This window comes from Xenopus tropicalis, chromosome 3 (assembly GCF_000004195.4).
Source record: "Xenopus tropicalis strain Nigerian chromosome 3, UCB_Xtro_10.0, whole genome shotgun sequence".
In the NCBI taxonomy this organism is placed as follows: domain Eukaryota; kingdom Metazoa; phylum Chordata; class Amphibia; order Anura; family Pipidae; genus Xenopus; species Xenopus tropicalis.
Genome location: NC_030679.2, coordinates 54,710,957 through 54,855,135, shown reverse-complemented (window position 1 = coordinate 54,855,135; position 144,179 = coordinate 54,710,957). Strand labels below are relative to the sequence as shown.

Here is a 144,179-nt window from a genome sequence, read left to right as displayed (position 1 = left end):
TATTCCATTTCTCCATTTGAATGTTTCCTTGTGTTGTTGTGGACAAACTATTTGACATGGTTGACAGTACTTGAAAGGGTTCACTACTAGCAGGAATTTAAATAAGCATTTCTCCATTTTTAGGGGACAATTACAAGACCACTTTTTTGTTCACCATAATCAGAAACTGACAGGCCAAATTCCTAAAAATGCAACAGATTAAGGCTAAAATATGCTGTAGGTGGTTTCTAGCTACACTCTGGCTACATGACCCAGTCGTTACTACGACATTTAGTAAATTTGCAATCACAAATCCCCAATCATTACTCAATGCATTCTCACCTGTGATAACAAACCTGGAATTTTCTGCAGTGGATGGGGTTGTCCTTATAGTAACTGTTCTCCAGTGAAGGAAAAATTGGGTGAAGTTAAAATACCCCTGCTTTAAAACTTTTATACATACTTGGCTACTAGTATTCACTGTGCTGCTTACCAATAGGCTTCCAGGCAGTACATTAACAATGGAGTGTGGACAGATGGAAAACTTTTTTTCTGTGTTTAGAACATGGCCTTGTACAAGCCCAGCAGATACTATTATTTATACACAGTTTAGTGCACCTCAAAAAATAGTTCAATCTCAGTAATAGTAACCTGTAAAATACGCAAGTAGCAGGACACCAAATAACTTTCTTCTTCATGACTGGAGTCCCTTAAAATCATCTTTAAATAGTTATGTTTCGCCAGTACATTTCAAGTCTTCAGATTCTTGAGGACCCTCCCAAATAATTTCCTAGGTTCTAAGCTACTTCTCTACAACTTTATTTTTGCTGGAATATTCAACATATCAAGGCACAGCCCCAACACATTTCAATTATTGCTTGTCCAAGAGATGAGCCATCTTAGTCCAAATACTAATCAAGTATACAGGCAGCTGAACTTATTTGCTCCCCTTTTCCACCTAGTTTTTTTAGTTACTTGCTCCTTATTCACCCATTGAGTCACCCATACAGGGTCTACTGGCAGCAGACACTTTTAAATGCTGCTATCTCTTATAAGTCTTTTTTTTTTAGCTTTGCAATTGGATATACATTGCCCTACCTTGTTAGGGAAGCTCATTTCTATTTTGTTACAATTGCACCCATGTTGCTATACTCTTCCATACCTACAACTGGACAGTGCCTTAGAGGAAGCCCCCATCCCCGTGGTTGACATGGAAGGCAAGGGCGAATAATAATGACATATTCTAGCACAGATTTGCAAAAAATGTTGCAGCAAAACTGTACTGAGTGAGAAAGAAGCTACCATGTTGAAGAAGGTGAAGGTAAACATTTTCAGTGTGCTTGTCCATTGGGTAAGTGCAGCATAATATTTAACACCTCTACTGTTCTAGAGCACCTGAGGACATTACGTTGTGGGGAATAATACAAAGTATTAAGTGGATAAGGATCACTTATATCCTTAAAAGGGTTTCACATCAACAGAAGTATAGTGAATGAATCAATCAAAAAGTAAGACAGTGTTAAGCCTAAGGAAACTTGTGATCATGAAATAAAACATGAAATGTATTATGGTTTTTGTGTTGTAGCTGTCGTTACACTTTATTCTGTGTCTATTTAATAAGGGTGCATAAAATAAAAGTAACTTTAGACAGCAGAACACAAGTTTTATTTGTTCAATGAATACTAATTCTGTTTATCGTTTCTCACTGCAAAGTCAGCTCACACTTTTCTCATGACACAGAATAATTGAATGTACCCATATAAAAACAGCTCTTTCTAAGGTATATTTATCCCAAGGAATACCCAGATAAGCAGCCTGCAAATGCCTTAAACCGAGATAAACCATTAAAATGTGTTCACACCATTGAATAGAGATTTATAGAACTGGGTTTATTTATTTTGTTTTTAATGTTGTACTTGCTTCTGCCAAATTATTTCAGCACATTACCACAAGCTGTTAGAGTAGCAGATCCAAGAATAGCATTAATAAAGGTGCCAGATTTTTACTCACACATAGAATCTTGCGAATTGTGTCCATGGAAACAGACAGAAGTAAAATCTGAGAGAGGATGCCTTTCTTTTCACTTGCCACTATCCAGTGGAATAGACATCAGCAGGGTGATGTTTTCTAATAAATTTCATTAGATTAAATAAGATTATCTAAATTTGTCATTTTTATTGCCTTAAAGGGGCAAAATACCCCCCCCCCAGTTCAACATAAGTTCAATGAATAGCACTTGCCCTTAACATTCTTTTTGTCTGTTGGATTAATTGGGAAAATGTATTTTTTTATTAAACAGGGCAAATTGGGCAATAGGAAAATTGAAGCAGCTTTATATTTGGTTGTTCAGAGGCAGGTCATTAAACTACCGCTCAAGGAGGTTCACATTGGGGCCCCTACATGCCAAATACTTAGGTAAACCTATACATATTGGGTATCGAACTGCTTTGCAGCTTGGTACTTTGGAGTAGAAAGACATGGGTACCCATTTTAGATTCGGGGGAATGTGTACCTTCCAAAAATATATGGCTTTCTGGAAATATATGGCTTTTTGGGGTGAGCATACTTTTCTGCAGCATTATCCCACATATAATGATGTAAATGTGTTGATTTTGCAGGAGCTGAAATAACAGAAATGATAGATCATATGGGGGAATGTTCACATTGGGGTCCCTACATGCCACATACTTAGGTAAACCTATACATATTGGGCATCAAACCGTTCAGTGGAGCCCTGGTGTTCAAATTTAGGGTGTTTTATTTGGAGATGAGATACAATAGACTGGAAGCTTTGATGCAATTTTTCAAAAAATTCACAAATTTTGAAAAAAAACAATAACTTAAGGAAAGCAATGCAACTTAGTGGTTTGGAGTAGATAGATAGTTCTACCTATTCTGTATTCCCCAGAATCTGTTCTTTCCATATAATTTTCTGGCATAAACCTTCTGTTAGTGGAATTTTTGGCCTTGAAATCTAAAGTATGCAGCTTTCTGGAGCAGTGCATGGAAATTTGGTAGTGTACTGCTGGGAGTTTTTAACCTATACAAGTGAGAAATCTCCATAAAACTATATATATTTGGTATTGGCACGTTCAGAAGACATGGTACTTTCCAAATCAGTTGTATTTTTGCGCATAAAATAATTTTTGTTTCTGGCATATGTGTTTATATTATGGAAAATATTAATTATTTTATTTTTTTAGACATTTAGAAGCCTATATTTTGTTACAGAATTGGAATTACACAAAAATTCCACCATATTTTGAAAGCTTAGGTTGTCCTGAAAAAAACGATATATTGTTTTCCTGGGTAAACTAAAAGTCCCCCCCCCAAGGAAAGGCTCCTAAATTGAAACAGTGCAAAATGTTCAAAAACTGTCTGGCAATACATAGTAACATAGTAAGTTGGGTTGAAAAAATACATACGTCCATCATGTTCAACCATAATGCCTATATATAACCTGCCTAACTACTAGTTGATCAAGTTTGGTCAAGTTCCAATTTGACCAAAACAGCTGGCAGTAAAAGGGTTAAGAGATGACTAAAAATAAATTGTTTACATTCACAGTATTGAGATGCAAATAACAAATAATCCTTTTGCAAATGCATGATATTGCTGGTCACTAACACTATCTTAGCAGAATACACATATACAAACCACTTTTGATAAAAAAAACTACAACAGTTGATACAATAAAGGCACAATTGTAACATGTGGCTAACATCACTGGATGTAATATTTGGCCAGAACATTCTTATGATATTATTACCTTTGGCATCAATGCGGGTACAGGTGCTGATCAACACCCTTTTGGGGGCCTGGGCTTTCTAATGCACCATCAAAGTGGACCATCCCCATATCTTACAGTGGTCAAGTGGACAAAAAATAGTTCCACACAGGAAGAGGAGCCCCCTAAAAAAAGCAAAATGCACCTTCTTTGAGATAGGGTAAAATCACAGAAAAGAAGCACTGCCTGCATTTTTTTATATTTGTAAATTGTTTTTACATCCCAAAACCTATACAATTCTCCTCCTGTGTGCTCCTTCAATGATAAGACAATATTCAATGCTACCACTCTCCCTTTACTAATGATCTTGTTATGCAACCAAGTCCACAGAGGACTTTACTTTACAACATTGCTCACAGTGTGGTTGGCTGTATAATAATATGATCAGCGAGTTTGTGTAGTACATTTCACAATTACTTTCCCTGTTATATTGATATAGTTGAGGAAAATTACAGTATAATAATAATAAACATTTACAATATAATAAACATTTAATGAATTTGCAAATAAAATAATTGGAATTTAACATTAACTAAAATCTCTCTGTCAGTTGTGACACAAAAAGCCGCCATCTATCTAAATATCTATCTATCTAGGATCATATTTAATCTAACTGTTATATACTGTAGGTATGGAACCTGTTAGTAACAATATTTAATGAATTTCTTTGAAATATGATTTAAGGGGGCTAAAAAATGTTGCACTGGTAATTGAGACTTGAGCAAACTGTATTAAACCATCTGAGGTTTTGTATTGAAATATTCAAATGTTATTTTTTCTTCCAGAATGTGATTAAATGATAAAATCCTTTATTACTTTTTGTCTATCACAAAGTATATTTGCAGTGCAGATTCTATGCTGTGATAATTAACATTCAGATTTGTGTGAAGCAATCTCTTTAGAGTTATTTATAGGCTGGCTAGAGTGAAGTTACTAATGAGATCTATTGTAAGCAAGAGATTTTATATCTTGTTCCTGTTGTTATGCGACACATATAATCTTTGGCTGACAACTGTAATGTTATGTATTGATAATGATAATGGGTAATTAAAATTTCATGTCTAGAACTGAGAACAACCTATTTATATATTTTTCTTTAAATACTATAATTGGTAAGTGTTTTCATTTTATTATTCTATGGTGATTTGCTTGGTTTATAGTCAGGGCTGTATTTCCCCCTAGACACCTGAAATCCAGCTTTGTTGGCTGATTTACCTGGCAGGTACCTGGTGGCAGTGGGGGAGACATTTTGTTCCTTATATTTTAATTTATTGCAGACTGTAAGCTCTACAGGGCAGGGACCTCCTTCCTACTGTGTCTCATACCACATGGCACTTATATATATATATGTATTTATTGTATTTATTTATTATATCACTTGTCCTCCCTGTGTGTAATTTTGTATTCTGTAAGACTGTACAGCGCTGCGTACCCTTGTCGCGCTTTATAAATAAAGTTATACATACATACATACATACAGACTAAAGGTATGGAGATTCAAAGTACAGAAAGTTCGCTTATCCGGAAAACTCTGGAAAAATCTGGATTATAGGTCCCATACCTGTACTAAGAATGTTGTAGTTTATCCTGTGACATTGCAGTGTAATTGGCTGCTTTCAAACCCATTAGTCATTTGGTTTACTTGATAATGACTGGTTATTGCAGATGGGAAGATTTTTTTTTGTGCAGTGCCCAATAGTCTGTACTAACATACACTTCTGTATGTGCTTCTATTTAGGAGGTCTAAGCCTAATATCATGTTATTTTTTCAAATAATTTGCTGTAAGCATGATTATGGCAGCAACAGTGTCCAACAAATATTCAGCTTTTATTTTAATGTGCAGACTCTAAATCATTTAGGCAATGATGTCTCAAATCTGAATTGTCAAATTTATTTATCTATTAAAGTGGATCAATTGTATGAAGTATCTATAGCTACATACAATTTGAGTCCATTTTGATGCAAGAGATGAGTTTATTTGCTATTGTAGCTACTAAGTGACACTGCCTAGAGGTACACAGTTTGATAAACACAAAAATTCCCCAATCCATGGGGCAAGTTACATGTCCCTCCTGCAGGAGCGAGACAATATTTTAGTGTTACTAAATATACATATATACAGTATGACTGTTTACTTCTATTTTTGTCTCAAATTAATTAGTAATGAAGTCACGTTTGTTAGATGTGATAAATGTTTCAACCACAATAGACTTTTATTATACATTAAAAATTGAATAAATAAGTCTCATTATAATACATATTAAGGTTAATGGCTTTCAAGTTCTTTAAAAACAACTAGTGAAGGTCTTGGTGATGGATTCCAGAGAATTAGTTGTGGAAAGCTGTAAGTGGATCAATGAATTCTGGGAAAAGCAATGAGTTTGATGCTGATCTAATTTCCTACAGATAAAGGATCAGTGAATACAACAGAAGCTTTTTGTAAAGCTCAGCATACGTATTCTAGTAAACTGTGAGTCATTCTGGGTCAATGCAATTGACAAAGTATGGTTTGTGAGTGACTAATTTGTTTCAGTTTGCCTCTAAAATGTACAGTATCATTTGAAAAGGAAATCAAACAGTAGCAAGGTAATGTCTCCTAATACATAGCTAATAGTCTGCACATGCAATCGACAGTGTTGAGCTTGTTAACACTGCTGCTGGGCATAGGCTAAATGCAATGTTAATCAGACTTCAGAAAGTTGGATATAGTGTTTTTTTTTTTACCCAAGACAAGAGATTTAAGTATAAAGAAATTGGGGTGTTCCAAATGTGATTATGATCACTAACCTAATACCCCGGGGCAGTGCTTCTTTTAGCAGAAAACTGCACCAGCCTGAGGTACTTCCAAGCGAGCATCATGGAGAAGTCTCCTTCCTGCTTTTTCCTTCCTCACATCAGTTGCACAAGTGCAGTATAGTGAAAAGCAGAACTTGAAGCAAAAAGATGGCTTTTTCACTCTACTACAAAGGTGTCAGCCCATGGCCACTGAAGAATGAAGCCAATTGTGATAAAGAAAAATAAAGTGCAATTCACCTGCTGGATATGCAACATGGCATGCAGATTGTTACTCAGAGGCATCCTAGAGAAATGCATGGCAGACGGTACTCTGTGTGCTTTCTGCTAGTAAGACCCAGTTCTCCTGCTGTTCTTGTATATACATTTTTCTGAAATGCAACCCAACAGGGTTGGACTGGGGGGTAAAGGTCCCACCGGGACTCCTGTCCCAGGAGCCCTGCAGGTGCCCCCAGCCAGGTGCGTCCCCTAACCCTCCCGCAGGGGCCCCCTAACCCCCCTCGCAGGGCCCCCCTCCCGACGTCCTCCTCAGAGCGCGTAAATTTGACGGGTCAGGGGAGGAGCGGTCGGGAGCACCAGCAAGGGTCGGGTCTGGGCCGCCAGGGCCCACTAGAGCTGGGGCCCACCGGGATTTTTCCCGGTGTCCCGGCGGCCCAGTCCGACCCTGCAACCCAATAGAGATAAAAAGCCAGATCTCAATTGATTGTATTGGATTAAAAGAGTGGTTCACCTTTCAGTTAACTTTTAGTATGGCCAGTTCTTAGCAACTTTTCAATTGGTCTTCAATTTTTATGAATAGTTTTTGAATTATTTGCTTTCTTCTTCTGACTCTTCCTAGCTTGGGGTCACTAACTCCAGCAGCCAAAAAACTATTGCTCTGTGAGGCTACAATTTTATTGCTATTGTTACTTTTTATTACTTATGTTACTATTCAGATCCTCTCCTATTCATATTTCAGTTTCTCATTTAAACCACTCACTGGTTGCTAGGGTAATTTGGTCCCTAGACCCCAGAAAGCTGCTAAAATTCCATATTGGAATGCTGCTGAAACAAAAGCTAAAAAGTTTGAAAACCCACAAATAATAAAAAATTTGGCCAATTGCAAACTGCAAAAGCAGGGTGAATGATGTGCTCACAGCAATGAGGGAGTACAGCAGAATAGCTGGTGCAGTCAATATTAATGCAGAGTGTTGTAGCACCACTGTGGAGAACAGTGTGGGGTAACAGAGAATTCCCAAGGGTTTCTACCATAAATGGCCTGGATCCCTACAATAAAAATCACTAAGAAATATGAATTTTTTTTTCTAATAAATGATTAGGTAGAACATATAATGTCTATTCTTTTTATTCATCTTAAAAAACAGGGAAATATAGGTGTATACTGCCCCATGGATCAATCAGTTTTAAAAGGTCTACAGAAAGGTACCTGCAGAGATTAGCTGCTACTGTTCTCTTTTTGGGTGAAATGTAATAAATAGTGATGGGTGAAATTTTTCGCTGGGCTGGATTTGCGCCAAATTTCTGTGTTTTGCAGTGGAAAAATTTGTTGTGGGACCAAAAATTGTCACCCATGTCCAAAAAAATGTTGCGCACATCATTGTTTTGACATGCAAACTTTTCACAAATTTGCTCATCACTAGTAATAAAAGCCAAAAATCGAAAATAAAATTTAAATAAATAACAAAAATTGGCATTTCACAAAGTAATATTTTAAATAAATTTAAATTGCACATAGAACATTTTAAAAAGGTCTACTTAAAGGTGGCATATTCTTTTAAAGCAAAATTAAGATCACAGTCACAGTATTTTTTCTACTGGCAGATGAGGTCACTAAATAGTTTCCAAAAACCATAATAAATTTTCACAAAGGTAAAAATTTTCATGCTGAGGAATAGTTTTTCCCTACTGGCTGAATATTTGGCAATGTTGGCTTCTATTAATGTGTGGACACCTGGCCTTTTGTAGCTAGGATAAAATGTTTTGTAACAAATCACAGGCTACTCCATAGAATTTTTCTAACTTAATAAAATTTCCCAACCACTAGACAACCCAATTTCAAACAGCTATAGATATGAAAAGCATTCCTTCAAAAGGGAAACTTAATAATAAAACCCATCCATTTGGCAATAGCTTCTCTTTCCCCAGGAAACTACATGATTACAAACTGGTTACCGGCATATTCTTATAAGGCCATGTCATCCAAAACATTTGAGAAAAGCAGTCCAAAATGGTCATATAATGGAACATCTACATTTGGGAAAGAGCGCATGTTAAAGTCTGGATTCAGAATAAAGATACATTAAATCACAGCACACATTTCCCCAAGTTTGCCTCCCCCCAGGAGGTTTGTAAGGGATGGTTTAAATCTGAGAAAGAAAGATTCTTTCTCTAGAAGATGCTTTTTAATTCTATGTAAGATGGACTTTTTAATTGTTAAGTTCAAGCATTTACTGTATGTAAAGAACTAAACTTTCCTGACATACCAAGTTTATTTGCAATAAGAATTGATCCTTTATTCTTTCGCAAAGACTTATGTTACTTTAACTGCAGTTTTAAGGTAATTCTTAATGTCTTTTGAATCCTAAAAATAAAGAAGGAAATAAATTGGATGTTAGAAAACCCCTTTAGGATAACCTACACTACAATCTACTGATTTTATTTGCTAGTGGTAGGAAAGGGAAGGCTTCTTCAAAGATGCCAATCACAGGATTGATTAACCAAGCAATATCACCCATGAAAAAGCAGAGGAAGAAATGCAAAAGGCCTTTAAACCTAATGAAACTAAAATTAGCCTTCTGGGCCGAGAAAGCAGGGGTTTCCTGGGCCAGATTTGAAGTACAGCATCAATGTCATCCTTTAAGACAGTAGCAAAACACTACAGGCTGAAAGTATATACACCTGTGGAGGCAGTTTTGACAAAACCCTCCCTTGATATCATGCTTCATATAATCTCTATGTGCTGCCTATGAGAACAGAACAGAAAGCTTGAATGTATACTCACAGTGTACATTCATGTCCCCTATTTCCCAATGGTAGCACAATTATTTCCCTACCTTGCTCATTATTAATATGTGTAAAAGCATGATTTTTATTTTTTATTGCTTTTCAAGATACTAATGCAGAAGGAAGGTAGGCAGATTTACAGGGAGGGAAATCTTAATTGCTAAAGGTTACCTAACCCAGCGTTTTTCAACCGCTGTTCCAGATGTTGCCTGGTGTGCCGTAGGCAGGGCCGCAATTTTTACTTTAAAAAAAAAATCCGGGCCCTGTCATTGGTTGCGCCCCGTGTGTACGGGTGACGTCAGTACGCACGGGGCGCAACGTTATAAAAGGGCCTGTGTGCGGTCGCGTGTAGGCAGAAGTGCAGAGGCGGCGCGCCTACCAGGACGCTGATCCGCCTCTACCTTTTTCCTGCTCTTACCCTTGTCTTCTCCACTAGCTAACTAAACCCTTGTACCCCTCAACCCTCTGAGGCCACATGCGTGACAACTATAAGCGATCATAATTAAGAAATAAAGAACCAACCCCCAACTAAGGGAGGGTGGGTGGGGACCTTTCTCTGCTGCTTCCACTCAAAATGGTGGATAGCCAGCCCCTAACTATTCTCCTATATACCTTTCTCCACCCCGCCTTTGGCACTCCCCTTTGTATCAACTACACTTTTCCCCGCTGTGATGCTGTGCAGGGTCATGCAGCCCCTCCTCCGACTCTGCTGCTCCAGGGCTTACATGAAATCTGTGACCAGTGTATTGTGAAAAAAAAACCTTGCAGATTGAACTTGAAATTGCATGGCTTGACTTTGTCTATGACAACTCCCATTGACTTCTATGGAAACTTGAAAGCTTTTAGATGCTGAAGTTTTACATTCGAGTTTTCTAGTTATTTGCACTTAATAAATAATAGACAATCAAGTTTTTGCACTTAGGTTAGGTTGCTTTTGGAGATTGTGCTCATGTATCTTCATAGGCCATGTCTTTCTTATTGTTTCCAGTTCTTCAGGTATCTGTAGCTACCTGGGTTAGCCTGATATATCACATTGGACTACCTATACTTCTATACCATCTTCTTCCAGTGATGTTTTAAACAAGGCTTGAGATGAAGTATTACACAGACCACTAAAATTTCTTATCTACAGCAAAATAACTCTCTGAGGAAAAATACATTTGTTTTTTTTTAAGCTTTAAACTGTGTTGCAGATTGACTGCATGTAGACAGGAGCCAATTGCCTTACTCCTTATCTGTCGAAGATTTCTGTGCACGCAAGGTGTTATAATCATAGGCTGAATTATAGGCTGACATTATTTCCCAACTTCTTACATATATAACATCTATCCCTTATAAACAGCGTTAAAAATTACCTTTTTTTTTTTTTACAAATTACAAATTACCTTTTTTTAAGCGATGTGATTCACTTCCTGGTTTACATCCTGATGATCCTGTCCAAGGTGGATCAAAGCACATCAATGTTTATGGCAACTTAACAAGACAATAAATATTTTGTATATTTTGCCCCTCCTTTCACCTCCCCCCTCCCATCAGCTCTCTTTCCCCCTCTGAACTGTGCTGTGTAATCTGAGCTACCAGCAGCTGCAGCACAGAATCTACTGAGACCAAGCTAAAATGGCAGCTGCTATATTAAACAAACAGAGGGAGCTTCTAGGGCTGTTTACTCAAGTATGGTAAAGCTTTCTACAGTATAAATATATTGTGCACTATTGTGACTAATCTATTGGCAGTAAAATGCCTTTCCTTCTCCTTTAAACTTATTCCAAAGTTTCGGTCTTCCTTCAGACCATGACAAGACCAAAATGTTGGATTAACAAATAAACTTTATTTCTTTTTCACCATACTTTAAAGTCATGTGAGTGCCTTGCTTTATATGACATTCTATATATATTATAGTATATCTCAGTACATTTAAAATTATAGTATGGGTATTTTGGTGCTTGACATTCAGGTATTCAGCTTAAAATGATTAGAAAAAAACGTAATGCCTGTGTACAGGATACAAAGCTACCTTTAAAAAAGATGCTTAACATTTCCCCTAATTTTTTTATTTTGCGAACAAAGAAAAAAATCACACATACTGGAGCATGCTTCTCATGTCTCTATGCTAAAAATGACTAGACTCCAGCTATGAAACACCTTTTCTTGTTGCCTAGTAACATCACGGAAGCTTGCAGATACATTCTACATCCTTAACTCTTCATGAACAACACAATTAGTTACCTTGTTTATGTCTTTATTTTCAAGATAATGTACTGTAGCAATTTTTCTGTATTTTCAAGGCACCGATGAGTAACTCTGTTTTAATGTAGAGGAGTGCCCCCAAGTTGGTTCTTATTTGTTAAAGGAAAATATACCTTTAGAATGAATACCTAACCAACAGATAATTGAAATCATAATAAGTGTCCTATTAAAGAATCTTAGCAAATTAGCATATACATATCATCTGTAAACATAGCCCTTTTACATCCTTTACTATGAAAGTGAGACACCATTTTGTGATATTCTGTGAGCTCTCTTACTGACCACCTGACAGGAAATAATGAAGGTTCTTCCTATAACAGAAAGAATTGTAGGAGCAGAAGACACAATAATAATTGCCTGACTGGTAAGTGCAGATAATTGCTATGGAAGTGGGGTCATTTCTGAAAATTTATGTCATCCACCTAGCTGGAAATTGTTAGTATTCAGCTGGTATTAATAGCTGGAATATAATGTAGTCAAGTAATTAAGGGGCAGATCAAAATGTGAGTTTAGAGCTTAAAGGAGAATGCAAGTCAAAATTTAAAAAGCATACTGCCCAATAGTCCTCCTGTTGTTTAGTAAAAACGCCACACTTTTGGCTCACCTAATCAAATATTTACTCAGTCACACTTACTTCACATTTTCTAGAACAGGCAGCCATCTCTAAAAAGGTATTCTCCCTTCCTTTCCCTCCTTGCTTCATACTGCACATGTGTTTCATTCCCTCCCCCCCCCTCCCCTCTGCCAGATCCGCTTCTGATTGGCTGGTGGGTATGTGTAGCTCAGAACAGGAGACAGGATCAAGTTACACACATGCTCAGAGAATAGGAAGGCTGCCCCTGGCACCTACAGGAAGGGGAGAGAGATTTCAGTGATGTCACTGTAGTCTTCACACTGCTGTAGGCTGCCAGCACCATATCTCAGAGAAGCAAGCAGGGATCTGGGAATTTAGATATGCAGTAAGTACTTAAAAAGAATGCCATTAGACTTACTTTTAGTTTATATTAACCTTTTATTGTCCTTTAATACATAAAAACTCACCCATGTTCTATTCATTCCTATGGGATTTTTAGAAGCGTATTTATCAAACAGTGAACTCTAACTTTCACCCATTGATAAATATGCTTCTAAAAATCCCATAGGAATGAATAGCATGTGGGTGAGCTTTTATATATTAAGCTCTAAACTCACATTTTGATAAATCCGACCCTAGATGTACTGTATAAGCAAATTTGTAAGCTTTAAATTAAAAACCAAATGAATATCCAAAGAGAAAAAATATTTGGGTCTTCACTGCTTCCTATACTATTTTTCTATTGCTTATGCAGCTGTTGGCCAAGAATTATGCAACAGAGCATATGGACATCTATTTACATAATTCTATTATATTTATCCCACAACCAGAACACATTTCTACTTAAACACCAAAGCTATTTTAAGGCATAGTCCATCACAGTACTAAGCTGGGCAAAAAATAGAAGCAATCCTGTGGTTTCTACTTTGATCTCAGTAAATAAGAACCATATTTTGCATATGTATTATCAGTCGCTAGTAGAGATGTAGCGAACTGTTCGCCGGTGAACTAATTCGCGCGAACATCGGGTGTTCGCAAGTCCGCAAATTCGCGAAGTTTTGGCGATGTTCGCCATTTTGGGTTCGCCGAGTTTTTTTTTCCGCCGCGTTTTTTTGCCTCGGTTTTTTCCGCCGCGTTTTTTCGCTTCGGTTTTCCGCCTTTGCGTATACATAGGAATAGCTTGTGGTTTTTTTTGGCGTTATTTTTTTGCGTTTTTTTTACAAAGTATTCTTCAGAGAAATTTTTGCCCTTGATCCCCCTCCTGCATGCCACTGTCCAGGTCGTGGCACCCTTTAAACAACTTTAAAAAAAGGTTTTAAAGTTCGCCTTCCCATTGAAGTCTATGGGGTTCGCAAAGTTCGCGAATATTCGCGAGTTTTGCCGAAAGTTCGCGAACGGGTTCGCGAACATTTTTGGCGATGTTCGCTACATCCCTAGTCGCTAGGCTTACCTAGCAGCTCATGCTTATTACACTCTGCAGCCCATGTGTTTTATCAGTTACCAAACAGGTTGTTATTTGGCAATCCAAAAAAGTGTTGGAGACCTGATAGGCTGCTTCCCTCAGTGACTACAAATACAATCTACAGCCAAGGTTTTTAAACATGTCCAGTCTATATTTGTTTGGGCCTGTGAGAATATTGGTTTGGATCCATACACATAACAATGCATTTCCTTTTTCTTTGTTAAAATAGGATAGTACTTTGTACTTGATCCCAACTATGATATAATTAATCCTTATTGGACGCAAAACAATCCAACTGGGTTTAATTAATATTTAAATGTTTATTCAGTAAACTTATGGTACGGAGATCCAAATCATGGAAAGACCCCTTATCCGGAAACATCCAGGTCCCGAGCATTATGGATAACAGGTCCCATACCTGTAAATGCTTCTGTCAAAATAGTGGCTTTTACATATATATATATATATATATAATACAGTGTATTCACAAAGTCCATAATTTTACCAAAAAAGCAAAAGGTAAGAGTCTAGTTTTCCAATTGACATTGGCTATGCAGTTCCTGTAATAATAGTCAGTTTGAATCCTCTACTTATATTGTTAAATAACTGAAGAACATTTCTTTTTTTTTTTTCCAGGCTACATGTTCTAAAAATATTTCTGTGCAGGGCCATTATCTTTTGAATAAAACTACACCCACGTATTCCAAGGCAGCTATCTCATTTTGACTGGATGTAGGAAGGTATGAATCAGCCAGAGCTGTATAAAGCTAACATAATTTCCTGAGACTGTCTGTGCTCCTCAATATTATGAGTCATTAGTGCCAACCTCTTGAAATCCTTTTTTTCCTGTTCACCTCCCTGCAATTCCATTATGCAGGAGACATTCAAGATACGCCAACAGCTATATGAAAACTAAAATCCTTGCTGTAATAGGAAATTGTTAATTCACTTTTCTGGGAATGCACACATTCCTTTGCTTTTTATACATCTGCAAAGCTTTTTAGGATTTTACTTCTAAGACAATTCGAGAAAAGATTTATAGCTTTGTATTCAAAATCCAGGTGGACATATTTGCAATGAATTTAAAGTAACATATGAACTAAAAATTGCTTTTGGTTAAAACAATGGCATTGTACTTATTGTACCTAATGCTGACTATGCCTGTTGTTGCCAAAAAAGCTAAAAGGATTTACATTCATTGATTAAGTGATTACATGATGCCCTTTTCACTGCCAAAATCTTTCAAAGAGAAAAATTGTATCCATAACTTAACATTTCTGCAATAAAAACAAACAAACACAGAGAGCAAAACCCTAAAGCCTTCAGATGTGCCATGGGCCTAAGAGACATACTGCTACTCAACAAGTCAGAGGAATAAATGGCCAACCAATAACAAATGCAGCCTACTTAATGACACTTTTCTCATTCATACTCTGCACCATTTTTCAGGTTTAATTCTAATCCCCTGAATGACCCCGTAGAGGTAATTTGGCTAACCAGTGGCTTGGTGATATATGTAAAGCATATTGGACCATATCTGACTGTTTGTCTTGTAGGAAACCTGCCTATGGCAACCTTAAGGGCTCTGGTACACGGGGACTCCCTGCTCGCGGGCGACTAATCTCCCCTAGTTGCCTTCCCCCTGCCATCCCACCGGCGAACATGTAAGTCGCCGGCGGGATGGCAGACGCGGCGGGGCGATTTCGGGAAATCGCCGAAAAAGCCTCGCGAGTCTTTTTCTGCGATTTGCCTATCTTTAGGCAAACTATTATCTTGAAAATCAAGGATACCCCAATTCACTAGGGCTGTTAGTGTTCCATTTTATTTACTGACATCCCCCAGTAAATAAAAATTTCCCTGGACTTGTGCTTTTATCAGGGACACATAAGGCTAAGGTGTGCCTTGCATTCATTTAGAAGGAATTTACTTTTCCTTTATACCACATGTTGTGGGATCTGTGAGTGCTTGCTGAAATTTATGCTGGTATAGACTAACTTCCTAAGATGTAGACCTGGGGCAGCCCATATCGTCACTGGCGGGCTCTCGAACTGTGGCTTTTTCACACTTTTCAAGATAGCAGTGCAGGGTTGCATTTATATTTTTTTCGAGCTGGTATAATTTTTTATTAAAAAGAGCACTATTGCATATACAACATTTTTCTTTCAGCATACACTGGTGTTGGCAACCACACTTGCAAATTAATATGAAATGTGTGCTAGCAGCAAAATATGCAAAGGATGATGGATAAAAGGTCAGTATCTATAATTATTATGCTTTTACAGGCATACAGTACAGAAATAGAAACTCAGGGCCATGAGGCCAGTGATGCTGCTTAAGCTGGTTCCAATTTACTTTCTTTACCTACAGCATGTGGTTAATGATCTTTAATACATTTTTCTTGTACTCAGATCAGATAGCAATCACTAATGAGGGGTGTTTAAGGTTGTTTGGTATAGAATTCAGCATTGACTCCCACTGGAACAATCCAAGAAATGGTCTAGTATCCATCTACTATATGCAAACTCAAAGGGGTATTTATTAATAGATTACCCTTTTCAATCAGTGTTTATGTTCAAGCATTTCAAGCAAAGTACCAACAGCTATCTTCAGCCACAGAGTTTGGAACCTGACAATACTAGTTGTTACAAAAAGAGGGGTTTCTCACAACAAATTAAGGTTAAAAATATTCATAGCCCTTTCCATGATTTTGCAGCTTCTGTACAGGTATAATAATATATAATAATGAGCATGTGTACTGCACTTGCTCGAAAGATAGAAACAGTATAAAAATATTTTTAGAATATTATAACTGCTTTTCTTCAGTCAAGTTGTTCAGAAGAAACATTTTTACATAATGTCCAGATTTGACCTTATAAAGCTTAAAAAGGATAATAGTCACAATGTATGAATGGTTTAACAAAAAAGAGAGAGATAATGAAGGAGAATACAAAATAATACATTTAAAAATAGTCTTGGCTGATGTCCATAGGCAAACTAACCATAGTAGAATAATAGGTTAAGTTGAAAAACTACAAAACTATGAAACATTTTGTGAAAATGAATTATTCAGCATCCACTATATGTTGACATATTCTTATATCAGTGGGAGTTCCCCTTTAAAATAAAAAGAGTAAAGCAGATACAAATATTTTGTCTGTTGCACATGAACATATAACTTAAGCCAACAAACACATTGATTATTTGAACTTAAAATATTCATTTATTAATGCAAAAATGACATCTGTGCTTAGTTTTTTTTAGAGCAAGTGCATTGCATCTCTCCCTTGTGTCAATAGACCCACTGCTCACTTCAGAACTAGAGGCAGGATGGCCCAAATGGTGCCAAGCACAACTATAGGAAAGTTCAATGAGTGCCTTCTGCTGCAAGTACCATTAATGAAATTGCACGCATCATAACTGTCCCCTGTGGAGATTAGCATTTAGACAACTACTGCTCATTCATTCAGTAAAAAAGTCAGTGTTATAACAAATGATCATTCCTGGTTCTCACCAGACCACTTGTCACTCCTAGTTATACCTGGGCTAAGAGGTCTGCTCTCAGTTAGTGCACATATGCGAATGCACACAAACAAAATACAAATACATATACATTGCAATTTTGCTTTGAGTATTTTGTTCTGAAAAATTCTTAGAGTCTTTAAAAGTACTGTCTGTGATAACTTCATACATTTTGGGGGCCATGATAGTACTTTTCTGCCTGTCCCCTATTCTGTTCATCTGTATTTCATCACATTTTATCCTATGCATGTGATTCCCTATGCATTATATTGAAGGATAAGAAGTAGTGGATTTGTTGGGCTGCCAACCAGTGAATAAAAATGCTATTTTTTTGTTTTTGGCTGGGGCTCCTTTAAGGAAGAAATTGCACCTTTAATTTGGTTTGAGGGATGTGTTATAAGGTATATAAGCATATTACTATGTTAGTCAGTAAGTAAAAAAAACAATACTAGATTGACCTAAATGCCACACCTGTAATGGCATTTTTTTCTTTTTACAAAGAAAACTTTATGTACTCTGAAGTCTTTTTTAATTTTTTTTTTTTGGGTGGTGTCATTTTGTTTTTCCGGTTGGCCCCAGTACTTCTACTTTAAATCTGCTTGTATTTTGCTTCTTTAAAATGTAATGTGTTCACAAGTTGATAGATTCCGTGTTAAGGTACAGCCAATCATTGTATTATTTCTAAAAATAAATTTCTCACTGAAGATGGTGACATTATGAAAAGGTAAACAAACACAGAGATAGATGACAAATAGACAAATATTGAAGGAATTTTATGAAAGAAAAAGTTTTTCTTGCTAAATGGCACAACAGATTTGAATATAATAAACCTGTTACTATGCAGCAGAACTTGAATCGGAATCTGCAATTATATAATATCTCAAACTGATGTAATAGTGTCTGACACTTGATCTCGGATAACTTGAAAGGCTGACCTAAATTGCTGTTCACTACTGCAATATAATAACCTACAAAGCTTGAAATGCATCACTATGAGGCTGACTCATGCCCTAAATACAGAGCTTTTAATGTGCCCAATCTGCATTATTATTATATAAGGATTTGTGAATGGCAATATATTTCACATTATGAAAACATGTAATTGTTTGTCACTAAATGTTAATTTGATACAATTTAGTCATGGCTTTACAAAAGCTTTGCCTATTTATGTGGTATAGAGAAGCAATTAAGAGTTAATAAAAACTGACTAAAGGAAAAGTCTTGGCATGTATATTAACTCTCTGTCACATATTATCCACATAATTGTTATATATTTTACTAAGACAATTATTGTCAGTAAGGTGCCTCTGTCACTTATTGTGAAATGTATTATTTGTCCAAAGTAAAAATGATATTACTATGTTTGCCGACAAAATAAAATGTTATGAAATGTTTCAGTCAATACCCTGTACAATCTAAGGTCAATCTGGTTTGGGAGACATAGCAGGCATTATGCAACAATAGAGGATGAGGGGGGAGTGGCTTCCTGTGTTGCTGCTTCTTACTGTTGTGAGGTAATTTTGAACAAAGAAAAGCAGCAGACATGTAATGACAGAAATAGAGAATAAGGGAGAGAAATCAACTTATAACCAGCTTACATCCAGAAAATAAAGAGAGAAAGTGAGGGGGGGGGGCGAATTTAGCACAACTGTTAATCATCTGCTCATGGATACAAGTGTAAACCAAAACACACTACTGGGCAATTGTTCTACAACTTACATACATGCTTTTGACTGTTTGAATTGTTACTGCTAAAGAAAATTTTAAAAAGGCACAAGCTGGCTAAAGCTTATACTCATAAAGAGGCTTCATTTAAATGGCAGCTCAGCAAAACCCTTGTGTTCTAGTACAGTAGGGGGAGGAATATTAGAAAAGCAAGACAGGTCATGGTACCTGCTTCAGTTATTAGAAAGGAGGATAGTATAATCTTTTGCCTTGTGCTATAGTTTAGCATGTGGTTGAGTGAGTGGACAGATTATTTTTAGGGACAGATGTCATGGATTCGATGACAATGTTACAGCAGGGTTTTTTTTAAAGGTACCAGTGGCCCAGGGCAGAGATCTTATTGGTGGGCCCCCAAAGTTGCCCGAAAATATTTATAAATGACTATTCCCAAGCAGGAACTGGACAGCCCTGTACCAACAGCATTGCAAGCTGATAAACCATAATGGTTATGTAGAGCTCTTCTGGCTAATTAAAACAAGGGGTCTGAAATTTTTAGGGGATGCTTAAGTCAAATGTTATAGCAGGCTTATAGTGGGCCCTGGGCACTTTTAGAGAAGATAGGAGTGTCAAACCACTGCTGTTTTCAAAATATTCCTATAGAAAAAAATTGTAATGGATATTGGGCTTATTTAATGCTTTAATGTTTTTAGTCTGTAGCATTTATTACTTAATTTGCAAAAAAATTCCATTGATGGGATAAAGTCTTATCTCTACTGTTATTCAGTACTAATAAAGTTCTTAAGGTTGTACATGTTATTTTACAAATGGAATTATGTATTGTTTAGTTAAATAACATTTTTAGAATAACTTATCATTTTTGGTAATATAATAATGTTAATAAGCCCTGATTTATGTACTTATTTTGCATTTAAAATATGCACTGTGGAAAAAGAAAGGAAAATACAATGTTTTGGGATTCTTATAAAGTCCTTGACGTAAATAAATCTGTACTATACACATGTTTCCATTTTGAATAGGAGTGATGGCTACCATATGTTTCACTTTTGCCTTGCATTCACATGTTTATTTAAAGTGGCAGTTCCAATTTAACATTCGTTAGTAGCAAATTGAACTTAATTACTAGCAGGTTAAATTTGACTGTGTCTTTCTAAATCACATCCCTCTATTATCCAGGGCATTCTGTTTGCTAATTGAATATTTAGAGCAGTCATTATTTTAGCACTAGTAACAGCATGAGCAGTCAATACCCATTTAAGTGCCATATACTAGCAACATATTGACTGTATGAACACCAGACAAGCACACATACTGCCAAAGTTGTTCCACTGCTCTTTGACATCCAAGTTACGTTACATAGTTCCCTCTACTGACACAGTCACACACGTACATTATATTTACTCATTTTTAGGGCACAGGAGGAGATTTTCAGTGCAGTTGCATATTATTCACATTGAAGCACACATGCGAGTAATCATATTCGCTGCTATTGCTTTAGATGCATCATCACCTTGTGACCACAGTTATGCCGGGAGAGTGTGGGAAATGAATGCATTGTGTGGAAAAAACATGGCAACATGTACAATTTGTACATTGTGGTTACAGTCATGACCCCCTTATGTCACCCAAGCTTTTAGTCAAGAAATGGCTGATTCATGCTGAGGGAGTACCTGGCTTCAAATGGAGCTTAACTAGACTGAAAGGGAAAATCAAAAGACACTTATGGATTCAGTTAGTATTGTTGGCGAAAAGTGGCTACTTGGAGCTCACCCACTACCTTCAAGCACAGTGAAACATTGATTGTGGCAAGAAGTTTCCTTTTTACTTTCCACTTTTTACTTCCTAGGTGGCACCTAAGCAGAGGTCACAGTGTCAGTCTTAACAATTAAGGGGTTTTCCAGTGCCCCTAAAATGTAGGTGTTTGAGGTGAGGGGTCCTATAATACAAGAATAAATAGTGAATGTACTTATACCTGCTTTTTGCTAGTTCAACTGATCCTCTATATTTTAACCCTTGTCCAAATAAGGGGCAACTTTTGCTTCAATAATATTTTTGACTATACAATTGGTAAAACATTATTTAATACTAAACAAGCTAACAATGGAGATAGACTTAATTCATTAGGACACATTTCTTTTGGTGGGTCCATTGCTCAATCATCACAACATAATACTTTGATGGTTTTACTGGAGCTAGTTTAAAATCTAATTGGCTGGGTTTATCTGCCCACGAGACATTAAAATGGATGACATGTGATGATATCCTGACATACTTTATATTGTGGAAACATTTGAATAAAGCTCACAGGAAAAGGACCAGACACAATGTTAGCAATGAAAGATCACTTCCTTTGCATTAAACCAACCTTAATTTTAGCAGAACAAGGCCTCTAATTTAAAGAAATGGCATTAACATTGCAAATATTTCATATTTTAAGATCTGCAGAATTTCCAGAATTTGCTACTTTGCTTCTTGAGAAGTTTAATGCTGTACACAGATTGCAGATGACCTAATGATTTAAACTATTATGGCTTTGGTTAATGCAACTAGGCATTATCAATTTTTTTACATATTTACAAGGTGTCAATATACAGCGGTTTGTGCTCCCAAAATGCAACACTGCCTGCCTTTGCCAGGATTGCATCCATAGTGAATGACAGGTGGGAGACAAGGGAGTCTCCTAGAAGCCCCTCTTTGCATGTTAGTTTTGTGCTCCTAAGCACTTGCACTAAAAGCAATAGTAAATTAAGCCCTTTGACTTGTTCAGGTCTGCGTCCCATCAGCATCAACTGGATGTTTTATAATAGTCTTTCACCTGGAATTAGTGCCTGAAATGCATTTTTGAATTGAAAGTTTTTTTTACTGATATCCAGCACACATGCGCAGAAGGGCTCTCCAATTCGACAAGACTTGTCAGAGTAGTGAGAGACCTGAACAGGAAGTGGGGGCGGAGCTTCACGCTGAACAAGGAAGGAGAGGACTTGAGTAGCTTGAAACTCAGTAACCAGGTCAGAAAGATCAGAAAGAACAGAATCCAAACTAAGATATAATTAATCCTTATTGGAAGTAAAACAAGCATATTGGGTTTATTTAATATTTAAATGATTTTTTAGCAGACTAAAGTGGAGAGCCAAATTATGGAAACATCCCTAATCCCGAAATTCCCAGGTCCCGAGCATTCGACCGATAACAGGTCCTGTACCTGTATTGATAAATGATTTTTATTGTATATGATGTCCAATTTTCACTGCAAGTAGTGCCTTCAAAGTGCAATAAAATGGTTTACAGTGTATCAAAAGTGCAAAGGATTACCCAAAGTGAAATATATATCATCCAGTTCTCTCCAAGGTTCTTCACTCAGTGAATCACATAATAATCCACAGAACCCCATAAGAAAATAGCATTATATTACCCACATCTGATAGCAAGGACTATAGGTATATCAGGTGTTTTATGCCTTTACTTTTAAACTTTGTACGAGTTCCCCAGTAAACCTGTTTTAGAGATTTTTTTTCCATACCTATATTATTTTAGTCCTTATATGCCACCAACTGTATAAATAGTCTAAGTATATCAATGAGAAGTATTACTTCTATCAAGTATATTTGGTCTCCAATCACTGTTTGAGGTTTTCACTGTCTAGCATTATACTGGAAATCCTCAGGTCCCAAGCATTCCTGATGATAGATGCAATAACTGTATTAGAATCTATAAGAGCAGGGTTATCACAGCGGTACCCAAAAACTAGATCATAATTTACCATTAGATCTTGAGCTGATAACTGTGCTTCACAGCAGTCAATCAGCAGCATTACATATTATTCAGATTTTGAAAACAAAATTTTGGCGGTATTCGTTTAAACACTGCTTTCTCTGTAATGCAGTCATGTTACATATTACATTTCAACAGTTTTAACAACACTTGAGGTGAAAGACCGCAATACTTTTACACCTGGGTTAGCACAGAAGCAAAAATGTGCAAAACCACAACTTTGCTGTAAGAATAATGACTAGTGCAATAATCTATCTGAAGCAGCCTGACTCTGAACCATGGAGACAACTCCTTCAGTCAAATAATAGAACTGAGCTTGTGGTAAGTACTGTATACACAAAAGGTGGGTGTAGAGTGTGCAAGGCAGGAAACCTAGGAGATGATTTAAAGGTTTCAAAAGAATTACAGGGATAAGTCAATTCTTCATTTTGAATGTTACATCTGGGGGATTATTAAGTTTTAAAACTTGGTTGTGAATGGAATTAAATGGACACCAGGTGGTCTATTCCACTCAAGGAAGGTACACAAGTACACCTCTATCAGTCAGCAGATGCTCATGTATCTTAAGATTGTAAAAGCAGGTAACAAGACATTAGTGCAGATATGGCATAGTCTGTATGACATTGGATTTTAAAGGCTCATTTACTTAAGGTAGGTATAATTGCTAGGAGCATAGACTTGTGCATATATACACTTACGCATATATAAATCTGTGATAGTTTTTGTGTCATTGTTTATGTAGCTATGCAGTCCTTTTGTCAGCTACTCTGATAACTGTGTAAGGTCTAAAGGAGAAGACACAGAGAGCTGCTTGTAGTAACTACTTGTCATGGTTACAAAAATAACAATAACTTAATACCTTACGGATAATTGTCTCTACATGTGTTTTAGCAGAGAAATTTCTCAGTACTGTCTATGTCAGGGTATTTTCTGGTATTTAGTAGCCATCACATGTAGGGGCTACTAAGTAGCTCCATGTGTCTTCACCCTTACTTCACAGAAATAAGAAACATACAAACTTGCAAAATACCATATACATTATCGGGTATATTTATTAACATTGGAGACAAACCAGTGGTGTTTGTCTCCAATGTTAATAAATACACACCTTTATGTCAACATTTTTTCTTTAACAAGATTTCCTAGTGACTCCATCCTGAAGGTGATATAATAAAACTGGCAACTGAAAATATCATGTCCTGACCCTAAACAACTACTATAATAGAACCCAGTGGCTGCCAAATACAGTTCCACAGCAATACCACAGTTGCCTTCATATACAATCTACCTTTAAAATGTTTTCTAGGTAGCACAGAGAATTGAACATAAAAGCAAGTGAATGCACTCCTAAGGTATTCAGCACACTGCTGCCTTTCGATCTGTGTGCCAACAGGGGGTTCTTTGTAAACACTAATGGTGTGTAGACACTGGCTATAATTTCAAATGGAAGACAGGCCTACAATTTGCACACAAGCAGACAGCTAATAAAAATTCTGAATAGCTGTGAATGGAAGCATTTTGAACTTATATATCTAGCACATCTCCGGCGTGGCCATATAAACACATCTCTTGAATTACAGCCTGCATGTATCCACTAATAAAATGGCCATACATTTACCAAAATATGATCCATACCTATTGGACAGATATTCTCGGACATAAATAACATTTTTTCTGTTTGTTTTGCCTAATGTCCCAGACAAGAAGATCTGAAGAGATGTGAGGATGAACTGCATTTGCTTTCAACTCTGGAATACATTTTCAGATGGTCACGAAAGATGGTCAAAACTGGCTAAGTTGCCAAACCATATCTCACAATGTATTACTTTCCTTAGCATTTAACAATAGCACACATAAAAACAATGATGTGCACATGGACCAAATGGTGTCTGTATGCTGGAGACTTATGCAAATAACAATAAATCTAAACAGACATTATTAGCAACAAATGTACTTAAAAACACTCAAATGTACCAAACATCACTCAGTGCTATGTAAGTTGGTGAGTAAGGGTACTAAAACTGGGACCTTTTTGCTTTTATTTGTGAATCTTTCATTTTATTTTGCATGAACTCACTGTAAACCTAAAACCCTATAAAATAAATGGTTGTTGAATTTCTGAAGAAAGTACATTTCATAAATCCACTATTTCAGTAAAATGTCATTGAAAATGTAACCTTTTGATTCTGATAAAACACAATTACAAGTTGCATTGATGGATTTTAAACAAAAGTTGTTTTCTGAAAACCCAGCAGGAACACACTCTCATTAACTGCTCCTTCAACATTTTATTGACTGCTTCCAACACTGGAAAGAGCACGTAATTAGAGGAATAATTGGTTTAATGAATCAGTACAGAAGCATTTGTTTCGCCTTTTTTAGGACTCAAAGTCTGATTGGTTTTAGCACAGTTATTTTTTAATTTACTTGAATAAGAACCGCAAAACCAAGGAAATATGGAAAGCTAATGGCAGCGATATATTTGTTATTTTATAGCACAAGTTCAAATTCTTTCAATTAGCTCTACTATACAATCATGTTATAATACCAGAAAGTAATTTATGGTACTCTGTATTTGCTAGCCCTAGCCTAAAGATGGCTCCACAGGAAGAGCATGGCATACTCCCAGATATCCCTGATTGCAGCAATAGAAAGAAAATGTGTAAGAAGCCAGTAGAGACAAGGAACTTTGGAACACATGACTTGGGGAGTACATAAAAGCCTACACAGGCTGTAAATGTTTCATTCTCCATGAGGTTCTAACTCAGGGAAGAACATGCAAGGAGTCTGACTTCCTAAACATCATTAAGGATTTTTCAGTTCCGATTATTGTATTAACACTAATGAAATGTAAGCCTTCTTTGAGATTTGACAACTTTGAAAACAGTTTCATTGTGGATAGTGTTCTTCAATTAAAATGCATCCACATTTTACTGGACTACAAACCACAGCATCAACCATCATTTGTTCAGCGGTTTAAGCTTCCTAGTCTAGCAACATCAGGGTTGTATGCTTATAGTCAAAAATTAAGAGGTAAAATAGTCGTAGCATAAGTGAAAATGCACAACTTTGTATGTAACATGACTAGTTCTTTTCGCCAAATTATTTTAGGGATGGGTTAGGGATGTTGATGAATGTAAGGTTATGCGCTAGTCTTCAGGCCCAGACCGACCACCCCATGGGAAAAGGTATGTGTCCCATAGCTAAAAGGCCAGCTTGGGCATCACTAATACTTATACCCTTATGAAACTAAGATGGAGATGGACAAAAGAGGCATCTGCCTAGGGCACTTACCTATTGCCTACTACTAGTCTGTGCCCTTGTCCCTTGTTAACCCCTCCTATTGTCAGAGTAAGTGCACATGGGGGGGAGGCAAGGCGAGTAGCCAGGTTGCCCAGGATGCCCAGCTACCTTTGCCCACCACTGATATGGGTAATTCACTATGTGCAGTGCAATCTGCCATGTTTTTTTTTTTTGCACTTCAGAACATAGAAAAATGGCACATAGAAAAATGACTGCAAGTTAGGGAGCCTGAAATCCGGGGGGGGCAGATACCTGCATTTGCCCCTGTATGCAAGGCGCGTAGGTGCCCCCCTTCTCTAACTTGTGCTTCACTTATTCAAACAGGACTGCTTTGCAACCACTGATGTAAAGGTGGTTGTACACTATAAGATAAGTTGCCAAATTGGTCTAAAGGACCCTATTTTATATTATATAAGGACCCTATATAAAGGACCCAGCAACCCATAAATTTGCCCATGTACCTTAACAAAAGGTGCAAAGCTTAGCAAGACCCGATATGGGAACTTCAGTAGGTCACTGCAGTTCTAAACAGAGCAATGCAAGAAAGTATCATCCCTTTGATATTTTGGAGCTGGGTAGAGAATTGCTTTGTTTTGGGACATCAAAAAGAGATGTCATAGTACTGTCATATTGAATGTCATATTAAAAAAGAGGAAACATTCAGCATACAATGGAACTGAAGATATAGCAATATTTCCTATATACCTATGTAGAAGAAATGAATAAAAAGTCTGTGTATGCCCAGGATATGAGCAGGCTTGACATTCTGTAGAAACTAGACCTTCACTACATGGGGATATGATAATTGGAAAATATACTGACAAGCGTTACTGTCACAAATGTTCAGCAGGATGATGTCATCTGCATATTCATCTGAATTCCCACTAATGACTGAGAAACTTGCATAACGTTGCCTAAAGCAGCAGGAAAGGATCTCATCCTTCCAGTCTTCATTGAATTTCTGTCTGTCACCTAAAATTCATTGCCAGAAGAGAGTGACAAACTGCAGGGAGACTGCCCCAACATCTGCTTTACATTGTGGTATCATAATTACTTTGTCATTGTTCCTGTTTATATTATATAAAGAAAACTAAGCATGTTTTTGTGTTCAGTAGCAGTTTCCTAGCAACAGGTGCTGCATGCGATATACATATATAGACATTAAACTGACTGAGATTGTATCTCACAGTGGTAATGATTGGCAGATTGGCTTGATTTTGTCAATCCCATCATTTCTATCTTTTTCATAAGTATCTGTAAACTAGGGCTGTGGCTTGTCCTTTCTGGAAGTGACGCAATCCTACTCTGCAATTGCATCAGGCAAAATTGCAGCAGACTTTACCTACCTACACCCAAATGACACTTGAATTCTGGGGATAAAATGCTACATTGTGTTAATAAATGACCCTTAAGGTGGCCATACACGCACCGATATTATCGTACGAAACCTCGTTTCGTACGATAATCAGTGCGTGTATGGCATGTCGGCGAGTCGACCGATATCGCAGGAAGCTGCCGATATCGGACGACTCGCCGATCGGACAAGTTTGAAAATTTTGATCGGGCGCCATAGAAGGCGCCTGACCAAAATTCTCCCTTCAGAGCTGAATCGGCAGAAGGAGGTAGAAATCCTATTGTTTCTACCTCCTTACCTGCCGATTCAGCCCTGAATGGTGTGTGGCGGATCTTACGATGTTTCGTGCGACCGATGGTCGTACGAAACATCGTCGGATCGCCACGTGTATGGCCACCTTTACAGTCTTACTGATGTATTAAAATGTATTATTATTATTACAATTATATTATAAAGACAGAACAAGAATGAGTACAGTGATCCCTAACCAATGGCGCATGAGCAACATGTTGCTCACCACCCCCTTTGATGTTGCTCCCAGTGGCCTCAAAGTAGGTGCCCATTTTTACATTTCTGGCAAGGATGCAAGTTTTGGAAGTAGAGAGACACAGAATTACTCCAAGCAGAGCCTCCTGCAGGCCAGCAGTTCACATGGGGCTACCAAATAGCCAATCACAGCCCTTATTTGGCATCCCTAAAGAACTTTGTTCATGTTTGTGTGGCTCACCAACACTTTTTAAACTCAGTGTGGTTCACAAGTAAAAAAGTATGGGGAATCCCTGCATTAGCATAATGCCATTTGAAAAAAAAGTCCACTCTATGACCTTCCTAGCAAGACTCTTACAACAGGGGCAGGTCAATTTTTAATAAATCATCGATAGCACTTTAGTCAGTGATTTACCACTTTACCAATTAATAATGATATTTGTGTCATATTTGCTAAAGCAGTCCCACAAAGGGGAAGTGTTATTTGTTTTGATAACAGTCCATAAGGTTCTCAAAATTTAGTAAAGAGACTGGGTGTAGTTTTTTAGGGAAATGTTTCATGTAAATGTCATTACATTAAAGACATTGATGTTTTGGCTCAAGCTTACCTATAAGCAGTGCTGTTGTTCTCTTGTTGCTTGTAAAAGGTATTTGCCATAGGAAATAGGAGAAAAGTACCAGTGCAAGTGAGACTGTGCTATTTGGACTGGAATAATAATCAGCTGGATAAACTGTGCAGCATATTTTGCTTCTGTAATAATTTAAAGCAAAGTTTACATAAGATAAAATATGTATACAGGTATAGGATCCCTTATCAGGAAACCCGTTATCCAGAAAGCTCTGAATTACGGAGAGCCTGTCTCCCATAGACTCCATTTTAATCAAATAGTTCAGAATTTTAAAACTGATTTCCTTTATCTCTGTAGAAATAAAACAGCACCTTGTACTTGATCCCAACTAAGATATAAATAATCCTTATTAGAGCCAAAACAATCCTATTGGGTTTAATTACTGTTTTATTGATTTTTTAGTAGACTTAGGGGCTGATTTACTAACCCACGAATCCGACCCGAATTGGAAAAGTTCCGACTTGAAAACGAACATTTTGCGACTTTTTCGTATTTGTTGCGATTTTTTCGGCTTCTTTACGAATTTTTCGTTACCAATACGATTTTTGCGTAAAAACGCGAGTTTTTCGTAGCCATTACGAAAGTTGCGTAAAAAGTTGCGCTTTTTTCGTAGCGTTAAAACTTACGCGAAAAGTTGCGCATTTTTCGTAGCGTTAAAACTTAAAAGGTGCAAAGTTTCGCGTAAGTTTTAACGCTACTAAAAAAGCGCAACTTTTTGCGCAAGTTTTAACGCTACGAAAAATCGCCAGATTTTACGCAACTTTCGTAATGGATACGAAAAACTTGGTAACGAAAAATTCGTAAAGAAGCCGAAAAAATCGCAAAAAATACGAAAAAATCGCAAAATACCGATCATTACGAAAAAAACGCAATCGGACTCATTTCGACCCGTTCGTGGGTAAGTAAATCAGCCCCTTAAGGTATGAAGATCCAAAGTACAGAAAGACCCCTTATCCTGAATACCCTTGGTCCCGAGCATTCTGGATAACGGGTCCTATACCTGTACTGGACATTGACTTAAATCAAAGTGATCGCAACTGTTATACTATGTCTGGTTACAGAAACTACAATACTGATATTGTTCATTTTAGGCAGATAAGAACTTTTCTATTTCCCCAAGGATCATTTTTTCTACCTATTTGATTACATTGTTATTAAAGGACAAGGACAAGGGGCTGGTGCCCCTGCTAGGAGAAAACAGCACCAGCCCAGAGTACTTGTAGCGCAGCTCTTCCTCCTTCCGCCTTCGCTTTTGGAAGGGCTAAGGACAGGCGCATGCGCAGTAGAGTGAAAAGCCAACTTCTCTGTTAAAGTTCGGCTTTTCACTCTACTGCGCATGCCCGCGCGACAGAAGACGGAAGGAGGAAACGCTGCAGCTACCCCGGGCTGGTGCTGTTCTCTCCGAACAGGGGCACCAGCCCAGGGTAGAAGGTAAGCGATTTAAGTCACTTGGGGGTGCCTAACATTTTGGCACCCCCAAGTGACTTTGCCTTTCCTTCTCCTTTAATAATTAGCTATTTTATTTAATTAGGAAACTATAATCTGTTAAAAAGTATGAACCTGTTTGGTTTCATAATTTACTTTGAAATGTTTTACTGTGCTTTATGGAAACCATATTCATTGGTCTAGAACAATAATGTTAATTTATTTGCAACAAGTTGTAATTTAGAAATAATTCAGTCCTGACACACCTGTGTTCTCTTGCAGATGTGGAAAGACAAGAGCCCTATTTGATAATTATTTTATGTTGTTGTTGGCATAGGTTTTGTTGTTTTAAGAACACTTGTTACAAAATGAATTATTTGGAAGGGGTTATTACATTTTATAAGCCTGTGTAAGTAGATTATTTACTTCACGTTGTGGTATACCTTCATAATATACCTTCATAAAATAGACAATAGATGAATAGACAATATTTCAATTATAAAGGCTTATTTCTAATTGCTAGGGCAATGAGCATTGTGCAAAAATTAACCCATATCATATTTTTTCAAAATGCAGAACTTTCTTAGAAATTCAGGATAATGTTAGGACCTGCCCAGCCTAGAACCAATGACAGTGATCTTGCTTGTTGAGCCACACAAGGCTGTATATGTTTCACACAGTACAATGCCTGCCCCTTCAACTTGTGCTGGATCATTCGGTTCACTTGGTGACTTAGCCCCTGTTCCAGTAAAGGTGGCCATATACAGGGCAATTTTAGCTGCCAATATCAGTCCTTTAGATCTGCCTGTGTATGGACACCACCGACAAGCCTCCCCGACCAACATCTGGCCTGAAATTGGCCAGATCTCAATCAGGTACATTTAATTTTTTTGTCAGATCAGGGGCCGTATCAGCTCATTAATGAGGTCCCCGATCCGATGGTGTCTATGCCTGCCATAGCCGATATAGCCCACCCTTAGGTGAGCATATTGGGAGAAGATCCGCTGGCTTGCCGACCTCACCAAACGAGCAGATCTTAAAGTGTATGGACACCTTTAGTCGAGAGTCTTGTGCCTTTGTGTTGGTGAGTTTGTGATTTAATAACTCTGGCCTGTTATTTGAACTAGCTACCTGCCCATAACCTAACTTATTTCTCATCCTGCCGTCTACTTATTCATAATGCACAATGTTCATGTTTCTGGTTTTCAGGAATTGCTATACTGATATAGTTCATTTTAGACAGAATATGATAATTTTTTCAAACTACCTGAATAAATTGTTATTAATAATTAGCTATTTTATGAATATTTTTTGAATGTTTAAAAAACACATTTATTGCACACTTTGGTAAACCATGAACAAGAATGTGGATTGTAGATGTGTAGTAGAAGTGTATCACTGGCACTCTGTAACTTACTTGTTGCATTTGTAATTTGTTGCCAGAGAAAGAGATAATCCATATATTTGTTTGGATTAAAGTTATGTTGACATATCACTTTTGTAAATCATCATGGGGAGCTATCATTTTGCAAGTTACTAATATTAACTTCCTTTTACCTATGGATAAGTGGCCTGCAGATAACAGTAGCCCACATCCAGACATATACATAGGTTTACTCAGCTGTGCAGCACATAAAGGACTACTGAAAATTCAATAAATCGCTGTCCTAAAAGCCACCAATAGTAAGTTATCCTCATAAATATATTTGAATAGATAGAATAAAAACATACATAAAAATGCCAGGGGTATTCTGAACCGTTTTCTACCTGGTATACATAGGATTACCAAATCATATTGGATGTAGAGACACCAAATGAAAACTGTGCATTCACGTTTTTACAGGCAAAAAAAGTAAGCAATCACAATGCAGAAAGCAAAAAAATATCCACTAAAATCAGGCAATAAAAAAATTATTTTACAGCGAGGTTGGTGCTTTCAACATGCTTATCTGACTAGTCTTACATAACCATTTTATGATTAAAGACAAGCAATTAAAATCAATAGATACATAAAAATGCAATAAATCAATAAATTCCAATAAAATCACTAAAATATAATAAAAAATATTTAACAGCAGATTTTTGGAGAAAATAATATTTTTTTTAAATGCACACTGGTGTATGTGACAAACTGTGTATTGAGTGCTTGTGTATGCATATGTACAGCTGTGTGCTATGAGTGTGGAGAGGGCTCTCCATAAAAGCATGTGTTATAGGTGTATAAAATGTGTGCGTTTTGGCTGGGTACAGGTAGGAAGGCAGAAGAAGTTGGTGGGCCAAAAGTGAATGAAGATGTCAGGGACGACGCTGGGGATCCAAGGACCAAAGCACACATGGTGTGACCCATGGGCCACACTTTCCCCTACTCTGCACCCTACCTAGGCATGAGGTAATGACTGATATATAGTGCTTACATACCTGGAAGTGCTGGTGATTATAGAATCTATGATCTGTGGCACTTAGGCCTTTTAATTCACCCAAAAAATGGTAAACCAAAACAACCTCACAATGCTGGTACTCAAGACCTGGAACTAGGGGTAGGCAGAAGAGGCAGCTGCCTAGGGCGCCAGGCAGCAGCCTCTCCTGCCTACCCCTAGTTAATTTTTGCGTCGCGCCACTTCGAATCGCACACTGCGGCACGCCGCGAACCCACCCCCTGTTTTGGCCTGAAATGCATTTATTAATGATTTTGCCTTAAGAAATTAATGGCCCAATATTTATCCAGTGTCATCTGTTAGCACAAACGTTGCTTTTAAAAAAGGATATTTATATTTGTTGACTTCTTTGGTAGCACTTTTGGAAGGTGTATTTTGATTTTGTCCTGTGACAACTTTGAAGGCCTAGATCATAACTACTATAGAGATTGTAAAACTTTAGGCTGGTGCAGTAATTTAGTTTATCAAATACTACATTTCTAGCCATATTCATTTTTAGGGTATAGTTCTCTTTTAAGTTTTAACTTTAAAGTTGAAGCATTCTGAGAAAAATTGCAGTTACCTTACCTTGTTCTTGAGTGAAATGTACAGTACGTTATTCCCATATTCACAATATGATTCTTTATATGATTCTGTTATGCCAGTGAGACTCATTCAGTGATTTATTCTCTGCACTGTGAATTTAATTTTTTTCCTATGAATTCATTGAGTGCGTAGGCAGAGAGTAGAGAGGTACCACACAGTGGGGGTGTCACAGGCGAGAATAAGAGAAAAAACAGAGCAATCATACTGAACTTTTGTAAAAGAAGAATGCTGATTGATTTTGATTCAGTTTTGATTCAATGTTTAATTAAACCTACCACAAACAATGCAGACAAATGGAAAAGAAAAAGGAAACACTTTGTTAGCTGCTCTTACTGAAACAAAGGGATCTTAAATAGAAATGCATTATAGGTATACCTAAGAATGGCTTCTATCAAAGCCTGCCTTGAAAAAGAAATGATGAATAGATCCTCTTTCCCTTTACACAAAAGTCTACATACCTCATTTTCTTATCATTATGTCTTTCATTCATTGTTTTTTAAATATTTCTGTGGGACATAAACCTTCCATAACAGCGATGCTCCAGCCAAATGTTGCTGGTTTACAAATTCCAGCATTCCCCTACATATTGTCAAGGTCTGATGGGAGCTGTAGTCCTTCGCCACTAACAAGTAATCTTTAACCAACAGTTTTTCAGGGAAGATCGGATTTAACCCCTTAAAGGACATGTAAACCATCCCACAAAAAAAACGTTGAAAATCTTTGAAATCTTTCTAGAACACTATTCTAAATCTAGTTTCTAGACCACTATTGCTAGAAACCCTAAAGTTGAATCTTATAACCAAGCCGTCTCCAAACTGGTGTCACAGAACTCTGCTCTACCCATGACTATATCTGACATATTCTATTACAGTACTTTCTCAAGTGCTTGTGTGTGTCTTTCACAATAAATCAAGTTATGTTTCGTTTGCAAAACACACAGCAGTAGAGAGGTATAGTTTCACACCAGCCTCTCCTTTTCTCCTCTACTTAGTGAGGGTCCATCTGGGGAAAAGAGTCTATTGTGACCCATGTTCTACCATCACTAGCAGGACAAGTTCATTTTAAGCTAGGGTTGCCCAAACTGTTTTCTCAGCACTATGGACCTATTTGTATCAGAGTTATGGGCAATTTGCATTTTTAGCAGCACCACATATGTGGTGGGAAAAAAGCAGGATAAAATGCAAATGGCATTATGAGCATTACTCTACGCATTTTTTGTGCTGGAAAAATGTGGGAAAAAATGCAAACAGCATTATTAGATTAACTCCCTTGTTTTGCTGGGAAAGGTTAGTTCTAACCTAGGCCTAGTAATAGGGGCTGCTTTCACCTACTGTCTATTGTACGAAAAAAAATATTTGAACATTAAATAAAACCAAAAGGATTGTTTTGCCCCCAATAAGGATTTGTTATATCTTAGTTAGAGTTATTATTACAGAGATAAAGGGAATCATTTTTCAAAATTTCATCTGTTAAAAATGGACTTTACAGGAGATAATGTCACGTAATTATGACATTTCTGTATAATGAGTTTTTGAATAACGGATCCCATACCTGTGGCTGACTCCTCAGATTTTCTGAGTATATGTATTGTGTGTATAGCAAAACCACATCAGCTTTGCCCACACACAGCACTCCTACATGATGGTTCAAGACAAACTCATATCTTTAATGAATCATTTTACTTGTCATTATTGTCATTGCCATTAAACTTGCTGTCAATGTCTCATTGTGAAATTGAATTACAATCAGCCTGCATGCCACCTGCATGTATGAGTAAAATATTGTAGGCTGGAATCAGTTCTTTACCTATACACTATTGTTTCTTTATCCTTTATATAAATCACCCGATAAACTGGACTGGTACAAGACAAACAGGATAGGGAAGTATAGTAATCACAGGGTAGGTAGAAATGGCCTGATGTAATTGCAATAATAGAATGTAAACCTGGGAAGATTATTGTCTCACTTTGCCCTAGCTGGCTGACATCTGCCTACATGTTTGCATCAAAACAAGGCTTTGTATCTGTGCCACCTTAAAAAAAAGAAAAGCAGCAAAGAAATTGTAATTATTACTGCTTTTTTTCCACCACCTTTATAAATACCTCTCAATGTCCTAAGTAGATTTATTTTTTAAACTTTTTTTTGTAGATCCAGAAATGCCACCTTGTGGACATTTTGTATACGGCAATTTATCTTGTGTGCATCCATGTATAACTATTTTTAGCTACTTTTTACATTACATTTTTAGTAATTTAAGATTTATCTTCATTGTCATTTTTTGTTTTAGTTATTTAAACTGTTGATCCAATATGCTGTTTGTATAGTGACCAGAGCACTTGATAAGCAGTAAAAGTCATGCAAAAAGCATATGCATTATGCCAAGAGACTTACCCCTAGTATAGGCACACAATATGCCCAAGTGGAGTAACCCTTAATAACCAATAAGATGTTTCCTTTTGAATAGGTGACCAGTCAATGCTACCTTGACTGGTGACTAGACCTTGTGGAAAGGTTTGCACCTTAACCCCTTAAGTCTGATCATGAATTTGTGTATAATAAGCCATAAAACCCATATGTATAATGAATGCATCAATTCTAATTATTACTGAAAAGGTATACAACTAGAAATCTGCTTGTTAGACATTTCCTCCTACTCTGTTGTTATTAATGCTGGGCTTCTCCTTGTTCGGCATCGCTGCTGTACTGTACACAGAGCTATAAGTACCTTTGTAATTAATGCTGCGACTTGCAACATGAATAAGGCCTGTGACTGATGTTTTAAAATATTTTAATAGCTGTGGCCACATTTGGGGGGGGGAAGCAAAAACAGAATAAACATTCCAGAAATAAAGAAGAAAACACAATCATTGTGTAACAGCCAGTTAATAAACTGCAAGTTTGAATTGTTAATAGTGCATGTTAAAGACTTACTTTAAGGCAGTATAGTCATTTTTATAGCACATTGACACACATAAAATGCACATTTCTCTCTGCTAATAACTAATAAAAAAACAACTAACTGCACAAGGGAAATATTATCTAAATGACCCTTATCTTTTTTCATTTATTGATTCCTGTTAAAAGAGACTAAAGTTGGCCATACACGTTAATCATTTGGTGAGGTCACAAAACAAGCAGATATTCTGCCACTTATTTGTTCATTTGGCCCTACAATGTTGGGCATAGGTGCCGTCAGATCGGCGACCAAATCAATGAGCCGATGCAGTCCCTGATCAGATGGGAAACTGAAAAAGCTTTTTTGACAGTGAAAAGCTTTTATTTTGTAGGGACCCATACAGTTTAGCTCCCCTATGGCTTTAAACCCTACCTATTCACTTATTCTACTGTTACTAGGCAGAGTCCTATGTATCTGGTTTGCACTATACTTTATATCCCATTGGTTTAGTCTGGTTGACCACTCCCCTGGCAGACTGATATAATGTCTAGCAAGGAGGAGAGGCTTCCTCTTTGGCTGCCTATCTGCTACCTGAGAACAGCACCACTGAGCCTGGGTGCAGCAACAGGCCCCAGTACAGCCAAGATTACTCCAGATAGCAATATCTAGTCTGGAGAAGTTGGTGACAGGGCCCCGTGAATGAGCTTAGATACTGATAGCACCCTCTAGGAGGAGTGGGACTAGTAACATCAAGATAGCAAGTCCCAACTAGAAGACAGTCGGAAGTATTTCTTCCACTAGGCATTGTTGCCTTAGCTCAGGGCCATGGATTAGTGACAGCATACAGGTTAGTATAAACCCTGATCTTTGCCCAGCCGTAGGACCCACAAGAGTTAAAGGTTATCAACCTGGGGATTGAACTTACTATCCAGTCTGCCTTCCGAAGTGGTGCCCAGCTGACAGGTACTTTACCCTGCCCAGACTCCAAAAGAGGTGGGATAAACCGGTGGTACCCTCCTTTGTTATCCTTAGTGGGTTCTGCTATTTATATCTTGTTCATGTGAGTATAGATCTACCTCAGCACTTATAATATCTGTCTTGGAAAATAAAGTCTGTATTATAGTTCAAATACAGAACTTTCTGGTGTCCTATTTCATACTTGTGCATTACACAGCATCAGTGAGTTATAATTCAACTACATCCTCATCTCCATTCAGGTATCTTCCACCTAAATGAAGGCCCATTCCTTAGAAAGAGAGTCCCAATGTACCCTATGCTCTATCCATAGTCGTGGTTTGTCTAATTTTAGCCAAAAAGGAGTTACAATTTGAATAGTTTTTTTTAGTTCCCAATCTGATTAAAGACTTGGAGTGCTTCTTCATGCGGAATTAATGACAAGCTGAAGGGAAAACACCTGGTGATTGATGTTTTTTTGTGAGGGAAGCTACAGAGTCTGTAAACTCCTTCATCTACATCATCTACATTTCATTATCACTAAAATCACAAATATATTCAGCAGAGATACTTTGATATAGGTTTTTATGATATAACCATAAAATCATAGAAGGGGTTAATAAAAACAATGTTTAATGCTGTGAAGGCTAGAAGAATGATGGGAAATCGATAAGCTTCAGTTAGTTATTTGATATAAAACTAACCTTCCCCACTTCTGTAAGGTGGGTAATGTAAGTTTGCAGGCAGTTTATTAACACATAGGGACACCCAGTAAATAAAAAACAAATCGTAAAAATAAATCCTGCCACCTGGGCTACCTTCACCTATTTGGTGAGCTCCTTCACTGTCTCATGTGGATTACCAAAAAAAAAACATGTTAGAGTCACCCCTGTATTTACAATACTTCTTTGGGGGATCAATTAGCCTCCCAGCTTCTCTCTCAATACCTCAGACACTCAATCTCTCTTGGTCAAATTCTCACTCTGCACCATCCCTAGACCCTCTGGGAGTTCCTAACATAGACCGGTAACCTTCCTTCTTTGTGTCCTGTGCCAAGAGACCTTCCCAATATTTTCTAATTAAATACCTTTCAATGGTATCCACCTTTACACTTAGAGCTGCATTCTAAGTTTTATTAAAGGGGTGCATGTTATAAAATGTATGTTATAAAATGGCCAATTCTGCATTTTGTGCCAGCTTTCCAATGGGCCACTGACCCCGGCATCCAAAAACTACTGCTCTGTGAGGTAACAATTTTATTGTAAATTTTTATAACTTGTTTTTCTATTCAGGTCCTTTGCTATTCATATCCCGGTCTCTTATTGAAACCAATCCCTGGTTGCTAAGGTAATTTGTAATTTGCTGCTGAAACTCCAAACTGGAGAGCTGTTGAACAAAAAGTGAAATAATTAGAAAACTACAAATATAAATATAATGTACAAAAAGAAGTCCAACTGCAAATTGTCTTGGCATATTACTCTACATCATATTAAAAGTTAACTTAAAGGTGAACAACACCTTTTTTTCAAACTCAGGATCTTATGGTGCAGTGAAAATGATCCCCATATTACAAATGTTGAACCAGCATCACCTATCTATTTTACCTGAAAAAAATATAAAAACTGGGCTAATGCAGTGCTCTGTCCCCAAAGTATATTAAAGTGCCAATTTATAAAAAAGTTCATGAATCATGATTGTGATTTTGCAACTGCAAAATACTATTTTAAAAACTTGCAAAAAAGTGAAAATTAAAATAATGCCGGCTTAAATATGCCAAGATTCAAGTGAGAACAATGGGAAATGTATCTTCAGAATTTTGGCAAGTGAAAAATAAAGGGTTTTTTTCAGCAAAAATATGACAATTGCAGTTGTACAAATGACTTAAAAATGCATAGAAAGCAGTCCAATATATGTCCAATGAATTACTATCTCAGTCAGGAATGGATGAGTTGTTAGCCAGTGCCAGCATTGCTACAGCAAACTTTACACAAACTTAGGAAAAAAACATAACTGGTGGAGAAATTCAAGTTTTGCATGTGAATCAGACTGTATTCTTACTGTGATTATCTTAAAGGAAAAGTAACACTAAAATTTTTAAAGTAAAAAATCTATTCTACCCTGCACCAATAATTGCCCTATCCTGCAAAACCACTTAGTATTTTGAATGCTTTATTAGAAAATGCCTGCGAAAACTTGGCTTCCTGTCATTTGAAATAAGGTGATACGGCGAAGGAAGGAGCAGCATCCACTATGCTGCTCCTTCACAAACAGAGAGATTATTCATACCTTTAAAGGAGAAGGAAAGTCATTTTTACTGCCAACAGACTCCCACATTAGTGCAAGCTAGAACACTATATTTATTCTGCAGAAAGCATTACCATACCTGAGTAATCAGCCCTAGAATAGGGATGTAGCGAACATCGCCAAAAATGTTCGCGAACCTGTTCGCAAGGCTTTTTCCGCGATTTCGGGAAATCGCGCCGCCGCGTGTGCCATCCCACCGGCGACTTACATGTTCGCCGGTGGGATGGCAGGGGAAGGCATCTCGGGGAGATTAGTCGCCCGCAAACAGGGAGTTTTGTCGCGGGCGACTAATCTCCCCGTGTGCCAGAGCCCTTACACAAAAGAAGACAAGAAATCCTGTGTTTATTTGATATGGCTGTATTTACATAGACCTTTCTGATAAAGCTTACTTAGTTTTTACCTTTCCCTCTCCTTTAACTCACAAATTCACTCCTTTCAAAAGGCTGTTTTTTAAGAAAGGAATATTAACTTTTAGAAGAACATATGCTGTACTTCCACATTGGTAAATTGCTTAACATACATATATCAATGCAATAATGCTATATGCATTCTGTCTGTAAGCTGTGGAGAAGTTGTTACAATTTGTAACATCAATGTTTTTGTCCCTCCTCCCCTGCCAGGATTTCAAATGATGCAGAAAGAGAAGAACTGTTTTGCAGCTGAATTCCAGCATATGAAATTGTATTTATTCATACTTTGAAAGAACAAATTACAGTGATATTTAGTTTAAAATTGCCCTGCAGCCTAGATACAGAATGTCATGGAATAATGTTTCAATCAAATGCACAAAGATATGGAGTGAATTTTTACAAAACCTTAATGTGTCACTTAAACTTAGCAATGTGTAGGCTGCTGTCAGTTGCTCTTTATTGTCTTATTTCCTAACAAAATGCTATTTTCGCCGGATGCTTAAAGTGTATAGAGATGTAGCGAACCTCACAAAAAAAGTTTGTGAACCCGTTCGCGAACTTTCGCCAAAAAGTGCGAACGTTCGCGAACTTTGCGAACCTCATAGACTTCAATGGGAAGGTGAACTTTAAAACCTAGAAAAGCCATTTCTGGCCAGAAAACTGATTTTAAAGTCATTTAGAGGGTGCCACGACCTGGACAGTGGCATGCTGGAGGGGGATCAAGGGCAAAAATTTCTCTGAAAAATTACAAGGACTATTGGGTTACAGCAGATGAGATCAGCAGGATAGCTGCCCAGCTAAGGCGAACCCAAAATTGCGAACATCGCTAAAAGTTCGCGAACTTGCGAACACCCGACGTTCGCGTGAATTAGTTCGCCGGCCAACAGTGCGCTGCATCTCTAAAAGTGTATTGTCATCTGTATGATGGGCTGATTAGAAAGTAAACTTGCGCTGCGTGACCAACCTACCAGGTGTTCCCTGTCATAACTTTAAAAAAGGAAGATGTTGAATATAAAAGCAGGGTACTCAGGCTCACTTTAGCTCTTTGGCCCATTTTTGGATTTTATTTTTCTGTTTTTTTATTCTAAGAAACGGTATTTTTCTGGTTATGATAGAACTGTATTTGCACTTACAATAGATTTTGTATGCTGCAGTACCAGGCCAAAAGGTTTGGGTGCCCAAGACAATTCCTAAGCATCCCCCACTTGCAATTCCTGCTTGGCAACGTGCATACTGTGTGCCCAGAGATATCAACTTACAATTGCATATACTCAGGCCATGTGGCCATAAGCTATTGGGAGTCCCTGAATCAGGGGCATAACTACAGAGAAAGCAGACCCCGCGGTTGCAAGGGGGCCCAGGAGTGTAGAGGGCCCAGTAAGGCCCTAATTAATGAGCTATTTCAATATATCTTGGTAGAATAGGTCAAATTACCAATGTGTTGGGGCCCTAAATTTGCTGTTGGGGCCCACTATAAGGAAAAGGCTGAACATCACTGTTTATAGAAACAACTATATACAGCAGTAAGGCACACTTGTAGGCAGTTTTACAAAAGGTTTGCCATGTTACCTTCATCATGCTTCCCTGATCATATTACAGGACACACATTTCTAATGAAGATCTTGTCTAGGCTAAGCTTTTTGTGGTGCTGGATTGTCCCAGTTATACTGTACTTATTATCATGCCTCTTATTACAATAACTAGACCCTCTAATGCAGTGATCCCCAACCAGTGGCTCGTGAGCGACATGTTGCTCATCAACCCTTTTGATGTTGCTCCCAGTGGCCTCAAAGTTAGTTCTCATTTTTAAATTTCTGATTTGGAGGCATAAAGACCATGTGTACTACTAAACAGAGCCTCTAGTAGTCTGCCAGTACATATTGGGCTACTAATTAACCAATCTGAGTCCTTATTGGTCACCTACTAAAAAAAATTTTGTGCTTGTGTTGCTCCCCAGCATTTTTTTTTATTCATATGTTGCTAACGGCTAAAAAAAGGTTGGGGATCTCTACTCTAATGTGTAAACTCTAGGGTTATCCTTGATATCAAGACTCCTCCTTTCCTGGAAGTTCCAGCCTAATTTCACAAGGCTTCTAGATTCCTAGCGTGGAAGATCTCACACTAAACTCTGCATGTACATTGCCCTCAACATTAATTTTACATAACCCCAAAATAATATATGCATTTTAATCTCAAGTCTGCAAATGCATAAATGCAGGCCAAGAAACAGCCTGTCCGCTCACCTCTGCTCTGTGACTTTACTGAACCTACAGGCAGTGTGTTAGGCTGTGTGCCAACACGGAGTGAATTTCAGCTCAGAAATGTAGAGAATGCATTTTTGCATGAAAATCTGCTGTGCCAGTAGGCTAAGCAAAATCATGGAGCAGAGCCTATCCAGGCCACGTCTGACTGTTTATCTGAAAGCAAATAAACAGAAAATAAAGACATGCAATAAATAGGGCATATTTTCAGCAAAAGCATTTCTTATCACCTTTGTCATGATTTAATGCAAGATAGACCCTATCTTTTCTCAGAGTGTTATAAATGCAGCAACTTGAGATAATCATATTCAATGTCAAGTGATGATTCACAGTCACGATTTGTCATGTACTGAAAGCTCCTAATAAAAGCCTTGTGTGCAAATGCTTTACATGTTCCTGCAGTTGAAGGCTTTTATGTTACAGTAAATACAGTATTAAATCTAACCTATTACAGAATATTTATTATTTGTACGGAAAAATAGTAAATAGTTCTAATACAACGGCACTGTTTTCAGATACTAACTGCATTGTTTATTGGCCAGTTATGTATTATTCTTATGCAATGATTAATGACGTACATAAACTATATACATGAGTCATATTTTAAATAGCAAGGCTATTATTTTGTTATTCTAAGCTTCTCCTTAGCTTCTTTATGTTTGTAACGAATGTATCTTTTCACAGACTGAAACTCGCAGAACACTGAGCCATCAATGATGCGAGATAAAAATTGCGCTAGAGACATTAATGAAAAGGATGTTACAGAACTCACCTACACACCAATTATTATTATTATTAACATTTATTTATAAAGCGTCAACATATTCTGCAGAGCTGTACAATAAGTGGGTTTCATACATTGGACATACAGAGTAACAAATAAAGCAATCAATAACCGATACAAGAGGTGAAGAGAGCCCTGCCCAAAAGAGCTTACAATCTACAAATAAATAAAATCCATGCTATTCAGAATTGGCTTGTTTTTTTAACTCCTTCCAGATATCTGATATTGTCACCCCATCCTTAAACATGCAGTTTACTTCTGGTTAACTCTTAGGGGCTGATTTACTTACCCACGAACGGGTCGAAATGAGTCAGATTGCGTTTTTTTCGTAATGATCGGTATTTTGCGATTTTTTCGTATTTTTTGCGATTTTTACGGCTTCTTTACGAATTTTTCGTTACCAATACGATTTTTGCGTAAAAACGCGAGTTTTTCGTAGCCATTACGAAAGTTGCGTAAAATCTGGCGATTTTTCGTAGCGTTAAAACTTGCGCAAAAAGTTGCGCTTTTTTCGTAGCGTTAAAACTTACGCGAAACTTTGCACCTTTTAAGTTTTAACGCTACGAAAAATGCGCAACTTTTTACGCAACTTTCGTAATGGCTACGAAAAACTCGCGTTTTTACACAAAAATCGTATTGGTAACGAAAAATTCGTAAAGAAGCCAAAAAATCGCAACAAATACGAAAAAGTCGCAAAATGTTCGTTTTCAAGTCGGAACTTTTCCAATTCGGGTCGGATTCGTGGGTTAGTAAATCAGCCCCTTAGTATGTTATAGAATGGGCAATTCTTAGCAACTTTTCAATTGGTCTGCAGTTTTTATAGTTTTCGAATTATTTGCCTTCCACTTCTAACTCTTTTCAGCTTTAAAATGGGGGTCACTGACCCCTGAAGCCAAAAAACTATTGCTATGTGAGGCTACAATTTTATTGTTATGGTTAATTTTTATTACTTATCTTTCTATTTAGGCTCTCCTCTATTCATATTCCTGCATTTCTTTTAAAACACTGCCTGGTTGCTTGATTAAATTGGGCTCTAGCAACTAGCTGCTTATATTCTAAACTGGTGAGCTGCTGAACAAAAAGCTCAACATACAAAACGTTAATTTACAGGTGAACAACCTCTTTAACACTTGTTCATTTTGTTTTTGGAAAATGTGACTGGGCTAATAAAGTAGGGTGCATACCAAGGTAATTTATTTTTGGAACTAGCTCCGCACTTAAATCTGGAATCCTAGAACTTTGCACCTACAATGTTTTCTTAGGGAACTTTGTCTTTCCTGGATGTCAACTAGCCAATACCAGGGAACAAGGTCATACCAGTAGGAACAAGTTCACGTAAGACTGTAAAAATACAAAGTTCTTTAATGGGTAAACACACATTGTACTATTGCATTGCCAGTCGTACTTTTCCCAAAGACTACGAACATACGATATGACTATCTTTTGGCCAGGTTGGATCTGTAGAGTGCCATTGAGTCCTATGGAAGACTTCTAAAATCATACATTGAAGGTTTCAAAGCCAAAAAAGTATTTGCGCCGTTTACGAGTATCCAGATCCGAAAAGTTCGTGACTTGAAACGCAATCACAATATTTTCGTACGCCAATAAAAGCATTTTTGTGACATTTTAGAACATCAGAAATTATCGTGGTTACTCATGGAATTTTTTCCATATCGTGATTTTAACTACAAAAATTGGATTTCAATGAATAGGCCCCAGTCTGTAGATCAAACTTCCTAAAATCAATGCATGGTAAAGTTCTGCCTTTTAGAAGAAAATGGTATGCAGCTTGTGCTTGTTTATTTTGCTCACAGATCCTACATTTTGTGATATGAATACATTCTAGCACAATGTGTAATTTTCTTTGTTTAAAGTCTTTCTTGGGCTATTGTTTTAAAATATGGTAAATATGGAGAATATGGTTTAAATCAATGCTTGGCATTATAATACTAAGCTAATACTGCCCCTGAAAACAACAGGGGTCATTTTCAACCGCAATGGGTTAAGGTAATTTTTTTTTTTGGTAACTTCTTTTTATTGTGCATGATCAATAATGGCAATTTACATAGTTACAGTCAAGAACATGTATTATTGCTGTGTTTGGTTTATACACTGTTTAATAGGGAAGGATATATAGGAGTAGGTTAGAGGTTTAGGTATGATTTGCCTTTATTAATAGAAGATTTTAGTTGGGTGGGAAAAGGGAGGAAAAGGGGTTAATAACATAGGAGATAAATTGAGATAAAAAGAAAACACCAGGTAAGTCTATTGTCTATTAACCATATTGCCTTATTTAAGGATGAAATCTTGAGTTTTTAGTTGGTTATTGTTGTTGGTGTTCCATTGGGTTAAGGTACTTTTGAGTGCAAATACAATGATTTTTACCCACAATGTAACTGTTTCCCCCCATGATTTCAGTGTCATTGTGGTTGCTGGGGGAGAGATGGCTGATGCGACTAGTCTGATGCAAATCAGATGCATAATTTCTGCCAAGTGAGAGTTCTGCACTGTGGTAATTGATGCAGGTTGTAGCTCCAGAGTTCCCCTATGTCAAAAGGTGCAACTATGCGAAATTTGGAGCAGAAGGACCAAGTGGTGCCAAGTGCAACTACTGTATATGGAAGTGCAAGGAGAGCATGGTGTAGCTAGCATCTTTAATTAATGGCTGGCTCCCTGCTCTTAAGTTACAGTTTGTGTAAGTTCCTGGGTGTGCTTTATTCCTGTACCTAATATATTGGTTCCTGATTTTGGCCTGAGTAGATTTGGTCATTGCCTACTACTGCCCATTGCCAATTTTCAAGATTTGTTTGGCCCCTTCATGCCCTGTCCCTTTGGCCTGTTCTCCCAGTTCCTCTTTTTCTGGGGGGGGGGGGGGGGGACAACTTTCAGTAGCATATGCTTCAAGGGAAACCACCTGGCCCTGTGCCTAAATCCTGGCAGGCACATAGAAAAGAGCCAATGCTTAGTATACTCCATGATAGTGGTGATGACCATAGACTGGTCACACCCTGATTCTATTTGTGGAAAGGTTGGAAGGGGACTTTAATAAGCCTCAGAAGGCCAGGTTACATAGCTTGTAACTGTATCAACATAAAAAACTATAATTAACCTCAAACATATACATTTGGTAACAGTGACATCTAATGTTGAAAAGCTTAATGGCACGATAGACTAGTTAATACAGCATAATGTTTAAGCTTTTTGAAAACTATTGCCATGGATTCCATAATACCAGTTTTAATGCACAGAAAAAACATTTTCGACATTTGGATATATTGCTGAGTTTCTCATTTAAATCAATCTGAAGTTGGACATGTACTATAAATGCTAAAAAAATAATAATAAAATGAACATAGTATGTTGGAGTGTCAGCATGGGCAAACAGTGCTTGGTGCTTAGTCTTTCTGCTGTGAAGTGCTAAGGTCCTGAGTTTGATTCCCAGTAGTTACTATCTGCAGGAAGTTTCTTTTTTCTACTTATGTCTGCTTGGATTTCCTCACATACTCCATTAAGCTAAGCTTCAGGTTCAGCTGAGATAATGTCAGAGCATGCAACTGAGTTCTTTAGCTCACATGCATTTTCTGGAATCCATTCTTTTTTTTTGCCACAACTGTTTTTTTTTAGGTGGCTAAAAAAATCTTGCTTGTTGAATTAAAAGCAATAGATGCCATAAGCAAGTTAGAGAATCACTAGTGTTTTCTGATGTTGCTTCAATTTAACCTGAAGCTTAGCTTAATCAAATCAATCAATCAGCCCCGCAGTGAGTGTGTTATACTGTATTAAGGTGGCCATACACGCACCGATATTATCGTACGAAACCTCGTTTCGTACGATAATCGGTGCGTGTATGGCATGTCAGCGAGCCGACCGATATCGCAGGAAGCTCGCCGATCGGCCAAGTTAGAAAATTTTGATCGGGCGCCATAGAAGGCGCCTGACCAAAATTCTCCCTTCAGAGCTGAATCGGCAGAAGGAGGTAGAAATCCTATTGTTTCTACCTCCTTACCTGCCGATTCAGCCCTGAATGGTGTGTGGCGGATCTGACGATGTTTCGTGCGACCGACGGTCGTACGAAACATCGTGAGATCGCCACGTGTATGGCCAGCTTAATATGGACCTTAGGTTGTAGGCTCCACTAGGGCAAGGATTGCTGAAAATAATTAACAATCTCTGTGGCACACAGTGCAACATGTTGGCGTTACATAAATAACAGAGAATAGGATTCGTTTCACAACAGATCCTTTCCTAGGCTTGTTTAATTAATGTGCGGTATCACATTTGGCTGCTCTCAAAAGCTATAGGTTGTTTTGTTCTCACCTATAAAGTTTTATGAATTGTTTCCATACACTAGCCAGTGCTTTTCCTACAATTTCTTCCCCAAAATCTCTCTTAAGTTCTATCTGTACTTTAGCTCTGTTTAATTTACAAATGTTTGTCACAATTAGAAAACACACATTAATATTTCTGTAACTGGCCTTGTTATTCATTAACATGTAAAAGAGCTGACGTGGCCCAAAAGGCTAATGAATAATCTCATACAGTTTTACCCAATTAATTAAATATGTTTGTCCTTAGATTGACTCTTTTGCTTGCTGGTTTATATATTGTTTTATACAAGACACACAAGCATGCATTATGTTCAGCTTAAAGCCACAGTTTGGGCTTTTGAAACCCTTTTTAACAATGATGTGCTTGTGCTACATTCTACAGTTCAGATCTACCAGAAAAATAAACTTTTTAGTGCATTATGGTCAACAAAAGCCTTTATTATTAAGACACCAAATATTTTCTTTTTTGTATGCCATAATATGCTGTAACTTATATGTTCTCTGTATTTGCACTGTAAAAACTCACTAATAAGTTGTTGCAATTCATAGTCCCAGGTACATCCCACTTAGGGAGAAGACTTGTCTACATATGTACTCAGTTCTAAATGCTAGGCTGATGCAAGAAGTGTTGTAACATTTCAGTTATATAGTTCACAGTGGTGCAGGAGAGACCAGACAGCACAGTATAAGAGAGAGTTTATTCAAGATTATGTAGAAGCTAAAAATGACTCTCACTAGGAGTAACCACTTCCAGCTTGAAAGAATTACTCTCATTTTTGGAGCACAGAGACCTTCAGCCACCCCAGTAAATATAGCGCTGCCTACATTTGACAGTGTTGTATTTATGAGGGGCAGAAGGGAAAAATCATAACAGTACTTCCTCACCCCTACCAGTACCCTAATTTGCACATATGGTGCCCTGTATTTCGCATCTGCCTGCATGTCTGATGTTAAGGAGAGGACTCCTGTCTTAAATGACCACTAGTAAATATTTCAAATTGTATAGAAATTTAGTGTATTAACCTGCAGAACCAATACATTATTATTGATGCTGATATAATGGTAATTACTACTACTTATTGTGCAAATAATTACTAAATTATTTTTGATCTGGAAGAAGGTAGAAAAAAAAACAAATAAAACAAAAACATTTTTAAAGGAGTCCAGGAGAAATGGTGCTTTTGTAGAACTGAAAAGTAAATAATTAAGGTAAATGACCTCCTGGCAGAGTAAATTATTAAGTTACTTAACAAACCAAGTGAATATATAGCTGATAATTTACTATTTTATTCTGTTTTCTATTTGTCCTGTCATTTGTGCTTTGACGTGTTTGAAAGAGCAAAAATGTCTTACAGCAGAAATAAGGAAAAAAGGGACTCATCAGATACAAATGACTTAAACTGTTCAACAACAGAGGTAAATCACACATAGTTTTGCCATTTTAGGATATATATTGTATTTTGATATAAAGCAATGTATAACTAAGATCATTCTGGCCATATTCCATATTTCATACGGAAACACCTTCCATGATTGTGTTCAGCATCATTTTCTATTGCAGTTAGGCTTGATTATGTAATATTCTGTGTTTATTACACTTCGTATTGTAGATTTTGCTTTGTATTGATTTTTACTGTTCATGTAGTTTTCTATGTACATTTTCCATGCCTGATAGTTATTGCTGTAATAGTGTTTCCTTGTTTCATAGAAAGTATATCAGTGTGGGTGCTGGCATAATCCAGGTACTGTTGTAAGGTGAAATGTGTGCCTATGTACAACTTATAGGTATATATAACTATATACAACTGAATTATAGATAATGGGAAATAAATGTTAAAATGTCATTTATATCAAATATTTAATGTATCATATACATGTTAATATTTAAACTCAGGATGGCATATATTAGCCATACTTCCCACAGGTTTAAAAACCACTTTGCTGAGCACCATAGAACAATTAAAGTGCTGTAAATATTTTGTTCTAAAACACGGCTCAGAATGAAATCAAAATGATGGAACTTTGATGGAAAGCGTTCTAAGATAGCACATCATGATGATGGGATAACAGAGATCCCAAAATGTGTAAGGACACACCCTTGGGAGTGGAATTGTTAATCACTGAGGAGGCAAAGCACAAACAGGGACACCTGCGGAAGGGACCATGAGTCTTTGATCGTTACAGCAGGCCTGCAATATATGGAGGGGAATGTTTCCATGTCCCATATAAAGATAAATCTGTCATCATGATATAAGGCAAGCTATTTGACCTGTTCTATGTGCCATACAATTCAATCCTCTGGTTTCTCATTTTATCTCTATATATTTTTATATGCCCAGCATATACATGTGATTAAGTGGGGCTATAGCAGTGGTTCTTAACCCTCCTAATGCTGCGACCCATTAATACAGTTCCTCATGTTGTGGTGACCCCCAACCATAAAATTATTCCTAAGAACAACGGAAATATGTGTTTTCCGATGGTCTTAGGCGACCCCTGTGAAAGGGTCGTTCGACCCCCAGGTTGAGAACCACTGGGCTATAGCATACTGGACATTTGAAGCACTATTACTAAGTAGCTGATAATCTTCCTGTGTAACCTCTACTAAGGGGGTTATTTATCAACGTTTGTATTTTTTTGCTCTTAAAAACTGCGAATATGAATAATGGTTAAATTTCCAATATTAATTAAGCAGAACAAAATGCAAATAACTCTAATGTAAATGTAATGTTTTTTATAAAGTTTTTATGCAATCACATTTTTTAAACATGATCTTATTAACAAGATAATTTTTCAGTTTTTTAAAAAAATTATTTGGTTATTTGAAGTAGAAAATAATAAACTAAACACATTTTGATAAACAGGCCTCTAAGTGCTTCAGAATAGCAGCAACCAACATGCCCCTGTGCAGTAGCAAAGAAGCTGTTTATAAGGGCAAACAGTAATTAGATCCCAATGGCTGAGACCTGCATTGGTTTTAGGAAATACCTTGCAAGTAGCTGAAACACAAGAAACCTGCAGCCTATAAACTGCTGGGGGGAAGGCAGGAGGAATTGCTGAACTGAACATTTGTACAGTTTATGGAAAGTCATACATGGTAAGACAAACAACCTAAACATGGTACCAATGGATTATTCACAAAACAGGGTCAGACAAACCAGTAATCAAACACTAAGATTTCCAACTACAGTTTGCAGGTTTATAGCTACCCAAGCCACACCAAACCTGTTTGCTCAGGCAAAGAACTACAGCCACAGGGGTCCCATACATTGTCTCTGATAGCACCTGATTGGTGCAGACACAACATTCAGTTAACCCCTATCCTTGCTGGAACAAGAAGCAAGTCTAACATGACCACTATCTACAAGGAGGTTGTACTTTCTCTCTGCATTTGCATGGACTTTCTCTTGGTACTCTGGTTTCCATCAAACAATCTGTGCGCTGTGTAACATGACATAGTTATAAGTATATAGTAAGAGTATATAGGAAAAAAGAACAATAAATACACTGTAATCAGCAATATGTACAAAGAGTAGAGTTGATAAAAGGGGGTACAGAAAACTGTTGCTAATACCTCTAATTACATATATTTTACAAATAATTGCACTGGTACAATATAATCTTTCATATGGAAGAGCTTAATAATAATTGCACGAATAATGCAACCATGATTAACTATTTACCTTTGTGTAACAGCATAGTTAGTATATCTGTGTGTACTGTGAGCTGTCACATGGACATTTACCAGGGTCCTACTTTCTTGTCTTTCTAAATATTGTTTTTCCAGGGTCATGAGCAGGTTGGTTACAAGGTTCTTAACACCATGCCCTTGCTTTATGTTCTACATGATAAAGCTGCTGTACAATGTACATCAAAGCATAAAGGGATTGCAGGGAAAAGGCTAAGGATTAGATCATGCAATATGCAGAATTTATAACCCAGGCATTTTTACTTGTAATCCTTGCACTGACTATTTTATATCATATGAAAAATAAGTTATTATGTTAAATATTGCTCTGATCCAATCCTGTATACCCTGCCCCATATACGCTAGACCACAATGGCACTTCAACATGGGGGGGACAACTGGGATTTTTCCCGGTACCGGCAGCACAATCCGACGCTAAACTCATTGGAGTATACACAGAGCTCTAATTAGAGTATACAGAGAGAGCTGTTAGGAATTGGTGCAAAGCCTAAATACAGTAACTTTCCTGGACATTGCTTTATTAAGTCTGCCTATTGCATAGTATTTCCATAATATCTAGTTACTTAATTCAGCAGCCTGTTGTCAGATTCTGACCTCTAATTTTACAAGGTTTATTAAAGGACAAGTCAACCCAAAATATATATTTTGCCTAATGAAGAAAGCATAATTCTAAGTAACTTTGCAATATACTTAACAAATTTGTAATGGTTTTGTATATATAACTGCTATTAGAAGTAGTGTTTGCCTGTCCTTTTCTATTCTCTGCCCTGGTGACTGACTCTTGAAACAATGCCCCACAAGCCAGCAGACTGACAGACCTGCCTTGCTGGAGGAGACTGACCTTTGCAACATTGTTTAAAAAGTAATAACCAGGAGTTCAGCATATGCTGTTTTCAATAACAATTACATTACAAATAAAAGTGCGTTTAATGCGCTTTCAATTTTCAATAAATTCACATTGTAAAGTTGCTTGGAATTATGTTTTCTTTTGTCAAAAAAATATTTTTGGGATTGACATACCCTTTAAGTCTATGATTTAATCTCTATATACCTTATTTAGTCCATGCAGAGCTTCTAGGCTAGCTATATATGTATTTGGACAACATTCCAGCTACCCCTCTTATTATATCTGCACACTGGTATTTTCATTTTCCCTGTCTGCCTAGGGCACAAGTAGTTATATATATATATATATATATATATATATATATATATATATACTGTATATATATATATTTTGGACATATGAACTGAACTGTGTGGCCCCTAAAGGTTTAAATTGCTCATTATCTTTAAGCTGTTTTTTGTGAACCAATTTGTCCTACGACCATCTAAGATGACCATGGATTTTAGGTCTGTTTGTTCTAAACTACTTGCATTGTATGTTTTTTCGTATTAATATTTTCTTGCTTTATAAGTGTCATTTAGTACCTGGCATATTAAGATATGTGTCAACTAGTGTAGACTAAGTAGTTGAACTATATAAAATTGGGGGCCCCCAATTGCCAGGATAGTGAGGTTAGTTAATCAGCTTGCTCAGCGTAATAAAGGATGTATTTAATTTTGGATTTTAATGTAGCAACAGGTTTTGCACGTGCACTTTCTGTATATATGTCGATGTATGGTTTAAAAAGTACTTTATGTTGCACATTAACCTCTCACTGTAAATGTTTACTGTATGGAATTTTATATGAATTTTTATATGATATTATGCATACCTGTAATTTTTGGACTAACAGTCTTCACTAAGTCACTTTATTATGTTAATGCTGCTTAACACTTTATTAGGCTGATATTGCCTAGCACTGAACACTTTACAGCACTTTTCAGCACTTTCACTTGCTTTATGGCTTCAGCCACTTTATGGCAGTACACTGTGATGTCACTTCCTATTGATTTACTGGTTTTTGGTGATTTAAAGATGTGTGTTACAAGGCATGGATGCCCTGAGAAAGGTCCCGATGGAGACCGAAACGTTACGTCGGCTGTTTATGCTACTTTGAATATATGTTTTGATTTTTCACAAGAAATCCCGGAGTTGCTGGTCTTTTTTTTTATACTGTTGGAACCCTTTGCCGAGCACCCGAGGTATGTTATGTAGCGGTGTGCCATCCTTTGTTTATATATATATATATATATATATATATATATATATATATATATATATATATAGGTATATAGAGGATTAGAGATGTAGCGAACTGTTCGCCGGAGAACTAATTCGCACGAAAATCGGGTGTTCGCAAGTTCGCAAGTTCGCGAACTTTTAGCGAAGTTCGCAATTTTGGGTTCGCCTTAGCTGGAGCCAAATTTTGACCTCTCACCCCAGAGCCAGCAGATACATGGCAGCCAATCAGGCAGCTCTCCCTCCTGGACCACCCCCAGACCACTCCCTTCCATATATAAACCGAAGCCCAGCAGCCATTTTACATTCTGCCTGTGTGTGCTTGATGAGTTAGCATAGGGAGAGAGCTGTGCAGGGGTTTGAGGGACAGTTTAGGTAGCTTTGCTGACTAGTGATCTACTTTCTACTGCTCTGTATGTAGCTGCTGGGGACAGCTGTCCTGCTGATCTCATCTGCTGTAACCCAATAGTCCTCGTAAGGACTGCTTTTATTTTCTGATTACTGTTACTCTTCTTTTCATTGTGTACTGCAGCTCCATCTGTGTGTGTTGGAGACAGGTGTGCTGCTCATAGCATGGGCGTCCGCAGAAAATTTTCCAAGGGGGGGCAAGTAAGCTAGCATCATCCTGCAACAGATAAATATATATATATATTTTATTTTTTTTGCAGGATGATACTAGGGGAGGCTAAATATGGCCCATACACAGACTGACCTACAGCTAATGTGACACTTAGTGGATTCGCTGCTGACGTAAAAAGTTAACCTCCCAACTACCTCTTGCCGTTCCCACTGACTCCCAGGGATACTGTACAAAAGTGCGGGTGGGGGTGCTTTTTTTTTTTACCCTAAAATGTTTAGTATTAGTAGTAAAAGTATTCATACGCGCACTTCTGTTAGGGGATCTGCAAACATTTGTGTTTGGGATCAGTTAGCTTAAAGGGGTAGTTCGCATTCGAATTCACTTTTATTTTTAATGGTTTTTCAGTTATTTAGCTTTTTGTTCAGCAGCTCTCCATTTGGTATTTCAGCAGCTATCTGGTTGCTAGGGTCTTATTTACCCTAGCAACCAGGTAGTGATTTAAACAAGAGATGGGAATATGAATAGTTAAGGGGCCTACTTGGAAAAATAAGTAATACAAAATTATAATAATAATAATAATAAAATTGTAGCCTCACAGAGCAATATTTTTGGCCCCCATTTGAAATCTGTATAGAGGCAGAAGAGAAAGGCAAATTATTCAAAAAAATTAATTAGGAAGACCAATTGCAAAGTTGCTAGGAATAGGCCATTTTATAACATACTAAAGGTTAACTTAAAAGTGAACCACCCCTTTAGATGTGTTTATGTTAGTTTTATAGCAAGAAAGGCAGTGGGTACTGACTCCCCATTATATACAGTGAGACGCAGTCCGTATTTACAAACCCAGCACATTATATACAGTGAGAAGCAGTGGGTACTGAGGGCAGATATTCAGGCCCTGGCACTATAACACTGGCACTGATACACAGCATTGGCCCCACTGTAACTTACTAGAAATGAACAAAACAATGACAAAAAAAAAAAAAAATAGTAAGTGCAAAAAACAACAACACATATATAAACACAACACATAGAAAAAGATTTTTTGTTTCTGCCTATAAAATTTAACTTTTATTTAATTACCATTTAAAAATACTCGACATAAATACTCAAAATATCGATCAATTAGTAGTTAGTTGAAAAAAACCACTTAACCAACATAGGTCATAGTAGAGTTAATTTAATTATTACTTTGGTAAGTACCAATTAATCCTAAAAGAAACGAAAGTGCAGATAAGGGGAAAATGGAGGACACCGAGAGAATCGCCCAAGGGGGATGAACCGTAATAAACAATTAACCCAACCTATTTGCTCACTCTGGTGGAAGTGGTAGGAGTTAAGGGTTATATGTTCTATTAATAATATTCAGATACCAGGTAGCGGTTCTCAGCAGTACAGCACACAGCACAAAATATATATATAAATGGCACGCTCACAATTGATCGATATTTTGAGTATTTATGTAGAGTATTTTTAAATGGTAATTAAATAAAAGTTAAATTTTATAGGCAGAAACACAAAAAATCTTTTTCTATGTGTTGTGAATTTAGGAATTCAGGTGGAAAACACCCTGTGTATGCCAAATTTTGGGAGGTAACTCTTTGGATTAAGCACACGTCTTCTTTTTTCTTGTTTTTTGCGTATTTACAAATTGTTATTATGGATTTAATTCCAAGAAGGTGTGCAGGTATAATACTTTAACAATAAAAGGAATTGGTATTGTTAGGGATTTAGAGCTCTAGTAGTTAATTGTTAACAACATCAGCGTTTATACTCCACTATTTCCAGGTTGAGGGAATAAGTAGGGGCTCTATACTATGGCGGGTTTTCTATCCATACCTATTAATTTAGAGGATTGGCAAAAAGAGGCAGATGGGGCATTCCAAGCAGATCTATTAGTAGTGGAACAGGATACGGCAGATATTAAAGGAACGTTTTATAAATTAACTAAAATTTACAAAGAACAAATTAGAAAATGGTGGGAGGTAACGAGCCTGAAAAAATATCTGGAACATGATATGATCCCGAGGGGTTTAAGATTACAGATTACCCCTGCCTCACATATAAACTCGGAGCCCTTTCGTGAAAGATGGGAGGGAATCCTAACAAAATGCTCCCTTGAGCTGATGGGTTTACTCCTAGAACACGAAATTGAAAACTTAGAATCATCCAATTTAAGGTTAGACAATGCGATCAAAGAAGCACAGGTGTTAAGTGAGAACCCTACTTTTGAAGCATTGGAACTTAAATTAAAATCCTCTATTGAGAGTTTCCGTAAATACATTCGTGATAGAAAACATAAAAAATTTATGAGAGATAGGGGGGATTATGAAAAGGGAAATGTATATACCAGGTTTGCAAAACGTATGGGTCACAAATATCAGGGACCAGTATCAGATCCTGACTCCTCTTCTGACTATGAAAGATATAGAACCAGTGATAGCGACGATGGGAATTTGAGACCCATCTTAAAAACGGACAGGGGCAGACTTAGGCGAAAAGAGGTTTCTTTTTTAGGGGAGACCCCAGAAGGCTCCCTAACAGAGCAACTTGCCCCAAAATTACGAGACAGAAATACTTGGGGGTATCGGAAAACGAGAGGACGGAGGGGCAGATGAATACCCCTTCCCTAACTTTGCACAGTGCCTCGGGTATACAATCATCTCAACAAACACAGGTGGTTAACTTATCCTCTTTTAAACTAAACAATAACCATATTCAACTTTTACAGAGAGGTCTTAATTTTGTCCCGAATAAGGACATAAATAAATTCGAGTGGATAAAAGATATTAACCTTTTTGCCAGGAAATTGGCACTGTTTAAGTTCTTTAAGAATAAGGAGGATAAGGAAATGCGGAAACTGGGCCTAACTCGAGATGATTTACCAACTTTGAGGGTACTTGAGGCATTACAAAATGACAATGATGTTGATTTGAGAGGGGTGGTGAGCCCATATAAAAAGCAGAGTGATTTTACACCTAACATTGCATCTTACTCACATATAGATGCTTTTGTTAATCTGGTCACCTCAGAAATCGAGAATCTAAAAATCACTAGAGGCATCGGCAACCTCTCTTTAGGTTTAACCAAGGCCTTAGAGGAGTTAAAAAACTGTGAACACATAGTGATCAAACTGGCCGACAAGGGGGGAAATGTGGTTTTGATGGAGAAATCAGAGTATAAGGCAATGGTTTCTGACCTACTTATGGATCGAAACAGTTATGAAGTTTTGAGCTCTGACCCCACAACCACTTACCTGGCTAGTTTGAAGCTGCTGCTTGAAAAAGGTAAATATGCAGGAGTAATTTCTAAGAAAGATTTTCTCTTTATGTGTCACGAACATCCTTTGATTGCGACATTTTACTGTTTGCCCAAAGTTCATAAACAAACTGCTAAACTTAAGGGACGTCCAATTGTCTCGGGAAATGGCTCTTTAACAGAGAATGTGAGCAAATACATTGATTTATATTTGGTACCATGTGTCCTGGAGTTGCCTTCTTATTTGAAGGATACCAAGGACATTATCCAAAAATTACAAGAGGTTAAAGTAGATTCGTCCTGTCAATTGATAAGTATTGATGTAGAGGCTTTATACACGAGTATCCCACACAATCTGGGTTTAGTAGGGAGCAAATATTTCCTTACAAGAAAATATGATAGAGAGAAAACGAATTTTTTGATTGACCTTTTACACTTTGTTCTCACGCATAATTACTTCCTCTTCGATGGGAGGTACTACCATCAGATCAGGGGAACCGCAATGGGGAGTCCTTGTGCCCCCAGTTATGCAAATCTGTACTTAGGTTGGTGGGAGGAAATTTGTGCCCTTAACTCTGCAGAAAACCCCTTTCTCCATAAGATTCTATTATGGAAGAGATATATGGATGATATTTTGATTGTTTGGCAGGGAAACAAAAATGAATTTGACAGTATGCTCTCTCAGTTCAATAAGAATGACTTTGGTCTGTTTTTCACCAGTGAGTTTGGCAGTAAATACTTACCTTTCTTGGATCTGAGTCTAGCATTAACCTCACAAGGATCAATTTCCACCACAATCTACCGTAAACCAACTTCCACTAATAGTCTCCTACACTTTTCCAGTTTTCATCCTATACCATTAAAAAGAGGGATACCAGTGGGGCAATATTTACGATTACGTAGAAACTGCTCGGATATAGATGACTTTAAGATCAAAGCAATAGATCTACGAAATAGATTCATCCAAAGGGGTTATCCAAAACGCTGGCTCAAGAGGGCATATAAAAGGGCACTTGAATCGGATCGTCAAACTCTTGTCTTTTCTAACAAAGCTCCAGACATGGAAACAAAGCAATCTGACATTAGATGCGTTGGCACATATAATAACCAGTGGCAAAGCATCAAATCTATTATGCAGAGACATTGGAGCGTTTTGAAAGGGGACCGAGATTTAGGACCAATACTGCCCCACCTACCACCCTTAGTAGCAAGAAGATCTACTAGCTTGGGAGACGTCCTGGTACATAGCCATTATAGTGAGCGGCGGGAATCACCATCACATTTCCTTACCCCGACGGTGGGATCATATAGGTGCCATAGATGCGAAGCATGTCAATATATGGTACCAATGAAATCCTTCCAAAGACCTGGTTCCCAGTTTAAATATGAAATCAGGCAATTTATTAATTGCCGCACTGCCGGAGTAATATACGTAGGCTTATGTAGTTGCCCCATGTTATATGTGGGAAAGACCTTTAGGGAATTGCGTAAGAGGATCTTAGAACATATTGGTACTATTAATAATAAGAAGGAAACTCCACTTGCCAGACATATAAGGGACTTTCATCGCTCGGATGTGACTGCCATATCTTTCTTTGGCATTGAAAGGGTAAAATTGGGACCAAGGAAGGGAGATATAAATAATCTCCTGCTGAAAAAAGAATGTGAGTGGATTTATAGATTAAAATCAAGAGCCCCATTAGGTCTGAATGAGGGCTTCACATTTTCTCCCTTCATACGGAAGAGATGATAGCCTGTATGACTATTATTCCCTGGTTAGGACCAACCAACCTCCACGAATAGTTTTTTGTCGTTTACCTTTTCTTCTTTTCTTCTTTTTTTCGTTTGTCCTTTTCCTTCTGACCCCCGCATCTACTATCTACTCCCTCTCCCCGCTGATATGGACAGACTTTCAGAGATGTATATATACAGAATGGACAGAATTTGTAGAGCTTTTTATATATAAAATTCTTCTCTAGAATTTAGACAATAAATTTGCTTTGTGGCCACTAGATGGCGATCTCGGACATAGAGTATATATAGAACTAATAGTAAAGTAGTTGAACCATTGATAGCCCCTGAAGAAGTCACGTGAGCGTGACGAAACGCGTTGGGCGGGCTTTGAAGGTGCAGGGGAGGTGGGGGACACGGAGAGGGTCTTACCCTCAAGGACAGGTCTCTCCTGTCTGAGAGGTATGCGGCTGTGACAGCCGCGTTATGTCTGGGGGAGGACTGTTCATTTAACAGACTGGGTGGCGGTGGTGCGAGGCAAGCAGTGACTGTCCCGTAATTAAAGGGAGCACTCAGCCTGTGCACAGGGGCCTTGTATATGAAGGTGCGGGCGCTGGTACGGGCCTTGCATTATGAACGCTGGTGGGTCTGCGGGGCTTATGGTTTGGGCGCACCTGCTCTAGACGCCGTGAAGGTGATTATGTGATGTATTCAAGCATGGCAGTGAGCGTGCCATTTATATATATATTTTGTGCTGTGTGCTGTACTGCTGAGAACCGCTACCTGGTATCTGAATATTATTAATAGAACATATAACCCTTAACTCCTACCACTTCCACCAGAGTGAGCAAATAGGTTGGGTTAATTGTTTATTACGGTTCATCCCCCTTGGGCAATTCTCTCGGTGTCCTCCATTTTCCCCTTATCTGCACTTTCGTTTCTTTTAGGATTAATTGGTACTTACCAAAGTAATAATTAAATTAACTCTACTATGACCTATGTTGGTTAAGTGGTTTTTTTCAACTAACTACTAATTGATCGATATTTTGAGTATTTATGTCGAGTATTTTTAAATGGTAATTAAATAAAAGTTAAATTTTATAGGCAGAAACACAAAAAATCTTTTTCTATGTGTTGTGAATTTAGGAATTCAGGTGGAAAACACCCTGTGTATGCCAAATTTTGGGAGGTAACTCTTTGGATTAAGCACACGTCTTCTTTTTTCTTGTTTTTTGCGTATTTACATATATAAACACACAATGAGCTTTTTCAGAGGGAAAGAGTTAACTTACCCTCCATCTGTTAGGGTAGGGGATAGATTATAAATTATTATAGATGTCAGGTCAGGCAAAAAACAATTTAATGTCAGCTAGTGATTCTTTAGAACTGTATAGTACCTGGGTATAGTACCTGGGTATAGTGCCTGGGTATAGTGCCTGGGTATAGTGCCTGGGTATAGTGCCTGGGTATAGTACCTGTGTATAGTGCCTGGGTATAGTGCCTGGGTATAGTGCCTGGGTATAGTGCCTGGGTATAGTGCCTGGGTATAGTGCCTGGGTATAGTGCCTGGGTATAGTGCCTGGGTATAGTGCCTGTGTATAGTGCCTGGGTATAGTACCTGGGTATAGTGCCTGTGTATAGTGCCTGGGTATAGTGCCTGTGTATAGTACCTGGGTATAGTGCCAGTGTATAGTACCTGGGTATAGTGCCTGTGTATAGTGCCTGGGTATAGTACCTGGGTATAGTGCCTGGGTATAGTGCCTGGGTATAGTACCTGGGTATAGTACCTGGGTATAGTGCCTGGGTATAGTGCCTGTGTATAGTACCTGGGTATAGTGCCTGGGTATAGTACCTGGGTATAGTACCTGGGTATAGTGCCTGTGTATAGTGCCTGGGTATAGTACCTGGGTATAGTACCTGGGTATAGTGCCTGGGTATAGTGCCTGGGTATAGTGCCTGGGTATAGTGCCTGGGTATAGTGCCTGGGTATAGTACCTGGGTATAGTGCCTGTGTATAGTACCTGGGTATAGTACCTGTGGGATGAAAACTGCAGCAAAAGTTGAGAGTTGGTTCTTAGGTAAAGTTACAGGGGCAGATTCTTCTTTTCAGTCTTTATTTCTGTTTCCAGTTTGCAAAATCTCCCGATCCCTGTGTGCATGTGTGCTCTGATTGGTCAATTTTACTGTCTGTCAAGGAAGCTGTGCTCTGATTGGAGAATCCACAAGGAGAAAGATCCAATCGGAGCACAGCAAAAACGGGCTTGAGGGGACTGCAGAAACGGAGTAAGGTTTTTGTTTTTTTTGCTACTTTTCCAGGGGGGGGGCAAGTGCCCCCTCTTGCCCCCTTCTGTGGACGCCCATGGCTCATAGTAGTGCACTAAGCACCAACCACACATTCACATAATTTTTTTTTATTTGTGTTTTTTTACTTTGCTACTGTAATTTATAGAGCCCAGTGCTATTAGTCTAGCTGTGTTGGGGACTGGTGTGCTGCTCCTAGTAGTTCACCCCCAGCACCAACCAGAGATCACTTTTTTTTTATTGTTAATTTTTTTTTTTTAATTTAAGTTACTGTTCTTTAATGTGTCCAGCGCTGTTTGCTGTTGTTCATAGTAGTGCACCAAACACGTTACACATAGTAGTGACATTGCATTGCAATAAAATCACCTGAGCGATGTTTTTCCACCAACAATAATATATTCCGTATCCACTACTGCGGCGTTTTGTCTTTGCGTGTGAACCGGCTGTAACCTTTACACGACTTGATTGGCATGTAGACGCCGGACGTTTTAAAGCAGTTTATTACACAAGTTTAGGAATGTAGTGTGATTTCTGCCCTTTACAGCACAAAACGCAATGCTGTGTCAACAACGTATTTTTCAGAGAAGTTTTTGCCCTTGATCCCCCTCCTGCATGCCACTGTCCAGGTCGTGGCACCCTTTAAACAACTTTAAAATCAGTTTTCTGGCCAGAAATGGCTTTTCTAGGTTTTAAAGTTCGCCTTCCCATTGAAGTCTATGGGGTTCGCAAAGTTTGCACTTTTTGGCGGAAGTTCGCTACATCTCTATAGAGGATGTAGATTTTCCTTATATCTAGCAGAATTAATTCTAAAACAACTGGATTTTACTGAGTTTTAATTTCAGTGTTTCAATGTTTCAGGGCCCCCTCCTCTGTTCAGGGATGGGTTTTCCAGTCTGGAAAAACCAACCCTGCACAGAGGAGGGGGGGCCTGTGACACCACTTGTCAACAGCTTACAATTCCACTTTGACATCCTTACCCGGCGGTTTCACAACAGTTCACACTTCCAGTCATGTATTTTGAAAGATTAACACCTGCATCAATAAGAATCATGGTACATTGTGACTGGATCATACTTTCTTACTGACACCTGTCAGTTTATGTCAACACCTTACTGAATAAGTTCAAAGGAACCAATTATGATTGGATGTCTGTGACTGTACTACCCTCAAGGGTTTAAATGCCGGGGAATTCCCTACCAGTCATTTGAACTGAAGATTGTTGAAAAGTTTTCAAGAAACTCAGAAAAGTCCATTAGTTTTAGACTTAATTCTACTAGATACTGTAGTGTATATCATGACCTGCACAAATGAGAATCTTCATAGAAGTAGATTTTCCTTGATTTACCCATGTGTTGAAGAAATAATCTACTGCCATTGCGAATGGAACCTACATACAGTAAAATCCTTTGAGATTTTGTCATATCTGTAAATACAAATAATGTTATTTAGAAGCCCATTTTAATCATATCATATAAAGCCTACTCACTGTGCTTTCACTTTGTGTGTGCCTGGGGCAGATACAGATCTACTGTATTTATATATACTTAGGTTGTAATCCAGCAGTGTCTGTGAAAATATTGTAGAGTGCCAGCACAATGTTGCTTTCAGTTTCACATATATGACTTGGGGTAAATGCAATTTCACTATATCTGTGTACATCTTGTGAGAGATGCAATGAATAAGATCATTGGTGTATTTTCCACCAGTGTTAAAAGTGGTATACAGTTAGCACCAGGGAAAATGCCTGGTTTTGCAGCAGCTAATGCTGTTTTCATGCTACTGGCTTAGAAAAAGCCAGATTAATTGGTCCCAGGAGTGAATAGACTAGGTCCTCCATTCCATTCTCCGTTTAGTATTTTCACTTGGCCAGCTGTTGGTAGTTGCCTGATTAGGCTGCAGGTGAAGCAGCAAATAAAAAGGTTGTGGTGTTACGCAGCAGAGCGTTTTGGTTCTAGACTCAGAGTAGGACACTCTCAGAGCAGAAAGTTTACCTGCCTGTGTTAGGAGCTCCCAGAGGGGCTGGAGTGATTCCTGCCACTGCAAGGAGCATAGGGAGCCATGACCAGGTGTGTGAGAGATGAGAATGGTCAGCAGGGCTTAAGATGAAGCCAGAAGATCAAGGCTTAAGGTGGCCATACACGCACCGATATTATCGTACGAAACCTCGTTTCGTACGATAATCGGTGCGTGTATGGTATGTCAGCGAGCCGACCGATGTCGCAGGAAGCTGCTGAAATCGGTCGGCTCGTCGATCGGCCAGGTTAGAAAATTTTGATCGGGCGCCATAGAAGGCGCCTGACCAAAATTCTCCCTTCAGAGCTGAATCGGCAGAAGGAGGTAGAAATCCTATTGTTTCTACCTCCTTACCTGCCGATTCAGCCCTGAATGGTGTGTGGCGGATCTGACGATGTTTCGTGCGACCGATGGTCGTACGAAACATCGTCGGATCGCCACGTGTATGGCCAGCTTTAGTGAGAAGCCAGCGTGTTCACGAGTGTGAGAGTCACAGTGGATGTGTGAAAGTCACCGGGGATGGTGAGAAATCCAGAAAAGGTTCCAGAGTGTGGAAGTTACCCTGGAAGGTGAGAGTCCCAGAAAGGGGACAGCTTTTGAACAAGTTTGATGAACTGTTTGTTGATGAACTGTGTTCATGTTGGGAAGAAATTGCCCTAAATGTGTTTTTGCCAGAAGACAAGGTGTCTCTGTCTCTATGCTCCAAGATCCTCTGCTTACCTGCATAGCTAATCATTTAACATCCCCAGGGACTATAGAGCTCAGTTTTAATTTGTCTGGGTGTAAGGCTAATGCCAGACAAGGTGTAGGGCGGATATTTTCGGCAAGCGGAAAAGCGCTTGCTGAAAATACCGCACTTCGCCTCTAACATGTGCCTGCACCCGAATGAATGGAATACGCTCGGGTGCAAGCACATATAGCTGAAATACGCATAAAAACGCAAGACTTTAAAACTCTCACGTTTTTATGCGTATTTCCGCATGTGCCTGCACCCGAGCGTATTCCATTCATTCGGGTGCAGGCACCCGTAGGAGACGTATGGCTGAATTTTAGGCAAGCATTTTTCCGCTTGACAAAAAAAACCTAACCTAGCCGATCAATATCTGGCCAATTTCGATACCGAGGCCCCTCGGTACTGCCCCTACACGGGCCGATAAGCTGCCGAATCGGTCCAAGGAACCTTAAGTACAAGCAATTGAAAGACTAATAGCCCTCTACCCAGTCATGACAATGTTATCAGTCATCTCTTTTTATGGTTGCTTGGCACTACAGTGACCATAATATCAAAGATTAACACGACAGAGGGTAGCAGGGGCATGTTTATTAACCTCAGGGAGAGACGCTGTTGTATGGTGTTCTGACCCGAGGTAGGTGGCTGCAGTCTGGTGGTCTAACCCCCAAGGTGGGTAACTGCAGTGTCGTGGTTTCCATGCAAGATATGAATGGATAGATAGAAGTTGTATTTTAAGGCAAACTATTAACAGAACATTTATAGTGAATAAGAAAGGATAGCAGCTCTGGTGAGAGAGAGAGTTAAGCCCAAATCTTTATAAAGGAAAAAACAATGATTTATTGTACCTAGATTGCAAGTAACAATATGCTGGTTCTTAAAGTCTACAGGAGGGAATTAACTAGTAGTGATGAGCGAATCTGTCCCATTTTGCTTCGCCATAAAATTCACAAAACGGCGAAGAAAGCAAAGCACAATATTTTTTGTTGCCTGCGTGACCACGCCTTTTTTGTTGCGACCATGTCCAATTTGACGTGACTGCGCCCAATTTGACGCACAGCAAATTTTTCTGCGAATTCGTGCTTGCTGAAAAAATTTGCTCATCACTATTAACCAGTGCTGTTTAACTTTTCATACACATGTCTGAAGTCAAGATTTTAAATATGTACTTGAGCAGGCTGGGGTCCATAAAATCCTTTGGCTCTATTACTCCCACAGGCCACCAATTGAATATTTCTGAATTAAAAGACAAGAAAAACTTATTATAATAGGGATGCCAATTTAGTAGGCACAAATTCCCCCCCATGAATGAAATTGCTAACTTTGTTTCTGGGTTCTATCAAAGTGCTACACCAGCTCAGTGATCACTTCTCCCCTTACTAGGCTTATTGATGAGCTGAATTGTAAACTTAATATGTTGTGCATGCACAGTGTAAAACGCTTCCCTTGTACTTTAAGGTATCGTTGCAGGATTTAAATGTAGTCTGGGAAAGATTCTATGCAAAGTAAGAAGCTCAGTTTAGTTCAGTGCGAGTTCAGTAGGTGGTGCTGTCTGACCACACTCAGTTTTACATAAATACTTGCGATACCAGGAAAAATCATACATTTAATTCTTACACAGCTGGATAACTATTAATTTTTGTCTCCAAATCAAAGGGAGTTAAAAGTGAGTATTTAAACATTAACATGATATCTATTATAAGACATGTCTGTATCAGGAATCTACTGAATGTTCTTTCCATATATGAACTGATTTCCGTTCTAAATATATTCTGACATCACAATTATTTAGCACAATGCTTCTCATACCACAGAAGCCTTTTATATGCTCCTCAATAGAAGGCAGTGGAACAATTGCGCAACTGTATTCTCTTGTGTAAAACACCATCCCACTGTCTTGCATCCTATAATTTGCATTGAAAATACTCAAATCACATGTGGCAGTTCCACCTATTTTCTTCTGGACTTTCTCGAACATGCAAGGTGCAACAAATGTATTTTCTCTATTATAATTCAATTTAAGAAAATATGTCTCTGGCTGGTGGTGCATGCTGCATTCTACATCTTGCATTGGAATAAAAATCAGATGCGAGGTGCAGAGTAAAGAGCTGTTGGGTTTAAGGGAGCACAGTGTTTTAGGCCATAGGCAAACAGGCAGTAAGTATAGAGCATCCCAGTAACTTCTAACCGTGGGGCTTCATAGCTTCCAGTATAAAGTACATGCAAGCATTGACAAAACTTAAAATAAAATCTTCGGGGGGCCAGCGTGCACAATCCCTCCTCATCCCCCTGCCCAGTTGCCTGCTGCCCACTTGCTTGTTTGTGGCAGGCTGCAATGTTTAACTGGCAGAAGAGGCTGTGACAGTGACATACAGCAGATCCAGGCAGGGTTGGCTCCAGGTCGGTATTTTGCTAGCCTAGCTAGTGAAAAACCAGCCAAGGCCAGGGCTGGTATTACAAGTTAACCAGCAATGGACATTCTGCCCATGGCCTCCGATTTGCCCCATCTTTGATCTGGCACTTCTTATCTATCACATACTCACCAAAACTCATGCAAAGTCAATGCTGACTGTACAACTCCGCCCACTTGTGTCATAACTCCAGCCCCCTATGAATTTTTCAATCAAAATGTGGAAACCCTAGATCCAGTCTTCCTCCATGGCCCTTCTGAATATGGTATATATGCACAAACTAGAGGGCATTCTAGGGGACACCCATGTGCCTTCCGCAGTCCAGGCACCCCTATCTGTATGGTAGATACTCCACTGTGTACAAGCTAGAGGGTAATCCAGAAGGCACCGATGCACCTCCCATCACCTGCCACCCCCAAATGTAGGATGGCTAAATGTAGGCAGCTCACAAGCTACTGGTTGGAGATCACTGGATTAACCTATTCTTTATTACTTTTTTGGATGGTCCTAAATTATTATAGTTGTTCGGGTGTCTGACCCTGGCATCCTTGAAACTATGAGTATTTATTTTTATGTTTTCTTGTTTTTTTTTTATAACCTGTCTTTTTTTACAAGCCAAACAAAAATTGTAAATCTTAAAAAAAAATAATAATAATAATAACAATATGTATTGCATATTCTCTCATTATACTGCTGTCTATATCATACTAAAAGTTCATTTTTTAGGGCAATGTCCCCTCTAGCAAGGTGCATAACAATAATGAAGAGTAGGATCCATGTTTGGAATGAAACAGGCCACACCTTGCAAGAACACCTTGCAAGAACCTTTTAGACCCAGCAGTAAGTTCAGATTATGTCGCTGATCTTTTTAAACAGAATTTTAAGATATGATCTAGACTGCTATGTTTATCAAAGCCTTGTCATTTCATGCTTACTGCAGATAAAATATTTGCAAACAAAAATGCTGTCCTTCATTTCTCTTTCCCTTATCTCCCGTACTGTGCCCTGCTTGTTCTGTTAAAAATATTATGTGCTGAATAAGCAAAGGAATGCCATTTTCAGGACATGCTGTGTCTTAATAGCAGTTGCATTGCTGTATCAGTCTTGCCACCAACAATTACAGCTTAGTATAGTCAGCACTGAACAATACTTAACACCCAAAGGAACATATTAATAAATGTGTGTATTTAACTCTACACCAAAATCAAAAGTGCTTTAAACATTCAGGGACGCTGTTACCATAAGGCGAGTTGAGACAATACATTTGACGTGCAACAATTCTTTTTGACGCAAGAGGCAATTCTTTTGATGTGCAACAATTCTTTTGACACGCAACAATCCTTTTGACGAGCAAGACAACTCTTTTTTGGCAATTTTTTTTGCCCATCACTAGTCAATGCCCTTTTTTATGCAAGACAGTACTTTATGTGCTTTAGCAGTCACAGACCCCTGCGGTACTCCACTAACAACACTGGTCCAATTAGAAAATGTCCCATTTACCACCACACTCTGTAATCTATCCTTCAGCCAGTACTCTATCCAAGTACAAATATTGTGTTCCAGGCCAATATCCCTCAATTTTATAATTAGCTTTTTGTGCGGTACTGTATCAAATGCTTTAGCAAAATCCAAGTAGATGACAACCACTGCCATCCCAGAGTTGAGGTTCCTGCTCACCTCCTCATAAAAGGCAATTAAATAAGATTAGCCTTAGGCTACATACATGGGGTATGACTTTTTAATGGATTACAATAAAGCTTTATATTTTTAATATTTTTGATTCTTTTGCGGACTTAATCTTTAAATGTTAAACTGTTTCCCTCCTTTGGTCACTAGAGGGCTTTGTCTGCAATCTGAATAATATTAATTTGATTTTTTGATTTTAAATTTTTCTTGCCCTAGTTTGGCTACTTTTTTGTACTGTTAGGCATGAAACCATGCTGGCACAAACTCACAGTATTGTGATTTGTAATGTATTTAAGTAACCTTTCCAAAAGCTTTGCTACTAGTGATGGATGAAATTATTTAGTAGGCATGGATATGTAGTGAATTTCTGCGTTTTGCCATTGGTGGGTTGATTCGCGAAATGGGTGTCAAAATTTGCCTCGCAAAAGTTGCAACAATTTTCAAATTTTTCGCTCATCACTATTTCCTACCATTGGTCAGACTAACAGGCCTATAGTTCTCAGTCTGAGAACGGGATTCCTTTTTGAATAACGGCACCACATTAGCAATTAACCAGTCTCTCTTCACCATGCCAGACCTCAATGAATCCTGAAAAATTAAGTGAAGAGGTTTGGCAATCACAGACCTAAGCTCATTTAGTATACTAGGATGAATACCATCTTGAACTGGATGTTTGTTTACCTTTTACATGTTACCTTTACAAGTCTCTTTTTAGTTATTTCCTATGTAACCCATGCATCAGTAGTTATATTACTAGAACTGGGTCTATTAAAAAAGAAACCTTCATTAGTAAAATTTCTGCTTTTTCCCTATTCTCATCAACCAACTGACCCCCTGTGAAAATAAGGGTCCCGCCCCTTCTTGCTTCATGTTCTTACTATTTATATATTTAAAAAATAATTTTGGATTCCTTTTACTCCTAGCTGCAATATCCCTTTCCATCTCTAATTTAGCTTGCCTGATAGATTTTTTGCATGCTTTATTTGCTTCCTTGTACCTGATGAAAGTTTCAGCTGTCCCAGCTAACTTGAATGCTTTAAAAGCACGTTTTTTCTCACCAACCTTAACAATTTTATTCAACCATAAAGGTTTGGCTTTAAAAATGTCTTTCCTTGCTTACAAGGGGAATATACTGAAATGTGTACTTGTTAAGTGACATTTTAAAGATATTCCATTTTCCTTCTGTGTCTAACCCCATGAAAAGCCTTTCCCAGTTGACACATTGCAGAGATGCCCTTATACTGGCAAAGTCTGCACATCTAAAATTTTGTGTTTTAGTTACCCCCATATAGAGCTGTCTCTGCAACATAATCTCAAAGGAGACCATGTTATGATCACTGTTCCCTAAATGCTCACCCACACAAATGCTTGTCATTTAGTTATCACCAGGTCCATAGGAGAATCATTCCTAGTAAAAAAAAAAAAAAGTTGTCATTTAGCATATTTACAAACCTACTAGCTTTTTCTGACTTGGCCACCCCATTACTTCAGTTGATGTCTGGATAATTGAAGTCTCCCATAATAACAACTTGACATGGTTGAGAGGCCTTCTCCATTTGCAATAGTAGCTGGGCTTTATTCTGCTCGCTTTTACAGGGTGGTTTATAAAATACAATGATGTATCACAAAGGATTTGGGGTTAGGTCAGATCCCAAAATAGTGTATTCGGTGCATCCCTAACTAACGCCATACGACTTCCCCTCTGTGCAGCTAAATACAGCTTTTACTAAGTTTGCCTATCTATCTCACAATTACTACAATGTCTGCTCTAGGCTCAACAGAAAATCAACCCTTTGTACTAGGTGGAGACCAAAAAAAAAGGTCCTTAGATTGCAAGCTCCACTGGGCAGGGAATGACAGTCTCTGTGAAGTTCTGCAAATTATTGTGCTATAATGAATAATGAAAAGAGGTACTATCCACTAAGAACATTTAATTCCTCTAATGAAATAAAGCAATATATGCTACATCTCATGTAAGTAATGAGTTTTTATATATAATTTAACATTCTGTAGCATGCACCAGACACAACCCCCATGAAATCTGAATGTTACACTTCTGCTCCCACACAGGAAAGGGAGGCAAGGCCAATAAATGCCACAAATCTTTCACAACCTGTTCAGAGAAAAGCTTTAGTAGCCTCCCTATGTGAGCTTATGATTTGTTTAAAGCAGCAAGCAGAGGAGCAGCCAGCTCAAGTATGTGATTTGTGCACTGTCATTAATTTGCTCTGCTTTGAAGCCAATATGTACAGCATCCCAGAAGTGGGAAAGGACTCACATGGAGAGCAGAAAATCATGAGGAGCAAAACACATTGATTTTCTTAGATCCTTAGAGAGTACGAGTAAGTTGTTTGTTAGCCTCCTACTATCCTAATAAGCCAAGGCAAAATTCCATCTGGTCTCCTTTGACCTTAGGACTCCAGTATGGATGTGACTGGACAATTATTTAATGCCATATAGATTGCTCTTTAGTCCCTAGACACTAAACTTTGTGGGACCTACTATGGCCAGTTCCCACCCAATTATTTCATGCAATTCCATGTACCCTTAAGCATGTGCCTAACTTGCCTAGTGGCAAATCTGTCCCTGGATTTGGGGAAGTATGTGTGGTGGGGGCATTAGTCAAGAGGGGTGGCAACAAACCTCTTCTTACTAATACAGTATATTCTGTTACATACTGTGTAATTTCAGTTCTACAAATAGAATGGTGGCAGAATTCAATGTATGGGGTGTTCATAACATTGTCTTTAAATCTGTTCAGTTTGGGAATACTTCATGCCATAACAGCCATGCTTGCAGCATCAACCTGCTTTTTTGTACCTGTAAATATAATAGAAGTGGAGGTGGAATAATGGAGTTTTGTGTACATGAGGGTAATTGGGAATGGTATTTCCTTCAGGTTTAGTCCTATATGAGTCCACTAGTCATGGTTTTTCAGTGCTGACAATCTTAGACTCTACGCCTCATGCACTCATTTTTCAACACTGTCTTCTTTCTAATTTGGTGATCTGTATTCCCCAATCCCACTCACGCAAGTATAGTCACTTTCCTATGTTGCTGTCAATCTACACAAATATTTCAAAACATACTCCTCCTTCCATAATAACTAATATCCCTTTCAACCCTCTAATCATCTGGTTCCCAGTTACTTAATTTGCTTGCTTATTTATCTTATTCAGGTTCCAAATTCCTCCTACACCACATTATTATTACTAATAAACCCCCTACAGTCTCCCTATGCCTCATTTAATCTTGCAAGGTGCAGTGCAAAGCAAAACATTACTAGCAAAATGTTATTCACACCATAGTGACATTTACAAAGCTATTACTCTAATGCGCCTTCCACCAATCTTTTGTTGGCATCCACTTTGTTAATAAGGAGCAAAATACAGGATGCATGGATTATTAGAAATAATATCTGTCTTGAGTATGTGTTACTTACAGGACCCCCCTTTGAATGCTATGACTTTGTCGCCCGCGTCTTTTTTTGACATGCAACAAATTTTTCCAAAGCGAATTTTCACAGAAGTTTGGCGAAACAATTTGCAATTGTCGAAATGCGGAAATTCACTGCAAATTGATGCCTGGCGAAAAAATTCACTCATCACTACTTATTGGCACTATGGGCTTTACAGCATGTAAAACTATACAATTCCCAACTTTATTGAGACAAGCACAAAGCTAAAGCAATTTACAAGTGTGAATGAAAATGAATGTGATAAATTACTCACAATTTGGGGCATACCCATATAAGTGGTTGTCTGTGAATACGTTTAAAAGCTTTATTTATGCTTTTTAAATGAGCATTAAAGGAAAAATACCCAAACAGATTGCAAATTTTAATTTAGATTTTGAATTTCAAAGAGTAAGCCACTTAAGAGCATATTATTATTATTATATATATTTATTTATAAAGCGCCAACATATTCTGCAGCGCTGTACAATAAGTGGGTTTCATACATTGGACATACAGAGTAACATATAAAGCAATCAATAACTGATACAAGAGGTCAAGAGAGCCCTTATTTTAATATTATAGCAACAGTCAATGCCAATGCTCAGGTTTGCTAGGAACTAGATAAGTCTGGGTGCAGTCCAGATCAAGATGGCTACTCGAAACAAAGAGATCAATATTTGCACCATATTACACTGTATTTCAAAGAAGAAGGTGGAAATCTGTTTCTCTGTAGAAATGCTTATAAAGGGATCCTTTAGCACCTCTGAGTAACATGTGGAAATACATAAATGTTTCATATTACTTGGGCAGCTTTTGCATGCATTCTTGAATTGTCTATTCTTTAACCCTTTTTATGGTAATAAATGTGAAGGTCCTGTCTTCCTGTAAACTAAGAATTTTTAAAGAATGGTAAATATGTATATATATATATATATATATATATATATATATATATACACACAAAGTTTTTTTATATGTTCGTTTGAACTAGGGATGCACTGAATATGCACCACTATTTTCGGATTCGGATGAACCCGAATCCTTTGTAAAGGATTCAGGGGAATGCGAACTGATGACTCGCCGATCGGGTGGGTTAGAAGATTTAGAGTTAGAAGATAAAATCTACTGTATGTTCAGGGCTAAATTGGCAGAAGGAGGTAGAAATCCCATTGTTTCTACCCTAAGTGGAGGGTTAGAACGATCTTTCGTGTGACCATCGAAAATCGCCACAAATTATAAGTAAATACTGAATTTATTTAAAAGCACACCTTTTTTTGTCACCCGCGTCTTTTTTATGTGACCGTGCCCAAATTTTGATGCAACCACGCCTTTTTGTTTACGCGACCGCGCCCAATTTGACATTCGACAAAAAATTTCTGCGCAACGCATTTTCCAGCGGCAAATTTTCTCAGAAGTTTTGCAAAACAATTTGCCAATGGAGAAATGCGGAAATTCACTGCGAATCCATACCTGGCGAAAAAATTCGCTCATCACTAAACTTGAATTATATCATATTAGTCAGCATGCACTAAAAATATTTTCCTTTAGTGTGTGGGAATTCTAAATGTTTGGTACGTTACAATAAACAATGATCTGTGCTATTTTGAAAAATTGTTTGTGCATGAGTATTTTTGTGTGTGCTTTTACTGCATTGTCAATTATATAGTTTCTTAAAATAGATTTTATAAAGTAAAAGGTATTCTTTAATATGTTTACAGACAGGAAAACAGAATGAAACAGACGTTGAAGCCGTTACTGAACTTGGAGAGATTTTATTGGTGAATGAAAAAGACAAAAAGAACAGTAAATGCATCACACTGATTTATAGTATCAGTGACAGGCCGCCATGGTATTTGTGCATACTTTTAGCATTTCAGGTCGGTTTCATTGTTATTAGGCAATATACAGATGTACTTTTTATATTGAATTTGGGCATCTTATCAAATAAAAAAAAAAGAATGTATTAAAAAGGAGAATTAATATGAAAATGAATGCTCTTACGTATATCACTAGTCTATGAGAAGTATATTGATGCAGTAGATAGTAGAGTAGATAAGTAACTTTTATCCCTCTTATTTATCTGGCACCATAGTATATACTTGAGTATAATGATGAAACAGCAAATCCAATCACAACTACTATTTCCCATTGTACGTTGTCAGGTAGATCTGCTGGAACAATGGGGATTTACACAGGCTCCTCCCAGGACATGCTATTTGCATCCACAAGGGAGGGTGTATATGGGCTTTTCTTCAACATTGTGGTCTGTGGTTGATTTTTAACTGCATATTTTGCATTCTAAGGAAAATAAATTGGCATATTTACTATCAATTATAACTGATTTATAGTTTTGAATTAAAAAATGGTTCTTCTGTCACCACTCTTTGTATTCTTTGGCCAGTTTTCTGTACACCTATAAATATCATGCTCCAGGCCAACTTTGCTTAATTTAATCAGTAAGTGTGTGGTACTGTATCAAAATCTAAATAGATCTAGATCACATTCGCTGTTAGTGCCACCCAAAACCCTCATGGATTATTAGGCTCCTGGTAAAATATAAGAAAACAAGTGAGTGGAAGTTAGTAGTAAATATAACAGTAGCATGCAGTGCATTGCCCAAAGTGGCTGTAACTGTACATACAATGTTGTTCTTCATATGAAATATTGTTGTTTTGCCAATTATTTTCCTCTTTCAAATTTAAAGGTCCAACAGAGCTTTCTGGTAGAAATGTATAATGTTTTCAGATCTAAAACTTTAATGTAAAAGCATGTTGTACATTAATGTATTGGCAGTTTAATAAGACATATGGTACACAAGAACTAACAGCTGCTTCTCATTATATTGTATGGGATGTGCAGTGCCTGTGCTCCAGGTGCTGTTGGTGAATCCGGAAGCTCTGATGGTGTATGTCCTATTACGCTTACATTTTTGCATCTGCATTTACATTTTACACTATGGTGTCTTGTTCTATCATTAAAGCCCACTTGTTAAGCTTGGAATGGAAGCGCCACTCCATTAATATGAGTTATGATTGTAATAGCTATACATAAAATTATTTATACATTTCTTATTCCTACAATATTTACAGTATTCTACAGTAATTTACCCTAGTGTTTCTTTATAATGTTAACAAGGTATACAAATTAGAATTAATTCGCTAAGACTAGAGTTACACATGGTGATTTCTTGGCCAGTGTAAATGGCACAAATGCTGACCTGCTACCACCTACCACAACAGGCACAACATCCTCCAGTCAGTGGAGTGGATTTTGTCTTGAAAAAGTGAAAGTATGCACAAGCCATGTGTGACACTAACCTAAGCCACACAAATAACTTAACAATTTGCACCAGAAGCAATGTGTGTCATGGGGGCATACTGTGTAAGCCAACATCACTGGTGATGTTGCCCATAGCAACCAATCAGCAATTAGATTTGAACGGTCATGTAGAAAACAAAAGCAAAAATCCGATTGGTTGCCATAGGCAATATCATCAGCGATGTTGTCAGTCATGCCAGGGAAGAAGTTGATGAAAATCAGCCAAGGAAACACCTTCATCCATTTCTGATGTTTTAAAGATCAGCTTCCCTAGGATCATGATTATTGACTAGTCCTTACGAGCCCTGCTTTTACCTAGCCGGTTTCTAGTAACTCAGCATATTACAAACCTGTGTCTAATGTTTTACAATAATTTTATTTTTCAGCATTATATTTTAGCCTTTGGAGGCATAATAGCAATTCCATTAATCCTAGCTGAACCTCTGTGTATAAAACATGATAATTATGTGAAAAGCCAGTTGATATGCACCATATTTTTTGTATCTGGAATTTGCACACTTCTTCAAACAACCATAGGCACAAGGTAAGCACAAATGTAACAACTTTACAAGATACTTTATGTTTTTTTTTTTACACAACATGCTGTGCTGTGGAAGTTTTCTTCCATTTGGAAATTGCTTACATATCTGGTGATCAATTAAAACAAGTTGCTCTTAAGAAAACACAGGGCACAGCATATTTTTTTTTCCAACAAAACCTGCACTGTTTCCCATGTAACTATAAATGTGCACAGAATCTTGGATGCCAGGGGCCAGGTGAGGAGCTCTAGTGCCCACCCACTCCACATACTACATTAAAGGAATACTGTCATGGGAAAACATGTTCTTTTCAAAACACATCAGTTAATAGAGCTTCTCCAGCAGAATCCTGCATTGAAACAGACTTTTTTTTATATATATATTTTTTGTATGCCCACTAATTGGGAAAAAAGGCCACAGCTGGCACAAAAAACAGGATGCAAGAAGTCACAAGTGATTGAAGGATAAACCAAAGCTGTAGGCTACCACAGCAGATTTGTGAAACCACATACAGTGGCTTGCAAAAGTATTCGGCCCCCTTGAACTTTTCCACATTTTGTCACATTACAGCCACAAACATGAATCAATGTTATTGGAATTCCACGTGAAAGACCAATACAAAGTGGTGTACACGTGAGAAGTGGAACGAAAATCATACATGATTCCAAACATTTTTTACAAATAAATAACTGCAAAGTGGGGGTGTGCGTAATTATTCAGCCCCCTTTGGTCTGAGTGCAGTCAGTTGCCCATAGACATTGCCTGATGAGTGCTAATGACTAAATAGAGTGCACCTGTGTGTAATCTAATGTCAGTACAAATACAGCTGCTCTGTGACGGCCTCAGAGGTTGTCTAAGAGAATATTGGGAGCAACAACACCATGAAGTCCAAAGAACACACCAGACAGGTCAGGGATAAAGTTATTGAGAAATTTAAAGCAGGCTTAGGCTACAAAAAGATTTCCAAAGCCTTGAACATCCCACGGAGCACTATTCAAGCGATCATTCAGAAATGGAAGGAGTATGGCACAACTGTAAACCTACCAAGACAAGGCCGTCCACCTAAACTCACAGGCCGAACAAGGAGAGCGCTGATCAGAAATGCAGCCAAGAGGCCCATGGTGACTCTGGACGAGCTGCAGAGATCTACAGCTCAGGTGGGGGAATCTGTCCATAGGACAACTATTAGTCGTGCACTGCACAAAGTTGGCCTTTATGGAAGAGTGGCAAGAAGAAAGCCATTGTTAACAGAAAACCATAAGAAGTCCCGTTTGCAGTTTGCCACAAGCCATGTGGGGGACACAGCAAACATGTGGAAGAAGGTGCTCTGGTCAGATGAGACCAAAATGGAACTTTTTGGCCAAAATGCAAAACGCTATGTGTGGCGGAAAACTAACACTGCACATCACTCTGAACACACCATCCCCACTGTCACATATGGTGGTGGCAGCATCATGCTCTGGGGGTGCTTCTCTTCAGCAGGGACAGGGAAGCTGGTCAGAGTTGATGGGGCCAAATACAGGGCAATCTTGGAAGAAAACCTCTTGGAGTTGGCAAAAGACTTGAGACTGGGGCGGAGGTTCACCTTCCAGCAGGACAACGAACCTAAACATAAAGCCAGGGCAACAATGGAATGGTTTAAAACAAAACATATCCATGTGTTAGAATGGCCCAGTCAAAGTCCAGATCTAAATCCAATGGAGAATCTGTGGCAAGATCTGAAAACTGCTGTTCACAAACGCTGTCCATGTAATCTGACTGAGCTGGAGCTGTTTTGCAAAGAAGAATGGGCAAGGATTTCAGTCTCTAGATGTGCAAAGCTGGTAGAGACATACCCTAAAAGACTGGCAGCTGTAATTGCAGCAAAAGGTGGTTCTACAAAGTATTGACTCAGGGGGCTGAATAATTACGCACACCCCACTTTGCAGTTATTTATTTGTAAAACATGTTTGGAATCATGTATGATTTTCCTTCCACATCTCACGTGTACACCACTTTGTATTGGTCTTTCACGTGGAATTCCAATAAAATTGATTCATGTTTGTGGCTGTAATGTGACAAAATGTGGAAAAGTTCAAGGGGGCCGAATACTTTTGCAAGCCACTGTATAAGCATACCTCCCAACATTTGAAAAATGAAAAGAGGGACAAAAAGCAAAATTTTTTGGACACGCCCACTTTGTGGCCACGCCCCAATTGCCACACCCCATTTTTAAAATAGTTAAAATAGTGCCCACGATGGCCCAATAGACAGCACCCCATAGAAAGTACTCTCCATACACAATGCCCCCATAGAAAGTGCCCCCATACACAGTAGCCCTCCTTACACAGTGCCCCCCATACACAGTGCCCCCCATACACAGTGCCCCCATACACAGTAGCCCTCCTTACACAGTGCCCCCCCATACAGTGCCCCCAATACACAGTAGCCCTCCTTACACAGTGTCCCCCCATACACAGTGCCCCCCCATACACAGTGCCCCCCATACACAGTAGCCCTCCTTACACAGTGCCCCCCATACACAGTAGCCCTTCATACACAGTAGCCCTCCTTACACAGTGCCCCCCCATACACAGTAGCCCTTCATACACAGTGCCCCCCCATACACAGTGCCCCCCCATACACAGTAGCCCTCCTTACACAGTGTCCCCCCATACACAGTAGCCCTCCTTACACAGAGCCCCCCATACACAGTGCCCCCATACACAGTGCCCCCCATACACAGGAGGGGAAACACTGAACATTGCCACAAGTGTGTACAGTTCCTGTCTTGTGGTTGCTCAATTGAATGGTGATACCCTACCCAGTATCCAGGATAAACTGGCATCACTGGATATTGCTCATTGACACAAGGAGTGCAGAGGGAATTCTTTTTAAATTGCTCACAAGCTCTTCAGCATACCTCTCCATCCAGATCTCCTATAAGATTTATGGTACTGTGGGAACAGTCAGCTTACATCAACCCTGCTTACAGTTTGTTAACTGAAGTCTGTACTGCAGTGAACTCTTGACCAATTAAGGAATATTCCAGTGGAGAACATGTCAAGAGGATCAAGCCGAGACATTGCTGAATGTTTGAGGTTTTATTTCTATACTCACAGTTCAAACACAGAGCCAGCAACTTCCCATAAACCATGCATAACACCCAAAAAGTACTCTGTCTTGGGAGAAATTTATGTTACTGTTCTTTATAAATTGGGAAACGTAAGAATAATAATAAAAGTGTTTTTATTCTGGAGTTAAATAATTTTGTCAATATTGAAGTTTTATAAATAGGCAAGGTTGGAAGAAAAGGAGAAGTAGGTGTAGAAAATATTTTATAGGTATAATTATTTTGTGCCAAGGTATAAAAAGTGATGTAATAGCAAACTGCATATTTATAAAGCTTAGTCTTAGTCCTTATGAGTGAATTAATTCTAGGCTTTGTGATTGAAAAACTGATCCACTACAAAGTTAAATGTGCTACCTAGGTCAATGACACACAGAGCTACTTGTTGCTGCTACAAAATGCCACAGAATACCCTGCCAATACAGAGACAGAGACAATTATCAGTATTGTCTATTTTGTAGCTGTGACAAGTAGCTCTGTGTGTCATTGCCCACCAATATTTTCAGTCCTAGATATCTGGGAAGTGCACAAAGATCTGGGCCTAGTTTGGTACAGCTTTAGGCATAGGAGATTGACAATTGTATAAATTTCCAGGCCACAGTGCTACGGATGCAACAAGCGAGTGCCTGCACATGTGGCTGTCTGGCCCATGAACACCTGCTTTATTAATCGAGGCCTAATTATTTTACACCACTATGAATATTGAGAAACCCTTTGAAGCCAATGGGAAAATTCAGACTGCAAAGAAATATAAATGCTTTTACACATTGTGCCACCTAAAAGGCACTGTATTGTTACTCATCTTTTTAAACATGCCCCTAGGAGTTCCCTGAAATATTAATATTTGTCTCTGATCCTGTAGGCAATCTAGAACAGCGATCTAAAATATGACGAATGTATTGAAATGCATCAGTTGTCAACAGATTTTGGTAGTGAACTCATTTTTTTTTCAAATCAATCACATCGTTTTCTTACATTTTCTGTATTATCATTCTTTTCACAGATTACCAATTCTTCAAGGGGGCACCTTCAGCCTCATTACTCCAACATTAGCTATATTATCTTTGCCTAAGTGGAAATGTCCAAATAATGAAGACAATATATATAATGGAACTGCAAACAATTCCGAAACTGACCCAGATACCTGGAAATTGCGTATGAGAGAAGTAATATTTTAAAGACCTTTTACTGAATTCCACAAATATACATATTTAAGGAATTTAAGGAACTACTGTTTTTTTTGCACTAAGAAAATTCTCCAAGCATGAAGCTCATTGTAATATAAAGTTCAGATGCTAACATACGGGTTTATCCAGCTAGAAAAACATTGCTATACAATTCTAAGGATGTAGTCATTTCTGCCTAGATGAGTTTTAAAGGGACACACATTATTAAAGTAATTTGTCTATTGTGCCAAAACAATGTGCATTGTTTAGTAAAGCAGAGAAATGGAAAACAAGGAGTGATATGTCCTGTTTTCTCATGTGAAAATTTCTCATTCTTATCAAATACTAGAAATCTTTAAAAGGGCACATTATAAATATGTGCTACTGTGGGTGGCAAACTGTCCCTAGTTTACTTACCCACTGGCAGCAATGTAAATCACTGGTAGGGAAACATACAGTTGCTTTGGCTTTCCAAAAGAGCCTGAAGTTGCCCCACTGGTGATTTACATTATAACCAGCATTTTCAGGAGAAGAGTCACCCACAGATTTACTGCAGGTGACTGATCCCCTAGTGTGCCATGACCCTAAGAGCGTATTTTGTCATGTCACAGATACTATCAGAAACCCATTGATTAGAACATGGAACCACATGAATGAACTTATTGCCTTATTTTAACACTGCAAGAATGAAAATGCTTGTCAGACCTTAATTTTTCACAGTTTTCTTGTATGTAAACATACAAGACAACCAATACCCAAAGAGGTAAAGAGGGCCCTGCCCAAAAGAGCTTGCAAGGAACATACCAATCTCTGCTGCTGGCCAAAGATCTATTAAGGTACACTGTCAGATTGGTGCATCTTCACAAGTATAAATGGAATTATTTTATTATTTTTTATAGTTGGTAAAATTAAAATGCACAGCATGTCAAGGAACTGCTAAAACTATTAGACGCTTAAATAATTTGGAAAAAGAGTAAATAGTATTTGAATATAATCAACATACTACAACACTTCCTGCTGTTTTTACAAACCAAAAAAGAAAATAATGAAAACACCTTTCCTGTTTTAACAACAGCCTTGACCCTGACGTAACATTTAAAAACCTTTTTGTTCTATGTGTGATTGCTTTTGATCATTTTTACTTTACGGTCAAGCCAGAATTTAAAGAGCAGGACAATGTTAGTACACACTCTAATATGTTGAATTGGTTAACATTTAGCCTATGCAGTTAATTTCTCTTTCCTGTGTTTCCCAACCAGGAAGATGAGTAATCCCAACCTTTTCAATGCAGGCATTTCATTGTAGCCACCCTTTTCCCGTATTCGTCAGTAAACCTGCACAAATACTTCCTGATAACTTCCTCTAATTACTATACAATTAGCTGTCACTGATTTTCTATTGTACATTCATAAGGCATATACTGTACTATAGCAATTTTACAGTTAACATTACAGTAGAAGTTCTACATGGTTCCTGAGTGCATCCACACAACTTAATCCTTTGACTTTTACAACATAAATTACAAACTGTCTCCTAAACAGAACAAATACATTCTAACTGATGTAGACATCAATATTATTTCTGACCATTATTTCTTTCACCTCTGACCTGTTAGCAGACAGACAGCCTTGGGTTTCTCATTCTTTAGTGTCTGTAAAAAAAGCTGCCACTTATGGGAATCAAGAATAGTAATGGAGATTTAGGTTATATCTGGTTTACGTAATAATAACACCATTATAAATTACAAATGACTTAAATTCTAAACATAATTTAATGTCAGTAGACAATGAAACTATTAAATCCCTGACTCTGCAGTTGTTATTGAAATGCCACTTCAAACATTATTTAGTGTTCCATCAAATGGATGAATAGAATTACAGCTGAACAACAGTTATAGAATCAGCATTTTGATATCCTTGCACTAATGTGTAACGCTGTTTTAATAGGCCTATTTCTCTGGATTGAGATGCTCTCTGTCAGCTGGGAGCTGGCTGTAAGCATTGGAGAAAAAACTTCTAAATAGGGGATATACACTAAACTTGATCTATTTACTGGTGTTCCCTACTGTGGCAGCGATAGTGAAGATATACAAACCCCACACTACTCCTCTCATGTGGAACACAGGACTCCTTGTATTAGAAGTTCCACATCCATCTCAGCTGCTAAAAAATAAGCTAGTCTGACACTATGTAGTCCTGATGTGCACTACCTTAGAAACAAATCTGTCACAGAGACCTTCTTCTTCAGGCTCTGTGGAATAATCCACCCTACTCCATAGAGTGGAGACTAATGAGACCTAGGCCTTGTACTGCTTCTCTTTTATATATTAAAAAGTATCAAGTGACATGCCCAATCCAGAGGCCAGTAATGAATGGGTGAAGACAGTGTAGGAAGACTGACCTAGATATTTCAACAGATATGCATAACCAGAATAATGTTCTTTAATCGATTCAGTCTTATGTAACCCATGACAATGAAAGAAGTTGTCATATGACTCATTATACATCTTAGAGTTTTAAAAAAAGACAGCAAGTTCCAAGAAGGTATATTGACTCTTGCATGCTCTTCACAGTCACAAATCATTCAGTATTAAGAATGATCCTATTCTGTGTGCCATACGTCATTGGCTTTTTCTTTTTTTGATCTTTGAATGCATTTATCCTTGTGTCCTGCATTAACTTAAATCATACATATTAAATAAACCAGGGAAGAATAGATTAAATTATAAAAACTCAAATTGAATGTAATTTCCTGTCCAATACGTTTAGAATATAATAACTTAATTTGCATAATTAGTAACTTGGTGTAGACAGACAATATTTTATTTAGCACAACCTAAAGTAGAAATACATTTTAATTGGTTATGGAAAAAAGCAAAGCATTATTTAAATGTATTTACTGTTTTTTTTTTTTTATTATTATTTAAGATTCAAGGCGCTGTAATAGTGGCTTCTACTATGCAAGTCCTGCTGGGTTTCTCTGGATTAATTGGATTTCTGTTGCGGTTTCTTGGACCTCTGGCTATAACACCAACCATTACACTTATAGGACTTTCATTATTTGGTGAAGCAGGAAAGAAATGTGGTGTCCATTGGGGGATAGCTGCACTGTAAGTTGGCAAGATGTTAATATTTTGTATGCATCTACTTGTATTCACCATATGTTTTATAGTGAATACCAGGGTCGGACTGGGGGGTGCAGGGCCCACCGGGGCTCCCCTACCCCCCCAGGGGCCCCCCTAACCCCCCCCAGGGCCCCCACCTGATGTCCTCCCCGAGCGCGTATAAATTGAACGCATCAGGGGAGGAACAGAAAAATCCCGGTGGGCCACGGCACTAGTGGGCCCCGGCGGCCCAGTCCGACCTTTGCTCCCCCTACTGACTGTTCCTGCCCTGACGCGTTCAATTTATACACACTCGGGGCGGACATCGAGGCGGGGTTAGGGGGGCCCCTGGGGAGGGGTAGGGGACACGGCTGGCTGGGGCACCTGCAGGGCCCCTGGGGCGGGAGCCCCGGTGGGCCCTGCACCCCCCAGTCCGACCCTGGTATTCACTATAAAACATATAAGGGAAAGCCTTGTTTGTACACATCCTTCTCCATACCAATGCATTCTGATATATATTGACACTTTTTAAAATGATAGGGCTCAACTGCAAAGGGCTCAGCACAAATTCAAGACAAGAGCACTAATTATATTCTTATCCATAGTTGCTGTTGCTCAGAGCAAGCTGCTCTCTGTGTATTTTGCCTGACAGAACTCCCAGAGCACTAAAGCTTGTGAGCACTGTACTTAATGCCTGCATTTAGCAGGTTGCAAATTCAAGGTTCTGAAGTATCATCTTGTCTGAGCACAAAGAAATCCAAAATAAAATGGAGAATGCTTATGCACTTATATTGCATAAAACATATCACATTTAGAGGGGTGCTCCTTCAGATGGATGAAAAAAATCACCATAATAAAGACACACAACCTATCCCACAATATGGCATGTCACATAAAATATTTCAGATAACAGTAAACCCCACCTAAGCAATGCAGTAGATCAGAAATCATATTAAGAAATCAATTTCATGATGCCACAATGCAGTTCATCAATGAATGGATCCAAGACAGGACAGATAATAATGCATGCAGGGCAGACAGGCAGGGCACAAATATATAAAAGTTAATTAATTTAATTTAAAAGCTCATAAGTATGTGTATCTACAGTAGATTACATTTTGTAACAAATACCCTTAACTTTGAATTAACAGTTTGGTAATCATGTTTTATTACATTGTGTATATATCTTAAGATAAAAGAAAGATACACGTATTGTGTTGACACTGTTTGAAAAGATAAATATGTACTTACAGTACTTTTACAGGGCTGTTTTGGGTTGAAAAAGAAAACAGTCCATAAAGTGAAAGCCTTTCTCATCATATATATGTATTTCTCAAAAAAAGGGGGATGTTGCACTCTCTGCTAAATTTCAAACCATTAGGCAGGAGCACAATAAGGCCACAACCACAAAATTCATATAAACAGCAACAAGAGGTCCTCTGCACTCACCCATTATAAATATATATAGGATATTTAAGGAAGAGTAACACCAAAAAATTAAAATGTATCAAAGTAACAACTATTTTGTACTGCTGACCTGCACTATAAGGGTAAAGACTCACAGAGCTACTAGTAGCAGCTACTTGTCATGGCTACAAAAACAGACAATGCTGATGATTTACTGATAATTGTCTCTGCATGTGTTTTAGCAGAGGCAATTCTCCGTATTGTCTATGGCAGGGTATTTTCTGGAGTTTAGTAGCCATGAAAAAGCAGCTGCTACTAGTAGCTACTAGGGTGTCTCCACCCTAAAAAGTTGTGTGTTTGCTTCAGAAAAACTACTAAAGTTAAAATATAAACCATGCAGTGCAGCCATTCAAAAGGAGAAAAGGCACAGATTACCTAGCAGATAACAGATAAACCTGGCAGAAAACAATGCAGTTTATCTGTAATCTACTATGTAACCTGTGCCTATTCTCCTTTATTCCAGCTTAAATTGCTGCCCCATGGCTAAACAGCAGCTTGTTTATATAAACTAGAGTAAGGATTCTGAAAACACATCAGTTTTACCAGTACAGGATGACAGTACATTATTTTTAATTACTTTAAAACAACACTTTCCTTTTTTGGGGTTACTGTTCCTTTAAGACAAATAAATGCCCTCCCCTTTAAGCAAAACAGGTAATTGTTTGTCCATATATTGAAATATACTTCAAGCTGGCCAACTACGTCAAAGTCATCCCCGGTCTGGCCAGTCCTACACTCACATTTATCTGACTCAATAATGTAACCCCTGTTGTAAAATATATAGGAATATTATACGTCACAGAGGAGTTCCATGACCAAATAAAAGCAAGAGGCTGAAGGCCGAGTGCTTTTAAACAAGTCGTTAAACTCTTTGGTGACTTCTAATATCCTCATATTTTGCAAGAGGTTGTACATTATTTTTTAAAATACACACATCTGGCAGAAATGACATCACTAAGCACCGATTATAATGACATAATTAAGTTCAGTTTTTAAGGATATAATTTACAAGATATTCATAGCTCTTGTTTACAGTATAAAGAGCTAAGATATTTTAGTACCCTGAGATGAATACCGTCAGGTCCTAGACCTTTACTTTCATGTTAAGTAGAATTTTAATGGCATCCCATTTTCCCTCTGTGTTTAACCCTGTGAAAAGTGCTATCCCTGCACATGAGCACATGCTGTTGGGAAGCTGCCTATTGCTGATTGCCCATGTACACAAGCTCCTCTGATGTTCCTTAATTCTTACTGTGCATGTGTGAACTGAATTGAAACTGGATAATCTGAGGAATGATGTATGGTGATGGAACATGGAGGGGAAGAGGTCCAAAAACAGCCAACTCTTGGGTAAATCAGGGAGTTGACATGTCTGTGTACTTGTGGCCCACATGCCTATAATTCTAGTGCACAAGCGAATGATATATTTCTTTTATGCTTTTTGTGACCTCATTCATACTGCCATACTCCTGCTACTCCCTGAGAGAAATAAATCTACCACAAACTGTGTCTAACAAGCATACCCTATCTAACATTTACCATGCTGTATATTCACAGTATCTGTCTCAAAGCAGTCTTATTAAGCCACTCATTGTCTTGTCTGGAGGGACAAAGAGCTCAGTGTTATCTGTTTGTGGCCCAATATACATTCATCACACTGGGTCCATCTATCCTTCTATATATTTCCCTATAAACTCTGACTTGGCATATGTAGGGATCTCCAAATTTGGGCCCCTAGGTTGGTTACCCCCAGGATAGACCCCAAGGGTGGGTGATACTTAATAGTGCAACACTTTTGGGTGTGTTGGCACATAAATAGTTAATAGGGAATTAGCTTCCCTGCAGTTAAAGGTTATGGCCACAGGGTGGTACAGTAATATAAAAGGCTGTGCAGCCATGTGCAGCCAGGTCTTTCAGCCTGGGACCCCTCTTGGAGAAGAGGTTAACAACAGGTCAGAGTTAGACAGTGAGTAATTGTTTTAGACCGCTCTAGGAGTGGTAGGCAGGTTATCTAGCTGGGCAGCGTGGCCCCGACAGGAGAATTACTGGATTAAGATCCACCAGCACTCATAGCTGGAGTCAGGGAGTAAAGTGCTAAGTGTAGGAGATTTGCCTAATCCAGGGGTATCTAAGTGGAAGTACCGGGGTGAGGTCTGCTGAGGGGGTGTCCGCTTGGCGTGTAGTACCGGGAAGTGCCCTAGAGAGGGGCTTCTGGCGAGAAGTACCGGAGGGAACCCCCAAAGGGAATCATCTGGCGGGAGTACTGCTAATATCTCGTGGAGAGAGGGTCTCTTAAGGTAGAGGGAGTATACCCTGACTGTAACATTGCTCCTGTGTGTAACCTGCCTGTCTGATACATCTGTGACAATAAATAAGTTCCACTGGTTAAACATCCATCCAGTGTTCTGTCTCTGCATACACAGAGGATCCACCTGCCTGGTAAGCAACTACCCCAGGGAGGGGGCAAGGTACCAGGAGTGCTGGGAGTCCCCACACTGCAGTACAGTATCAAGTTCTCAGGAGGGGAGTTATAGTTCATTCTATCCCTATCCTGGGTGGAGGCACGCCAAAGTATAAAAATAGCTGTTCCCCAAAGTAAGCAGGGCTCAGGACTCCTGAAAGCGCCAAGTATAGTGATATATCAGCAGGTAGTGCCACAACTAATCATAAAGTGGGCTACACATATATTATCAACCTTTCACACTTATTGTAATTTTTATATTTGCAAGATTATTATTAAACCATGTTGTGTATCTACAGTTGTGCAAACTTAAAGGGGCAGTATACCACCTTTTTCAACATTAGTTTAATGAAATTATGTATGTTGTTTTTAGGAGCCATTGTCACATTTTGCTTCCCTGTCTTAGGGCTCTGGCACACGGGGAGATTAGTCGCCCGCGACAAATCTCCTGTGTCTCGGGCGACTAATGTCCCCCAAATGCCATCCCACCGGTGAAAATGTGTAAATCGCCGGTGGGATGGCATACATGGCGGCGCGATTTTTACATTTTCGCCGGCAATCGATGGCAATCCGGGGAGATTAGTCACCCGCGAACAGGGAGTTTTGTTGCGGGCGACTAATCTCCCCGTGTGCCAGAGCCCTTAAAAACACAATCAAAACAAATAACAAATCCACTGAGTAAACATATGTTTAATGCTTTGTTCCTTATCTCAAAGTGCAACTGGCTGTAACTGAGAGAAGTTAGCGGTTAATATAGAGGGCTTTGCAGTGGACTGCTGATATATTTGGATTGCACTTGAACAGGAAGTAGAATGTCACTTTACTTTCAGTTTCTGATTTTGCCTAATTTAATGCAAGATATAACAAAAACATATAATTTCTGATTACAACTGCTATAACAGTAAGTTGAATACACACTCTATTCATTTAACCAATGTCTAAGGAGGGTATACTGCCCCTTTAAATAAGGATCTGTACTTCCATTCAGTACTCTGCTGCCACAAACATGATGTGAGCTAAATAAGTGAACAAATTTTACAGTTCTAGGAATCTTGCCGTTGAACATTCAGCAAATCCTTTCATGGAAATATAACATCTTAAATTGCACAGAAAACAATAAAATTATTGTTTAATAGTTACTTATTAAATCCATATTGCCAACATGCTTAATCTGCCAATAGGAAGAGTATAGGGAGAAGTTTACTTAAGGCAAACTTTTCTTCAAATTCATTAGCATCAGTAACACAAACTGTGGTTTTTAAAAGGAATGTAAACCCCAAAAAATTAATAAATCTTGCTAGGTCAAATATACTCTAGCAACCAGGCAGTGGTTTAAATAAGAGATTGGAAGATGAATATGAGGTGGCCTTGATATAAAGAGAAGTAATAAAAGTAACAAGAACAGTAGTTGTAGCCTCACACAAGTCAATTAGGCCCTGGCAGTCCACGTACACAGAGGCCCAAACAGACCCCCACCAGCCCAAAACATAGTGTCTATGGCATTTTACGGCAGGCCTTCTGGCATTTGCCAGAATCCACAGATTGCCAGTTTGGGCCTGGCCTCACAGAACAGATTTTGGGCTTCTGGGGTCACAACCTAAATGCCAATATAAGCTGTCCACTAGACTCCTCCAGACAAAGTAGGCAGTTTATTGAGTCATGTATGGGAGCTTCCCAATGGCCTGCCCATTTGAAATCTGGCTAATCAGAAGCAGCAGATTTCCCTTCAGATTCACATCACGAGGGTGTGGGCTATCTGAACACTCCCCAAAGTAATACAGCAAGAGGAATGGAGGGAAATGCCATTATTTTCACTCCCAGTTGTTCTTAAACTAGTAGTATACACATTTTGGGGTCGTCCAGTTAATTAAAATGAATTGTGTTGATTTGGTATAAGGTTCAAAATACGTGCACATCCCACATCAATGATTTTTTACAAAAAGTATGTTCTTCTCTTTGCAGAACCATTGCATTGATTGTGATCTTCTCACAGTATCTTGTAAACATAGAATGTCCAATAATACGCTACAGTAAAGGAAAATGGAATTTTACCAAATATCCCATTTTCAAACTGATTCCGGTAAGCAAGAATATAATATATTTTAAAGCTAGCCATACAAAGGTAAGATATGAACAACTAATGTGGCAGACAATTGCACCTTCTATGGCAAAAAATTAAATCCTCAAATTTGTTTGAATCTTATATTCATTTGTCAGGATATGAATTCTGGTCACCTGCTGACTGTCTGGACTTATATACAGGGCCCAAAGCTGAATGGCTGCATCAGTTTAATTTGGCTAATGGCAAATAATTGTCCCTCATTGCTTCTGTTGTCTTCCAAATACAACAATATACAGCAATTGCTCACATGAAAGTCCCAAGTGCCTCAAGATTTCATTTTAGTTTCTATCAAATACAAGTGATCCCCAACCAGTGGTGTTGTTCATCACCCCATTTGATGTTGCTCCCAATGGCCTCAAAGTAGGTGCCCATTTTTACATTTCTGGCTTGGAGGCAAGTTTTAGAAGTACAGAGACACAGTGTTACTCTGTTACTTGTATGCTGTGCCCTGGGGAGCTGCCCCTGGCTGGACCACTAAAATACAGCTCTGATAATATTGCTATCAAAGAATCTGCGGTTTCTGATTTTTGATGCTGATAATTATATATAAATTTAGAAAATGTTAGTATCAGCCAGAGTACAATGACTTGGTTTTCAGTGAAACCCTAAATGAAAATCTTTTCTCTTTATGCCAAGGTATTGTTGGGAATGTGCCTTTCTTGGCTGATCTGTTACCTTTTGACACACTTTAATGTATTTCCAAGTAACCAGACAAGTTATGGCTATGCTGCACGAACTGATCTTGATATTGATGCAATAACCAATGCTCCTTGGTTTCACGTGCCATATCCAGGTATGTTGTTCATTTATTTTACCAGATGGCTTGATTATTCAAAAGTGACATTTAGGAATTATCTTTTAATGTTAAAGGTGGTACATTGTTGATGCCATTTACAAGTTGCAGAAAGTAGAATGAAAACTTGAACATAAAGGTGGTTGAGCAGGAAATAATTCATGAGCAGGGTAAATAAGAATATAAAGCAAGTGTGGGAGAAAGAACATAAAACTGGGCAAAGGAAATGCAGAAATAAAAGAGATGATTTTCTGTTTGCTGAGGAAAAGAGAAGAACAAAAAAAAACAGGGAAATGACAATAATTCTCAGGGAGGAGAAGCAGAAAAGGAACCTAGGGGAGATACGAGAAAAATCTGAACAACATTCAGGATAAAAAGGTTAAAGTTAAACAAAAGCAAAAGTTAGAGACCAAATCTGGGGAACAGAACCGAAGAAGGGAGGAGTAGAAAAAATTTGAGGAGAAGAAGAAATGGATGAAGGAGAGCAGACTGGATAACAGAGGGGAAAAAGGGAGAGAAGAAGGTGAAAGGGGAAAGGATTGACCATTTACAAGATTAACCAATTGTTATTGTCGGTCAGCTATATACTTAGAGCACAATGTTAAGTATAAATATATAGCCACAATTACTTAAAGCAAGTCTGTAGGCTCCTAGCATTGATAGGCACATTGCAGCACTTTTCATCAGAGCAGGTTGGGATGTGTCCATTCATGCATAATCATCAGACAGCGGTTTTAATACACGCCCACACTTTTTCAATTCTGGTGTAGCATCCTCAATGACCTTTATGTGAGCACTGGAATAATTATATAAGTAAGTAAGGCAATGGGTCTGGGAAGGAAGTAGCCCATGTCTGGGATAGTTTAGATCCCTGAAGTTGGTTATAGGGGTCTATTCCTTAGGTATTTTCGGTATTTTCTGTTTTTTAAATTCTCATTCATGTTTTACAAGCAGAATTCAAAAAACCTGGATGACATGGTTGCCATATGTGCAAACTAAAGCTTCTAAAAAAACTTGTAATCTGTAAGATACAGTTGTCAATTTGAGGTACCCCGGACTGCCCATGTAACATGAGTTTATTAACACTATATCAATATATATTACTCACTCTTTCCCTGTATAATTGAACATATGGTATGCCTTAAAGGAGAAGGAAAGGTAAAAACTAAGAAAGCTTTATCAGAAAGGTCTATGTCAGGGGTGGACAAACTTTATGACTCAGGGGCCACATTGACTTACAGACAGGCCCGGGCCAGCATACCGCTGTTTCCGCTCATCAGTCCCCAGATGCTGCGGAGTCGGCGGGCCAGATTAAAAAGACCAACAGGCCATAGTTTGCCCACCCCTGGTCTATGTAAATACAGCCATAAGCACTCACAGTAATGCTGCGCTCTATTAAGAGAAACACAGGCTTTCTTGTCTCCTTTTTTTGTAAACATGTTCTTCGGGTAGCTGACTTCTTCACTCAGAAAAATCCTTCATTCCTGGGGCCAGAGTCTGGACAGTTCTCTGCCCTCTCCTGCTTCCGCCTCCCATGAGAATTCATAAATCTTACTCCTCCCCACCCTTAGGAATGTGTAATCTGAGCTATAAGGGCTAAGCTGCAAGCAAAAAGCTATGAAGAGCAAGCTAAAATGGCAGCTTGCTATCTTAAACAAACAGAGAAAGATTCTAGGGCTCTTAACTCAGGTATGGTAATGCTTTCTGCAGAATAAATATAGTGTTCTAGGTGGCACTAATGTGGGTAATCTATTGGCAGTAAAATGGCAAAATGACTTTCCTTCTCCTTTAAATTCCCTCATTCACCACCGTGTTCTTTGTCCCCTTGCTCTTTCCTTCTCAACACCTGAAAAATTAATAAATAAATAATGTTCAAAAACTCTAAGGGGCAGATTTATCAAAGTGTGAAATTATTGCTCACCACAGAAAAATTCCACCATTCTCTCTGTTTAATCCTAAGGGATTTTCCATGAGAATGAATAGTGAGTGGGTGACCTTTTTTGTGATGCAAACTTTCAACTTTGCTAATTTTGCTCCTATTAAGAATATTACTGTGACTATCAGTGACTATAATTTCACTCCTTTCAATACACCCATCCGACCCACTTCCTGGTGCCCCAGTCCAACCATGGATTTTTTACTGACATGCCAGCTATTTACTCTTTTGGTGAAGATTCAGTTTCTATATTCAGTTTATATATATATATGCACCATTGCCTTTTTGTTTTGGGTGAGTGCACCGCATATATCTATATCTATATCTCTCTCTCTTAATGTTTACCATCCAACACTCCATTGGTTTTTCAATTTTTAGAGGTTTTTCAGTGCCATGATACCACTCATACTTACAGGTAAATATTAATGCTGATTTCTCACTGAACAAACAGTTTTTAAATCAAGCCCCCCAAACCCATAGGCGATAAAACAATATTATTAAGCACAAGTGAGTCAGTGCGAGTCACAATGAATATACTGCATGCTATATGACTCATAATGCTATCACTGCTTCATTTTTATTTTAAGTGGCATTTGTTTTGTTTGTGTATCATGGTCATCCCCTTGGGGTTTTCCTCCTATTGCTTCCATTCCAATACTTTGACACATATTTGTCAAAATGTGAGGATTAAGGCTTACCACAAAAATATATATATACTTTTTATTCATTTTATAGAACCATATTTATCAAACCTTCACCACTGATAAATATGTTTATAAAAATCCTATAGGAATGAATAGAATGTGGGTACATTTTCTGTGGTGAGCTCTTATCTCACATTTTGATAAATCTGTCTCTTGATTTTTAGGTCAGAGCTAGTGATAGTGAGTGCGGTTGTGCCAGAAACAGACACGGGAGACAAAATAAGATGTGGGCGACAAAAAAGACACGGGCAACAAAAAGGTTGCGATAAACGCGTTTTGCAGATTTTTCACCATTTCCTAATTTTGTTGTTTTGTGAATTTTACGGCAAAGTGAAACGGGACAGATTCGGTCTTCTTGTGTGGGTCAGAGCATAGGTTTATAGGGTAGATGATTTCCTTAAATTAAACAGACAGGAATAATGCATTATACATGTCTTCACACTATGGGGCAGATTTATGAAAATGTGAGTTTAGAGCTTAATAAACAAAAACTCATAAACGTTCTATTCATTCCTATGGGACTTTTAGAAGCATATTTAACAATGGGCGAAAGTTAGAACTCACAATTTAATAAATACGTTTCTTAAAATCTGATTAGAAATGAATAGAACCTGGGTAAGTTTTTATTTATTACTCTCTAAACTCACATTTTCATAAACCCGCCCCCAAATCTTTGTCTATATTGAGATGGTGATTGGTATGATTGGCTGTTTATGTGTGATAGGAAGTCTTAGATCACTGGCACAGCTGAGGGCGGAGGAGGAACAAATAATGTCAAGGTACCAATTTACTAATTTCAGATAGTGTTGTAATTCCTCCATCTGTGTAACCTGATTTCATTAATGTTCCTTGAACAATAAATATGCTGAAACTACCAGTACTTGCTTACTAATATTTGCCTCATTTGGAGATGTTCAAACTTTTTTTTTTTAAAAGTTAACTTTTTTACAAATACAAACTTTGTACAAATTCTTATGCACAGTATGTTAAATATAGCTAGATTTGATGTCTTTATTTCTCTGTTGCTGTGACTTGACCTGAATTGGCTGTGTTCCCTTTTGTCTAACTGCTATATTTACTGACAACTGTTTTCCCAATTTGACAAAATGAATCACTGCATTCAGTGAATAAACAGGACCCAGTGTGATACATGACAACATAATAAATCAAAAACACACCATTTAATGATGTCATTTCCAGAGAACCAGGACATTTAAATGGTATTGTTTCTCAAAGGGAAGGGTAAACATTTTATAAATCACACCCTGAATTTCCAATTCCACCTGTTTTTAAAAATCCTATTATTATTATTAGTAGTAGTAGTAGTACATTTGGTATTTACAAGTGTGTTCCCTAATGCAACCAAACACCTTATTATACCCACCCTCTAGGGGAATGTATAGGCAATTTGAAAACCAAACTACATAACACCTAGACTTATGATGCTCTGCCACTCAGCAAACAGCTCTATTTTTAATACACGCCCTTTTCTGTGGGGCAGCACAAACACACTATTAATAAAATAAACAATTTAAATGTTTTTTGTCCAATGAACTAGGCAATCATTAAAAAACAAACAGAATTTAATCATTGTTATCCATCACCACCTTTGGTACCCACTGTTTTTCTAATGAGACACTGTTTTTGTATAACATGGTATTCTGTATACCACAGTCCATTTGTAAACATAAAATAAAATGCATGCCCTGCTCATGTGCCAACTTTTGATGTTTACTTTTTATGGTCCTGGTCAGACTTTTTTTTTTTTAAAAAACAAACATGCATCTGCAGAATGGGTAATCCTCTGCTGGCTTGTGTTTTGGTAAAGGGAATGCTCCTGCTTCAGTGGAAGATCTGTGGGATCATCATACAATACTGACATAGCTGGGAAAAAGGCACTTTGGACACTTTAGAAGGAGGCGTTTTTGCTCATTTTTTTCTCGAAGACACATCTCCGGTTCCAAGTTGTAGATTGTGTAGCTGATCATGAATTTGGTTGTAGCCCACCTGAAGTTCTCTAAAGGCTTAAGTGAGAGAAGAAAGTTGCTGGGTCAGCAGATTTAGTGTTGATGATTCTCCAGCCTGATCCATTTTTTGGGCTAGGTTATACTGTCCAGTGGTGTAACTACCAGGGAAGCAGTGGGTGTGACTGCACCCGGCCTGTGGTCCCCTAATTAAGCCACTGATACTGTCAGGACTCACCTAGAGGATCAGCAGAGAGAGAGACTCACAAGCTCCTCACACTACACAAAGCTTGCCTGAGATTGTGACAGGAAGCTGCAGAAGTGGAGTATCCAGTGGCCAAACAGGGAACCAAATTATTCAGTTTTAAACCATGCATCTTGAATGTCTCCTAGCTTGCATGCTACTGTTGCCCACTGATTGACTGAATCTATAGGAGTTTCCTGTATATGAGCTTTTATGGCGAGGAAGGATGATAGTAAACATTCTAGACAGCAATGCCTTTGAACTTTGAAGAATACCATGGCTAGTCAGAAAAAAAAAACAAATGGACCCAAGCCGGAACTTAGAAGAAGCGCAGATGTAAAAACTGGAATTATCTTATTTGGACATATTCAATTATAGGTTCTATGGGTTAGGGACCCCCTTGTTTCCTCCCCATCTGTACTTTTCAACATTGTAGTATTGTACAGTGTTGCATACCCCAATAGCACTCTATAAATAAAGACATACATGTATACAAATGAGAGTGAGACGCTCACTAAGTCCATAAATGTCAAGACCTAGAGTAATGTAACATAGCACAGAGAATGACTTCACATGATATGAAATGGGACATCATAATGCATTTAGATAAATACTCTCTCCATTTTATGACTTTTACTAATGAAATAAAAGACGTGTGTCATTTGGTCTGGCACTTTTTTAGGCACCCCTCCAGTGACTGCAATAGCTAACCATGAACCCTGGGCCAGTGGTCTATATTACTGAAAAATGCACTGATATATATATATATATATATATATATATATATATATATATATATAGATAGATATGTGTGTGTACAGTGATGTATTAGCTTTAATACATATGGCAAATTGAATTTAAGAAATTATATTGATTTGCCATGTCCAACGATTCCTGGAAACCATTGTTTGAACTATTTGACAAGAAATTATTGTGTGAAGGGAGAATACGTCAAAGGGCTATATATGGTTTCTAAGTAAAGCCATGTGGATGCTGATATTTGATGTACAATCAAGGTATGGTGAGTACATATAATATTGTGAGAAAAACATCTGTGTCACATGAGTTGCAACTGGGAAAATCAGTACTTTAGTAGTTAAGCTTTGATATGAACTGTGCTGACAAAGGGTAAACCTTACATTTCATTAGGTCTCTGGATTTTCATGTTTTTACAAAATAATTAAGTATACATTTCTACTAAGTGGGGATGTATTTAATATATCTTTAAATCTGTGACGCACTTCTTAGTGGTGGCTATAGACTGGGTTTGGGCACAGGATTTTGTTTTATAGAGGGGACTTGGTTGGCTGTGCATGAGGAGAGTTTTCTAATAGTGATGAGCGAATCTGTCCCGTTTCGCTTTGCCATAAAATGCGAGAAACGGCAAGAAAATTAACGAAACGGCGAAAAATTAGAGAAATGCATTTGTCGCGCAAATTTTTTTTGTCACCTGCGTCTTTTTTGGTCGCCCGCGTTTTTTTTTGTCACCTGCGCTTTTTGACATGACCATGACCAATTTTGACGCTACCGCACCCAATTTGACGTACAGCGAAATTTTTTAACATGCAGCGAAATTTTCACTTAAGTTTCGTGAAACAGTTCGCCAATGCGTAATGCAGAAATTCGCTGCGAATCCATGCCTGGCGAAAAAATTCGCTCATCACTATTTTCTAACTTATGTGTAAATTTACATTTAGAGGGAGATATGCCATGTACCTTACTCCCCCAATGCAAACTGAAGACCAAAGTTCGAAATTGATGGATATGTCTTTTTTTAAAATTGTGTACAATGTAACCCGCATTACGGATGTTTATAGGGCTCATTTAAGTCTGCTCCTGCACCTTTTCCCACAGTGAGTTGTGTGTTAAAGGTATAAGTATGGGACCTGCTATCCAGAATGCTCGGGACCTGGGGCTTTTCAGATAGTGGGGCTTTCCCTATTTGGATTTAAACATCAAATAAACCCAATAGGAGTGTTTTGCTTCCAATAAGGATTAATTATATCTTAGTTGGGATCGAGTACAAAGTACTGTTTTATCATTACAGAGAAAAATAATAAAAAACATGAATTATTTGATTAAAATGGAGTCTCTGGGAAGTGGCCTTTCTGTAATTTAGAACTTTTGTATAATGGGTTTCTGGATAATGGATCCCATACCTGTACTTGCATCAAAATGCACTCCTTGCACTTCATATATTTGTGAGTAATTGTTCTATCTTGTTAAACAAATAGAAATGCTTTGGGATTTAATAATATCTATCCCAGGCTCCAATTCTGGAGTGAAAAATTGTTTATAGCTTTAAATTTGAACTAGGATATACAATTGCTACTCTGCTATTGTGAAAAATAAAAAATTTACCGAAATGGAAATCAAAATGGGAGCTCTGATGATCCACCAGAAAGGGGATTCAATTGTGTCCCAACACCCAGAATCATCAAAATGGATCCTGGTGACTGTCCAAGCTGTGATAAATACCGTAGGCTACCATGAGCTCTAACACCTTTCTGAAATGATGTTTTTCACTGACCAGTCATCCTGCATAGTCTTTGGTAAATATGTCAGTTCATTAAAACCTTTTGCTGATTATCAGGAATAGCTGAATTGCTGTTAATCCTTCTGGGCTTCTCAGTTTAATATTCTATACATCCTCTCTTTATCTATTTTTTTATTATTTCCACATATGTGCTGCTAGCCACCAATATCACCCAAACACCTCTGTAATAATCAAAATTTAAACCAATTAAACCAACCAATGTAAACCAACACAATAGGGACAATTATGTTAAATCAGAGGCTGCAATTTCTTGCAATACTAAGTGCAATGTAATAGGTATGCCAAAATGCCACAGTGCTTTATTTACAAAAAATAGATTTATAGATATGGTGATGGTTCTCTGGGGTTCTGACAGGCTCTGGAGGTCTGGCTAAGGTGCCATATCTAATAATGTTGTGTGTAGGACCCATTCTAGTACCTTTTATTGAAGAAAAGAACACTTTATTGCCAAATTTGCCTTGTTTATTAAGGGAAAAGTAGCAGGACTAAGGGGCACATTTACTAATCCACGAATCCGAATCACGAATGGGAAAAAAATCGGATTGGAAACGAAAATTTCTGAAGATCGCAAATATCACGAAAATGCTTACGAAAAAATCGTATTAGTCACGAAAATATCGTATTGGCGATCCGAAAGTCATGAAATTTTTGTACCGAACAATTGTAAACAGTGGTAAAACCTTTCCGATTTTTTCGTGCAACCGTCCGAAAAAGTCGTGCGGCGTACGAAAAAGTCGTCCGGACGCCCGAAAAAATCGGCGAAAATATGCTCGGAGCGTTCGCATGAACGCTCGAGCATTCGTGCCTTTGTAAATGTGCCCCTAATTCTCCAAAACATTACTGTTTTGGCACGACAATGATAAATTATTATTTATTATCTATTTTTGCTGCCTTCATATGGCCTTGGTTTACAAGGGGACCATTCCAAATTTTTTATCGCAATATGTTTATCGGCCCCACTGGAACCACTTAAGTTAAAGTGGGGCAGGTTAAAGATTAATGGCAGACAATGAGTCAGAAATCATTTGTGGTGAAGGAGAGTATATTGATTTTGCATTAAATGTATTAGATGCATACATATGAGGGCAATATTTATTATATTTACTTTTACTCTTTTCAATATTTTAAAATGATCTGAGGCTGGGAACTTGCATCCAGACATTTAGCCTTAGACAGTACTTCAAGGAGTCTAGCATTTAAACTTCTGTTAATTGTGTAAAGTATATGGTATTGTATGCTTCTCTTGAGCTGAATGCCCCCAAAGCTGGACTCTTCTTCTATGTTTAGAATGTTGGCTAAACTTGCTAGTAACCAAATTCCAACCAAATGTGCATATTTCTATAGATGACCTAAAATCAAGTATCTTGCCTAAATCAACCTTCCTTTTAGTGAGATTTAAATAACCAATATTGCACACTTTGTTATGGAACTGAAACAAAGTCATTGGTTATATCCGGTTATATTTTTACTCATCTCTTGCATGCAATGTTAGTATGAAATAATACAAATGAAGAACTGAGAATATTGTCCACATGGCTCACATGGTTATTTTAACAATGCTATTAAATAAAAAGAGTCATGGTAAAAAAAAATTTTAAGACACCAACCATATTGTATTTATCTAACAGAAAACTAAGGAATGTTTTATGAAAGTATCTACAGTGAAATTGACTATAAAATCAGCAATAAAGCTATGGAATGTGAATCTGTTTAACACAGTTGCAGTGAGAACAATATGAACAGATACATAAATGTTTCTTAAAAAAGAACATTTGTTTACGTGTGTTTGTCTAACAAGATTTACAAATTACACACCTTGTGATTCTTTACTCAGCAATGACAAACAGTAAATGCTATTGAGCCATATACCGTGACAAACCTTTTATAGAGATTTCTGTTGTGCGTGCTGGATCTGTGAAGTAACATTAGTGAGTATACTGTCATTCTGAAGGAAACATATAAAGCAGGAATCTCAACCTTGCACTGTATCCACTTAACTTGGGTATTGATAAAGAGCACAGGCCAAAAACTATGGTATGAGTACTCTTTAAAGCAGTGATCCCCAACCAGTGGCTCGGGAGCAACATGTTGCTCACCAACCCCTTTGATGTTGCTCCCAGTGGCCTCAAAGCAGGTGCTTGTTTTTTAATTCCTGGCTTGGAGGCAAGTTTTGGTTGCATAAAATTCAGGTGTACTGTTAAACTGAGTCTCCTGTAGGCTGCCAGTCCACATAAGGCTTACCAATAGTCAATCACAGCCCATGATTGGCACCCCCAGGAACTTTTTATGTCTATGTTGCTCTTCAACATTTTGCACATATGAATGTTGCTCAGGGGTAAAAAAGGTTGGTAGACCCTAGAGCAGGGGTCCCCAACCTTTCTTACATCTGAGCCACAGTCAAATGTAAAAAGACTTGGAGAGCAACACAAGCATCATAAAAGTTCATGGAGGTGCCAAATAAGGGCTAAGATTGGCTATTAGGCAGCCTCTATGCACACTATCAGCTTACAGGGGCTTTATTTGGTAATAAATCTTGTTTTTATTTAACCAAACTTGCCATCAAGCCAGGAATACAAAAATAGCTACCTGATTTGGGGGCACTGAGAGCAACATCCAAGGGGTTGGGGAGCAACATGTTGCTCACGAACCACTGGTTAGGGATCACTGCCCTAGAGTCTACCTTTCCTCAGACCAACAGAGTCCATGTTAGGAGCTATTGTTTGGCTACAGTTGTGCTGGAATCACGACATCACAGCTGGTTGACTTCTTATCAAGTATGATTATGCTCTCTTCTTGCCCATTGTTGCAAATAAGTAGCTTGAATCACATATTGGTGCACAGTTTTTCTCAGAATTCCATGCTCAGCATCAAAATTATATTTATAATATATATTTATATTGCATTAATATATGCATTTGGAACAAGAGGCAGGATGGGAGCAGCACCAAGTTTAACTATACTGAAGTTCAAGGAGCTGCTATGGACACATGTAGCTTAAAATGAAATGGATCAGATTTGTGCCTGTGTGGTTGCACTAGTAAGTGAGCTTGTGGTGAGGAGATAAGGAGATATTCAGTTTCAGAAGAGGTCAATCTGAAGTGCAGACATTAGTTACTTGTTGCATCATATCGAAATGTGATATAATTACTTTCCTTCAGGCATTTTAATTATCTTTTTATAATTATATACTAAAATACTTCCTTAAAGTGATTCTGTAGTAATGAATTTATTGATTCATGCAGGTCAGTGGGGTTGGCCCACAGTGAGCTTGTCCTCAGTACTTGGAATGCTAGCAGGTGTTTTGGCCTCGACAGTAGAATCAATTGGAGATTACTACACTTGTTCAAGGTTATCTGGAGCCCCGTTGCCTCCAACCCATGCAATAAACCGTGGGATCGGAATAGAAGGAATTGGATGTATACTGGCTGGACTTTGGGGAACAGGAAATGGGACAACATCTTATAGTCAGAATATTGCTGCTTTGGGAATTACAAAGGTACTGTATGTTCTTAGAATTACACAACCATGTCTTGCTGTAAAACATTTTGCCTGCCCCAGCCCTCATACAAAAATTAGACCTTTTTCAAAGAACAAAAATACTGTGGGGACAACCAACAAACCTGCATGTAGGAATTAGAGGGGATGGTATCAGAAAATAATATTGAGTTAAGCAAGGTGGTAGTGTCACATGTATCAATGTAACACAGAGAAGGCCCCTGAAACAAATTATGAATAATTGGCTATGGGCCAAGAATTATGCCCCAGAACCAATCAAACTTCATTTTGCTGTCAGTTTGCAAGTCTTGTGTTTTACAAGCTATTTTTGAAAGAGGTGTTTGTCTAGATTCCATCACTCACATATATTAGGACTTGTGCATCTGTGACTGGTAAACAAAACAAAGAAAAAAGTTTAACCTTGTATCCATAAAGGAATCACAGTCTCTATAATAGGAATTGCTCTATTATTTTCATTTATCCAATATATATTTCTTTTGTTGCTACTAAACAGATATGTTTTCTTATTTTTAGGTGGGGAGTCGCTTAGTCATGCAAACTGCTGGAATTCTTTTACTCATCTTAGGGGTCTTTGGAAAGTTTGGAGCAATTTTTATCACCATTCCAGAACCTGTAATTGGAGGAATGTTTATGGTCATGTTTGGCATGATTGCAGCAGTAGGCATTTCAAATCTCCAGGTACTGGATTTTTTTTAAATATATTTATACTTTAAATGCATATTTTTTTATTTTTATAGTTGTACAAAGAATATTAACTCTCAAGAACCCAATGGTAGTTCAAAATGTGTAAACAATGTATACTGATATATTTATTTCTGAACAAAAAAAGCGAAATATTTGAAAATGGCATGTTATTGGTATCATAATTATTAGATTATGACACCAACATGGGTTTGAGTGAAATCAAGAAAATTTAATAGAGAAATAAGATTTAGACCCTCTGGAAGCTAAACAAGAACGCTCCCAGAATAGTTCATGAGTGATCCTGACATCAAATTCGCATTAATGTGTGCTTTATTTCCGTATAGTTGCACTTGGTGCTGCTCATTCTTGCATTCTATTCCATCTAACCAGGCTCTAGGGATCACCTTAGCACCCTGCATTAAAAGGTACAGCACACTTCTACTATTTTTAATATTTAGTGCAATTGCACCAATATCTGGCCAGTGCTACACAGGCCGAGAATCAGCCCCTATGATGTCATCAGCCTTTCTCTGTGCCTACACCTGTCATTGTGCTAGCCCTGCCGCAGGCACATGGAGTAGATTTTAGCACCAAAATGCCTTTTAGTGCTGAAATCCGCTCTATGTACCTTCCACAGGCTGACACAGTGGTTTCAGGTGAAGGCATAAGATGAAGCTGATGCCAGAGTAGGGGATGATTTTCAGCCTGCATTTATCTGCAGGCCAAAAACCAGCCCAGTCTCGCATTAGCCTAAGGGATTGTGCAAACATAACTAACTTGCTATATGAGATGCTTGTGAGAAGTTGAATAAAAGATGTTCCTGTGATAGGCTGGAAATACAAGATTTAATTCATATGGAAGATATTTGTTTGGAGTTCCATTTACTGTTTTATTTTAAAACAACCAATAACTATTGGCTCTACTAAGGCCGGTAGTGCTGGGAGATTGCCGCCTCTCATGGATTTGTTTCAAAGGTTTTACTTTGGCTGCAGTGAGCAATAAGAAAAGATAGTCTATCAACTTCAACTCCAATGGGACTCCTGGATTTCCTGGTCTGCCTTAGCAGATATAGGGATTCTCCAATTACCTTTTACGTTTCCTCTAGCTAGCTGTGGGAATTAGTGGTTAGCATATTACTTCAATAAATATAACAAAGTGATAGTTGATATATGCAAAAATCCAATGAAACTGAGTACACTGCAGTGTCTGTTTCATTTATAGATTTTGCCATGCACACATGTGCTAGCACTAATAAAATCAGATATATGGGATTTTTGTAAGTATCTGAACTGACCATGTCACCAGTCAGATCAAAATGTATACCAACTAACCTGACTATAAACATTTAGGCAGAAACCAAGTAGGACATCTGCCATTATTCCAAAATGCTTATTGACATTCTACAAATCCGTGTTTCAGTAAAAATTAATAAACATTTGATGTGTATCTGGACAAAAACTCATTCTTGGGTGACTATATGACTGCACCATAAAAGAGAATGACTTTTTTTTTTGCTTTGACAGCGTTTCATGGCAAGTACAAAACTTATTGTAAAATAATTAAGTGGCTATTCTGGATGATTTCAAATACAATACACAAAGGGCTCTGCATTGGAAACATAGCAACATATAAAAGGATGCCTGTTTCTAAGAGAAATTAAATTGACTAGAAAGAAGAGCCAAGAATCTAAGAAGTAATATCATAAATAGATTTTGTGTCATTTATTGCACTATATCTAATAACAAGAGAGGAAAAATTCTGGCTTTTTTAATATTATTTTATTGTATAACCTTTTGAGTTCTTTGTAGATTGACAGAAAGTTAATCATTTCTCCTGCCTGATTAAGAGTACATCGTAGGGTAATGTCTCACAGGGTTACTTTGAGGGGCTTTAACTACTATGTTTTTCAGTAGTGTGAAATGCATAACATAGACTTTAATGTAAATGATATTGATAAGCAAATCTGTTCCATTTTGCTTTGCTGCTAGAATTTGCTTAACGGTGAAACTGTGAAAAATTTACAAAATGTGGCTACTCCACTACTTTTTACATGACGTATCTGACGTGACCATGACTTATTTGACATAACCGCAACTTCCCCCCGCCCCCACAAACTTTGGTCGTGCCAAATTTTTGCAGCTGAAAAAATTCACTAGAAGGCAAAGAATAATGGATTACATGCACTTTGTAAACTGATTCACATTTGTATGGTGAGCCCTAGTATCATTTAGAATTTAGACATGTCACTTTAAATGCAACCATAGGATCTACTCATTGTTGAGGATTTCCAAAAGTGGCCTATTTTTCTCTACAAAAAATGGCAAGATACAGTCAAGGGCAGGGAGGGATATAGAGAACACAATGAAAGTGGACCGGTGATTATGACAAACCTTGTTAGGTGCCTAATGCATCCTATTGGATGGGGTTTGGGACGCTTTCTACTTGTAGCTGGGCAACAACAATAATTACAAAATTGGCTCCTTGCTCTGTTTAATTTCACAAATAATGTTTTATTGCAACCCTGTTTTTCATTTCCTCTCTTCTGTAATGCTTACAAAGATACCTTGATCTTGTTCAATACAGTTACTGCTTTTCTTTTAAATGTCACTGTTGCTAAAGCAACTCCAGTGTAAGTATTCATATGTGTGACAGAGTGGATTTTAAAGGATAATAATATATATTATTAATATAAATATATTATAAATAATAATGAAAAAAACACACATGTTTATTTACGTTGCATTAGGTGACCATAATCACTAACAGTTCACCCCTGTCTGGTGCACCTTAAACTGTCCTGGGGTCTGCAGAGGGCTGCAGCATCATTTTTGTTGCTGTCTCTGTCATCCCGTGCAACAGCTTAGACAGGGTGCATACTCAGTATTATATATCTTAAATACTTCCATACTCTTACCAAGTTTGATTTTTTTCTTTTAGCAATTTTAAATCACCCTGGTTACTAATAAATTGTGAATAACCTGGTGTTTTGACTTCTTATGCACTTTAATAGACAGGGATGTAGACAGAATAAATTAGCTTTTTTTTTTTACTACCTTGACCCTTTCCTTCCTAAAGTGATACTGTGTTCTCTTATCTAATAATTATTTTTTTTTTGTCTCATGTGTGAGACCTGGTTTTATTATATTTTATTTAAAAACATAGAAAACATGGGAATATACAGCATGTTTTCCACATTAAGGAAAGATCTTTTTGATTATTCTCTTATTTCATCTCTACATTTAGGGGCACATTTATCAAAGTATGACAGGTCCGAAAACAAAAAATTTGTATTTTTTTTAAAGGTTACGGCTTTTGCACATTTTTCGTACATTTGTGCAACTTTTTACGAAAGTTTTGGATTCATTCAAACTTCGGTATCGTGACTTTCCTTGGGCCAAGTCAGAGCTGCAGAGTGCCATTGGGAGTCCTATGGGAGGCTTCCAGAATCATGCACAGAAGGATCAAAGTCAGCAAGGTTTTCCTGCATTTTACGATCATTCAAATACGAAAATAATCACACTTTTTGGCCATTATATGATCAGATACAATTTCTTCGTATTTTGAAATACTTTAAAAAGCACGATACAAAAACGAGAATCATACTTTGATAAATCTGCCCCTAAATGTTACCTCCAAAACCAGCAAAAATCTGCTTTACCCTACTGTAAGGCTAATGCCAGACGAGGCATAGGACTGATATTTTCGGCAAGTGGAAAAGGGCTTGCTGAAAATTCTGCCCTACGCCTGCTACTTGTGCCTGCACCCGAAGGAATACGCTCGGGTGCAGGCACATGTAGCCGATATACGCATGAAAACGCAAGATAATGCAAAGTCTGTCGTTTTTATGCATATATCGGCTACATGTGCCTGCACCCGAGCGTATCTCATTCATTCGGGGGCAGGCACATGTAAGAGCCTTAGGGCGGAATTTTCAGCAAGTGCTTTTCCACTTGCCAAAAATATCCGCCCTACACCTCATCTTACATTAGCCTTAACTACCCTACATTCTCTTCATTCATTTTGGGTGCCTTAGGCAGTTCAGTCCCCACAACCCTTAATGGGATGTATCTGACAGCAGTTGAAGGCTCTTTGATTATGTTGGGTTTTCTTAGAAATGGTGGCAATAAAATACTTTGCCATCATCCATATGATAAATCTTCTGGGTATCTTCAGGGAGAGCCATTGTTGACCCATTAGGCTCAACAATAATTCTTATCTAACTTTTTGTTGATGAAGAGCACAGTGAAACTCCATTTGAAGTTGTGTCCAGTGTGAAGCAAAAGGAAAATTACCCTCAGAGAGGTAAAAATGTAAAGGCAAAGTGTCAAAAGGAATCCATTATCCACTAGCACAGTTTAATAAATAAAACACGTTTTTATCTAAAGTAAAGCTGTATTTTTTATCTTGTTCATAAAATATTGTAGATGTATATTGCCCCTTTAGTTAGAGATAAAGAGATACTGTTTTGTCTTATCTACCGTTGTATCTTATCTTATAGTATAGTATCTCTTATAGTATCTCATTATCTGTTTGCATAAAGATAAAGGAATAGTTCAAGTGCATGTATCAGCAATGTTAATATTTGTGTATCTCTTTCAGTATGTGGACTTAAATTCATCAAGAAACCTATTTATCCTAGGATTTTCAATGTTTAGTGGCCTTGTTATCAAGAACACGCTACTCCTGTAGAGAGCTGTACTTTCCATGCCAGTTTCTTGTCATATAATATTGGGTACTTGCCAGTACCCAATATTATTATGAAAGTAGGGGCTTGTTTTGACCCATATTTGGGCGATCAAAATGATACCAAACATGAGGGGTGTCTCATGTCCCAGCCCCCCCGAAACTATCCCTCCTAACTGGTGGGTATAGGAAGTCCTTGTTTGGTATCATTGGGAAGCCTGGGGCCTCCTCATAAACCCTATATGATATATGAGGATGTGAACCCTAAAGCAAAGGAGATAAGGATCCCTTTCTATAATCCATAATTTTCTGTATGCTGTTCCCCCCTGCAGTTCTAGATCCACACTTGGCTTTGCTTTGATCAACAGATCAAAGAAACCAACGGCCACCAGCTTCCTGCCCCAACTGGTTGATTCATTTGCCCCGTCTGGCTTTTCACACCTCAGTCCCCTAGCCAGCCCATCTGGCTTCAGTGTCTTTAGGGGGTATTTGTGAATTACCCCTATGGGGAAGGGTTTCCCTCAATGTGGATTCCAACCAGACTTTCTAAATTGAAAACTTAACCCTTTCTATGTTGAGCCTTACGGCTACAACATGACATATATTGCCCCTTTAGTTAGCGATAAAGAGATATTGTTTTGTCTTATCTACCATTGTATCTTATCTTATAGTATAGTATCTCTTATAGTATCTCATTATCTGTTTGCATAAAGATAAAGGAATAGTTCAAGTGCATGTATCAGCAATGTTAATATTTGCGTATCTCTTTCAGTATGTGGACTTAAATTCATCAAGAAACCTATTTATCCTAGGATTTTCAATGTTTAGTGGCCTTGTTATCCCAACATGGTTGGCAAAAAATCCAGGATTTATCAATACAGGTATGTACATTAATGCATGAATAAACGCTTTTATGAATTGCCAACTGAAAAAAAGGTTTTTTGGTTTGGTTGACTGGAAAAAAATATCCTCATCCATGTGTACTTGCATGGAGAAGTGTAATAAGCTGGATAAGTGTCCTTTTTATTGCTCACAAAGCAAAACTTCTTGGTTTATTGCAAAGCTATCTTTATTTTAAACACTTAGCAGAGTGTTGGATATAGAACCTATTGTAGCAAAGTAAACATCTTCACAGCAGAATAAAAATGTGTAATTTTTTATCAAAAATGAATATTTATAGTAACCGAAAAAACTCAATCACTTTGGAGTTAAACATTAAAAAAAATTAAATTGGAAATATTGAGTGATAATGTTGCTTTATAGGTATAAACACTAACCAAATGAAAACAATAATAAAAGATAAACAGTGCAGTTTATTTTCTTGGGCACAGCACAATATACACTTAGGCGTGTGAGCAGCGACTTTGCCAAAGCTCAATATGCATGCATGTTTCAAGCCTAAGAGAAACAGATGGAGTAACATTCTCTGTTGCCAGGGAGAAATAATTATTGCACAACTTCAGCAAGGGAATGTGAGAAACAGTGATGCTTGGATCATGTCCCAAACACAAAATACTGTTTGACTGGACCCATATTACCTACCCTTGGAAGCTGTCCTTGAATAATTACCTACATGGCATAAATGTTCCTTTTACTAATATTTATGAAACACTGTTTATAAATAGATACATTCTTTGCGTTGGCTTTGTCTCAATCCACTATCAATCCATTTTGCAGCGACGAAGCTACTTTTCTTTTATATTCAGTTTTTTTTCTTCTATAAACACACTGAATCAAACAAATCAGCTGTGCCAACCAGTGTTATTGAATTGTTGGGGGAACACCTTGTTGTGGAAAAGACATTTAACAGGACTGCTTCCTTCTAATTTTACCAGTGTGAGATTTACTGGTTTATTTTCCAGTCCTGTATTATTTTTAGCTTTGTTTTGGTTGTGTAGCACTTTTATTTAAGGGAGATTGAATTATTGCTCATTATTGCTGGAAGTAGCAATAGGGGTTAATGTATAGTTTTTATTTCCTGATGTTGAGGTGTTAAATCAAACTTAGGATTTCAGTGCTGCAAGGTAGCAGTGCTCCCCACTAAGTCACCTTGCTCATTGTCTGTTGCCTTTCTGCCACTGAGTCAAATTATACTTGGTTCTGCTAAGGCTAGGCTTCAACAGAATGGCACTGTGTAGCAGCTGCACCTATATACTGTAGTTGCTGCCACAGTTTAAATATTGAACAATGTGGCTCAGTATGGACCCCATCTCCTTACCTTGTTCTACACTGGGTGTTGGGTGAAGAACCAAAGAGATGCAGGGGATCTCCCTCAGATCCTGCATATGATGTCAGGAGTAGGGATGTGCAACATTTTTTGCTAAGTTTTGCCTCAAGAATAGCCCATAGACACCAATTTATTGTAAAAACAAATTCATGCAGCTTGGAAAATGTAAAAAAAAAACGCTTATTGACTTCAAAGCATTTCACAAATTTGTGGCGAAGCGAAATGGGACAGCTTCACCCATTACTAGTGAGTAAAATGGGGCCAGTAGGAGCACCTGATTGTATCCCAAGACCCTGGCTATAAAATTCTCATTATATCCCTTCCAAATATATTTTTGGGGAGGAACCACACTAGACAATGAGATGCCCTAATAAAATCATGTATCCACCACAATTTGTCCATGCTTTTAAATTCAGGGGCATATTTATGAGACACCTGGTACCAATATTTTCTATTTTTATTGAAAAAAAAAAATGGCCCCAGCTTCCGCCATGGATTTCCACAGGAAATCTGGGGACGGAGCTGCGGGGTGAGGGGGCAAGGGTTCACAGTGCCCTGTGGAAGTTATGTCACGCGGACTTCTGTGACATCAGTGCATACAACGTAGATGTGCCTACGGTGGCACTGGACCAAAATAACTCCTGTTTAAATTGTAATTCCTCCATTATTTAGCACCATAGGTGTTCATTTTGAAAGTATGTAAAAGGGGCAGGAACTATTGCTCTTGACTAAGAAAAAAAGGAGGAAACAGGTTTTCCAAAATTTTTAGTGCACATCTATATCCTCCTGTGGCACTGTCCATTCATGTATTTTTTTTCATTGAAGGATTTTTCTCTGCATATTTATTAGACACATGGTCGATATGCACAGTCTGGTCGGTCTTATTGTATCTGTACTTATGGAATAATTTTCTGTCCTGTCCTCTGGGTAATTACTTTTCCTATTTTTAATTCTAGGACTCTTATAGGATGTTGTGTGTGCTGGGGCATGATCAAAACATTAGAAAACCAAGTCCCCTAGTCTATTCTATTAGAGTGGGTAGGGATTAGGTTAGAAATCACAGTACAAAATCAATGACTGCAGCTTCTGTGGGCATATGATTCAATTCAAGTGAAGACATAGTGGTGCCAGCTTTTCGCCAGGCATGGATTTGCATTTCGCCATTGTTGAATTTTTCTCTGAAACTGCTGTGAAAATTTGCCACAACAAAAAATTCACTGAGAAAGACTCCCATTGCCTAAGTCAATCTAAGTCAGAAAAATGTCACTTATGTCAGAAATGTCACTTCACATTTTTTGGCATTGCGTGATTTTCTCAGCAGTTTTTTGAAATGGGACAGATTTGCTTATTACTAGTGCCAATCATTAATGTTAACATGTTTCCTAATTCTTTTGAAAAATGTATAGTTCTCTTCATGCTAGTGTGAGTGGATCCAATGCAAACTTACAGGGGTTGTTCACCTTTGAGTTTACTTTAGTATGATGTAGAGAGTGATATTCTGAGACAATTTGCAATTGGTCTTCATTTTTTATTATTTGCATTTTTTTTAGTTATTTCACTTTCAGTTCAGGAGCTCCAGTTTGGTTGGGTCCAAGTTACCTTAGCAACCAGGGAAAGGTTTGGATGAGAGACTAGAATAGAAAAGAAAGTTACAAAATGTAACAATAAATATAAAACTGTAGCCTCACAGAGCAATGGTTTTTTGGTTGTTGGGGTCGGTGACCCCTATGCAGAAAATGCAAAGAGTTGGAAGAAGAGGGCAAATAATTCAAAAACTATAACAAATAAATAATGAAAACCACTTGAAAAGTTGCTAAGAATTAGCTATTCTATAACATACTAAATGTTAGCTTAAAGGTGAACCAACCGGGGAACATTATCTTAACACACCTATAATTTTTCCGACAATTCATTAGGTGGGTCTTTAGATGGATTTGTGTGCAATCAATTCAGATCCACTGGTGCATGACATGGGGAGGTTGTAATCATGGTCCCCTTTTCTATTAACCCACACCCCAGTCTAACCCCCCACAACAAAAGACAAACTTGCATTTTCTGGGTGGAAAGGCCGCAGCTTATTTTATTGATAAACACAACAAAATTGTAGTCAATGTTTCCTTCAATACACTTTACACATAAACATAGGTTACGTACCATTTAGCCGCTGAAGGCTGCATTACAATTCTTACCATTATAATAACTTAACTTAACCTTAAATTAACCTTAGCCAATTGCCGAAGCCTTTCAAGCCTGTGACTAAGCCTCCACAACCAAACTTCCCCACTTCCTGTGCCTACTATGACTGTTTTCCCCCCAAAGCCTAGCCCCCAGGCCTGCCCCTCCATAAAAGCACCTGTCCCTTAATCTATTTAGCCCCTTTTCGGCTCCACCTAGGGCAGCCCCACCACGCCTTAAGCTGCGACTAATCAACCAGTTCCCACTTATTACCTGTCCCCAAATCCTCGTACTCCAGGGTGGGCGGGCGGGAACGCTGTCTTCTCCCTTCTACTGCCATGAGGTAATGGATGCCTTCTTCCGGTTTCATTTATTTATATGGCCTCTTTCTCCTCCCACTTGCAGCTCTGATACTACAACTCCCAGAATCCTATACACCAGCTTCCTATGGGTCCCTATTCACCCCCCTTGTCATGGCCTCGCTCCGCTCCACCTGTCCCAGGCTCGCTCTTCCGGGCTACTGGTAGAACAGATTAGGTCTTTTTCTATATTTGCCAGTGACTTTTTGTGCAGGGGTATTCTGATGTGCCAGAACCTGGAAAGGGTGCCCTGTGCAAATCTGGAAAATATCTTACATTCTCAGTTTGTAATGATTGTGAAAGACCTCACCAACTATCCAGAGAATCCAATATGTAAGGTTATATGTATCGATCTTTACTAAGAGCAAATTTGTGATTCATATTCCAAACTTTAGAATAGGAATGTAATTCTAGAACTGAATAAAAGCATTACTATGCAGCAGGATTTAGAAGACTAGTGCTTGGCAAAGATTTTCTCTGTTGTTCATGTGAGTACTTATACAGCCATTTATCTGTGTTGGGGAACTCCTGGCTTTCACAATGTGAAGGAATGTATGTTTTTTCCAACTGTCACTAGGCAGCAATTAGCCACTTAACTGTGTGTGTTTTTTTTTTTAAAAAATAATTACATGGGAAGGATTAATGCAGCTTAAACCCTAATTATACATAACATATTTGTGATTTGGCTCTATTAAAGAATGTATTGATGCAGTATATAAGATTTATGGGCCTAGACCCCTATTACCAATTGTTTTTCTTAAAATGGTGTTGCTCTGAAGGAAAATATAAACTTGGCCATGTCCAGGCCATGGGGTGGAAGGATCAGCTGAATATTATTGCAAGCTGGTAAGACATGTAGATAGGCAGTATATTTTTAAACCTGCAGATGATCTGAAACATACACAAACTGAACCATTAATTAGTGTTAGTTAGCATTACGTAGGTTTCCCTTAATTTGTTCAAACCATGAGGCAAGTTGAGAATGAATTTTGCTCTGAATCGGTCACCCTGATGTGTTATAATAGTGTAAGACCAGCAAGCAGAAATGGCACTGTAATCTTCCTATGTAGCATGAACACTTTTTTGATTTACAAACGCAAAGCATGAATTGCTTTGATCAGAACTGAATCTGTCCCTATGCTAAATGTTCTTCCTAGTACCACAATGTAGCTGCTGTTAAAGTCTCATTTCTTTTACTTTAATAATTCTCTTTATGATATTATGTGATCCAGAGGAAGGAAAAATCGTAATTGCTCCAATTCAAAGGAGGAAAAACATTTCTTTCTAGCTTCAAAACAGCATCTGGACTATTCCCTTGTGTTCTGGTTTGTTAAAAGTGCATTCAGATCCAACAAAGCTATGTCTTCCTAAAGTAATTCCTTAACTTTACTACTTTCTCTGTAAAAGTCACTTTCTACAACTATATTTATGGGGAAAACCCTGTAAGATTTGTTGAATTATTTATATATTTATGTAACCCTCCTCTGTAAAATGTCTGCAGTCCAGCAGTGACTCCCTCATTTGGTATTACAGACAGTAGAGAGCTCCAGTTTTTAAAAATGCCCACCTAAACAGGCAGAACTGTGACCAACTCACCTACACCCCATTACGTCAAAATACATTCTACTAACTCCATCATTGTACACCTTTTTTAGGACCTGACAAATGGCTGTTGCATCTGTTGCGTGCCCCCACTGGGATTTTTCCCTTACAGGGCTTCCATCTTAGCTTCAGTTACAGGAATCCTGAGTCTCCTGCTATTTGGAACACCTCCGCCCTGTAACTATTTCTGTGTACGAATATTTCTAAAACACTAACTACAACTCATGAAGCATAGTAGTGTACATGCAAAGAGCATGCAACATAAAATCTATACAGCGATCCCCAACCTTTTATACCCGTGAGCCACATTCAAGTGAGAAAAGTGTTGGAGAGCAACACAACCATGAAAAAGTCTCCGGGGGTGCAAATAAGAGCTATAATTGGCTATTTAATAGCCCCTATGTGGACTGGCAGCTTACAGAAGACTTTGGCATTATACTAGGTTTTTTTGCAACCAAAACTTGCCCCCAAGTCAGGAATTCAAAAATAAGCACCTGCTTTGAGGCCACTGGAAGCAACATCCAAGGGGTTGGTGAGCAACATGTTGTCACGAGCCACTGGTTGGGGATCACTGATCTATACAAATAGGGGCCTATTTATTATGTTGTGTAAAATAAAATTCGCCAAAAAACAGTGTAAAAAGCTATGTGAAATAAATGGAGAAGTGTAAACATACAAAAAATTACACCAGTTAAGTTTTTTATGCGGCAAAGCCTGGCGATGTGTGCTGAATTTTGACACTGTTTTTTGCACTGCATAATAAATCTGCCCCATACTCTGCCAGTTAGAAGTGACTTTACATAGGTACAATATTTGCTTTATATCTGGCCTGCTAGGGCAGGGGTTTCCAACCTTTTTAGCCCCGCGGCCCGGTAGGAGGCACAAAATCTTTTACATGGACCGAGGGGGGCGGGGCGCAGCGCGTAATACATGCGAGGCACTGGTGGGGGGAGGGGGCGCTGCGGCCCACTGCCATGCCGTCCGCGGCACGGAACTGGTCCGCGGCCCGGCGGTTGGGGATCCCTGTGCTAGGGAACCCTTGCCTTAGTGTAAATTCCTTTAGAGTCCTAAAAAGAACTTGCATGGGGTTTCCTTGCACTGATAATGGAAAGCTTTGATCATCAGAGCCCTGTAATGCCAAACTTTTCTTATGCACCCTTTAAAGAGAATACTGTACTGCCACAGAGGTTCCCTTTCATACATTAGTGCTTGCACACCTGCTTGTACTTCTGACTCCGATCCAAATCTCTCTGTTCATACCTGCAGCTCTCTCTTTTTCTCCAGGCTTCCTTTCTTAAATGCTTATAGAGTGGGGAGCTTCCCCCTGCTTTATTTTTGTATGCATAACTATTATCGAATATACTTGGAAAAAGGTTGTAGTTATTGGATGGAGCATGCAGGACTGCTTAGTCAATAAAAATATCCTTTATTCCATTTCCATTAAAAACATGTGAAAAAGGCAACCCCCCAGCTTAACGCGTTTCATGGCTCATGCCACTTCATCAGAAGCTACTAAAGGAGTCTCTCACTCACCTATTTCTTAAATACCCTTAATTAGCCACTCCCTAAATAACTTTAACCACCCAAGTGCCAAATGGTTTAATATAATGAGATATATAAGATGTTTAGAAACACCATCCATATGTGTAAATATACTTGGAACTAAGTTATTTAAATTACCCTGATTACAGTCACAATGACCTTTTTAGTCTCATGGAAACAATAATTGAAAACTTGTTTAATTGTGTGGATAATGGTGAAAATAGAAAATATTAAGCCAACAAAACATTTCCCAGCGTTAGGGATATATCTGATGAGTAGAATCTTTAACAACTTACCAGCCACAAATTCCACTGTGCCCCCTGCCAGGCACAACTGACACTGAAAAATGTAAGTTTTCAGATACTGGCAGCATGCAGTGCAGCAAGATCAAAGAAACCTGGCAGGGATAAGGTTTTAACTAAAACATTTATTTGATTTAAAAATATGCGCGAGAACTCGTTCACATAACCGAGGGTAAAAAAAATATTTGAAGGTAATATACCTTACAATATTCTTACAAGTAAGAATATTTAAAAATCCTTATATTTCACTTCTGTTCTAAAACGACTATGAGATGAGCATGAAGAGACTAGGTATTGCTAAATCACTTGACATTACTGGAATCAAGCTCAGGAAGTTTTAACATCTGTTAAAAAAATAGCGAGGGATAAGAAATGTATTCAGGAAACCCATAAGGGCAGGCCATTCAAACTCCAGACAGCCATTCTACATCTTCTTTAACTAATAAATAATTTAGGATCAGAACTGAACAAACCCCAAGATTTGACGCTTTCCTAGGGCAGAGTTTCAGCTTTAAGGCTCATGGGGATTGAGCACGTACCTTTCAAGACTGCAAAACCTGATCATAATACTGTGCTTACTACTAAGGCAGATGGATTTCAAAACTAAGAGCACTTTATTTCCGTGGGCTCAATGACAAATATAATTTATTATGCTTTCTGGACAATTTATGAAGGGTTTATTGCTTTCTGCTCCTTCATACATATTAAAAATGTGATGAGTCTGACACAAGGCATGTCAGCTTAATTAAGATGGTACAGATTCAGGTGTCCTGGCTTCATAAAAAAGAAAATGAGTACATTTTTAAGGATATATAAATATTTATTTAAAGTGATACTGGCACTAAATGACTCATCAAAATATGAATGTACATTAAAAGTTATAGGTCATGATGATTTTTCTCTGATAGGGCTGCTTTTGTAAGTAATTGTTACTTGAAACTCCTAAACCTGACTGTTTTGCCAACCTGACTGTCTCTTCTCAACCTGTCATTTTCTAATGCTACGGATTCCTGCTGCACAAATATGGCAGCCCCCTTATAGAGAAACATGGAGGATCAGATAGGTAATGTAACAACATAGGGCAAATTCTTTTAAGGCAAAATAATATATAGCATGCAAAGACAAAATTATGATAGATGGTGTCAATATCCATTAATTTGTAGGTGAAAATATTCAAATAGCTAATGCCTGTAAGTCCAATAAGTGTATGTCATGGTCAATATACAGTGTTCATATTGCTCTATACTGATAAGTTGGTTATTGTTTGTGTGCTTTTTGAAAAGCATTTCTTCTTATCTATTCTTTAATCTTTAAACCCTCCCGCCTTTGCTATATTTTAACGTTCTAATCTTCCATTCCAATTGTATATTGTTCTGAATTTCCAAGAGTAACTCATATATTATATGTTGAGCATATAAGTTGGATTCATGCAAAAAAAAAAAAAAGTAAAAGGGTTGTAGACATACTGAGAGGCTGTCATCATGTTGACTTTGAATATGGCATTAATAGTTGATGATGTTTCTTATTGCCAATTCAGGTGCGAAAGAACTTGATATCAGGTCAGAAAAATCCTTTGAAATAGAGAAATAGAACCAATATCTTCTGGCGGAGTAATTCAGTTGAACTGCATTTGAAATAAAATATTTTTATATTTGCAGGAGTGGAGGAACTTGATCAAGCACTTACTGTCCTGCTGACAACTAATATGTTCGTTGGAGGATTCTTTGGATGTCTTCTGGATAACACAGTACCAGGTACTATGCTGTGAAAACAAATCTTAGCCCTTACATGTATATTTAATACTCCGGCCGGATTGGATAGCCCGGCGCCCCAAGGCCACCCCCTTTCTCTTGGGGGGGAGAACGTGCTGAATTTTCTGTGTGCCAAGTCTGCATTTCTCCATATGTGAGCAAAGTTTCATTGTGGCACGCTGCCCCTAAATTTGTGCTGCCCTAGGCCTGGGCCTTTGTGACCTCACCACAAATTTGGGCCTGTTAGTACTTCCAAGGGTCCAGTACCCTGTTCTTAAAACCTATTTGGCTACATTTGTAACCTATTTTTCTCCCCACATACTCCTTTATGGCGGAAGTAAAAATCTGCCCTCATTTTGTGACTACCAAACCCTCTGGGAAACTGTATTTTGGTACTTGGTACAGGGGGAACAGCATTGGACTAAATATTTAGCCTTGTTATTTTCAAGTTGTGAACCAGCCATAAAAAGCTTGCAAAACGGCAAAAAATCAGCAAAAGGCGTTTGTCATGTCGATTTTTTTCTGCACTCTTTTTGTCGTGCACGCCTATTTTTGACATGAGCACACAGATTTTGACGTGACTGTGCCCATTTTGACGTGACTGCGACTTTTTCCGACGTGCTGCAAATTTCTTTGCAGCAGATTTTCGCTGAAGTTTCAATAAACAATTGCCCAATGGCGAAATGCAGAAATTCGCTGCAAATTCACGTCAGGCAAAAAAATTCACTCATCACTACACACAACCTTCCATGCTGACATTTACCCCCAGATTCTTAAGTTAATTTTAAAAAGGAATCAATCTTATTAACAAATTAACCCATACATTTTTTTTTACACGGAAATCATATTAGATTTGAAAGCTGGAAAGAGGCAGAAGAAGATGGCAAATAACTCAAAAACTATTTAAATGAAAAATGAAGACCAATTGAAAAGTTAGTTAGGATTAACCATTCTATAACATACTAAACGTTAGCTTAAAGGTGACCCACCCCTTTTTTAGACAAGCACAAACCAAATGTGGAATTTTATATACCCAGTAGGAAGTAAATGGTATAGGTATGTATGTATATTTGTATGTATGCAGCATTGTATAAGGTTTGGATAGTATCTCTCTTTGTGCTCCTGTACTGGCCTGCTGGTAAAAAAAAGTGAATATTTTATGCATCTAATGTATACCATAAGCCTTATTTAAATGTATAATGTACTAGGAGCTGCTGACAGGCTGAGAAGCTAAGCATCAACTATTTGTAAAAAAAATGTTCAAGTAGGTCTAAACTTATTATGTTTCTCTCTATAGTTTGTTTATGTTTTGGCTAGCAACCAGCAGCATCTAATAAATCAGTTCTTCATCCAAAAAGGATGACCTTATTTTCTTATTTCCGCTCAGGTTCAGATGAAGAAAGAGGAACTTCAGCTTGGCATAAACAAATGCACCCAGAGAAAACTAATGGTAGCACTGAACAATCTTGTTATGATCTGCCTTTTGTCTCAAAATACCTTAGAAGGCTTTCATGGAGCCGTTACATTCCATTCTTACCAGCATTTCATATGGATAATTAACTGCCCTATTCCAGAAGAGTTGGTTTCCTGCATTCCCAAGTCTCTAATTATAAATTCATTCAATAAAGAGATTAACTTAGAAATTTAGTTTCACATTGAAATATATTAACTTATATCCCTGGAAATGTTAGCTCCCAGTGTCTTCAAGATTGTCAAGGTGAAGACATTGCAAATTTAACTGGGATTAGTAGTGACATGGAGCTTATGGAACCAATGCTACATTTCATAGACAGCAAACATCATTTTAACCCAGTCCAGGTCAGCCCTCTATTTTTCCAATAGTTTTCAATACGCATTTTCCTAACCATGTCATAAATTTGGCAGGACCATCAACAGTCATCCAGGAGCAGGTGGGGTTATTTATTTAATTAGCTGTGTACTAAGTAATTCTATCTAAATTTGGCCAAAAGCCTTTGCATCACATTATATACTGCTGACAATAAAAAAAAATACAAACAATTCAATATCATGCATAGACAGTGGAGAAGGTTATGCCAGTCTCCTTTTTTACTTATTACATTAGCCAATTTCAACCCCATCCCGCCCTTCAGCAGAACATGACACCACTGGGCTCAATATATGAACCCCAAAATGCTTAGAAGTTGTTGTAGAATACATGTTTAATTTTTCTTCTACCTTATATGTACAGATTATCAAACAGCTTTCCATGGGGATAACAGTGCCCATTCCACTGCCTGTATGAGTAAAGGGCACCTACCAAACTAATGATTTTATTTAACATTAATGGTCTAATTTAAACTCTTCACAAGTGACTGATACTATTGTGATAGAAAGTTCGATGGTGTCAGGTACAGGAGAAGCAATTTATCTTTGCCTTTCTCACATTCCTATTAGGATGTATAATACAGTCCCAAGTCACAGGACAAATTTATGTTATTTAACTTTTCTCAGCCTGCTTAGCTATACAACATTTCCTAACTTCTAGCCATTTAGAGACATTTCTATAAATAAACAGCAATACACCGCACCTACATACACTTTCTTAAGCATACAAAATAAATTTTTAATGTTATGCTTTGAATTGTGCACTTGCTTTTATGTTCATGTCCTTAAGGGAAATTCTTGTTCTAACTCTTGAACCTGAGGCCTTTCTGATAATATTTCAAATGTCACACTTTAATAAAATGAGAAAGATCTGTCAATTCTAGTAATAAAAAGCAAAATAATTGCTAATGAGTAAGAGGATATAACCAATGAGGGCAAGTTGTTCTTATTTTCATGGTTCAGTGCAATTTGTTTCACCTTACAACAAGTGATGTGAAACACAAATGAGTGCATGGTTTATTGAATTCATTTTCTCCTGCACTCCAGTGCCCATGAATATGGAGGCCAATGCTAAACTCCCCATTCCTCCCCATTGATACAAGTATTCAGGAAAGAATGTGACTGCATTGCCTTATGCTAGAATTAACTGGACCACACCACGAGGTCTGGTTTAGTAATTTCTGTTCTTTGTATTTGAAATCTGTCTTCTGTAGACAAATGTATAAAAGCTAAGAGGCAAAACCAACAAATATTCCATCCATATGGTCTTCAACCAGTACTAAATTGCATGTTTGGGGATTGCAATTTTAAACATTATAAAGCATTGTGGCAGGAAAAGATTCCTCTAATGAATGGAGACTTTCTCATCTGAAATGTTAATTGTCTTTTATTTAAGCTTGCATTAGTTCCATTCCAGGTATCTAAAGGGCTTCAGCACCACTAAATATCTCAACCAAGTATGCGGGAACTATTCAATTGATATATTACAGAAGATCCCATAACAGTAGCCACATATGGAAAGATCTGAGGGTTCATTTACTGACTGCTTCACTCTTGTATACAAGTGATGGGAGCACTCACCGGTTTAGTTCAGTAATAGCAGTAACCCGTGCATACACATCAAGGAAACGCCCCCGATCCAGGCGTAGTCGGTCGCAGAAAGATTATGGATGTTAGATGGAGCACGCAGGGTTGCTTGTTCAATAAAAATATTCTTTATTCGATCAATCCATTAAAAACATGTAGAAAATCATGTAGAAAATCAACCCCCCAGCTTGACGCGTTTCATGGCTTATGCCACTTCATCAGAAGCTACTATAGGAGTCTCCAACCCACCTGTTTCTTAAATACACATAATTAGCCACTCCCCAGTAAATTTTAACCACCAAAGTGCCACATGATTAGAAACAATGTGATGTGTTGGATACATGAAGGTACTAACAAAGCCCATATAAATCAAAATATATAGGGCCTAATTAACCACCTATACAATCTAATAAAGGTGGAATCTCCATACAAAGTGTACCTATTACCGAAATATTAACCCCATAGAATCCCACAACCAGGGGTCTAACTCCCTAATAAAGGCACCCAATGTCGTGGTTCACATCAGATATCATTATAGACTAGACATAGTAAATATATATATGAAAAACTCACACTCACCAGATTTACTAAAATATGCAAATATACAGATAAGTCCACACCTAAACAAGCTGGTGAACCCCAAAGTGTCACATAATAATTCATGGGACAACTTCAAGTGATGTAAAAACCTTACCCAGGTACGTAGTATAAAAAACATCACGCCATGTCATACACCAAGCATGAGGTGTGGACTAGATTAAAACTTCAGTTAAATATCTATACATGTTAATTGACAAGATATCAAAAACGTCAAATTCTACAATCAATGGTCTTACTGAAAATAATAATAACCTACATTAAGTACACATTATCCCTGGATGCCATAAGCCAAGACATAAAACATAAAAATCTAACTCTCCATAATGTATAGAAAGGAGAACAGTTTGTATACGCTGTTTATATATAACAGCGATTATTAACAATAACAAGAAACCTCCCATTCCCTGTTTAAACCACCAAAGCATTCTATAGTTCTGAGATGATAAATCCAATATACTTCTCTCTCCGAGAGTTTATTGTCCAATTCTCCCTTTCTAACATTCAACTTGGGCTTATCAATAATCTGGAAAGTGACTCTGCACCTCTTTTCATGTTCCTCAATTACATGCTTAGCTATGGCAGACCTCAAATCATTCCTTTCAATGGCCGATATATGTTCAAGGAACCTTGTCCCAGCACCCCGTATGGTTTTACCCACATACTGGGCTCCACATTCACAAGTGGCCAGATAAACCACTCCCCTCGACTGACAATTAAAATATTGGGGAATGTTATAAGACCGTCCTGTATTTGTACTCATAAAAGTTTTTGATGTTTTAATCAAACCACAAGCTTTACATCTACTCCTACCACACTTGTAGGTGCCCTTGTAGCGTATCCAAGCTGACCCCTGGTTATCGCATTCCGTGGAGTATAGGCTCTTAGAAACCCATGAGGCAATATTTCTGGCTCTTTTGAAAATAAACCGGGGTTTCTCCTCTAAGAGCTTAGATAATTCTGGGTCTTGTAATAACACTCCCCAATGTTTCTTAACACTTCTTTGGATTTCGAAAGCTCCCTTACCGAAGGTCTATGCTCAGAGCCCTTATTAGAATTCCCCTTCCTCTGTGATGTATCCTTTAATAGGTCAGATCTGCAAGTGGCTACTGCTCTCTCATAGGCCCCTTTGATAGTTTGAGTATCATACCCCCTCTCTATAAACCGATCCCACAATAACATAGCCTGGTCCTGGAAGGAGTCCCAGGAGGAGCAAATGCGTCTCAGACGCAAAAATTGCCCCACTGGGATTCCCCTCTTACAGTTCCTAGGGTGTCCGCTATCCGCATGTAGGAGTGTGTTACGTGTAATGGGTTTACGATATAGATCTGTAGTTATTTGATTACGTTGTATACAGAATACAACGTCCAAAAATGGAATCCTGATTTTGCTAGTTTCATAAGTAAACTTAATGCCATCAACAGTCTGATTGCAATAATCAACAAACTGCTTTAAGGAGTTCTCATCGCCATCCCAGACCCCAATGCAATCATCAATGTAGCGATAGAAACGGACAATGTGGTCACGAAAGGGATTCCTTTCCCCAAAAACGTAGAGCCTCTCCCACCAACCCATGAAGAGGTTGGCATAAGTGGGAGCAAAGGAAGCACCCATGGCGGCCCCACGCTTCTGGAGAAAGTAATGGCCATTAAAGAGAAAATAGTTAGAGTGAAGTAACCAGTGTATAGCTTGTGTGATAAACTCTCTCTGGCTCATAGGGAAATAATCTCCCTGTCCTAGCCAAAACAAAATAGACTGCAGCCCTACACTATGATCTATGGAAGAATACAAGGCTGTAACGTCCATTGTAAACCAACGATATGTTGGTTTCCACTCTAGACCATGCAATTTATTGATACACATAGTGGTGTCCCTTAGGAACGTGGGCAGCCGTAACACCAAGGGTATCAAGAGTTTGTCCACATACTTTGACAAACCTTCATTAAGGGCTCCTATCCCTGCCACTATAGGACGGCCCTTAACATCTTCAAGAGACTTGTGTACTTTTGGCAGAACATGAAATATGGGTATCACTGGGTATTGACAGTCTAAATATTCATATTCTTTCTGGTTCAAAACCCCCATACTTAAACCCTCTGACAGGAGATCCTTAAGCTGGTTCTGAAACATCAATGTGGGGTCCTCTGTAAGAGGGGCATAAGTGTCACTAACCAAAAGTTGTCGCATCACCTCCTTCTCATAGGCTGTAGCATCCATCACCACTACTGATCCCCCCTTATCTGCCGCTTTAATCACTATATTTTTATTAACACTAAGGGTCTTGAGAGCCCTACTCTCTCCTGCCGTCAGATTATTAATGGCTGATTTCTTGCTTTTAGATCCCCATCTCTCTGCCAACTTATCTATGTCTCGTTGAACTAATCTCTGGAAGAGTGAAATAAAGTGACCCTTCGACTGTATGGGGTAAAAATTAGATTTACGTTTCAATCCAGAATGGATAATAGGTGCATCTACAAAGGCCTCCACATGACCCTCCTCCTGCAGTTCTTGTAATGTCTGTATAATACACTCATCCCGGAAATCCAAAGGAGGACACCTATAGGCCTGTTCAGAATTCCTAGTGATATCGGGATCTACAGGAGGAGGTAACATCCCATTGCTATCTATATCCCCTGCCCCGGGATTCTGTACAACACTATCAATATCACTTTGCAAATCAGTATAGTCATCATCCCTACTACTAGAAAAGTGCTTTTGCAGAGTAATATTGCTTCACTGACAGAACCTCTGGCCATAGGCACTTGTGCTCCAGAATTGAGTGCATTTCCCCCATGAATGCAATGCAACTTGAATTTAGCAGTGATGAATGATAGTGTTATAACTAGAGAAGCAATAATTTGTCGAATAAAAAATATACACTCTGCATAATCCATTTACATGCTTAAAGAAAAAGGAGGGCTAATTCACTAGAGGGTGCTAAAATGTAAGGCAGCCTCCTAGTAAGTTGAATCCTTAAGGGCTGACCCACACAATCTTGTCATGTTGTACCTCAAGGTTTTGTGTGATGCTACAAAATCTGATCCCATCTGCTGTAATGTACAAAGTAAACCGTATCACATTAAGTCAGATGGTGGGTTTTGTTTATACATCTACATTCAATAGTCAATGTATTTCAGTGTGCACCAGCCTGATAATCTTTCTAAAGAAGCATTACACTATCAGCATAGTTCTATTCCCACAGATGCTTAGCATGGTCTTGGACCTGTGCGTCCACAGTATAATAAAACCTTCCAGCTTTAGTACACTGCACATGGGCAAGACCAAGTTTATGCAAATAATCCCTGGAGATTATTTGTATAAACTTGCAAAGATTCCCATTCTGAAAACAGGCAACAGCCTGAGGATTTAGGGGTATTTATCAACATTGGAGACAATCGGTGATGATGTCTATAGATCTTTGCTTTGGTTTTCTAATTTATAGGTTAGAAAACAAAGTCAAATGGCTATTTTAAGGATTGTATTAAGGACTTTCATTGGTACGTGGATATTTGATTACCACATGTTCCTTGGTCACGCCTCCACAGTGAGGTCACTATTTGTATGTATAAGTAATTGTTGTGCACAGCAGTAGGTAACACTTGATAAAGGGCCTTTGTTGCTCAAAACATGTTGTGTGAATAAAGTACCTTTAGCAGCAAGCACTGCATTTTGCTCTCTTCTGGTGGCTTTGTTTAAAGGAACAGTAACACCAAAATATGAAAGTGCATAAAAGTAATTACAATATAATGTACTGCTGCCCTGCACTGGTACAACTGGTGTGTTTGCCTCAGAAAGTCTACTATAGTTTATATAAGTAAGCTGCTGTGTAGCCACGGGGGCAGCCATTCAAAGGAGAAAAGGCACAGGTTACTTAACCAATAACAGATACAATCAAATTACAGTCTACAGAGCTTATCTGTTATCTGCTATGTAACCTGTGCCTTTTCTCCCTTTTTCTAGTTTGAATGGCTGCCCCCAGTGCTACACAGCGGTTAACTTATATAAACTAGCAGGGTTTCTGTAGCAAACACACCAGTTTTACCAGTGCAGGGCAACAGTACATTATATTTTAATTACTTTAAAGTACTTTCATTTTTTCGTGTTACTGTTCCTTTAAGATTATAGTCCTGGGCCTGTGCATGCACAGTATAATAAAAGTTCCAGCTTTAGTACACTGCACATGGGCAAGACCAAGCTTATGCAAATAATCCCTTGCAAAGATTCCCATGCCAGTAAATTTCTTTCTGAAAAGAGGCAACAGCCTGGGGGTATTTATTAACATTGGAGACAATCGATGATGTCTATAGATATTTGCTTTTGTTTTCTAACTTACAGGTGAGCGGGGAAATTGAATTGCTGATTGGTTGCTATGGGCAACATCCCCGGTGATGTTTATCTCCAATGCTAACAAATACCTTACATGCCTAACGATCACCCCTAGTGAATTAGCTTTTTCCTTGTCTTTTTGTCTTAGACTGTAAAATCAGTAATGCTTGCTGTCAGACACCTAAATACCAGTGACACAGATTTTATATTTCTGGTTTCTTCATTGGTCTGGCAAATTGTGGCATGGCAAGATGTTGGGGAGGAAGTCTTACTGTTATTTATTTTTTAGACATTTTTTTTACATTTATTGATTGCGTCATAAGAACTATTGTACATTCTGTTATACATCAGAAAGGTTACTTACAATAAAATAGAATGTTACATTACATATTACTTTCTAGACTGAACAAGTGTGCTCCTCAGGCCATATCATGCCTAGTACAAAAGAAATTAAATTGGCTATGACACTATACTTATCAGATCTGAAATAAGGTATTACATTTTTCATCAGTTTCACAGATTTCAAATTGAAATTTTAATTCACTCGATTATTTCCAGAAGGATAAAGATGATAAATTAATATTTTGACATAAATTAGTTTTGAGCACTGCAGCTGTAGCCAAAAATGCATTGCAGAACTTTGTACAGTAAGGTCTACCAACACTCGAGTTTAAAGAGAAAGAGCTAGCTTTTTATGGCAACAAATATTGTAGTTAAAGGAGAAGGAAAGCCATTTTGGCATTTTACTGCCAATAGATTCGCCACGTTAGTGTAATCTACAATGCTATATTTATTCTGCAGAAATCATTACCATACCTAAGCTATCAGCCCTAGAAGCGTTCTCTGTTTGTTTAAGATTGTAGCTGCCATTTTAGCTTGGTCTTCATAGCTTCCTGCTTGCAGCTCTAGCCTTTATAGCTCAGATTATGCATTCCTAAGGGAGGGGGAAGGGAGTTCTTAGCATTCTTGTGGGAGGGGGGAGCAGGAGAGGGGAGAAAGGAGAGAACTGTGCAAACTCTGGCCCCAGGAATGAAGGATTTTTTTTGAGAGAGGAAGTCAGATATCTGAAGAACATGTTTACAAAAAAGGAGACAAGAAATCCTGTGTTTCTTTGGACAGAAGACTCTGATAAAGCTTACTTAGTTTTTACCTTTCCTTCTCCTTTAATTAGGAGGAAACATCTTTTTATCTTATCTTTTTAAAAGTTGTTCCATTTCCAACAAATGTGATTTATGTCTAGATGTGGGTATTAAAGAGCAAGTAACAGAAAGACATAATATAAACATATAAAGTTCCCTTGAACATTTCTAAAAAAACATGATCCTTAAAGATATCAGTAAGTTTGATAAATGATGCTCTAGAGGGTTGACCTAACATTATGGCAAAGGACATATAAAGATCATAGTTCATGCTTTGAAATATGGGAGAGTTTTGATACAGTAACAGTTTGATTTAAATTAAGTTTAGTACATATTCTCAGCTTGATTAAATTGATGTTAATGACACTTAATCTATGTGTAATTTCACTCGGATCTCTGGGAACCATGATAACCAGAAATCTTACTCTAGACCTCCTTATCATATGCCGAAATAGAAGTAAAATTGCTTTAAGGTCTGCCTGCTTCATTATTTGAAGCAGAGTTGGCAAGGCTTTAATAGGAGGCAAATGTTGCTATTCTCTGGCATGTCTGACATAAGACAATGCCCTTGACTGGTAAGCATGGGTGGAAATTGTTATAATCCAATCAGCTTTCACTGACTCTTAACAGGAGCTACACTTCACTATACTGTATATGCTCCATGATAACACTCAGGGCAGGTTAGTTAGGGCTCAAGTAAGAACAAAACAATACAGTATCCAATGACTATTTGGAACTCCAAACCTTTATTGTGGTGATATGTGACTGACTGGAGTTAAAGATGGATTGTACTGTAATATTCTACTAAAGACAGGCATTTGTTCAGGTAACAACCAAAGCACCTGAGTAAATAAGGACTCTCAAATATGCAGAAAGTGTATTTTTGCACTCATCTCGGGCTAAATAGTTAGGCAAGCAAATAACATTCCATCATACCTTTAAGGTGACCCTATAAAAATACAAAAAAGTTTAAAGAGTTTAGTAGCAACTATGAATGAAAGATCATACTACTTATCTTTAGTGTTCTATCTATAGTTAAACATGCAGAACAAACTACAGTAACATTATTATTATGGTAGTGTATTACTTGGTGTGATATGAATCTGTTCTAAGCCACTGCTTTCATGGTTCTGTAAGCCATGGGATTTGCAAAGCAACAATGTAGAAGTTCACCTTTCAACTGCTCTAAATGGCGTTCGGTACAGGTATGGTATCTGTTATCTGCAAAACCTGTTATCCAGAAAGCTGTGAATTACAGGAAGGCAATCTTTCATAGAGTCAATTTTAACTAAATAATAATAATAATAGAACAGTATCTTGTACTTGATGGTAACTAAGCTGTATGGATCCATATTGGTGGCAAAACTATCCTATTGGGTTTATTTCAAGGTTGAATGGTTTTTTTGTAGATCCCTTATCTGGAAAACTCTAGGCTCTTTTTAGCTTAACTATATTGATTCATTATAGCGGGCATCTTCTGTTACTGTACATCTTTTAATAAACTATAAACGGTCCTATCAAAAGTGGGGTTATCAGACTACTTGAAAATTCAGGGGACAAGTCTAAAAAATCCAGTAAGAAGGGCATTTATTGCAACTCGGTTTAAATGCAATCCGTGTGGCCCTGCAGCATGTGTTTATTAGATGTGTCCCTGAATTTTCAAGTTATCTGGTAGCCTTAGTTAAAAGATGCTGGAGCTGAATGTTGACTGCATTAGAGATTAGAGATTAGTCTGAGTGAAAACTTTTGGAAAAGCTGTATATTTTAACAAATCTTACATGGCAAAAAATACATTAAAGCATTTAAGAAGTACAGGAAATGGATTAAAATAACAAAAAGCTGATGGGACGGGGCAGAATATGACAGCTATGTTATACCAGATGTGCGTTAACAGAGCAGTGTGGTATTCTGAAGATGTCCATATATTCTTGTTTCCTTTTGCAGACTGTATTTCATAGTACAATAGAAAAGAAAGTGTGGCTGAGCCTGTGGGGAAGAAATGTGCTATGAATCAATGTTCATTGCAGGAATCCTTTCCATTATTTACATAATGAGTAGAGGATGAGGATGGACATTGTCTACATAAAAGACAAATGTCTTTCAAAGGTATATGATTTATAGTTTATGTGTAATTTTCAATAATGTACTTTCTGCATTCCTAAGTAATTAGTTAATATGTCTACAATAAATCAAGCTGATTGAAAATGGAACTATACGTTCAACACCTTTTTTTTTTTTTTGCCTTTTTTCGATCCTGCACTGGCTGAATGTGCAGACCTTTGTGCTAAAATGGAGCATAGAGGTCTGGGGCCATTTGCAAACAGTTGAAGACAGTGTGCAAAGCAAAAAATGGTCAATTGCTGCCTTTTTCTGCACTTTGCACAAAGTGTTGGGCTTCTCAAATGAGGCCTCATGTGTGCAAGTATAAAAATGTACTGTATATTAAGAGGGTTACACAAATAGTGTGATTTTGCAACAAATCTGAGCATGAGAGTGCTGCAGTGCCATGGTTTCACATGTTCTACCACTGCCGCAAAGCAGCAATAAACCCTAAAGACAAGTGGTGAACCAATTATTGCAATGCTAAAGTCATTTGTTGATATTTCATACAAGTGTAAGGTGTTTGTGCATCAGATGGAACGCATTTAGCACAATATTTATTCAAAGCTGTCAACCAACCCCCTGTCATAAGGGAGATAATGATCCAGTCCTGTTTTTTTTTAGGCCTGAATTCCTCTTCACACTAAATGATAACGCAATATAAGGTCTCAAAAAGGCTTATTAGCTCCCTCATTTCATGGGGCTGGTTGACAACTATGTTTATTTTCTTTTGATTTTACCATTATTTTATATTAATAGCAACCCCAGCATTATGGATGATCTTATTAAAGTTTTATTCCAAAGATCCTGTTAGGGTTGGATCAAGTAGAAGACCAAGTTACAAAGTTAATCGTTTCTAACCAAGAACATTGTATCAGCTGTTCTCAATCATGTGTTATTATGATAGATTGATTGAGTGATCTGCAGCTAATACTGAGAGGCTGTTTATAAAGTCATCACATTCACACATGGAGTATAAGGATCAGCAAATACAATGTGTGCAATACCTGCTTTCAATAACTACTAAAAATATATTGCATTCTATATATTGAATAAAATATTATATGTTTTGACCTCTGAGGTAATCAGGAGGTATTCTATGGCAGTCACAATGCACCTATTAATGCACCTATTTGCACCACTTCATATAGGGATATATGGGTAATGTGCTTCCTTGTGGCTACTAAAGCAAATAATGCACTTTTCTTTATACAAGACAGGGTTGAAAACATATTTTTGCCTTTTTATTGATCCCTGGAAAAGCTTCACCTTGAGTATGAGGCGTGGTATTTTGCCCCTACTGGAGATGGAGTCTAACAGAGCCTCTAGAGTCCCCCCTCCAATTGGGAGATTCTCCAAGGCCATCAGCCAAATAAAGGCATACTCATAAATAGGCAGTTTCCTTTAAAACCAATAAAAAGTGGCATCTGCAAATTTGGGAACCTTTATTTTACTAACCTGGAATTGCAGCCCACCAGGGACTTACTCTGCCATTAATGCTGTGAGAAACACAGCAGTTTAAATGGAAACCGCTTTAATAATTTAATTCAATTGGTGAAATCTGGCTGTTTGTGGCTCTGCCCACTTTTTCTAACATTTAACCTTCATCCCCCAGTGGCCAAATGTGAAAGGTTTGGGGACACTGGCACTAAGCGTGTGAGAATGGCAGCACTTTAAATTTCCCCATTAAAATTGCCACCCAGTTTGGGAACCCTGGCGTAAATAGTGCGAGAATGGCAGCATTTTAAATTTAAACAAACAAACAAAAAATCAATATGTGGCTCCACCCACTATTTGAAACCTTTAACTGCAGTCCCCTAGTGACCAACTGTGAAAAGTTTGGGGACCCTGGCTGTGAGAATGGCAGCAGGTTGAATTTCCTCCATTGAAAGTCAATATGTAAAATTTGATTGGCTGTTCATAGCTCTGCCTAATTGTGGGCATTCAACAACTATCATCTTTTCATTCAGGTTGACCCCATGACTATATAATTAAAGTTTGGTGAGTGCAGCCTCACCAAATTTGTGGCAGCAATTTATATTTCCCAATTAAAGTCAATTGGTGAAATTTGATTGGCTGTTGTTGGCTCCTCCCACTTTGGGGTCACCCAACAAACATCCCTATTTCATTCAGGGTGACCCCCATGATTATGTTATTCAAGTCCCTGTCAAAGTCAATGGAAAAATTGAAAAGTGCCCTCACAAAAAGTTGGGGGGCTTGGGCCACTTAGAAATGCACAAGCAACCAGCTCTGCTATAGGAGAGAAGTGTGGGGAGTTTGGTTGTTGTACCCCTAAAACTGTAGGAGGAGATGCATTTAGAAAATGGGGTATGCTAATAATAATAAGAAGAAGAAGTGGAAGAAATAGCTAAAGAATATTACTTTGGTTGGTTATGTTGGTCACTCTTCTCATTAACCCTGATAAGGGCAGAATCTTGCAGTGATATAAACAATAGTGCTCATATATCATTGCCCCAGAGTCAAGGACAAGAGCACTAAGGGGTGCAAAATTGTGCCAATTAAAGCCCATGCACCATGCAGAATTTGTCACAAAGTGCAGAGAACAGGGCTGTCAGGTACAAGTAATTACTGTGTGTAGCTTTTCCTACAGCCAGGCAGGGCCAGGACTAGGGGAAGGCAAAACAGGCACGTGCCTAGGGCACAATAGTGGGAGGGTACTAAGACTCTAGGCAAATGCAGGGGGATTATTCATCTGGAGAAGAGCAATCCACAAGGAATTTGTACAGAGTGAGCAATGTGAGCAATGCAGGTGCACCATGGATATGGGGGGGGGGGTGGAATAAGTGGGTGCAGGGAAGGAGCACCGAGACAATACTATGCCCTGGCTCTGACAATGTCTGATAAAGAATATTGAAAAATATTGAATTGCAAATTGAAGAATATTGCTTTGCAAAATGCAAATGATTGTTTTTATTTATGTATATTTATCATTTACAGCTTTATTACATTGCCCTATTATTATTATGGTGTTGACATAAACTGTAAACTCCACTAAGTTAGGGACTGATGTAAATGATATATAATCTCTGTCATGTGCTTCCAATATTGCTCTCCTGCAGAGTCTGGATCCTTTACAGAGAAAATGTAAGTTCTTTATACACATCAAGCACAATATGTTTAAATTACTTGTGCAGATGTTTTCAAGTGTAATGCAGATTAGTGCTCATCTCGTAGGCTGTAGTTTATTTATGTTATCTTTACTTATTGCCTGACCAGAACAGCCTAAAGGTGGCCATACATGTAGCGATTCCGATCTTTGGTCGCACAAAAGATCGTTCCCACCCTCCACTGACGTTCAGGGCTAAATCATCACAAATGGAGGTAGAACAAGGTTTTGTACTATATTATCGCTACGTGTATGGCCTGCTTAAAGGCAGATGAACTTACTTATCTAAATGTATCCCCAAAGTTCCAAGAAGGTGCCAAATATTATGAACTCTCATCATTAAACTTAATGAAAGAAATTTATAAAATTATTGAAATTGTGAAATTTATGGAAGAATTCGCTGGCAACACCCTGTGGTATTAGGCCCCGGAAATGATATATGTATAAAATTAAATCCCTTCATTTATAAAAACAGCATAAATAGGGTTCTTCCAGTTTTGGTGGTTATTGGATGTGGGGAGGATCAGGTAAAACCTATAAAACCTCCCTGGGTAAGTGTGAAGTTGCAATACATATGTTATTCTGTCATAAGGAATACACAGAAACTGGGCTAAGGCACTAAAAGACACTACAGTGTTGTAATTAGTAGGGGGTGCCTAAATAATGGCGTGTCAAAACGCTTGTTGTGAGTTTATGTCGCAAAGTGAATGAGTGACGGAGTACAGAGCTATAATGGTATGCGTTTCTGACAAGTGCGTTGCATATATAGTTATGGCTGTTGGTGCTTGGTGTTCAAACAGCCAGTTTGAATTATCTGAAAGTATGTTGCCGCTATATACCACAGAGAGCAAAAATCAGACATTGAAATATTTAGAATACAAGTCCTACTGATTTGTAACAGTGAGGCAGCAGTTGCTTAGTACTTTGATGAAAACAAAAGTCTTTTAAGTCAGACACATCTTAATTCAATTTACCCAACCAGTTTATAAGACACTGATGTATCCTAACTAGAGTTAATATACTAGGTTTTGGGGTCACATTAATGTGCATACACAACTAAAGTACTTACAATGTGCTCATTAACACACATATAAATATAAACTGTTATTTATCATATTCTAGAAAAAACAAAGTTTTACTGTTGGTGCTGTAAATATGTCTTGTATGCCAGAAGAACTTATCATGCACTCACTTTGCTTGGAGTGCTCCTGCAAACCCCATTATGTTTCACATACAAGCATACCCCATTAGAACAAAATGTTCTCTGTTCCTTCCTATCACCCAATACATGTTGGATGCCGGGCTAAATACATGAATCCAGTTGTCTGCCAATAAATAGCACATGTACCCTGCTCAAAGGCCCTGCTTTGCTGAGGTTAGTGTTTAAATTACCTCTTCTGTTGTAGCAGGTATGTATATGGAACCCTCAACTTAGTGTGAAAAGCAGGGAACCTCATCACTGTAAGAGAAGATTGGGCGGCTCATAAAGGTTAAAAATGTGACTAGCACATTGCTTGGAAAAGGTATTAGACAATATAATGCCGGCATTTAAGCATGGATGGTCCAAAAACAGATTAGTACCATAGACAACTTTCCATTTCCAGCGAATAATATATTGGCTTAGCTGTTTTATTACTATTTTGGTAACAAACCAGTCATTAAAGTTTAAAGAACACTTCTACTCTAAGACCCAGTTGTAAGCAAGTTGAAACTGGTACAGAAAGCTAGTAAATAATGTCAGATAATGATAAAGGATGAAGGACCAGTACTCCATTTGTCCTAAATAGTAATTATTTATTCCACCACTGTGCTGAAAATTGACTAAAACGTTGGAATTTTCAGAACGATGGCGGAATAAAAGCATAATTACTATTCACAACAAATGGAGTGCTGGTCCTTCATCCTTTATAAATTAACATTTGACTGTGCACCCTCAGCTGGCAAGAGTACTGAGTGATAACTATATATATAGTGGCTTTGTTACAGCTCATAATTTAAGTTGTTCACTCACAGAGACTTGACGCAAGTACCGTAGCAGCAGTACTATTGCACTTATATACAGAGTCACAGTGGGCAACAGGAGGTCTTTCAAAGTATATAGTAAGTAAAGTAAATGAACAGGTTTATAGGAATAATGTACTGTAAAACAAAGGATTTAGAAGATACAAAGGCATTCTGTGACCATATAAAGTGTCTTCATTTTGAACAAGTTACAAATAGTTATACCTTACTTTGGTGAAAGTTTTCAATCTCCATACCTAAAAACAGCTCACATGGCAAAGGTTAAACAGAGTTTTTTAGGGAAGCCTTTACAGAGCAGGTATGACGTATGAGAAAGGTTTGGCTAAGTAGCTGCAAACAAGCTGACCCACAAGCCGCAAAAACTGAGCAAGGATACAAATGTAAGCTAGCCACAGTGTAGAGGAACACTGCCTGAGAAAATGATTGCTTTTTTTTCATTATTCAAGAACCGGTTACTATGTAACCTACCTATTTATACATTACAGTTTTAATATAAATTTGCCTTTATTTTATTTGTATCCCAGTCTGTATCTCTTTTTGTAAATGCTTTTTCTTCTGTAGCACAGGTTCAGTTTTCTTAATGGTGTTTCAAAGGCATACAGAGCTTTCTGTCTAGACTTGTGGCGGATGAATTTATTAGACAGCTGAGTGATGCAAACCAGGGCCTGTGCTAGCAGCCACAAATATATGTCACATATTTTACACATTATACTGGCATCCAGATGTGTAAGAACACTAAATCGAAACATAGATGCAGTAATGTTGCATGTTGTCCATATGGTAAGGCTACTGATAATTAAAAATGAGGGACTTTTATACAAGTAAAAATGTTAATTCCCTGCCCTCGGTATTCATATAAGAAAGTTAACAATAACTTAATATACAAAAATCAATTATTTTCTTGATATAAACTTTTAAAATTCATAAATATTTTGTTAAGAAATTCAAATGGATGGGTTTCCTTAAAGGAGAAGGAAACATAAAATCACTCAGTCACCCACAAGTGATTGTAATCGATTACCTCCAACCCTAAACTGGTGCTTCTTTTCTAACTCTTATCTGTATTCTATAAATAACAGACAGTTTGAGGGTAACTTTTGAGCAGAATACAACCCCACCATCTCCCACCGTGAAGCACATTACAGAACGTTTGCTGAGATTTATGTACAATGTACTGCATACGCATCTAGTTGAATCAGCACATGGATTACTTGGCTTGGTAGTGGGCTCCTCTGCTCAAAACTAGGGATGCACCGATCCACCCTGATAGATTTGGCCAAATACCAAACCGAATCCTTATTAGCATATGCTAGTTAGGATACAGAAGGGTTAAAAAATGGCGCGTGTGCAGCAAAAAATCCCCCCCCCTAATATTTAACCCTTCTGAGTGCTAATTAGCATATGCTAATTTCCGCTAATTAGGATTTGGTTCTGCCAGGACCGTAGAATTGGCCAAAACCAATCCCTGCCAAAAAAAGGTCGAATCCTGGCCAAATACCGAACTGAATCCTGGATTTGGTGCATCCCTACTCAAAACTATCACTAGTTGATCTGTTGGTGCCCCAGTTAGGAATTAAAGTCATTGGAAGATGCCTAACAAGTTGGCAATGCCTCCTTTAATATTAGAATAGTCACCTAGACACTAACAGTGAACTCAGATATACGTTTCTTTCTTTTACCTCTTTTCTTATGCATTATATAGTATTATTTGCAGGAATAATGTAAACCTCACTCTGTATAAAATCAACTTAATTGCACTGTCAAAACTTATAGAGGGTTATCCTTTTTATACTCTCTCACTTGTTTGAGAACTACCAACAATTTTGGTTGTCTGTGTCCCCAGTGGCCATACTGACATTAAATGTATATTTCAAGGAATCTGATTGAATGCTACATAAGGCTAATGCCAACGAGGAGGAGGCAAAGGGCAGTATTTTCAGCAAGCTCTTTTCTGCTTGCCGAAAATATCTGCCCTACGCCTCATCTAGCATCAGCCTAAGTGGCCAATTATTGTTCAGTTTAGGCCTGACAGAAATGAAGGTGCATGGTGCATCTACAGATAAAATGTTCAGGTTGGAAAGATCAATTGTGACATGATAAGTATGCAGTAGATATAATGAAAAAGGCAAATATTGTTTATAATACAATAGAAAAAAGGTATCTACTCATTTATATATCAAACCAGTTTGGTTTATTTTAGCTTAGATGGACACTGGTGGTGCTATATGTCTGACCTGTCACATGTACCAATAAGGTCCCCAGGGAACCTCAGTTTCTGTAAAATTAACAATTGTAGCAAAATGGCCAACTGTATGGATTGCTTGCTGAATTGTTACATTGGCTCAAGAGCTCTCAGACACAATATTGTTTTTAAGACTACAGAAAGGTTGGGGAGTTCATAAGATGCAGAGAAAGCATCTGCACATGGCAGAGCTAATACTGATGCACTCTTTGGAGCTGGGATCGTGCAAATAGAACTTTGGCAAAACAGCATCCTAAGAACAGAACCAATGCCCCCCAAACAGTTTCATTTGATTTGTGTTATGCCATTTCCAACTGGTGAAGCATCACCTCTGGCTATCCCCCAAAACTATTAACTGTAATAGTAAAAAGGGAATAAAAAAAAAAGAACAGCATGTAAATGAAAGAAAAAGCAAAGGACTACAGTCTAATTAATTCACATAGAAATGTATGCAAAGAGACTGCACAAGGAGATGATTAAAGTACAAAGGGGAAGGTGACACCTTTAAAATAGAAGTAAATATATTATTTGTCATTGCTGTTATTGGTGTGAGTTAGTCATACTAAATAGTTCAAATGTATTTGATATCATTTTATGCCTTAGTATCTTTAAGTTGTCAGATAAGAGTTGGCTCCTAGAACTTTTCTGTTCTAGCCTCTTTTAATATTATACAAACTGAGTTAGGGTTATTTATAGGACAGTTCTAGGAAAAGTGCAAATCTTAAATTGATGCAGAACATGTGTGCTGCCATTTACTTGGAACAACTTCAAATCATAATATATGTATAAAGTGCAGATATGCAGGGGGCTGACTAGTAGTTGAGTTTAATAAAAGTACTTTATATGAAGCTGAGTGTGTCGCATAAACACTTACTCATTTAGTCTCAGGGTCAGCAGTTTCTGTGGAGATTCTGGGAATAAGTCACGGTTGCATTAAAAAAGCCGCATTTTGCAAATTTTTCGAACTGTGTGCTGCAGTGTTTGATTTGTATACCTGACCTTTCTGTTTCCATATATCAAATTGTAGATTAGTATTCAGATCAATTGATCATAGGGAGGAACATAGGGACATTTAGATGATTCCCTTTTTCTCAAACAGAAGTTTCTTCACTGGTCTCTAGTGTCATTACAAAGTGATTAAAAAGTGTTGATAAAAGTGGTGCAAATACAATGTCCATATTCACAAACAGAAAACCGAAAAAATAAAATAGCAGCTCAAACACCACTTTACTTTACAGACACTTTCATGAATATATATAATTAAAAATTACAAAAACAGAGAAGAAAAACAACAATTTAAACAACTTTTTCTCCTGACATTCTGACATTTTTAAAATGGAGTACTGTAACTCTTCCCCATGTCCTCAGCTCTGCATTGTTTCCTTCAGTCTCCATTCACCCCTATTTCAGCTGCGGTATCGGGGGCTCTTTAGCATATTTATAGGGATTAATAGCCTATTGTCAGGGTACAAGCCCCATTTTCAGCCTAACCCTAGAAAAACAATAGCTTCAAAAAGCCTCAATACCATTTTTATATCTAAGTTAAAACAAAAAAGTATTTTATATCATTTTATATATAAAAGCAGCTGCTTGCCAACATAAAATACGTGACAAAAACAGGTTTTCACCTCACATTTGCATTATTTTTCTATTTTTTTCTTAATGAATAAATATTAGCATTTTAAGGTAATATAATGTATACATATTTCTTAAGTATTCTTAAGTACCAATACACAGTCCCAGCCCCCTCCCCAACATGTCACTGACACCTGCCCCAACTTGGGCAACTGTGCCCCCATAGCATGTACAGAACTACAGAGCTGCTCAGCAATGTTGACCATGACTTTTAGCTGTATTCCTTCCTTCCCCAACATCCATCATTCTGATCAGTAAGCAGTGCATTCACACTGGCACCCACTCTGTAATCTTGGGATACTGTGTATATTTCTAGTTAAGGTCCAACATTGGAATGGAATTTACAATGCCAAAGATGGGGTTGTGGATCTGCATGGATTCTGGATGTGCAGTGTGCCACAGTTAAGCTGAGGCTGAGAGAGGAAGGATAGATGATCCGTGCACTAAAAATTTGCCAGGAGTTTTACTTCCCCTTTAGCAGGAAATAATACTTAATGGGTATGAACTCATGTGGTACTGTGTTAATCAAATAAGAGATGAGAAATGAACTAAAATTTTACATGACAAAAACATGTATTGGTCTTTAAAAGAGGCAGAGAATGTCTGACAGGCACAATCATTCATACAAGGTACAGGTACAGCTGAGAGTCACCCGATGACAGACTGACAGTTTTAGGAAGAGCTAAAGACAAATTCAGAAAAAGTGTTGTTAAAGTGTTATTTAAAATGCCCTGTGACAGATAAAATCTGGAAACTGTCTGTTTAAAAGACAAATTTACAAAAGTGGAGATAGAAGTTTGTGAAAATGGTGGGAAGGTGGGAAGGTGATATTTTACTTGGGATTGCCAACCAATGGATCACAGGGTGAATGCAACCTTAGGTATGGTAAAAAGTTGTTTTTATGGTACAAACTATTGACTTTTCCTGTAAAAAAAAAAAAAAAAAAGCTGCTTCTTTTCTGGAAAAAATATACTGGCCTTCTCATATGTTTATCTTGCTGTCCTATTAGTAAAAGGCTAGTAAAACACTGACCAGGTGGTAATCCTAATAACATGCCTGTATGTGCAAAATAAATATTTGCCAAAAAACATTGCTACTTTTGGGCTGCATGTATGTTAGTACAGGTATGGGACCCCTTATCCAGAAACCCATTATCCAGAAAGCTCCAAATTACGGAAAGCCTGTCTCCCATAAACTCCATTTTAATCAAATAATTCAGAATTTTATAACTGATCTCCTTTTTCTCTGTAGAAATAAAACAGTACCTTGCAATTGATCCCAACTAAGATATAATTAATCCTTATTGGACGCAAAACAATCCTATTGGGTTTAATTGATGTTTTATTGATTTTTTAGTAGACTTAAAGTATGGAGATCCAAATTACAGAAAGACCCCTTATCCGGAATACCCTTGGTCCCGAGCATTCTGGATAACGGATCTTATACCTGTACAACACAGAACAATGTAATTTACACAAATACCTATTCAGCTTTGGTTGCAATAGGAGGGAATGGGTATTCAGTTCTGGCAGCTAGGTCAGTAGATTTCCCCACATCATGTAACTATTTATATATGTATGTATACAATTCATTATATAATGGCAGTGCTACCTAAATGCATGACTTGCTTGCAGTATACCATCCACTCCTGGCCTTCCCTCAAGAGCTACAGGGTGCTTTGTTTTGGCCTTAGTTCTTCATGGTGAGCGGGCCTCTTATCTTTCGGAAGAGCTCCCTGCTGGAGAACTACAGGTACAGCCCAGCCAATATCTTTTTTTTTTTTTTTTACTTTTGGCTTAGCCTCCCCAAGCTTTAATGAAAATCTGCCCCTGGGGAAATCTCCACATTTTTTTGGTCAGTAATGGTTCTCATAGGGCAATTAACATTTTTTGTTCATAATTTTGCCCAAACGGTATATTTGTTCTCCAAGCCTTAATTTTCTGTGTCAATTTAGTGATTAATACAGGGAATGGTAGGGGGGGAGAGTAGAGGGAATGATAGACTCCCCTTCGTAGTGAGCTTCCCCCCAACACCCTGTCCAATTTCTTCCTATCCCACCGCATATCTCCTCTCTTCTGCCAAAAGATCTCATCCAGTGGGGGGTGGAACTGCAGATCCCAGCCAGCAGGGGAGCCCGCAGACCCTTGCTTGAAGGGAAGGAGGAAAGCAGCAGTCCTGGGTTGCATTCCTGCAATTCCTGCCCCAATGCATACCTAAACTCTCCTCCTGGGCCTACAAATTGCAGCCAGCTGGGAGATATTGTGTCCCACAGACCCTGGCCAGCAGGAACGAAGGAAGGCATCAGTTCTGGGTCAGTGGGGGCCCTTGAAGGCCAGAGTGCACTGGATTTTCTCCTGGTGCCCCACTGGCTTAGTCTGACCCTGCTGTGTTAGTCAGTGGTGGTCCTTGTATTCTCCTCCTTATTTATTGCTGCAATCTTTCCTTTACATGCCCCATCAGCATGTGCTACAGGAGGAGAGTGTAAACTGTATAATGTACATTACAGTATCATCCTAGTGTTACAGTTGTCAGAACTAGAATAATATGTGATTTGGCTGGAAGAGTGCACAATGGTACAAAGTCCACCTTATCCCTAAATGCAACTCTGACCCATCTCTTAAATTTGAAAGCACTGCCTTGGCCCACTTTGTGATGTCTCTTGACCGCTGGACCCCACCATATGAAAACGTCCGCACTAACTTTTGCAGTAAACATGTCAGCTATTAAAAACAGCAAGTCTCCTCCAGCTTATGTGTTAACCCTGCTTCTTTGTGCCTTTAAATGGCTTGGAACAGCCCCATGTGCCATAACCCATAAATGCAGGTCCAGATTGAGTTAGTTAGATAGATTAGATTAGATAAAGACATAATTTATTTAATTCCAGATTTTATGATAGACTTCAATAGAGTTTCCATGTGACCAACCATGAAATAAATTTTTCTCATCAATCTAAGTCTGGGCCAAAAAAGATAAAAACAAAGCATAAGCACACAAAAATACAGATTCCCATGATAATATTTCCTCCTAAAAAATAAAAAGATATGGTAGATCTTTGATAAATTTAAGCATGCAGATATGGATCAATGTGCATAAAAAAATTGCTTTACAAAAACGTAATAGCATAAAAAAAAGTAAACACTGATATAACCATTGCATTGTATTTCTCTTTAGAATCTGTAGAAAAATTGCAAATAAAAAAAATATATATACGTACATATGCATATGAAAAATTAAATATAAAAAATAGAGCATTGCACTCTACATATAAAAAATGAAATATGAAAAAAATAGAGCATTGCACTTTGCAGGTCTGAATCAAGAAAACTGGTCACGAGTCTGTGACCTTCCTCAGGACAGCAACTTGCGTGACCAAAACATTTGACCACACATTTTTCAGTAATAAAATAGATTTTCAAATAGGTTTTTATTCAGACCTGCAGATTATATGGCTATATTTTTCATATTTCATTTTTCATTTGCAACAGACAATTTGCTTTGTCCCTGAGGAAGAGCACTGTGCTAGAAACGTTGGATTTTCTGTAATAAAACTTTTTTTCTGTACATTAAGTCCCAGTGTGTACGGGACTCTGACTCTATATATACACACATATACTGTATATATGTAACCAGTCAGAGATTTACTGTCATTACTAAACATAAAGTAGATTGATAAAAAATTGCCAACCAGTTGCAATGGATTACTGCACCAGCACATAGTTACCCAGCCCAGTTGTGTCCTTCTAAATTCCATAAAGCCATAAGTGGATTCTTGAAAATGTTGCTTTCTTTCACAATACACTCAGTTAATGACTTGAAAAAAGAGAGTCATAAATCTCTCGAGCATTTCAAAGCCTATCTTTGTCACCAAGGGGTATAATCAAAACTGTGTTTGTTCTGTTTCATTAATAGTAATAAAAACTATTAGTATTAAAAAATACAGTTTGTTTCTTGCTTCTCGACATATGTTCTTTTGCATAGCAAAATAGGTCTTTTAGGGATGTAGGATATATAAACTTATTAAATTATGTTTGGTTGATCTTAAGTAGTGATGAGTGAATTTTTTTTGCCAGGCATGGATTCGCAGCGAATTTCCGCATTTCGCCATTGGCGAATTGTTATGCGAAACTTCAGTGAAAATTCGGAGCGCAAAAATTCAGATGCGCGGATTTCTTTTTTTTGTCACGCGTCAAATTGGGCGCGGGCAAAAAAAATAGACACGGGACGACAAAAAAAATTGCACGACAAATGCGTTTCGCGAATTTTATGGTGAAGCGAAACAGGACCGATTCGCTCATCACTAATCTTTAGTATCTCATTAGCATTTTCAGAAGATTCTTTGTTCAAAAAAAATCAACAGGTAGCATTTACTGGTCAGCTATTAAAATGTATACATCTGCCTGTTTTACTATGGGTAACTAGACCTGGGCTAGCATTGCACCTGTTATTACATTGTCCAATTGGTGTCTTATTTGCAAAATAAAGCAGTACTAGGAAATGTTCTGTCACCACCCTTTGGAGCTCAAAAACATAATAATGTTTACACAAAACAGAAGACAGACCCATCAATTTAATCAATTAAAGATCTATATAACAGGCAATACAACCCATTTAAGTACTGAAACTGAATGAAATGCAACATTATTGTGTTTTAACTGGTTTGACCACTCTCTTTGATTTCACTCTCTTGACTTGAAATCATATAACTTTGTTTTTTATGCTTCCAGGAATATTTTGTTACTCTTGGTATGCTTATTTTTTATGCTCATTATTTTAGATAGGGTCATGTCCTGACCCTGCACAGTTAAGTGGATTTAATGGCAGTGATCAGGGCCTTGTCTTCCAAAAATTATAAGAAGGAAGGATTTCAAGTAAATTGCAAAGTTTGTCTCCCCTCAGCCCTTAACATACTTGCCTAGGTAATGGGAAGTAAAAAGAGTTATGCTTGGGAGCCCCTCCTGTCTCCCTACTGGTGGGTTAGCTGGTTTACTGAGGTGATTGTTACTTTGGGGGATTCTAGAACATATATAGTCCTACACCCCTAATGGCTATGGGAGCTCATTTTCACTTTAAATACCGCTGGTTGGAATAAGTAGGGAAAGAATCAGTAATAATCAGTCCTGTGGTGCTTCCACGAGAGGATAGGTGTTCCAATTAACTTCTACATTGTACATTACCTAGATATTTTTCCCTTTTTCAAACTATGATATAGGAAACGTGAATAAATGGTGAGGTAACTTGGTTAGTAACTTGGTTATTTAGATGCATTTTTTTTAAGTTGCTCTAACAATTCTAGTTCTCAGTGGGTGACTGCAAGCTTTTTAGATTATGTGCGTTCTTTCTCTGCCTCTACCCGTACTGCTGATCATTGTTTAGCATTTACACATCAGAGAAACCCTTTGAACAGAATGCCTTGGAAGCAAACTAATTGAGTTTGGTGCCTGACTGTTTATATGTTTTTGTTAACTGAAGACATTCTAATATATCAATGTGTGGGAGAAAAGGCTGGGTTAATTCAGTAAAGCTGTCTGGTTAAGGAGGAGACAGTTTGTTGCTCTAGTGCCAAAAAAGGGGTCCTATTTGTGTACAGAATAGGCAAATTTGATAAAACATTTTAAAAACTTCCTTGCAATAGCAATGTGGGTATGTAATGTATCCTAAATCTGATTATTATGTATGTATAATGTATGTATAGCTTAAGTATAAGTGCTACTAGGGTATGCAGCCCTATACAAGACAGCATTATAATAAATAAATACAAATATTTTTAAAAAATATATGCAAATGAAGTGCCATGTAATAGACACAGAAGGAAAAATCTCTGCCCTGTAGAGCTTACATTCTACATTATTTCATTTGCTTACACCTCCCTAAGGCAATGAGTTTTTTTGGTTGGGTTTTACATAAAACGTGTCCAGAATCATTCATTATATATAATAATTTACCCATTTCAGGCTGATTTGACCTGCCACCGTTCCATAGTTTCGCCATATATCATGACATGGCTTCAGTTTGATTTTCAGATTTTGCCCTGTTTAGTGCTAGAAACAACATAACAAACAACATAGGTATTCCTAATTAAAACAGTAGGCAAAAAGTATGTTCAGCACAAGCCCTGTTCATTGAACCAATGTTGAAAAAGGAGGTATACTGTCCCTTTGTCCCCAAGACAGTACTATTTGCTTTAGTAGCCACCAAATGCCACTGCCTAGAGTTACAAACCTTGTTACCCACAAAGCTTGCTATCTTAGTTTAGGAGACCCCCAACACACTACCATTAGTGTATAACTAGAATTTATGTTATTTCTACTGAAATGCATAACCTTTCCGCTAATTTCTCCAATTTATTCACATTTTTCTACGCAGTGGCAGCATCCTGCATCAACTGCAACAACTATGGTCCAATTAGAAAATGTTCCATTTATCACCACTCTTTGTAATCTATCCTTCAGCCAGTTCTCTATCCAAGTACAAATATTGTGTTCCAGGCCAATATTCCTTAATTCAGGGGTGGCCAGATTTTTTCATTCCGCGGTCGACTGATGACCAGGGAATGCGGAAGTGCTGCGTAAATGCGTATGCACGCATCGCGGCTTCATTGCGGTCCACCAGTGATCCACAGGGGATCGACTGGTGGACCGCGTTCAACATATTGGCCACCCCTGCCTTAATTTAATCACTAACCTACAGTGTGGTACTGTATCAAATGTTTTAGCAAAATCTACATAAGTATCAGCATAAGTATCATAAGTCCTAGCAGACATCCAATAAGTACGCTGCACTTGCTTAATAGAAATTCTATTATATCCTAAAATGCAAAACTTCTATTGCACCACACATATGATACAATCCAAAATAGACACAGGTTAAAAGCATTACAAATGCTGCCCAGCACCATTGACTGTTTACGTTAAGCATATACTCACAGCAGTAGTTAAACTGAAACTGTTTACTGCTGTCTATTTTGAGAAACTCCTCACAGCAATGTGGAGTAACTTTTTGCTAAACAAAAAAATATTTTAAAGTAATGTCAAAAAATGAAATTGTTTTAAAGTAAATCAAATATAACGTACTGTTGTCCTACACTGGTAAAGTGTTCTGTATTTGCTTGAGAAGGCTACTATAGTTTACATAAATAATCTGCAGGGCATCCACTGGGCAGCTATTCAATCTGGGAAAAAAGGAGAAAAGGCACAGGTTACTTAGTAAATAACAGATATGCTCTGTAGAATACGATGGTGTTTTAAGGAGCATATTTATTATCTGCTAAGTAACTTGTGCCATTTAACCCTATTTCAGTTTGAATGGCTGCCCCCTTGACTACACAGCAGCAATTTATATAAAATAAAATAATAGGGTTTCTGAATCAAAAACACTTTTACCAGCTCAGAGAAACATCACATTACATTTTAATTACTTTGATACACTTTTATTTCTTGGGTGTTACTGTTCCATTAAGCTGTTCAGGAGGTAAAGGAGAATCTGTTTTAACCAACTGAGGCCATTGTCCTATCTAAGTGACTGATATTATATTGAGTGTTTAGATTTTGTTTAATACATGGGAAGGCAAAGAAGAGTTAACTAGTTTAGCAGTTTCACAGTTACATTTTCTCTGCCAAAGCAAAGGGCTTTGCTTTCATTGGCCAGTTGTTGACAAGGCTATGAGGTCACAGGGCAGAGTGCATAGGTGGATGTTACTGGTAGTTCAAGGGCAAGTGGCAGATGGCTATAAATGATGGGCTTCGCTAAGGTTTACCATCAACTGACGTAAGCTCGCTTTGAGGTTTCACCTGCTTCGTCATGCTGTCCAGAATCCCGCCCAAAAGAAAAATAATAATAATATTGTTGCCTCTGGGATGAATTCCATTTGGTTATACACCTTTGTTTACTTCAGATGTTCCTCCTGAGTCAGCAAGCTGATGTATTATCTTATTATATTTCTTATGTATTTTATTATATTGTTATACGGGGTGCGGCGATTTGCTGAAGTCATGGAAATTGCCTTGAGAGGAAACTTCCGCAAATCGCCGTGCTGCGTATGCCATCCCACCAGCGATTTACATTCTCCCCAGTGGGATGGCATTTAGGGGAGATTTGTTGCGCGGTGACGAATATCCCTGTCTATCACAGCCCTTAGTACTTATTATTTAGCTGTCTCAGGTAACTTTAAGTACCTTAAATACACATTTTTCTTGCCAACCTCCCCACTAACCTTTTATCAAACCATAATGGTTTTGTTTTGCGATACCTTTCTTGCTTACAAG

At 38.0% G+C, this 144,179-nt stretch overlaps 1 protein-coding gene across 2 annotated transcripts; it reads left to right on the top strand.

The window, feature by feature from the left end:
* Positions 1-48,287: 48,287 nt before the first annotated feature.
* Positions 48,288-117,900, top strand: LOC100486632 (solute carrier family 23 member 2). Of its 2 annotated transcripts, XM_002937067.3 has the most exons (12): positions 48,288-48,389; positions 72,693-72,851; positions 74,679-74,836; positions 78,944-79,106; positions 82,034-82,215; positions 88,100-88,217; positions 88,896-89,052; positions 99,700-99,953; positions 100,487-100,651; positions 106,113-106,221; positions 115,206-115,301; positions 116,686-117,900. In XM_002937067.3, exons 1-12 carry the CDS (start codon positions 48,318-48,320, stop codon positions 116,856-116,858), a joined length of 1,806 nt encoding a protein of 601 aa, XP_002937113.2. In that variant the 5' UTR covers positions 48,288-48,317; the 3' UTR covers positions 116,859-117,900. The 2 variants fall into 2 exon arrangements, with proteins under 2 accessions (XP_002937113.2, XP_031754767.1); XM_031898907.1 differs by lacking the exons at positions 106,113-106,221; positions 115,206-115,301; positions 116,686-117,900 and adding an exon at positions 105,257-105,362.
* Positions 117,901-144,179: the final 26,279 nt, after the last annotated feature.

Excerpts from the sequence above, each read along its gene's own strand:
- LOC100486632 (XM_002937067.3), top strand. The coding sequence starts at position 48,318 with ATGTCTTACAGCAGAAATAAGGAAAAAAGGGACTCATCAGATACAAAT. Across the intron at positions 82,216-88,099 it reads CATTGGGGGATAGCTGCACT|AACCATTGCATTGATTGTGA; the intron begins GTAAGTTGGCAA and ends TTCTCTTTGCAG. Across the intron at positions 115,302-116,685 it reads TCTGGATAACACAGTACCAG|GTTCAGATGAAGAAAGAGGA; the intron begins GTACTATGCTGT and ends ATTTCCGCTCAG.